At 48.5% G+C, this 142,229-nt stretch overlaps 4 protein-coding genes across 7 annotated transcripts; 3 read left to right on the forward strand and 1 right to left on the reverse strand.

Annotated features, from left to right (window-relative positions):
- The first annotated feature begins 40,835 nt into the window (after positions 1-40,835).
- FOXJ2 (forkhead box J2) lies at positions 40,836-83,461 on the forward strand. Of its 4 annotated transcripts, none has more exons than XM_075002565.1 (12): positions 40,836-42,221; positions 65,463-65,574; positions 66,382-66,734; positions 67,242-67,316; positions 69,877-69,945; positions 70,992-71,132; positions 71,549-71,747; positions 75,079-75,414; positions 75,767-75,868; positions 76,913-77,113; positions 78,003-78,101; positions 78,439-83,461. In XM_075002565.1, the coding sequence occupies exons 3-12, from the start codon at positions 66,402-66,404 to the stop codon at positions 78,525-78,527; spliced, it is 1,644 nt and encodes a 547-aa protein (XP_074858666.1). In that variant the 5' UTR covers positions 40,836-42,221; positions 65,463-65,574; positions 66,382-66,401; the 3' UTR covers positions 78,528-83,461. The 4 variants fall into 4 exon arrangements, 3 of the variants coding, with proteins under 3 accessions (XP_074858666.1, XP_074858657.1, XP_074858649.1); XR_012646554.1 differs by lacking the exon at positions 40,836-42,221 and having other exon boundaries at positions 78,439-81,143; positions 81,506-83,461; XM_075002556.1 differs by lacking the exon at positions 65,463-65,574.
- Positions 83,462-86,802: 3,341 nt separating this feature from the next.
- On the reverse strand, positions 86,803-88,221 carry LOC142007106 (C3a anaphylatoxin chemotactic receptor-like). The gene is made up of 2 exons (XM_074983643.1): positions 87,648-88,221; positions 86,803-87,359 (listed from the first exon to the last, which is right to left on the reverse strand). The coding sequence occupies exons 1-2, from the start codon at positions 88,219-88,221 to the stop codon at positions 86,803-86,805; spliced, it is 1,131 nt and encodes a 376-aa protein (XP_074839744.1).
- Positions 88,222-99,900: 11,679 nt separating this feature from the next.
- On the forward strand, positions 99,901-107,773 carry NECAP1 (NECAP endocytosis associated 1). The gene is made up of 8 exons (XM_074983645.1): positions 99,901-100,085; positions 102,075-102,175; positions 102,509-102,613; positions 103,239-103,320; positions 103,752-103,860; positions 103,961-104,147; positions 104,773-104,878; positions 105,285-107,773. Exons 1-8 carry the CDS (start codon positions 99,988-99,990, stop codon positions 105,331-105,333), a joined length of 837 nt encoding a protein of 278 aa, XP_074839746.1. The 5' UTR covers positions 99,901-99,987; the 3' UTR covers positions 105,334-107,773.
- A 12,167-nt stretch (positions 107,774-119,940) lies between these two features.
- Positions 119,941-140,165, forward strand: LOC142007108 (C-type lectin domain family 4 member E-like). The gene is made up of 7 exons (XM_074983646.1): positions 119,941-120,024; positions 132,337-132,543; positions 135,173-135,289; positions 136,907-137,005; positions 138,907-139,058; positions 139,312-139,445; positions 139,538-140,165. Exons 2-7 carry the CDS (start codon positions 132,474-132,476, stop codon positions 139,686-139,688), a joined length of 723 nt encoding a protein of 240 aa, XP_074839747.1. The 5' UTR covers positions 119,941-120,024; positions 132,337-132,473; the 3' UTR covers positions 139,689-140,165.
- The last annotated feature ends 2,064 nt before the right edge of the window (positions 140,166-142,229 follow it).

The raw sequence follows: 142,229 nt of genomic DNA on the forward strand, positions 1-142,229 counted from the left end.
GAAAAATTATTCAAACAAGGATCCCAATTAAGCTGACTGTAAGTGGCACAGTATGTCTTGTGTTGGCCCTAATGAAAAGTCTCTGCAGCCATTGCGCTGTACTGATGTATCGGGGACATAGAATTCTGTGACATAGACCTTTATTCTTGAGCAACACACTGCCTTATGTTACATCCCTACCCTACTGCCAGTCTGTAGAGCCCACTTTCATACAGGAACGGGGCTTTGACCGACAGTCCATGACAATGTATATCTCAGGTCTCCCCCAGTTCACATGTCTTTGTGGCTGTTCTGAAGTAGCACAGCCATGGAACAATGTGAGCCAAAGGTTTAGTCCAGGGCAGTACAGTGCAACAAGTTGTGCCCACAACCCACTTCCCTTTAGTCAAGTACATGGACAATGAATAAGAAAGTGGATTGTGTGTAAGAGGGTTGGAAACAGGAGTGTGTGTAAGAGGCGCAGCAACACCCTCCTCCATCTGCAGAGGCACAGAACTCCTCCAGGGCTGGGGTGTGGAGAGCAACTCCCCCCGGTCCCAGCCGAGGCAGGAAATAACAGCTCCTGAAAGAGGAAAGACAACTGTCCTGGGGAAGCTGAGCTAGCTTCCCCAGCCTGGGGGCTGCCACAGGGAGTCAGCTCCTTTGACAGCAAGCTTCTCCAGCCATGGGGAAGAGTGACAGAGAGGGAGCCATGTTAGTCTGTATCCTGACAAAACAAACCAGCAGCCCTGTAGTGCCTTAAAGACTAACAAATATCCAAAAGACTGACCACTGTCTCCAGATCAGAAGAAGTGGATCTGCCCCATGAAAGCTCAGCACCTAATCAAGTATTTTGTTAGTCTTTAAAGTGCCACGTGACTGCTGGTTTGTTTTGTCAACCATGGGGAATGGGAGTGGGGGAGGAAAGGCGAGGAGAGTGCCAGCTGCTCCCACCAGAATGGAAGGGGTTGGAAAGCCAGTTCCTCTGACCGCAGGAGCCGCATCTACACTAACCACCAATTTCGACAGTTGAGGCCCTCTTTCGAAAGAGAGCGCCGAGCCTCTTCACACAGTGCGCTCTTGCGAAAATAAAACTGAAGGAACATGCCCCAGCTTTCCAAACCACTCTTCCAAACTCGAAATAGGAAAAGCCCCGCCTTTCGAAAGAGCCGGTCTGCCATGGTGCTGGCCAACTGGGACGCAGAGATGTGCCATCCAGCACCTGCGGGGCTCTATGGTCCACGTGTGCAGCAGCCCTTAAAGCCGCAAGGATCCAGAAACCCCACTGCAGGAAGCTGAGAGCGTGAAGGCAAAAGCCCTTGCATGTGCTGCCCCTGCACACCCCAGTGATACCCCTAGCAGTTCCCTGAGAGGCATGGCCAGCAGCCAGCCATGTGAGGATCCCTAAGGCCCACCTCCGAGCATGCCCAGGGCTCTCAGGGGTCCGGCCGGGGAGGGGAAAGAGAGCTCCCTCCTGGACAGAACCTGAGCTCAGGCACCTCCTGGGCCTCTGGCAGGAGGAGGAGGTCCTTCATGAAATGGGCATGGAGCAGTGGAATGCGGCCGCTTTTGCCTGGCTGGCCTTTGGCCTGAAAACCGGAGCCATCCTGTCTGCACTCCTGACCAAGTCAGGAGCAAGGTCAAGGAGCTGCGGCAGGGCTACCCCCATGCTTGGGACTCGGCCAACCAATCGGGGGCAGTGCCCACTTTGTGCCCATTTTACAAGGCACAGCAGAGCCTCCTGGGGTCACAGGACACCACGTTCTCGCCTGCCATCCTCAACACATCCGCCGAGGAGCCCCAGCCCGGGGACAGTGATGAGCTGGGACTGTTGGCCACAGCGACTGCACCATGGCCAGAGCCGGAGCCAGCGGCAGAGTGGTCCAGCGAGGAGGGTGAGCTGGTGTTCGATCTCCCTTCTCGCACCTCCAGCCCTGCCTCAGCCAGCTGGGCTTCCCCTGACCTTGGCGGTGGATGCTCAGGTAAGTACCCAACAGGGCACACACCCCGGACCACAGGGCAGGGGCTCCACACCTGGCAGAGGGCCCCCAACACCTCCAGCAGACCCTGGCCAGCCAAGGCCCAGCTGGGCTGTGGGCTGTGGGGTGGTGTCACGGCTGCCAATGGCCTTCAGCACCTGTCCCCATGGGTAGTGCTGTGGCCCACCCCCAGGGAAAGGGGGTGGGTGGGGCCAGACCACACAAGGGGGCTGCCCTTAGGGAGACGGGGACCCCCTCTGCCACCATGGTCCCCTGCCTCTCCTCCTGCCATGGCACCACCCACCAAGCCCCCTGGAGATGCCCTGCCAACCAGGCCCCCCAAGAGAGGCCTCTGTCATGGCCCATTCCCCGGCTGAGGCAGAACCTTGACCCTACCTCCCCACCCTCCCTGCCCCATACCAGCCCCGCCAGGGACCCCGAACCGGGGAGTGCGAATCCTGGAGATGGCGTGAGTTGAGGACCTTCACCCCTGCCCCACAGTAAGGACCCCCCATGTGGGCCACATATGTCCCCTTCCCGGTGTATGTAGTTCACCCCCTTCCCCCTGTAAATAGTTCTGTGGTTTTGTTATGCATGTAAGGCAATAAGAACACATTTTGGTTGTGCAGAATATAAGAGTTTATTCTGCCCACATTCCCACATGCTGTGTGTTCCTGGGGAGACAGTGTGGGTGGCGGGGGGCAGTGTGCAGGAGGTGGCAATGGGGCATATGCAGGGCGGAGGGGAGTGTGCGGGGGACCCAGTGGGGGTTGCCAGAGCTGTGCTCAGTGGAAACCCTGGGCAAAGTGCTCTCGCAGGGCCTCCCAGACGTGGACCCCATCCTGGTGGACTTGGCAGCTAAGGGTGGCAGCTGGTTGCCGGTACCCCAGGCCAGACTCAGCCACCCACCTCTGCATGAAGGCCTCCCCCTTGCTTTCGATGATGTTATGTAGCGTGCAGCAGGCACCTAGCACCTGGGGGACATTCAGGAGGCCCACTTCCAGGTGGATCAGGAGACAGCACCACCAGCCCTTCAGACACCCGAAGGTGCGCTCCACCACATTGCAGGTGTGATTCAGCTGGGCATTGAAGCGCTCCTGGCTGGGGGTGGGGTGGCCTATATGGAGCCTCATAAGCCAGGCCTGGAGGGGATAGGGAGCATCTGCCACCATGCACAGGGGCACCATGGTGTCCCCAGTTGGGACCTCCCTCTGGGGGATGTATGGCCCTGCCTCCATGCAGCAGCGCAGCCCAGAGTTCCTGAAGACCCGCGCGTCATGGGTGCAGCCAGCCCAGCCCACATCAATGTCCTGGAACTATCCTCTTCTGTCCACCATGGCCTGCGGCACCAGAGAGTGGTACCCCTGCATGTTTATATATTGGCCCTCATGGTGTTCTGGAGTGCAGATCGCATATGGGTCCCATCGAGAGCACCGAAGCAATTCAGGAACCCAAGCACTGTGAAGCCTGCGATGGCCGCATCCAGCTTCCTGTTCTGGATCACCCTCTGGAGGACCATCGCATTCAACGCATGCACCACCTGCATGGGAGGAGGGACATATGCACCCATGAGGATGTGTGGGGTATGCCAGGCCCTCCTAGGCCCCCCCAGACTCACCTAGGCTCCCCCAGGTCCTGTCACCAATGAGCCCCCTTTCCTGGGCTCCCCTCCCCCTGGTGGGTGTGTGGCCCAAGCTTCCTTACCTCCATCATGACAGCCCCGACTGTGGCCTTGCCCACACCAAAATTGGTGTCCCATGGAGCAGTAGCTGCCTGGAGTGGTCAACTTCCAGTTATCATGACCCACTTCTTGACAGGGAGGGCACGCGGCAGCTGGTCTCCTGGTGCCTCAGGGTAGGGGACAGCCACTGGCATTGCTCTAGAAAGGTCTGCTGCGTCATCTAGAAATTCCAGAGCCACCGGTCATCATCCCATTCCTCCTTGACAAGGTGCTCCAACCACTCGGAGCTGGTGGAGTAGGTCCAGAGTCAGCAGAGCACCCGGGGGTGGGGCCACCAGAGAAGCCGTGGGTCCAGGCTGGCCATGGCCGTGCCTAGGGGGGGGCAGCCCCCAGTAGGAGGAGCAGGGCAGCTACCACTGCTGTGGCCAGCATGGTGACCATCCCGCTGGCAGCATCCAGCAGGGTCTACAGCTGCTACTGCTGCTGCCCCATGGTTGTCCCTGCAGGAACTGCATCCACGGGGCTTGTGGCAGCCCCGCAGGCCTCGTGCTGTGCAGGGCAAGGGGGTTGGGGAGGGGCCCTTTAAAGGCATTTCCTGGCCCTTTCTGTCAAAAGAGAGCAAGGGCCAGTGTAGACGCTCTCTTTCAAAAGAGCGGACAGCCCTTTCGGAGGCACAAATCGACGGCACCAGCCCCCCGTTGTGTGTGGTCGCTATGTTTCAAAAGGGCATCTTTCAACTCCTCGTTTTGAAAACGCGCTCTAGTGCAGACGTAGCTAGGGGGAGGGGGAGAACCAGCCCCTCCAGCTCGGTGGGGGAGGGGAGGGAAAGTAAGTGCCCCTTCAACAGCAGCCAACCCTTTATTTCTGTGCACTCTTCTGGCTGCAAGTGACAATTTGTGTCTGGGTCATCCCACATGACACACCCCTGCAGAAGCTGGCATCAGCCACACCCTGACTCAAAGGCTGATATCTGAGAAATACACTGGCACATGTCATGCCTCCACCCTGCAGTGCTTTTCCAAAATCTCCTGCAAAAAGGACCTGGGTGACAAGTGGGTGCCTGTGTCCTCATGAGAAACACGCATGCACCCATCAGACTGGCCTTAAGGAGCTGGGACCTGTTACTCCGCCCCCCGCAGCTGAACTTCTGTACAGCATGTTTTCTTATGTCATGCTCCCTCCTCCCTCCTGTGTTCTGTAAATTTCTCTTAAATAAGGAACCACGTTCTGGCTGGCTGGACATGGCTGGACATGACAAAATGCTTCTCAGGTCACCCCATGTGACATGGTCATGCTATGGAGGGCTGTTTGGAAGGAGCACAGGTCTGCGACTTCCTGACTCTAAGCTTCTTTCTTCACAAAAAGTTGTGGCGTATGTCAGTAGCCCTCTTCCTTCCTGCGGCACGCAAACCATTTGTGATAAACAAACAGCAAAGGGGAGTTTCAGAATGTGAAGCTGCAGCTCCAGTGTGATGAGGTGTTTTCTGTCAGACGTGTGCAGCTGGGCTGGGAGCCCCCCGCACAGCATAGGTGAAGCTGGTCTCTGTTTGCATCATTCAGGTCTGTATGGCTGTTTTATGGCTGTTTTAAAAAAACACAACAGTATCTGAAGCCTGAGCAGTTATTCTCTGTCTGTTAATGAGGGAGTAGAGCAGACAAACTAGTCTTAGGCCTGGTCTACACTAGGAGATTAGGTCTACACTAGGCGAGTTAGGTTGATATGCTAAGCAATCAATCCACACTACAGGGTCAGTTCCACCGACATTAAGGGCTCCTAAGGTCTCCTGCTTTCCATGAAGAGTAATGCCAAAATCAGCCTTGCCTGGTCAACTTTAGGGTAGGATAGCTGGAACCCCGTGAAATTCAATGTTCTGGGGATGTCCCTCAGCATCCCAGTGTGACCACTCTGGCCACTGCTTTCAGCTCTGCTGCTCTCCAGGGCTGTGTCTACACTTGCAAAAAACTTTGAAATGGCCAGTTGTCTACACCGGGGTCCTTTTCAACAGGACCCTGCCAACATCGAAATACCCTTATTCCTATCCAGGCAAGGTCTCCTAGCGTAGACCAGCTGATAGTGCCGCAGCCAGCGGCATGTTAATGAGGTGCTAAATATTCATTTCAGTGCCTCATTAGTATTCTTCGATTTGGCCATGAGCATGGCCATTTCAAAGTTTTTTGTAAGTATAGACATAGCCCAGGTGTGTAGGAAACATACCAGGAGAGTTTGAAGCTAATTTCCTGTTTGGCCAGTGTGGTGAACAGATAAGGCAGCACACCTCAGCAGCACATCTGATCCAGGGTGGCAGATGAGCTCCAGCCTGGAGCATGCGTGTGATCCAGGTCCTCATCGCTGCGTGCGAGGTTATATCTGTGCTGGGAAAACTATGAAGCAGCAAAAGAAATGCAGATATATGCACCAAGATCTCACAGGCCATAGAGGACCCAACCAGTGTCCCCAAAGAGTCCGTGGATACCACCAAAGAGATTCCTGAGGCAGCCTCTGGCAAGAGCGAGGAAGACATTGTATAGATGTCATTCCTCATTTGTGGATGAGGAAGAAGAGGACGACAACAATGGTGAGCAGGCGAATGGAGCAGCTGGTCTCCCCAACAGCCATGAACTTTTTGTAATGCAGGATCTCATCCCCTCCTCCCAGGACATTTCCCTGCAGGACCCTGATGGTGGGGAGGGCACTGCTGGTGGGTTCTCTTTTTTCAATAATCCTACAAGTGGGTTAAGGCAACTGGGTGTGATCTGGGGCAAGCACTGCTCCTACCCAGCCCGGGGCCCCCAGAACAATTTGTTAATGTGTCTGAGGATGGGGCGCCAATCCTCCCTGTGCATTTCCATGAAGCTCTCACACAGGTATTCTTTAATTCTTCTCACGAGGTTTCTGAGGAGACCTGCTTTATTCCAACCTCCACGAAAGGGCACCTTTCCACACCAAGCCAGCAATATCGTTGCACCACAGAGCAGTGCGGCATACCGACCAACCCTCTGTCCACACGCAGTCAGCAGACATTTCTTATCAATGTTTGTTATCCTCAGGAGGCTGATATCGCTCTTTGCAACCTAGGGGAAACAGGGGAAGAAGCATTAAACTATTATGATAGCACAACCTGTTCTGCCATGCTTGGACCACCCTCCTCCCCTCCATTCCCCAGACTCCTGGGGGAGGAGACACTTTCACAGTCTCAGCCAAGGATGGGGAGCAATGAGGAGAGCCACACAGCCCTGAAAGCACAAGCCACGCTGCCATGCCTTCCACCCCCACATGCCAGGCTGCTTGGAGGGAAGGGAAACTTTCATTGTCCAAGCCGAGGGGAAAGGGGAGCATGAAGCAACCACAGGACCACACAGAGCACCGACTGCACAAGTTGCACTGACGTGCCTGCCAGTGCCCTCACCCTGCTAGGGGAAGGGAAGGGACACTTACACTGTGCCAGCAGAGTGGAGAGAAGAAGCACACGGTGACCATGAGAACCACCCAGCCATGAGAGCACAAGCTGCACTGCCACACCTCCCCAGACCCTTCCCCTTTCTTTTCCAGGGCCCTGCAGGAAGGGAAGGGTTGAATGGCTCAGCAAAGTGGAAAGGGGGAGCCCACAGTGACTGCCACAGCCCCTACCCACACTTGCAGCATGCACAGCAGCAGAAACTGCTTTCGGAATCACAGGCTTGAAGGCATGTACCAGTCTGTGCCCTACCATGACTGGACGTGAACCAAATCAAGCAGGTCCCTTGAGATCTCTGTGTAGTACCTGCTGTATAGAGGACACTTAAAAGCCAACATTTGTCCTCGCACCTAACACATCCCTACTGTCTTCCACAGAGATTCCTTCATTACATTCATTCGTGTGTGGTAAAACATATCTACAGTAAATGTATCTCCCTAATGTCTGGGACTCACTTATGTTTTGCTGCAGTGTGATCCACATTGGGATCACCGAGCACCGCTCCATGCCCCTCCCACCACCACCAACTGTTAGATTGACATAAGTCTGAAGTAGAAAACGAACGCAGGAAGACATGTTCCTAGAGCGCATGCAAGCCACCTGCACGGCCAGGGCAGAGTTAGTTGGAGGGAGGAGAACCATGCTGGAGGACAGGAAGGCAGATTGAGAGGCCAGAAGAGCACTCAGAGAGCATGAAGTCCAGACCCAGAGGGAGACACTGCACCTGATGAAGCAGCAGACAATTCCTGCGGTGCCTGGTACAGGAGCACAGAGCCCCACTGCAGCCTGTAATGACCCATGATCCCTCCTCACCATGTTCCCTAACCTCCCCCCACCAACAAGCTAGAATGCTCAATAGCTCAGCTGTCCCTTGGGAGTTCTTGAGGGTTCATCAGTGGTCCACAAGAAGATTCTCCATCCTGTTGGCCATCCAACCCCAGTAGCTGTCTCCCTCGTATCAATCTGGTGCAAAACATGTCCCTCCCTGAAAGTCCCTTGTAAAAGGGCGAGAGGGAGGCCAGGCAGGGCAGGAGTTAAAAGCTGTGTCTACACGTGCACGCTACTTCAAAGTAGCAGCACTAACTTCGAAATAGCGCCCGTCACGGCTACACGCGTCGGGCGCTATTTCGAAGTTAACTTCGACGTTAGGCGGCGAGACATTGAAGTCCCTAACCCCATGAGGGGATAGGAATAGCGCCCTACTTCGACGTTCAACGTCGAAGTAGGGACCGTGTAGTCGTTGCGCGTCCCGCAACGTCGAAATTGCGGGGTCCTCCATGGCGGCCATCAGCTGAGGGGTTGAGAGATGCTCTCTCCAGCCCCTCAGCTCAATGGTCGCCGTGTGGAGCAGCCCCTTAAAGGTCCCCTCCCCCTCCCTTCCTGTGCAGGAAGCTGAGGGAACGTGCAGGCGGCAGCCCAGACACGCGGCCAGCCTGCACGTTCCTCAGCCACCCAGAACAGGGCCAGCACCTGCGATGGCTGCCCGGCAGCCCCCCCAGCGCCCCCAGGGGACCCCCCCCAATGGGAGCCAGGGCAGCCAGGCTGGCAACCGGCAGCGGGGCCCCTCCTGGACGGAGGCCGAGCTGCGGGACTTGCTGGGGCTCTGGAGCGAGGAGGAGGTGCTCCAGGTAATGGGGAGCAAGAGGCGGAACGCAGATGCGTTCGCTTGGCTGGCCGACGGCCTGGCTGCCCGGGGTTACCCTGCCCGCACTCCTGACCACGTCAGGAGTAAGGTCAAGGAGCTGCGGCAGGGTTACTCCCGGGCCCGGGATGCGGCCAGCCGATCTGGGGCCGCCCCCGTCACTTGCCCCTTTTACAGGGAGCTCAGGGACATCCTGGGCCCCCAGCACACCTCCTCCCCTCCGGCCACCCTTGATACTTCGGCCGATGAGCCCCAGCAGGCCCTGCAGACGGAGTCCACCCCGGAGGCAAGCCCCGCACCCCGGGGGCCCCCCCCGGAGCCCACCCCTGGGACATCGCGGCAGGAGGAGGAGGAGGAGGAGGAGGGGGGCTCCTCCTCCGCAGAATCCGGGCTGCAGAGCCTCCTCCTGTCATCCCGGAGCAGCAGCCGGGCCTCCGCCCCCCAGGGACCTCCGGACCGTGGGAGTGGACCGACAGGTATGTACCCCCCTCTGGTGTACAACCCTGGGCTTGAGGGGCGGGGGTAATAGATATATGTCCAGGGCCCCCCACATGCTCACATGGCCATGGCCCCAAGGACAGCAGGGCCATGTCCCTCACAGCAGTGCATCAGCCTCTGCCCCCCCCCCCACCCCGCACAACAGTGCCATGCCCCATCCCCGGGGCAGGGGGGAGCGGAACCTCGAGGGGCCCCCGGGAGGAGGGGGTGGGACACCCCGCAGCAGCAGCAGCAGCAGCAGCAGCAGCAGCATGTGATGGAGTGGGGGGAGTGCAAAAGGGAGACTCAGGCTAGATATGAGCAACAAGAGCCGAATAGCTCCCAGGGGCAAAGGAAGATCCTGGGGCTACAGCTGGCAGGTGACACCTCTGCCCTGAACAAAGAGGAGGGAGGAGCCGAGCTGGCTTTGAATTGGGGGGGCGAGGGGGGGGGCCACAGGTAGAGGCTAGGGGAAGGGAGAGCTGGAAGGCAGCCAGCCTGAGGAGGGGGAAAGCTGCATCCCAGAGGGGCACCCCTTGGGGTCTTCTCCCCAGGACGGGTTGGAAGGACTGTCTCTTCCGACAGCTGGTGCTGTCACTCCTGGGAGAAACTGGGCATCTGTGGCCTAAGAAACCTCTCCTGCTCTCAGACCCTGCGGGGTGAAGTGAGAGTCGCTCCCACCAGGGGACGGGGTGCAGGGCAGGGGGACCCCTGAAGCCCATCCATCACAGCAGCATCTCCCGGGGACGGGGATGGGGAACCTGCAGCACAGGGCTGGGGGGACAAAGGCCACGGCTCAGGGCCCATACTAACGCCTCTCTCCATTCTTCTTCCCCACCTCCTCTCCTGTGTCCCACACCTGCACCATCAGAAGGACCGGAAGAGAGCGCCGGCGAGGCCTCAGTGGTCCCGGAGAGCCCTCCGGGACCATCGCTCCAGGCCAGCCCCTCAGCCGAGCACTGACCAGCCCCACAGCGGGCTGGACAGCGGACCCCGCGCCACCACCAGCCGACGGCGCCAGACCCCCAGCTGCTGGCCATCCACCGTCGGCAGCTGGAGGTCGCAGAGCAGCACCTGCAGCTGCAGGAGCGGGCGCTGGCCTGGCACCAAGAGGCATGGGGGGCCTACATGGAGACTTTCAGCCGCCTGGTGGACTACCTGGCCCCCCATGCCGCGCCGGCCGCCGCAGTGCCCGACGTGCCTGCTCCACCCGCCGCACCACCAGCTGCTCCGCCCGTCGCCGTCCCGTCCGCCGTCGCCCCGCCATCCACCGCTGAGGGACCCCTGGAGCCAGCTGAGACTCGCTGGGCATATCTTCCGGTCTGCCCCGCCCCCAGCCAGCCCCAGACAGGGCTGCGGCCGCAGCGGGGCTCCCGGCCGCCCACGCCCAGTGCCGGACTTTAGGGGCGAGGGGCCCGGGCCGTGGCCCCCCCTTGTATATAGTTGGGACTTATTATTTTGTGCCCCCCATTTGCCCCGTCCCCCCCATGTAAATAGTTCTCCCCTTTATCCTCCCTGGTTTTCTTTTTATTACTGAGCACACTTTTTTATTACTATTGTTTTATTTGTACATATTACTTTGGTTCCACACATGTTGCATATAGTTTGTTCTTGTTTTATATTTATAGTTAAAAAAAAAGTTCTAAAAGAAAAAGCAGTTTAAGTTCAGCCACAAGTGCGTGCTGTCATTTGTCCAGGAAAAGTGGGAGGGGGGTGCGGTTGGGTGCTCCATGGTGTGGGCGTTGGGGCAGGGAGTGTTGTGGAGGAAGGGGTGGGCAGTGGGGGGCCTGGCAGAGTTCACCCCGCGGCCTCATCATCGAAGTGGGCCCGCAGGGCCTCCCGGACCCGGGTCCCTTCGGGGTCCACCTGCCGACTGGGGGCAGCGGGTGGCTGCACGTCGGCCCTGCTGGCCTCCACAGCCCAGCCCTGGAAAAAGGCCTCCCCCTTGCTCTCCACCAAATTGTGCAGGGCGCAGCAGGCACCCACAGTCAGGGGGATGTTGTTGGGGCCCGCATCCAGGCGGGTCAGGAGACATCTCCAGCGTCCTTTTAGGCGGCCAAATGAGAGCTCCACCACCTGGCACGTGTGGTTCAGGCGCTGGTTGAAGCGCTCCTGGCTAGCGGAGAGATGGCCCGTGTAGGGGTGCATGAGCCATGGCCGGAGGGGGTAGGCCGCATCTGCGATGACGCAGAGGGGCATGGTGGTGTCCCCCACAGGGATCTCCCGCTGGGGGATGTAGGTCCCCGCCTCCAGCCGGCGGCACAGGCCCGAGTTCCGGAAAACCAGGGCGTCGTGGGTGCTGCCAGGCCAGCCCACATCAATGTCCTGGAAATGGCCCCGGCTGTCCACCAAGGCCTGGAGGACCACAGAATGGTAGCCCTTGCGAGTCATGTAGCGTCCTCCACTGTGATGCAGGGCGCGGATGGGGATGTGAGTCCCATCCAGAGCCCCGAAGCAGTTGGGGAAGCCCAGGGTGGCAAAGGCCGCGATGGTGGCATCTGGGTCCCCCAGCCTCACGAGCCTGTGCAGGAGCATGGCGTTGATGGCATGCACAACCTGCAGGGAAAGCACATGGGACAGCACCAATGACGGGTGAGCAGGGTGTGCGTGGCCCTGCCCTGCCCTCCCCTCCCCTCCCCTGCCCTGCCCTCCTCTGCCCTGCCCTTCCCTCCCCTCCTCTGCCCTGCCCTCCCCCGCCCTCCCCTCCCCTCCTCTGCCCTGCCCTGGCCTCCCCTCCCCTCCCCTGCCCTCCTCTGCCCGGGCCCCACTCCCCTGCCCTGCCCTCCCCCTGTGGGTTCTCTTATCTCCATGAGGACAGCCCCGACGGTGGCCTTGCCGACTCCAAACTGCTGCCCCACAGATCGGTAGCTGTCGGGAGTGGCCAGCTTCCAGACAGCGATGCTGACCCATTTCTCCACTGTGAGGGCACGTCGCATGGCGGTGTCCTGGTGCCTGAGTGCGGGGGTGAGCCACTGGCACAGCTCCATAAATGTCTGCCGGCTCATCCTGAAGTTCCTGGGCCAGCGGTCGTCGTCCCACTCCCCAAGCACCAGCCGCTCCCACCAGTCGGTGCTGGTGGGGTAGCTCCACAGCCGCCGGTGTGTGAGGCGGGGGTGGGGGCGGGGTGCTGCAGCATTGGGGGTTGAGCCCTGCTGCCCTGGGGGCAGCTCCTCCTCTGGTGTAGCAAGGAGGTGCTCAGCTGCCTCCCGCATGGCATGGGTGAGGGCAAGCCCTGCTCCTGCCGGGAGGGCTGGGGGAACCTCTGGCTGCTGCTGCTTCTGCTGCTGCTGCTGCTGCTGCTGCTGGGGGTCCATGACTGCGTCGCCCGGGGTCTGTGTGCCTATGGCTCCTCAGACCGCGTGCTGTGCAGGCTGAGTGTGTCTGGGAGGGGCCCTTTAAGGGAGCGGCTTGCTGTTGAGTCCGCCCTGTGACCCTGTCTGCAGCTGTGCCTGGCATCCCTATTTCGATGTGTGCTACTCTGGCGTGTAGACGTTCCCTCGCTGTGCCTATTTCGATGTTGTGCTGCGCAACGTCGAAGTTGAACATCAACGTTGCCAGCCCTGGAGGACGTGTAGACGTTATTCATCAAAATAGCCTATTTCGATGTCGCTACATCGAAATAAGCTATTTCGATGTAGGTTTCACGTGTAGACGTAGCCAAACAGGGCCTGTTGGCCCAATCAGTCCCACCCTGGTTCACCTGCAGCCAGTGTCAGGCCTGGAGGAGTATAAAGGAGGGAAGCCAGGCCAGCTCAGGGCTGACCAGCTAAGAGGTAGGAACTTCAGGACCCTTCCCCAGGTACATGGGGTGGGGGAGAGAGGAGAAAAGCCTCCCTGCTAAATCCCTGTCCTGCTAGAGTAGAAACTAGAGTCTTGGGGCCACACCCCAAACTTATCCACTGGCCTTTTGGGTAGGGGCTGAAGACTCACACCCTGGACCACAGGTCCTGGCAAGGAGATCTAGCCACTAGGCCACCCTGCTATCAGTAGGAACTGCTCACATCCCTTTACAAGCTCCTCCTGTAGTTGCTTACTTCTTTTGTTCCCCTTCTGGTCATTTTCCATTATTCTCAACCCTTCAAATAAGAGGGGGAAGCTTCTTCTCCCAACTAAAGCAAACTCATTGTCCTAACGTGTTTCACTGATCAGCCACAATTGTCTTTATCAGGCAGACATAACACAATCCTGCTAACTTGTGTGGGATCCATAGCTGCATAGACTTTTCATGTCACAGAAACTGCATGCTACAATTTCATAAAATCATCCCCAGTTCAGAATGGGTACAGACAGGATCCCCAAAATTGCTTCAAAATGTAGTTGCTAATAAAGAATCATTCTTGAATGCGGGGGAGTGTTCCCAGTGCTGTTCTACAGGGATCAATAATAGGATCAACTCTATTCAACATTTTCCTCAACAATGTGAAAGCAAATATAAAATCGCTACTGATAATATGATGCAAAGATTGGTAGATTGGCAAATAACAGTGAAGACAAGACATGCAGACAGAGAAAGCTGAAGGAAAATGTAGATGCTTTGCTTAATGGGGAAGGAGAGCAATTAATGGATAACACAGTGAAAGTTGAAGTGCTTAATGCCTTTTTTCAGTCTTTTCTAAAAAGGTTAATTGTGACCAGATGTTTTGCACAACGAGCATTAACAGCAGGAAAGGCTTTCAGGCCAAATAGGGAAAAACATGTTAAGGAATACTCAAGATAGGTGTTTTTAAATAGGCAAGGGCAGATGAAATTAAAGTACTTAAGGAACTAGCAAAAGCAATCTGTGAACCATTAACAATCATTTTTCAGAACTCAGAGGACTGGTGAAGTCTCAGAAGTCTGCAGAAGGGCAAGAATAGTATCTCTCTTCTAAATAACCTCAAAGGGGTAGCAGTGTTTGCCTGTAGCTTTGCTAATAACAAGCAGCTTAAAGACTAACAAATGTATTAGGTCATGAGCTTTTGTGGGTAAGTCTCACTTCTTCAGATGCATGGGACAGAAAAATAGAATCCAGTTGGCAAAGGGGTTTGTTGCTGGGTTAGTGTTTCTGTGGTGTGGTGGTTAGCGGCTGGTGAGTATTTTCTTGAGGCTGGGTGGCTATGTGTAGGAAAGGATAGGCCTGTCACCCAAGGTCTAGGACAGTCAGGGATCGTGTTCCAGGATAGGCTGTAGGTTGTCAATGGTGCATGGGAGGAGTTTAAGCTGGGGATGTATTCTGTTATTTTTCCCTGTTTGGCCTAACATGAAGTAGGTGACTTCTGGGTACTGGTGTGGCTCTGTCAATCTCTTTCTTTGCTTCCCCAGGTGGGTAATTGTTTTAATAATGTTTGATAAAGATTTTGTAGGTGTTTAGCTCTGTTGGTGAGATTGAAGCAGATACAGCTGTATTTTAGGGCTTGGCTGTAGACGATAGATAGTGTGACATGTTTTAGATGGAAGCTGGAGGCATGTATGTAAGAATAGCAGTCAGCAGGTTTCCAGTATAAAGTCGTGTTTATATGACAATCATTAATTTGTACTATAGTGCCCAGGAAATGGATCTCTGGTGCCGAATGGTCCATGCTGAGGTTGATGGTGGGATGGAAATTGTGGAAATCCCCTTGGAGCTCTTCGAGGGCTCCTTACCCTAGGTACATATAAGAACAGCCATAATGAGTCAGGCCAAAGGTCCATCTAGCCCAGTATCCTCTCTTCCAACAGTGGCCAATACCAGATGCCCCAGAGGGAGTGAACAGAACAGGTAATCATCAAGCGATCCCCCTCCTGTCATCCATTTCCAGTGACAAACGGAGGCTAGGGATGCCATTCCTACCCATCCTAGCTGATAGCCATTGATGGACCTACCCTCCATGAACTCATCTAGCTCTTTTTTGAACTCTGTTAAAGTCCGACTACTCACAACATCATCAAGGAGCTCTACAGGCCTACCATGCACTGCGTGAAGAAAAACTTCCTTTTGTTTCTTTCAAAACTGCTACCCATTAATTTCATTTGGTGAGTTCTTGTTCTTATGGTATGTGAACAAATGAATAGCTTTTCCTTAAGCACTCTTTCCATGCCGGTCATGATTGTATAGATCTCTGTCATATCCCTCTTAGTCTCCTTTTTTCCTAACTTGAAAAAAGACCAGGCTTTTTAATCTCTCTTCCTTTGGCATCTGTTCCAAACCCCTCATCATTTTTGTTGCCCTTTTCTGATGCCAATATATTTCTTTTGAGAGGAGGCAAGCCCATCTGTGTGCAGTATTCAAGATGTGTGTGTACCATGGATTCATACAGAGGCAATAAGATCTCTGAAAACAAGCACTCAATGTGCAGCAGCAGTCAAAAAGCAAACAGAATGTTAGGAATCACTTAAAAAAGGGATAGTCTCTTTTTCTCTATCTACAATGACTCCAAGATCTCTCTCCTGAGTGGTTAGAGATAAATTAGTCCCCATCATTTTATATGTATCGTTGGGATCATTTTTTCCAATGTGCATTACTTTACATTTATCAACATTAAGTTTAATTTGCCATTTTATTGTCCAATCACTTAGTTTTGTGACATCTTTTTGAAGCGCTTTACAGTCTGTTTGCTCTTAACTATCTTGAGCAGTTGAGTATCACCTGTAAATTTTGCCACCTTATGGTTTATCCCTTCCTCCAGATCACGTGTAAATAGGTTGAATAGTATCGGTCTCAGTACATACCCTTGGAGGACACCATTGGTTACCACTCGCCATTCTGAAAACTAACCTTTTATTCCTACCTTTTGTTTCCTATCTTTTAACCAGTTATCAGTCTATGACAGGACTTTCCTATTTATTCCCATGACAACTAACAACTTACTTTACTTAAGAGCCCTTGGTAAGGGACATTGGCAAAGGCTTTCTGGAAATCTCAGTACACTATATCCACTGGATTCTCCTTGTCCACATGCTTATTGACTCCCTCAAAGAACTCTAGTAGATTAGTAAAACATGACTTTTCCCTAAGAAATTATGTTCATCTATGTGTCTGACAAGTTTATTCTCTACTATAGCTTCAACTAATTTCCCTGATACTGAAGTTAGACTTACAAGTCTGTAATTGCCAGGATCACCTCTAGAGCCCTTTTTAAACATTGATGTCTTCACATGATGATGATGATGTCATCCATGTAACATAAGCAGAGGGGGACTGATAGGTGACGTGAACTGAGGAAACATATTTTTAGGCGATCCATAAAAATGTTGGTATATTGTGGGGCCACGTGGGTGCCCATAGCAATGACACTGACTTGAAGGTATAAACTGTCTGCAAAATGGGCTTGTAGTCCATCCTCATGTGGAATATTGGTGTAAAGAGCTTCTATATCAATAGTGGCAAAGCTGGTGTTTTCGGGAAGAGTGCTGATGTTCTGTAGTTTCCTCAGAAAGTCAGTGGTGTCTGGGCACTAGCTAGTAGTGCTGGTACCTTAGGGTTTGCGGGGAGAGTCAATATAGCAGCACAATCCTGCTGTAAGGGTTCCGGTACCTGAGATGATGGGATGTCCAGGGTTTCCAAGTTGATGAATCCTGGGTATCTTCTAAAGTGGGCGGGGAAAGGAGGGTATTGGAGACCAGTTACCTTAACTTCAATATCTAGACAGATAAATTATTAAACAATACATTTTGCTCAAACCTAGAGGATAATAAGACGCAATTTGTCAGAAACAAATCACACCAAACCAACATAATTTCCTTCTTTGACAAGCAGGCCAGTCCCTCCTAGGGGGGCATGGAGCCTGGGGCAACGTCCACCCCCTCTGCCTGAGGTGCAGCGGCCAGGTCATCACCCTTTCAGTAGGCCTCACTCCTGCCCATCCTAACACCACTCCTTCACCCAAGTCCCACCCCTGCTCTGCCCATTTCCTTGACCCCCCTCCCTGAGCAATGCAAGCCAGGGATTAAAAGGTTGCTTGGTGGTACAGGAACTGGAGTGACCTGGTAGCCTGCTCTGCTCTTCTGCCTTCTCGCAGACTGCTGCACTCTGGTTCGTGGTGGTGGCAGGAAACAGCACCTGCTGCCGTGGTGCAGCAGAGCACATTGGGCTGACATGAGGAGGCAGGGCAGAGCAGAGCAGAGCAGGCTGTGAGGTTGTTCAAGCTCCCTCTGCTGTGATGAGTGTGGAGTGGGGGGAAACTCTGAAGCTGCCCCATGCCAGGCCCCGGGTAACCCCTCAGGCTGCCCTGGGCCCTGTCCATAGGACATGTGAGGTGGTCACCATAGGACCTGGGGCAGCCACCCTGAACTGTCCCATGGATGGGATGGCTCTGTTGAGAGGACAAGTAGGGAAGCTGTAGACATGATATCTCTGGAATTGTAAGGTTTTCATGCAATTCCAGATGCTGTTCTCATAAGCAAACTAGTTTCAGAGGGGTAACTATGTTAGTCTGTTTCAGCAAAAACAAGGAATCCTGAGGCACCTTAAAGGTTCCACATGACTCCTCACTATACAAGACAACTTGTGGGTGGGGGGAAGAGCACCATAGTCCCAGTGGTGTTGAGACCTGAATGCCCTAGGCCCCACCTCTTCCATCATTGGTCCCACCCCTTCCAGGGATTAGAGCCAGGTCACCCTCCCACCTTTCTCTGGGGCCTGCAGCAGCTTTTGGTGGCTCTGTAGGTGCACAAGTAATTGAAAGACCATACCCCAAGAGTAGTTATCAATGGTTCACTGTCAAACTGAGAGGACATAGCAAGTGGGGTCCCAGAGGTGTCTGCCTGACAATGCTGTGGAGAACGCTTTAATTTTGCAAATGATGTCAAGCTAGGAAAAGATACAAGTAATTTGCAGAACAGGCTTAGAATTAAAATTTATCATGATAATTTGAGAATTGATTTAAAATCAACAAGATTAAATACAGCAAAGACAAATGCAAAGTACTACACCTAAGGAAGGGCACGCAAAATAAATTTTTGGTATTTTTATAAAGTAAAGAAGATCTGAGGGTCTCTTCTTGGACCATACAGCTCTGCCAAATGCCGCTCCATTAGGGTTGCAGATGTCTGGTTGTCAACTGGAAGGCTGGGACAAAAAGGGACCCTGATGGATTTGGCCAGCACTGCCAACCAGGCTGTTATAAATGTGGGTGGCACCACTGTGGGGCCACGGAGGGCTAGTTCCTACTGGGCTTAGTTCTGAACTGCACCACAGAAGTGGCCAGCAGGCCTAGCTCCTAGCTGGAGAGGTCAACGGGCTCCATGTACACATGCTGCCTGCATCCTCAGTACTAGCTTTGCCCTCTCCTTGGCTGGGAACTGTAGCTAATGGGAGGCGCAGGGATGGAGTCCTCAAGTGAGATCAACACATGGAACTTCCTTCCCTCCCTCCTCCCCATCTAGGAGCCAAACCTACAGCTGGGATGCAGCATGGAACCAAGACAGGCAGGGAACTGATCGTAGCCCTGATGTGTCCCAACTCCACTTCCAGGCCTGTATGTAGGGGAGGTGCAAATGCACCCCACATATCTGGTTTCTTTCCCTTTCTCTCTGCTGCACTGTGCAGGGGGGAAACCTGCAGGATATGATGGGGGAAACCAAGGCACCCTGGGAGCTGTAGTTCCTTGGCTGGCCCTGAAACAGAGAAGGGACTACTTTTCCCAGCATGCCCTTGACTGCCAGCAACAGAAAACGAAGGGGGACAAGGGGGAAGCTGTGAGACCCCTGAACTTCACCTGTGCATGGAGAAGACTACTAAAAGTGGGGTGGGGTGTTATGCGTGGAGAATGCAGGTGCACAGAGAAAAGGCAGTTTTGGCCCATATCCCACCCTCAGAAGACTGGCATATTTCAGAATGTTGTTTTTTAATTATATTACAGCAAGATCCCAGAAGTTAATTTCTATAAAACCTTTATGGCTGTACACATTTTTAGTATGTTGCAACAAATCATTTTGCCAATCACTGTTTCCACTCAAATTTTTCATTAACCTCTCTTTTAAGCACCCTTGTTGCACAACTATTTTTAACTTTTTTTTATATATTTTAAAAATTGTGGTCCACATTTACAAAAAAAGTCCCCTCTCCCCCAGAATTTCTGCATACAGGCCTGAATTCCCAATTTCCTGCCCCAGACCTGACTCCCAGATCCCCTTTCTGCACCCCAAAACACTTATCCCTGGTCCTAATCCAGAGCCCTCCCATCTCCCACACCTCAGTCTCCTGCTGTAACCCCCAGCCCCCTCCACCACTGCAAACTGTTGGCCCATCCTTCAACCTGGAAGCCACTAAGGCCTCCCAAATCCCTCATCGCCTCTCACGCTCCATCTCCCTGCTGCACACCCTGGAGTCTGCGTCTCCAGTCAGAGCCCTTACCTCAATCCCATGCCTCAACCTAGTGAAAGTAGGTGTGGGAAAGTGAGCCACCAACAGATGGGGGAGGACCTCAGAGAAGGGGCAGAGCGAGGGGTAGGTCTTCAGAGGAGGGGTGGGACAAGGTATCCAGTTTTGTGTCAGTAGAAAGTTGGCAACAAAACACTCAATCCTGCCCTGCAGTAACACCCCTTATTCCAGCCCTGGGTTCCTCACCAGATCTGCCAGTGCCCCTCAGCCCCGCCGCTATTCCAGCCCTGGGCTCCCCTCACAGCTCTGCCAGTGCCCCTCAGCCCTGCCCTGCAGCCCCTCTGCTATTCCAGCCCTGGGCTCCCCTCACAGCTCTGCCAGTGTCCCTCAGCTCTGTCCTGCAGCCCCTCTGCTATTCCAGCCCTGGGCTCCCCTCACAGCAGTGCCACTGCCCCTCAGCCCTGTCCTGGAGGCCCCTGTTATTCCAGCCCTGGGCTCCCCACAAAGATACACCTCTGTCTGGAGATCCTGCATAGCCACAATTTTAATCCTCCTCTTCTCTTACTAGAAATCAGGGCCACCTGCAAGGTGTGTGGAAGCAGCTCTGGTGTGTGCAGGTGAGCTTGTTCACAGCACCAGAAAACACAGAGTAAAGGCCTATGGGGGGAAAGAAGTTGATGAGCCAGGCCTGCATGCACAAGAGAGAGGGAGGGGGAACATTCCAGACATGTCTGAAGCGGAGTAAATTCCAGTCATAACTCCCTTCTTTCTCATGTGCACAGCTGCATCATGTCAGTCATGTGATTGCCTCTGCACTTTTCCAAGTTGTCGAAGAAATCTTTTATCTTCCACCAGCAGAAGTTGATCCAGGAAAAAAAACTACCTCACCTGCTTTGTCTCTGTACTTTTTAGCCTGACCCATCTCTTCTATCTGGCTCCTCTTCTCCCATCTCCATCCTTTATCTCTTTCTCTCCCTTTTTTCTTTCTTTAAAGTGAATTTGCTTCTACCAAAAGGTGACAGACACTGAATCCTCTCTTCGTTACCAAACTGGTACAGAATGGGCAGAAGCAAAGCAATCTCCCTCTCTGCCCCAATTAAAATGTTTCAATCCTGCCCTGGAGCAGTTAGAGGGGTGTTCGGTGTCTAAAGTTCATTCGGTCCTTGGAGTCCGAGAGACAAGTGATTCAGTAGAACTAATTCCAAGGGGCATAATGATGCAATTCAACCGTTACTTCATGACGGGTGTGTATCTGTCTCCATGGAGACCAGACTGAGACTCTCCAACTCATTTCCCAACTTCCCAATAGGTATCAGATGGGCTTGACTCATGTTCATTAATGACTGTATAGCCCAGTACTTAAGGTGCTAGACTAAGGCCTTGTTTATATGAACACTTTGTGCATGGCAAGCCAGGTTTACTGTACATCTACCTCATGCTGGCCTGTTATATACTAAGGTTTGTCTATGTAGTGGGGTAATTCACTGGGAAAAGAGGGGACTATGGGGAGGTTTTCTAAAGCACACTAAAATGCTGTGCACTGATTGATTGTGCAGGCACTGCTAGTGTGCATGAGAGGTTTTAGCGCATGGCAGCAGAGGTCACATGGACGGTTACTGTGTAGCAGGCTAGAATAAGGCAGACTTACACAAGGTTCCAGCATGGTGTGAGTGAGGAATTGCCTTTGTAGCATTTGATACACACCTCGCACTGTTCTAAAGCATTGAACAGGCAGTGGGGATTGGACCCTAGATTGTAGTTTATTCCCTGTATTTTTGATTGGACTGGAGAGTGTGGAGCACGTCGGCTTGTGTTGATCAGCATTATAAATGTCCTTCCCTACCCTGAGTCTTCAAGATCCTCCAAAGAGGCAGTTTGGTGCCTAGTGATATTTTCAAATGTGCCTGTCCTGAGTTAAGCACCTAGAACAGGCGCTGTTTCAGTAGCAGCAGAGGCTGGAATGACACCAGTGGATCGAAGGGCCCCACGTGAAACTTAACTAGCAGCTGATCACTTCCCAAGGGCTTGATGTGAATGGAGAGAGGGAAGGGCAAGCTGGTTGCTGTGGCAACTGCTGAAGTCATCTGACTGGCTGGAGGTCAAAATGACAATTGAGGATACAGGGGCAGATTAGTCTAAATCAGAAGATAAAATCTAGGGAGGTCAGTGGGATTGTAACCTGTGCTGCAGTTTCCCCTGACATTCCAGTCCTGGGGACCCTCACACAGCTTTGCAGACGCATATCATTCCTGGCCTGTAGCCCCCTGCTACTTCATTGCAGGGGCCCTCACAAAGCTCTGATGATACATTTCACTACTGCCCTGAAACAACCCGTTGCTATTCCCCTGCCTCGGTCCCCATCTGGTTTGCGTCAGTGAGCGTCTTCATCCAGCAGAGTGGCTGAAATACAGAGTATGTCTTGTCAGTGACTGTCCTTGTGTCCACATATCGGAGGAGTAGCCGTGTTAGTCTGGATCTGTAACAGCAATGAAGGGTCCTGTGGCACCTTATAGACTAACAGAAAAGTTTTGAACATGAGCTTTCGTGAGCATCTGATGAAGTGAGTCTTTGCTCACAAAAGCCATAATGTTAGTCTATAAGGTGCCACAGGACCCTTCATTGCTGTGTCCACATAGATATTCATTGCCCTCTGGTGGTTAATAGAGGAACATCTAGAATAAATAAAAAAATATTTTCTCCGGATACAGTATTTTCCTATCCGTTCCTTTAGAAAAGTTCCATTTTCTCCCATTCATTCCAGGAAACTTATTCTGCCTAAAGGGCTGTTGTCCAGACCCGCATCTTTATTTTCACCACAAATAAGGTTGCCACATTATTCTTATTTTGGGTCAAATTTCTTAGGACTATTCAAATAATAAACTTACAGATTCTAAGACCACAAGGGACCACTATGATTGTCAAGCTCTAGTTTCCTCTCCTGGATACTACACTGGACAAATAACTTCCTCAGAATAATTTTCTAGAGCGGATTTCTTAGGAAAATGCAACTCTTGATTTAAAAGTGATCAGTGATGGAGTCTACGCCACAACCCTTGGCAAATTGCTTCAGTGGGCAATCACCTCCACTAAGAAAACATTACACCTTATTTCCCCTCTGCATTCGTCTACCTTCAACTACCAGCCATTGGATTGTGTTACGCTTTTGTCTTGTAGTTTCAAGAGACCATTGTAAAAAACCAAAAATTACAGAAACATCTACAAAGAACCCAATAAATCTTGGGAGGAGTTGACAATCCGCTTGGGTTGAGTATGAAGCATGACAAGGAAAGCCGAAAGGAAGCTGCCCCACAGATGATTTCTCTCACCCAGAACAACCAGCTAGTTTGGTACATGGAATGTTCAGACCATGTATAAAATGGGGAAGACAGTACAGACTGCAGCAAAGATGAAACAGTACAAGCTTACAGCTTTGGGCTTGTGTGAGACAAGATGGACACAATCTAGGTAGCTACGTCTGGCAACTGGTGAAACCCTCATCTATTCAGGACATGAAGAAGAAGGTGCAGCACACACGGAAGGTGTGGGCTTGACGTTATCAAGAGAGGCACCTGGTGTTTTAATGGCATGGACAGCAGTATCATTGCGCATCATCACAGCCAGATTCTACACCCAAGTGCGAAAGGTACTAATTGTGCACTGTTATGCGCCAACCAATGAAGCAGCTGGCGAATGTAAAACAGACTTCTATGAGAAACTACAAAGTGTTGTGAGACAGACAGCAAAGAAGGATATCTTGATTTTGATCGGTGACTTCAATGTGAAACTTGGAAGCATAAATACAGGCAGAGAACAGACCATGGGAAAAGAAGGCCTAGGCAACATGAATGAAAATGGAGAGCACTTCAGTAGCTTTAGTTCTTCCCACAGATTGGTGGTAGGTGCTAGTGTTTTTCCACACAAAAGGATCCATAAGATCATTTGGGTTTCACTGGCCCACCAATAATAAAACCAGATTAATCACATGTGTATCAGCAGTCATTTCAGAAGATCAATGCAGGATGTCCGTGCTAGAAGAGGAGCAGATGTACATTCAGACCACCATTTGGTCATGATAAAACTCAATTTGAGCTCAAGAGGCACACCACAACAGTGACCAAGCTGGGATTGAAATCCAGTATGGAGCAGTTGAAGGATAGAGATAAGAGGTGGTTTCCAAGTGGAGCTGTCCAACAGATATGCACTTCTGGTAAACTTCATCCCAGAAGATGCTACCGTGGAACAAATTTGGGAGCACACCAAAACAGCCTGGAAAGAAACCTGTGATCAAACTTTGGGAAAGAGGACGAGATATCACAAAGAATGGATCACAGCAGAAACTCTGAGAAAAATAAAGGAATGAAAGGACAGAAAAGCAGCAGTCAACAACAGCAAAACCGGTACCCATGGTGGAAGCTCAGAGTCTGTATTCAGAAGCCAACAAAGTTAAAAAGTCTGTAAAATGGGACAAGAAGACCTTTGTGGAAAACCTTGCACAACAAGCCAAACAAGCCACAGGACAGAAAACTTGAAAGAGCTCTATCACATCACACAGAAGCTAGCCAGGTCAGGGTGTATGGTGGATCAACCAGTACAGGACAAGGAGGAATGTGTGCTAATGAACCCAAGTGAGCAGCACACTAAATGGAAGGAACACTTTAAAGAGCTACTGATCTGCCCTGCCCACATGGAACCTCTCAAGTTACACCTGCAAATTATTATTATGTATGGAGATACACATGTCATGGAGCTGGAAGGGACCTTGGGAGGTCATCAAGTCCAGTCCCTGGCCCCCTTGGCAAGACCAAGTACTATCCCCCCTTTTTTTCCCCCCTTTCTCTATTGGCCCTCAATTTCTAAATGTCCCCCTCAAGGACTGAGCTCACAACCATGAGTTTAAGTAGGCCAATGCTCAAACCACCAAGCTATCCATCCCCTGCAGACCTACAAAAGAAGAAATCAGAAAAGCCATTGTCCATCTGAAAAGCCAAAAAGCACATAGTCCAGAGAACATCTCTGCAGAAGCAGTCAAGGCAGGTAGTGAGACATCAGGCAACATGATGTATAATCTGGGACACTGAAGAGATCCCACAAGATTGGAAACATGACTACCTTATCAAGCTTCCAAAGACAGGCAACCTGAATGAATGCAAGAACTGGAGGGGCATCACGTTACTGTCTACTCCAGGAAAAGTGTTCAATAAGATTCTCTTGGAGAGAATGAAGACAGAAATTGACAGACAGCTCAGGGAAGAACAGGCCAGCTTCTGAAGCAAAAAATCTTGTACTGACCAAATACCAACTCTCAGTGATCACAGAACAGTCGCTAGAGTGGAACTCGCCCCGTACGTAACCTTCACAGACCCTGAAAAAAGCTTTAACAGCATTGACAGAGACACTTTGTGAAAACTGCTGCAACAACATGGCGTCCCATCCAAAATTATTAACTAGATTCATTCAGTGTATGAACCCTCGACATACCAAGATATTCACATTGGTGCCTTAACAGAATCCTTCAGCATACTGTTGGGAGTGCATCAAGGGTACCTATTGTCACCTCTCCTGTTCTTGATCACAATTGACTGGATTATGAAGAGGACACCAGATAGCCATCGATGAGGCATTCAGTGGACACTTTTTTCAAACAGCTAGAGGACATAGATTTTGCTGATGTTGTTGCCCTCCTTTCACGCTGACATGGAAGCATGAAAGAAAAGATCACAACACTAGATAAAACTGCCTCAATGACTGGACTGAGCATTAACAAGGGAAAGACCAAGACAATGAGGATCAACCAGTTCAACACCACCTCCATCACACTGGGAGGGGATGACCTGGAAGATGTGTAACAGTTCACCTACTTTGGTTGTATTATGGGCATAGATGGAGGAACAGATAAGGATATTGGTGCCAGGAATGGGAAAACAGCTGCATTCAAGACTCTGTCCCATGTGGTGTTCACAAATAATATCTATGAAGACGAAACTACGGCTCTTCAACACAAATGTGAAGAGTGTGCTCTTGTATGGATGCAAGACCTGGCATACTAAAAAGTCTTCAAATCACAATCTACAGACATTCATAAACAGATGCCCAAAGTACATCCTTCACATCAAATGGCAAGACTTCATCACAAATTGGAAGCTTCAGAGCAGCGCGGGACAAGACCCAATTGACATTGAAATCAAGAGAAGAAAGTGGAGATGGCAAGGCCACACTCTCAGAAAACCATCATCCAGCATAGTCCATCAAGCTCTGACATGGAACCCACAAGGAAAGTGCAAAAGAGGAAGACCTCGGACAACTTGGAGAAGGTCTACTGAGAGTGAAAAACAACAACTGAGGTGCTTCTGAAGTCAGCTAGAAGTTTTATCCCAAGAAAGAGTGAAGTGGAGGAGATTTGTAGATGACCTCTGCTCCACATGGAGTACAAGGGTTTAGTAGTAGCAGTAGATACTTACAGTCACCTTTTAACCACTTTTTTAAACTAAATAAATTGATCTCTTTGTGCCTGTAAGGCATAGGCACAGAGAAGTAGCCATGTTAGTCTGTATCTTCACAAAACAAAAAAGCAGCCATGTAGTACTTTAAAGACTAGCAAAATAATTTTTTAGGTGATGAGCTTTCTTGGGACAGACCCACTTCTTCAGATCTGGAAATAGTGCTGAAAGTGAACTGGCAGGTGAACATATAATGGAGGTGGTGTCTACACTAGCTCCCTACTTTGAAAGGAGGATGGTAACCAGGGTGTCGGGAGATTATTAACGAAGTGCTGCAGTGCATATGCAGCACTTTTTTAAGCTAATTCTCCCCCCGCAGCAACTTCGAAGTGTTAAACTTCAAAGTGCCAGCTCGCATGTAGCCGCGGCCCACCTGCTGGTGCTTCGAAGTGCCTGGGCACTTTTGAGGAGTTTTGAGGAGTAAAGGGACTTTGAAGTTGCCCAGGCACTTTGAAGTAGCGGCGGGTTAACTGTGGCTACATGCAAGCCGGCACTTCAAAGTTGCCGCAAGGGAGAATTAGCTTAATGAACTGCTGCATATGCACCGCAGCACTTCATTAATAATCCCCCAACACCTTACTTACCATCCTCCCTTTGAAGTAGGGAGCTAGTGTAGACATAGCCAGAGATAGAAAACAAAACAAAACAAAAAATTAAATGAAAACTGGCAAATCAGCTGGGGGAGGGGGAGTGAAGGGATGTTCACTGTAAGGCATGTCGTATAATCCTTTCATTATTCTGGTGGCTTTTCTCTACAACAAACCCTCTCCAGTTCTATCAACATCCTTTGTAATTTGTTGACTCTGGAACTGGACACCATGTTATTGCAGCAATCACACCAGAGACACTCTGTTCCTACACAAGAGTCCCCTATCTATACACCCCAGCATTGCATTCTTTCTTTTGGCCACTGAGCCACACTAAGAAATCCTCTTCAGACAACACATTAGCCACCCTAACTCACCCAAGCCTCACAAGCACTGACTTTCAAAAGCGCAAAGGGGTGCTGGAACCCCCATCTCTGCCCCAGTGTCCTCCCACTCTCTATCCCTTCCACCAAGGCTCCACCACATCCTGCCTCCACCTGCCCCCATTCTACCCTTGTCCTGTCTCTTCCTGCCCAGTTCTGATCCCTCCCCTAAGCCCGCCACATCCTTGCTCCTCCACCCAGAGTTCCTAAAAGCTGCAAAGCAGCTGCTCATGATGGGAGGGAAGCATGGAAAGGGAGTGGGAGGCACTGATCCGTGAGGCCAATTAGCAAGCAGGCAGACCTGACAGAAGGGAGGGAGCTGATAGGGAAGCTGCAATAAGCTTGGCACCCACCAATTTTTCCCTGTGGTTGCTCCAGCCCCAGAGCACCCATGGACTCAGCACCTATCCCATGGCTGTTATGCTAGATGTGAGCCAACACTGTGCCCTTGTTGCCAAAAAAGCTAACGGCATATTGGTCTGCATTAGTAGGGTTACTCCCAGCAGATCAAGGGAAGTGATTTTTCTCCTCTATTTGGCATTTATATGGCTATATTTGGAGTATTGCCTCCAGTTTGGGGCCATATGTTACGGATAGCATGTGGTCAAATGTCTAAAGGGCAACAAAAATGACTAGGGGAGCTGGAGCACATGATTTATGAGGAAAGGACAAGGCCACGGAGCTTATTTAAACTTCAGAAGAGCGCGGGGAGATTTGAGAGCAGCCTTGGACTACCTGATTGTAGGGCTGGGGGAGGATTCCAAAGAGTGTGGAGCAACTTCTGTTCTCAGTGGTGACAGATGACAGACCAGGAAGCAATGGTCTCAGGCTGCATTGCAGGAGTTCTAGATTGGATATTATGAAAAACTGTTTCACTGGCAGGGGGTGAAACACTAGAATGGGTTGCCTAGAGGAGTCGATGGAATCTCCATCTTTCGAGGTTTTTAAGGCCAGATCTGACAGAGCCGTGGCTGGGATGATCTAGTTGGGGTTGATCCTGCTTTGAGCAGGCATTGGACTAGATGACTTCATGAGGTCTCTTCCAACATTAATCTTCTATGAGTCCATGGCCTTATCTTCCTTAATTGCTCCTTTTTAATCTCTAATGATTTAGAAGAGCCACTGATTCTTTAACAGTCTTTTTGCTTCTGATAAACGTTAAGATTCCCCTTTAATGGCTTTTATATCTTTAGTTATTTGTTCTTCCCATTCCATTTTGACACTTTCTAGAGAGAAGATGGGTACTGTAGAAATAAAATCACCACGCATTGAAACATCACAGAATTACAAGTTGGTCACAGATACAGATACACACACAATTTCCCTCTTACATATTTCTGGTTGTAATTTACATTCCTGGCTTTTGGCTTAACTAGAGTCAAGGTCTCAAATTTTGAAGGCTCATATAACATTTCAGATTTTGCTATTTAGATATATTGGCTTACTCTTTAGTCCTTCCTGGTTCCCTTTTTGCCCGATGGCATTTAGCATATCTTCTCAGGGTCTTATTACAGTATTTTGTTTTGTTTTTTAAATAGAATACAGGCAACCTCAATGCATTTCACTTCCTTTACTTTTCGTTATGCTTGCCTTTCATTCATGATAAAATGGCATGACTGCAATAGTTTGAGCTATTCTGATCATCCGTTATGCCCAGCCTATATTCTCTGACTGGCTTCCTCAGACTGGAGTACCGTAAATGGATAGTACTGCACTTTAGGGTCTGCGAAGTGCGGCTCTTCTCTGACAAGGAACTGTAAATATTGCACTGTGTGAATATATGTTTATTGTCTCACAGCCTCTCCTGAATCAGATCTGCTGAAGCAAAACCAAGATTCTTCTACTGCCAGTCCTTCCTCAGATCTGAGAATGGACTTTCCTTCTTGTCTATCATTGACAGTAACAAAATTTCTGCAGGCCAAAATTTGCCCTCAGTGACACCTGTGCTATTGCATGACCTTCAATGGCTTTGCACAGGTATGTGATTGAAACATAGCACACAATTATGTTGATGTTGCACAAGAAGAAATAAAAATCAGCTCTTCTCGGAGCTATTTTGTCTCTGCAGGGCAAACAAGCATAAAAATCATAAACGCTTAGTTAGTTGAATCAGCAGATTAGTCAGAAGACAACCCTGGAACCAATCTGCTGAATAAAAAAAGCACCTCTTTGATATAGCAACTGTTGAAAAGAGGAACACACTTTAACTGTGTAGAACTGGGCTATATCTGAGATCTGCTATTTGAGCCTGTGCCTCAGTGAATTTTTTGACCTTACAATCTAAGGCTCACTACCAGTCTGAAATACTTACATAGCTTCCATCCCAATAATATCCAAGCACCTTGCAACAGTTAATGTATTTATAATCACAACACCCCTGTGAAGTAAGGAAGTACTAATCTTTTCATCTGCTTCAGTGGGCTTTGGATCGGTCATTATGGGTCAGATTTTAAGGGGAGCTCAAATACTTGCCTATTTGGAAGCCTAGGTACCTATGGGGCTAGAAAATGCTTGAGTGATGATTTTAAAAATGTAATGGCACCTACTCAAGCAGAGCTGTGTGCTGACTGGCCTGAAGCAGGCTGTGAGTTGAGCACCACTGTCTTAGGCTAGTTTAGCAGTGTAGGCAGGTAGAAACTTAGGTGCCTAGCCTAAGTCAGTGGTGCTCAGCTCACAGCCTGCTTCAGGCCAGTCAGCACACAGCTCTGGCCTATGTGACACCGACAGGTAGTATATATACTGTGTGAATCATCATCATCAAAAACCGTGGGCTCAGCGCCTGTTGGTGTTTGATGCCTCTCTCGCTATTTCCTTCCATCTTTCCCTCTCCAGTGCAGAGTGGCTTAGTTTCTGTAGACTAGCTCCACACCAATCTACTACATCATCTACCCATTCTCTGTGGGGTCTGCCTCTCCTATTCGAACCATCCATTATGCCAAATACCAGGGTCTTGATTTTTCGTTCGTCGTTCATTCTGCAGATATGCCCAAATAGTTGTAGCTTCCGTTTTATAACCATCTGCAGCAGGTTCTCTTTTGGCTGTATCTTTCCATATAATTCCTCACTGGTGACCTTCTGCATCCATCCTATTCTCAGAATCTTTCAATAACAACTCCTTTCGAACGCCAATATTGTTCTTTTCGAATCTTTCATTATCACCCATGTCTCACATCTGTACAACATGCTGCTGATACACGTTTTCAAGATGCTCAGCTCTGTTCTTAAGCTAATTGCTTTGCTTTTCCAGATCATATCCATCGCTCTTGCTTTGCTGATGGCTTTTCTTTTCCAGATCTTCAAACTCACTCTTGCTTTCGCTATTCTAGTCGCTATTTCCTTCTCGCAGTCTAGATCATACATTATGTTGCTCCCCAGATATGTGAACTTCTCTGTATTTTCTAGTTCAATACCATCGACACTGATCTTCCTTCCTATTTCCTTATCTCCAAATACCATTGTTTTTGTTTTATCAATGTTCATAATCAGTCCATTCCACTTTCCTTCTTCATTTAACACCTGCACCATTTTTGCTAGCTTCTCCTCTTCTTCCTCAATAATAACTATATCGTCTGCGAATCTCAAGTAGTTAATTCTTTTCCCTTGCACAGATATCCCTTCTACCTCTTCCTTGATCTTGTCCATTGCTCTCTCCAGATGTGGAAGGAAGATACTTGGAGATATTGGATCTCCTTGTCTCGTACCTCTACTTGTTTTAAACCAACTTCCCAACTCCCCACATGTTCTCATTGCTGCCTCTGCATTACCACTGATATCCTTCAACAACTCTATCAGTCTGTTATCCACTCCATGTGGCTCCAACACCACCCAAATCACTTTCTGATCTATATTGTCAAATGCCTTTTGAAAATCAACGAAGCAAGTGTATAGGTTCTTGCTCTTTCATCGAGCTTTCTCCTTTATCAGTCTTAGTGCCAATATCCGCTGTATGGTACTTCTGTCTTTTCTGAACCCCGCTTGCTCATCTGCTATATGTTCTTGTATCTGAGATCTTAGTCTCTCAGTCAGTATCATCATCAGTATCTTGCCTAGATAACTCATTAGGGCAATCGTTCTGTAGTTCTTGCACTCCAATGTACTTCCTTTCTTGGGTATTGTCACTAGCACAGATCTTGTCCATTCCTTAGGCACCTTCCCTTCTTTCTATGCTATATTATATAGTTGGTGTATTTCCTGAATCATGCTTTCTCCACTGTATTTAATCATCTCTTCTGTGATCTTCTCATTTCCAAGGCTCTTGTTCTTTAGTCATTTCACTGCATTTTCTACTTCCTCCTTCAAAATATCTGTCTCGCTCTCGATGCTCAGTGGAGATATCTCTTTCGGTTCTTCAATCAGTCTTTCTGACACACTCAGATCCAACTATGCTTTGTATAAATCAGTGCAATATCTCACCCATTGCCGCACAATCTTCTCCCTGTTCATGAGCACTTCTTTCTCACCTTTAATCACCATCTGCTTTGGTTGCCATTCCCTATTAATATTCCTAATTGTTTTATACACCTCCCTGGTCTTACTTTCACCATAATCCCTCTCTATATCTTCACTTACCATACAAGCTAAGGCTACACTGCAGCTGTAACTCAAAATAACTTGTGCAAATTGTGTAATTTATTTTGAGTTAACTTAGTGCCATTCACATGGTGCCAATGTTCAAAATAAGTGGCTATTTGGAATTTTCTGCCCCCAAGGGGTACTAGAACAGGAACTCTGTGCTTGAAATTGCAGCACTATTTTGAGTGCAGTGTTTAGCTGTGGAGTTGCTATTTTTGAGATGCATCTGTATCCCAAAATAGCAACTATAGTGGAGCCATCATCATAGACAGCTGATATGCAATGTGCAACAGTAAAGAGCTAAGAGCGAATGACCAGGAGAATATTCTAGCTCAAGCATCATCATGCAACTTTTAACTAAGTTCTGAATGCAAAATGTTTGTGTATGTTGTGTGACTCAAAAGGCTCCAGCCCAACTATCAGACTCTACATTGTGTTTGCAGGACCACCTGTTACAGAATTTGGGGGATTTGTGCATGATAGAAAGTCTTACATTATTAGTTGGTAGAATTTCTCTTCTAAATCTGTGTCAAGTCCTATGTTTCTTCACATTAAAACTATAAATGAGGAAGCTCCATACTGTGTCAAAGACCCTTTCTTTGCATTCCACCCCTCTGTAGTAATTGTGGTAGGCTAGAATCTTCTTGGGAGCCAGGAACAGAACAAGTGGAGAGCCTTGAACTCTGCTACTAAAAACCAGCAGTCCTGTAGCACCTTAAAGACTAACAAATATATTTATTGGGTAGGTAAGACCTCCTACTAGCCTCCCAAAACCCAAATTTAGGAAGGACATAGAGAGCAACACAAAACACAACTTGTCATGCAGGCCATGCCTAATAACAAAGCTAGAGGGCAGTCTAACATTATTCCTCCTGGAAAACAGTCTTCAAAACTCATCCAGACTAAAGCCTGGATCCACAGAGTAATCGGTGGTGAGGTATACCCAGATGTTCCCAGCAAGTAAATTTCACCACAAGCTGTACATGAAGGCAACCTACCCTACCGCCAGCATCCCCAGATCACTACCAATCTGACCTGAGGGACAATTCCTTCCCATTCCCACACATAGCAATCAGTTAAACCGAGGGCATGTGACCAAAACCCAGCTAGCTGCATACCTGCAAAAGCCAGGTGCCTCCTTAGAACACCTGACCATACTGGCCAGTGTCCCATCTCCAACTGTGGCTATATCAGATGCTCCAGAGGGATTTAAAAACACCACAAAAATATAAATACACATTAGGGGAGAAGTGTGAGGAAGAAATCCCTTCCCAACTCTCTGCAAGCAAGCAGCTGAAGCCTTGAAGTATGAGGTTTTTAGGAACATAATACAGAAACCAAGAGGCCTCCCAAACAGCTGAAAACAGTCTCCATGAGCACAAGCAACCCCGCTGTGCAATCTTACTTATAAGTTTGTCCAGCTCTCTTCTGTTTGCCCTGTGGGGAGGCTGTTTCAGAACCTCACACTTCTCATTTCCAGTCTGATTTTTTTTCATGACCAGAGCACACCATTTGTTCTTGTGCCACCATTGTCCTTTAAATTACAGTTATTCACTCTCCCTGAGGTTCCCCTCTTCTGCCCCCATCTAATATCTGATTTCAACTTTATTTTTTACTAAAAACAGTCAAGTTTTATCAGTCTCTTCTTGTAATATGAACTTCATTCCCGATTATCCTAGTAGCTCTTCTCTGTAACTGTTCCAGTTTAAATTCATCTTTCTTGAACACGGGAGACCAAAATGGTACACAATTCCAAATGAGGTCTCACAAGCAACTTGACAAATCACATTAATGATACATTTCTCTTGTTACTGGAAATGACCCACTTGATACATTTGCCTTTTTCACAGCCACACCACTAGTAATGTATAGTCATTTAAAGATATACCCATGCTCCAGATGCTCTCTCCTCTTCTGTTGCTTCCAACTGATGAGACTCCAGCTTGCAGTAGAAATTTTTATTAAACCCAAATGCATGAATTTGCACTAAATTTCAACCAGTTTCTGCCAGTTCTGCTGTAAGGTGAAATTATAGAACAACATTCTGGTATTCTTCTGTGTTAATGTGCTTCCCAACTTTGTAGCATCAGCAAATTTTATTAGCACATGTAAAGTAAGATTGGTTCCAAGACTACTCCTTGAGGAACTCCATTAGTAACCTCCCTCTTTTCAATTTCAGTTTTTTCCGCTTCACTGAGATCCCTATAGCAGGGATGTAGCTAGGGGATGTGGTTGGGACTGGTTGTCCATGGCCCATCCACTTAGAATCCAAGCCCACCCAAACTAGGACCAGAGTCCCCTGGATCCACAGGCTGGTTTTCCTCTTGACCTCAGCTGGGTGCCCATCAACCATGCCACACAACACTTCTGACAGTGCCACTTGTTTTTGCCCTGGTCTCAGGCCACAGCACTAGCTCTGCACAGTAAGGAGTGGGGAGTCTCTCATTGCAGCAAGCCTAGCACTGATGCAACAGCAAGCAAAGCCGGCAGAAGAGCAATGGGGCCAGGCTGGCAGACAGCAAGCCGGGGTTGGGAGCAGCAAATGGAACTCAAACTCTGGCAGGGGTACACCCCAGGTGCCTGTTCAGCAGTAAGCATGGATGGTGGAAGGAGACAGGTCCCCCATCTGTCCTGTCTTCTCTTTCCAGGATACTGGATCGCTCCCGCACTTCTCTCCCACTTTCTGCTCTTCTCTTGGAGGCACTGTATCTCTCCACTCCCTTCCTCCCACCAGCACCGGACCTCTCCTGCTCCATCCCTATGGCACTGGATCCCTCCTGCTCATCTCGGCAGGGCACCAGACCCCTCCTGCACTCCTGATTCTCCCTCCCCACTTTCTATTATTGCCTACTCACTTTTCCTACCCTAGCTATGCAATTACCATACCGACTTCACAATCTTTAACACCTACTTTACCTATTAATTTCACAGATGGTCCCATGTCAAATGTTTTACTGAATTCAGAGGTTACATCAGAGAAAGACAACAGCAGCTGCAAAGACGACTTTGAGAGTTGCCAAACAAAGCACAACATACAGATCAATAGTAACATGAATGTCAAACACTGGGACAAGGTTGGTGAGGACTTTTATTGGACTAACTTCTGTTGGTGAGGACAAGAATTTTGATTTTCTCACTCAAAAGCTCTGTGTAACTTACTTAGGCCTTGTCTTCTCTACCGTTAGGGTGACACATGGCAGCCTACACTGTGCTACCAACATATCTACACAAAACTTTACTGTGTTAATGAAACTGCCCCAGTATATTAACTTAACACCACCACCTCCCAGAGAGGGATAGGCAATGTAGTTATGGTGATCCAGCACCAACCAAGACACTGGGTTAAAGCTGACCCCATTCTCCCAAAGGGAGAATTGACACTGCGTGGGGTCAGCCCGGGCCCCACAGGAACCCCATCTTCCTGCTGCCCACCTACACGCAGGGCCAGCTCAGGCTCCCTCTAACCTCACACATGGCACACTTTACTCCTGCCCCCAGCACACAGCTGTCCCGCCCCAAGTCACTCTCCCTGGCTGTGCAGGACGGGTGCTGATAGACGGTGCTCTGCACCCCGGTGCGCCGCCCCCTTTGTACGACACAACTACGCGTTTGCCTGGCTCACTGCAGGCAAGTCTAACGCATGTCTGTGTGTTGGGAAGGGAGAGGGATATGGATGTGACGGAGCTTCCCAGCCGCAGCTGAGCCGAGACAAGCCCTAGACGAGGGCGGCCCTGATGTCAGGACAACAGGGCCAAGACCACACACGACCTTTGCCGCATAAACCCCCCCTCCCCAACGCTCGCGGTCACCGGAAATGATCACACATCACAGGAAGTACTGCCTTGAGCGCATTTACGTCACTTGATCGACGCATTCTTGAGGACCAATGGGAGATCTTTCTAACATGGCCCTCTGGACCGCCTCCCCTCATCCTTGACCAATTGGAGAGGCTAATCCCCTCCAACGCATACAGATGGATGGGTCATCGACCAATCAGCGAGCAGAGATGGATTACTGTCCCTCCCCCTCTCCAATCAGAAATGAGGGAAGAGGGAACGGAGATGAGGGGGTGGGTCAATCCCCCATAGAACTGCGGTCGGGGGTGGGGTAGAGAAGGGGCGCGGGCGGGCCCCTGGCTGGAGAGCGGTGCTCCAGTTGCCCGGCTGAGCTCCCGCGCTGTGCACGCAAGGGGCGGAGCCAACGCTACCCTCAGCACGGGCAGGGACGGGGTGGGGAGCAGCCGCGCGGAGCCTGATAACGCGCAGCCCTGCGACGCTTCCCGGGTGGCTCCCGCTGCTGCTCGTCGCCTCAACCACACGTTCCCAGCCCGGACTCGACACGGGGCTGGGCGGAGCCGCCGGGGCTCTGCGTGGGGGACTTGTCAGCGCCTTAAGGTGGATCCGCACAGTTGGCTAGAACTTCTGCGCACAGGCTGGCACAGTCCGCCACGACGTCCACGCCAGCCCGGCCATGCCCTGAGCCCGGCTGCTGTCCGCCGTGCGCCTGCACGCCGCGCTGACCCCCCGCCGCAGCAACGTCAGTGCCCCTCAGCCCTGCTGTGCAGCCCCTCTGCTTTTCCAGTTTTGGGCTCCCCTCACAGCTGTGCCCTGCAGCCCCTCTGCTATTCCAGCCCTGGGCTCCCCACACAGCTCTGCCAGTGCCCCTCAGCCCTGCCCTGCAGCCCCTCTGCTGTTCCAGCCCTGGGCTCCCCTCACAGCTCTGCCAGTGTCCCTCAGCCCTGCCCTGCAGCCCTTCTGCTATTCCAGCCCTGGGCTCCCCACACAGCTCTGCCAGTGCCCCTCAGCCCTGCCCTGCAGCCCCTCTGCTATTCCAGCCCTGGGCTCCCCACACAGCTCTGCCAGTGCCCCTCAGCCCTGCCCTGCAGCCCCTCTGCTATTCCAGCCCTGGGCTCCCCACACAGCTCTGCCAGTGCCCCTCAGCCCTGCCCTGCAGCCCCTCTGCTATTCCAGCCCTGGGCTCCCCTCACAGCTCTGCCAGTGCCCCTCAGCCCTGCCCTGCAGCCCCTCTGCTATTCCAGCCCTGGGCTCCCCTCACAGCTCTGCCAGTGCCCCTCAGCCCTGCCCTGCAGCCCCTCTGCTATTCCAGCCCTGGGCTCCCCACACAGCTCTGCCAGTGCCCCTCAGCCCTGCCCTGCAGCCGCTCTGCTATTCCAGCCCTGGGCTCCCCTCACAGCTCTGCCAGTGCCCCTCAGCCCTGCCCTGCAGCCCCTCTGCTATTCCAGCCCTGGGCTCCCCACACAGCTCTGCCAGTGCCCCTCAGCCCTGCCCTGCAGCCCCTCTGCTATTCCAGCCCTGGGCTCCCCTCACAGCTCTGCCAGTGCCCCTCAGCCCTGTCCTGCAGCCCCTCTGCTATTCCAGCCCTGGGCTCCCCTCACAGCTCTGCCACTGCCCCTCAGCCCTGCCCTGCAGCCCCTCTGCTATTCCAGCCCTGGGCTCCCCTCACAGCTCTGCCAGTGCCCCTCAGCCCTGCCCTGCAGCCCCTCTGCTATTCCAGCCCTGGGCTCCCCTCACAGCTCTGCCAGTGCCCCTCAGCCCTGCCCTGCAGCCCCTCTGCTATTCCAGCCCTGGGCTCCCCTCACAGCTCTGCCAGTGCCCCTCAGCCCTGCCCTGCAGCCCCTCTGCTATTCCAGCCCTGGGCTCCCCTCACAGCTCTGCCAGTGCCTCTCAGCCCTGCCCTGCAGCCCCTCTGCTATTCCAGCCCTGGGCTCCCCACACAGCTCTGCCAGTGCCCCTCAGCCCTGCCCTGCAGCCGCTCTGCTATTCCAGCCCTGGGCTCCCCTCACAGCTCTGCCAGTGCCCCTCAGCCCTGCCCTGCAGCCCCTCTGCTATTCCAGCCCTGGGCTCCCCACACAGCTCTGCCAGTGCCCCTCAGCCCTGCCCTGCAGCCCCTCTGCTATTCCAGCTCTGGGCTCCCCTCACAGCTCTGCCAGTGCCCCTCAGCCCTGCCCTGCAGCCCCTCTGCTATTCCAGCCCTGGGCTCCCCACACAGCTCTGCCAGTGCCCCTCAGCCCTGCCCTGCAGCCCCTCTGCTATTCCAGCCCTGGGCTCCCCTCACAGCTCTGCCAGTGCCCCTCAGCCCTGCCCTGCAGCCCTTCTGCTATTCCAGCCCTGGGCTCCCCTCACAGCTCTGCCAGTGCCCCTCAGCCCTGCCCTGCAGCCCCTCTGCTATTCCAGCCCTGGGCTCCCCTCACAGCTCTGCCAGTGCCCCTCAGCCCTGCCCTGCAGCCCTTCTGCTATTCCAGCCCTGGGCTCCCCACACAGCTCTGCCAGTGCCCCTCAGCCCTGCCCTGCAGCCCCTCTGCTATTCCAGCCCTGGGCTCCCCTCACAGCACTGCCAGTGCCCCTCAGCCCTGCCCTGCAGCCCCTCTGCTATCCCAGTCTTGGGCTCCCCTCACAGCTCTGCCAGTGCCCCTCAGCCCTGCCCTGCAGCCCCTCTTCTATTCCAGTACTGGGCTCCCCTCACAGCTCTGCCAGTGCCCCTCAGCCCTGCCCTGCAGCCCCTCTGCTATTCCAGCTCTTACAGGAGCTCTAAATCAAACTCAGGAAGATTGTGGCAGGATCTGTCTTTGCTGTGCTGAAGACATACCAATAGCCCAGTCCTTGGAGACCTTGGGCCCTCAGATTAGGTTCTTCAATACATAGCTGTCTGTTGACCTCAGTAGGACCTTTTGGACACTCAGCATTTTTAGATACAGGCTGAGTACCTAACACTGACTTAAAACTGCTCCTATTTCTGAAAATCTTGGTTAAGATTCACACACAATGAATAGATGGCACTAGCACAGGGGTCAGCAACCAAAGTACCAAGAAGAGCCATTTTTCACACTTTGGTGAAAAACTCAAATAGCTGAAGAGCCACAATGCATGTGGATGAGATGGTCCTTAATAAATAACATCAAACCATACATTTTGTAACCCCTATTTTAAGAATAGTGCACACGATGATTTGTAATGCAATACATGCAGGACTTTCACAAACTTTTTAGGTTTGATTTCCTCACACTTTACTTGTGTGTTTGTGGGGGGAGGGACAGCTTTCAGGAAAGGGGATATCTCAGTGGTTTGAGCATTGACTTGCTAAATGCAGAGTGGTGAGCTCAGTCCTTGAAGAGACTATTAGAGGTCTGGGGCAAATAGATTTTTAAAAAAATCTGTCAGGGATGGTGCTTGGTCTTGCCAAGAGGGCAGGGGACTGGACCCAATGACCTCCTGAGGTCCCTTCTGGCTCTTTGAGATGTGTATCTCTATGTATTATTTTATCATTACTACTGTCTTCCTGACTTTCACTCCCAAACCTTCCTCTCTGGAGGATGCTCGGGGGAATTATCCAGCATTTCAAGATCACATACTGTTTGCTGTTTAGATATCAGTTGTTCATTTTTGGGCTTTTAAATGTTCGCCTCATATGGAACAAATCAGGAGTCTTTTGTTTGTTTGTTTGTTTGTTTGTTTGCAATTTTAGCATTGAGAACCACAAAAAAGTCCTTAAAGAGGCGCATGTGACTCTGGAGCTGCAGGTTGCAGATCCCTGCACTAGCTCATATATTATACAAGTATATGCAATATGTGTTTCCACATGGTAGTATGAGATTTTAACAAAGAATGTAGACAACCCAGAGAATCAAGGTTTTTAAGAACTATAGTTGGGGAGATAAAAATATTAGGATAGCTGCAGGTCACATTTGATTATAAATTACCAGTTTACGCCTGCAGTTAATTGTGAATGAGAAAATAGGCCTTCACTGGCGAGCATGTAAAAATTAACCACCACCCCAGTATCAAAAGTTGTGGAGTTATTATTGCCCCCCAAAAAGTCACCTTCTACACCTCTCTGGAGAACAGAAACCACAACTGTTGCCTACCCATCTGTCAAAGTCTCCTGGTTTCCTGGGTAAGTTGCAGTTTGGTCAGGTGTTTTCTATACAAAAATATATGATAACTTGAAAATGTAGGGGCATCATCAAATTGATATAAAATAAATTACACAAGGACAGTTCTATTCTTTTTCTGTCTCCATCTGTTGTCTCATGTTTTACACTTAGATTGTAAACTCTTCTGGATGCAGAGGCTTGCTTTCTTTGTGTTTATTTGGTACCCTGTACATTGGGGTCTTGGAATGAGGGTGATTATTATGCTGGCTGAGATTTGATGGAAGGATTACCACAAGAGTTGGAGGTAGGAAATTTATAACATGGCTTGAGGAGGAGAGTGTATGAGCTGCCCCTATGATGGCATGGGAAAGATTTTCAGACAGACACTAGGTGGAAGGTTGGGAGCAGATTATCAAATGGATTTTGGGGATTCTCAGCAGGTCTGAGGAATGGGCCTTGGGAGATAACCAAATGTAAAACTAAAAGATTATCTCAGATTGCAGGAGTATGAGAGTGGGCTGAGAATGAAAGAGTCACATAGGTTCGGGGATGGTAAAAGATCATTATTAACTAGAACATTAAATATATGGGCTGGGGGAGGTTATCACACATTTAAATTATCTCACTGAGATAAATTATCTTCTGGGTTGAAGGGGCATTATGGGTTGTGGAACCGGACATACATGGAAGCCGGGAAAGAGTGTCACCTGGATTGGGATATGTATATGATCTTGGGGAATTTGTTACTAGGTGTGGCAGAATTTTATCCGTATATTTTTTTCACAAATTTGATAACATACATCAACATTTATTTTAAACAATTTTTGTAGATTTTAATTTAAAATTTCACATCTATGGGAAGGAGAAGGTGAGACTAATGACAGTAGAAGCAGGGAATCAAAAGGTTAACGCTTTATAACCATAAGTAATTATTAACATCAGATGTCAATAGTCACAACTATCATTAAATCAAACTCTATTTCTCAGGTAGCATATTTCTTATTTTGCCTACCTGTCCAGTTTGATTATTATGGATGGAAACTTTTTTAAAATGGGATGTTTAATCGTGTACAGTGAAATTGACGTGTACTGATAAAAACCGAATCTTTCCAATCCTGGTTTTCCGGGGTTTGTCAGAGGGATACTGATCTCTCTGTGTTAGTGTTACTGGAAAATGATCATGCAGGGAGACTATGACATGGGCTGAGGTTACGGCTGTTCTCCAGGCAGGTTGAGGGGGTACCTCCTCCCCAAACAGGTGGGAGGTTATTTTCCAGGTGAGTGTAGGGGGTTATTCCCGGGGTGGGTCGGGTATCCACGTCTCTAGGAGCCTCCTTAACCCTGGCAGGCGGGGGCGGCAGCGGCCGGGGGGGAGCCGTGGGAGGCGGAGCGGAGGCCGGGGAGGAGCCGGGGCCTGCAGTGGAGCCGCAGCCCGGAGCAGCAGCCGCAGCAGCCGTGGGAGTGGCGGGGCCCAGGGAGACTCAGCGCCGCCCGGCCGGGCCCCCCCGCAAGGAGCCCGGGGAGCCCCCCAGGGACGAGCCCGAGGCCCGGCGGGAGGCGGCGGAGACGGCCGCCCAGCCCCGCTCAGGCCCGAGAGCCGCCGCGGCCTCCAGTGGCAGCCGGGCCCGGGCGAGAGGAGCCGGGGCCTGGGGGAGCCGGGGACAGCCCCCGCCAGCCTAGGGAGACAGCCCCGACCCCCGCCCCCGCCGCGGGAGAGACTCCGACACCTAGCCGTGGGCAGAGGGCCTCATCGGCAGCTCCCTGGTGCCCGGCCCCGGGGGGAGATCCCGAGCCCCAGTATCTGCCAGGCGGCGGGCACAGCCCACTAACCGGGGCGCGGGCCCTGCAGCTCCGTAGCCATCGCGGGGGGAGACACCCTCAGCTCCCCAGTACCTTGTTAGAGGGTGCAGAGAGACCCTCTCTCATCCCTCCCTATCTGAAATAGACAAGGAGAGCGCCCTCCCCCATTTCTCCCAAATCTAGCCAGACAGTCAGTGTAGGCCCTCCAGGAGAGAGAGACGCCATATAGCCATCAGAGACAGGGGGTGCCCGCAAGTATTTAACTCAAAAGAAGCAAACTCCCAAATAGTTACTCAATAATTAATCAGTACCCAGCAAGTAAGCAAGACCTGGGGGAGAGACACCCCTCACTGAGTGCCAGTGCCCACTGTGGATAACAAGGCTAGTGACCAACCTGGCAGAGGGCAATCCTCTCCTGGAGGGAAGTATCCCAGGACTTCCATAAAGAGACTCAACCCAGAAATCCCATGTAAGGGAGGAAGACACACCTGCTAGGCAGCCATAGGGGAAAATATAAGAGACTTCCACAATATCCACAGAATTAGCAAGAGGAAATCCCCAGAGAAAGGGGAGATTTGCCTTCCCCAAAGGAGACTGGAGCCCACAGGGAAGAAGAAAAGGATCTCCAGTTAGGGAGAGAAGAGAGAATTGATCTGCCATAAAACCAGAGACGAGAAGAAAACGATATCTTCCAGGAGCGGCACTCTTTAAATAGCCACTAAGGAAGAGAGACAGGAGGAGATAGCTACCCATCCTAGGATAATACCAATAATTTGGGGTTGGGGAGAGACAACCCCAAGTGGAACATTCTACCTCTCGGGGTCTTAACTTCATCCACAATATCCTCACTCTCAAAATCTCCTGACGAAGATCTTGGAATAGCTGGAGCCCGGCAGCAATGCTCTGAGGATGGATTCCAGGGGAGGAGTGTGAAGGGCAGCACCCCAAAAACCAGCAGTGGATAACTCCCCTCTTCACACAGAAAATCTTCCAGACAGAGTGAGTGGCCACTTACATCACTTCTCTTTTCCTTTCATCTCCCTTCTCTGATTATTCCTCTCTATAATTCTCACATCTCATCTTTTCTGTCTGTATCTCTCTCCATCTTCTCTCTGTCTTAACATTTCTGAATTCTCCCCACCCTTCTTTCTCTGTGTGCCTTACTCCATCTTTATTTCTGGAACTAATTGTCTTCCTTTACACATTATAAGGAACTCTCCTGATTTTTTTCCAATGTATTGCTTTTGAGACAGCATAGCCTCATGGAACTGTATCCTAGTCCCTCTGGCATTCCCCATCTAACATCAGTCATTAGTGTATTGACTTTATTGTAGACTCAGCCTTCATCATCACTGACGTGAAATACATTTTTGTTCCCCATGCGGCAAAGGCAGTGGAGAGGGAGGATGAATCCCAGCAGTGGTGCCCTGGGGTGTGTGTCATGCAGTGCCCGTGAACCTGTGGGTGTGAATCCTATTGCTAGTGACCTAGGGGTTGCAGAAACCCACTGTGCTTGGGAATTGTTTGAATATCCATATCAGTACTCTGGAGCATAGATCCATCTCTCTGTACTCATGGGTCATGGGAATGAGTCCTGGCATTTATGTATTTGGGTGTAGATCCCATTGTACCCATGGCCCAGGAATGAGTGATAGTACTGGTGGAAACCACTTTGAAAAGATTCCATTCCATTGCTGGTGCCCATCCTGCTCTATTTCGGGGCTAGTAATGTGAATCTTGATCTTTGGAGTATAGGCCTTGCTGCCTTGTGAAAATGGGGAAAGTTAAATCCCACAGTAAGGGACTCTTCTGACTCTAGCACAGTGCTCTCTCCCCTTCCCCAGCAAACATAGTTGCCCTGGGTCTTTCACTGGGAAATCAGTTCCAAAACAGACTTCACTTCCAAAGAAACTGTTGCAGATCCCTTTCGCACATGCAGCACCCCAAAGACAATCCCATAGAAATCTCAGTCTGAGGTATCCCTTTCCCCATTGAGGACGCTAACATGAGTTCATTCTCTAGAGACAATCACAAGGAGATCAAAGGCCAAAGGATCCCTTGCTGTGACAGATGATAGCTCAGGCTCCAGTAGGAAAATAGTTACAGGGAAGTTCAACAATGGGAATAGAGAAGGATTCCTTGGTGTAACTGCACAGAAAGCCAGGGGTTCTATAGCACCTTAAAGACTAACAGTATTAGGTAATGTGCTTTCATGGGTAACACCTACTTCTTCAGACTGCAGTAAACTCGAAGAAAGGAGTGCAGGTCACCCCAATATGACTCTTCATCTTTGCCACTGCATTTTGACTTCTCCCTGTTTCTTAGTGTAGCATGATGGGTTTTACAGAGAGGACTGAAACTATAATGTTTATGTTCTAGGAGGGCTACAAGATGCCCTCCAACTTGTTGCTCTCTAGTTTTGCAATCCATCTGTTTCGAGAAAGGGCAAAGGAAGGTAAATGAACCCCAAGAGCAGGAAGAGTCAATGAACCCCTTTGATTATACAAAGGCCAAAATGCTTCAGTTATTGCCTATCTCCTACAATAATAACTTGACATTTTTCTTGTGCTTTTGGTTCACACAGATGCCAAAGCACTTTGCTGAGTATATATGCCAGCCTTGCAAAATTCTACAGATCCACAGCAAGTAATATTTTGGACGATTTATATATTCAGTTTTGCCTGTTGTAATAATAAAGGGTGAGCTTTTAGATTTTGTGGCTGAACTGGTCAATATGATGATTTGGCAGGATGGAATAGTGTCTGGGGCCTGTGCATAATTATTTGTTATTTATTCATTAATTGCTGAACAGTATTGCTCTAGACACACAAATTAAGACCATCTCTGCCCTGAAAAGCTTGCAATGGGAGAGAGAGGTATGCAGGAGCCAGTACATGTTGGTAAATCCAGGAGAGGGAGTAACTTGAGGGGTATATGGTTTGCTGGCTTTTGTTGGTGGTGCTGCTACTTGTTTATATTGATTGTGTCAGGCATGGTTTAAGATATTTAATCCTGCCATGAGTATGGGGCACAGGACTAGGTGACCTCTCAAGGCCCCTTCCAGTCCTATGATTTTTACAGCTCTGCGGTTGTTAATCCAAGGCTGAAATGCAGCTGTCCTGCACCAAGGATGTTACAAAAAGGTGTCCTGGAAGAGAAAGGGAGAATATGATTTATTTTCATCAGTGTGCAAGGTGCTTTACAGACAAAATAAATAGCAGGTTCATGTCATTCAGGGTTTAACCAAAACAAACAGTCAAAGTGTATAGACTAGCACTGCTCCCTCTCTGTTACTATTCAACATGCAGGGTTTAACCAAGATTTTCAAACCTGGGTTCCAGAGTCAAGCTGGTGAGCCCACCTAAGCGAGTAACCTAATTCTTGTAACGATCCCATCAGTCCACAACTGAGATCAGTGGGAGCTGTCAGGTGCTCAGCAGTCTGAAAATGAGGCTACATATTTAATTGCCCGAATATAGACTCAGAAGCCTGCCATCAGGCTGCCAGCTTGAAAATCTCAGCTATACACAGGATAAAGATATCTGATCCTTTGAGGTGCTGGGTGCCTTCATTTCCAAAGAAGTTAATGAGAGTTGAGGGTACAAAGTACCCTTTGAGGACAGGCACAAAATAAAATTGCTCATTAGAGTAGTTAATGTATGGTGGAACAAGGCTACCTAAACGAATGGTATCATTAGTCTCATCACGTCTTGTTGGTTCTTTGGATTTTGTTTTTAAAAACTTTTTTTATAGACAATGTTTGGGATCAGGGTTAAGAGGTCAGGTAATACCATATTGAACTGACATAGCGGACCGGTATCAGAGAGGCAGCCATGTTAGTCTGTATCTTTGAGAACAACAAGAAGTCCTGCGGCACCTTATAGACTAACAGATATTTTGGAGCATAAGCTTCCTTGGGCAAAGACCCACTTCATCAGATGCATGCATCTGACATAGCAGAGGCAATTTTAAGGAGGCTGAGTGTTACCCAATTTTGAATCTGATTGTTGTGAAAATTACTGAATTCAGGGAGATGGGACACTTGTATACTCAACTGCTTTGCTTTAAGAAATGTTATTGATCTTGAATGCTAGAGGCTGTCCCTGAGAAAGTTCTCTTTTTTAATCCCAGACACCATAGCAATGCAGGTCTCTTCCGTGCCCCACCCCCACCATTGGGTCTCGGCTCTGGCCTCGGGTAGCCAACTGCAGTGAGGATTTTAGTCTGCAAGACCTTTGGCCTCTCTGTTGAAAAAGTCAGCAGGGAGACCTATTAATTAGCTGTTTGTGGCGTGGATATCTGTCCATGAAGAACTGGATTAAGACAAGTGACTTGTTTTACACAACTCTCAGAAAGGAGTGACTTGAATTTTGGTTATTAGCAAGCAAGAAGAGGCTCTACATCTTGTTTCCCCAATCCTCCCCAGCAATCATCCAGTCCATCTAATCTAGGGCCAGATGGTAACCATTGCCTTATAGTGAGAGCCCAGTGAGTTTGATAGCTGCAGGACAGTGCTTCACAGTCTCAGCTTTCGTTGTACAATAAATTGTGTTTCTGTGCCTTACAGTTTGCAGATAACCTTGAAAACATGAATGAAGTATTTGAGTTTGGAGAAAGCTACTGATGGTGGCAGTTCATGCTTCCCCGAGCCCAATTTACCTCTATTGGATGTTAACCTGGAAACATAAAGATAACCATTAAATGTCAAATGTCAATAATCACTAACTATTTCGCTCCTGATTACTTTAGCAGAAACATCCAGTTAATGTGCTTGTCCCATTGCCAAACCAGCTCCCACAACTCCAGAAGTGCCAGTTGCCCACCTGTTCCCTAACTTTCTCTCAGAATCTTCAGATAGCAACTCGGAAAACATCTGATATAGTTCTGCTCAGTGAGTGCAGAAGTCTTGTGGCTTATTAAAAGAGTGAACATGAGGAAACAGTTGAAAGTAGATTTCATTTGATGTACAAATGAGTAACACGGTAGTGATTGCACTATTCATTTTCATATTTAACTCATTTTAAAACCTCCATTTCAAAATTTAAATAAAGCTGGTGCAGAATATCCAGACCGGCTCCATCAAGAGACGTTGTAGCAGAGTTCAGGACCAGCTCATTAAGGAATTCTGGGGGCTTAGCAACACATGAAAAGCCTATTATCCATTCCTTCATTCCCACATCACAAGATTGGGATTGGTGCCCTAGAGGTGAAAGGCTCAGTATCCCATTGTCATTGCTAATTATCTGTCTTCCTCTGCTGATTCTCACTCCATGTCAGCACTCTCCCTCAAACTCTCTGTGGCTTCCTATCTGTCACTGCATCAAATTTAAGTTCTGTTTCTGCACCTTTAAGGCTCCATGTACATCTCTGCTCTGATTTCCTCCTACTCCTCACATTTTTCTCTTTACTCTTCTGAGCATCTTTTCCCACTCTTCTCAGGGCTTTCTGTCCTGTATGCCTAAGACACTCTTCTGTCCTCATGTGCCAAGCATCGTCTGTCTCCTCCTTAACATCCATTTCTTCCAGGAATCTTTTGTGGCTGCATTGTAATGGAACCCTCATCAGTGGTCTTGCAAACCTGTATTGTGACCCTGCTGTGGTTTTGCTTTTGTTAACTCACATGCTTGTGGGTGCAGAGGCTTTGTTTTGTTTGGGTTATATCAGATGCTATGTCCATTAATGCAAACATATAATGACTAGTCATTCTGATTCCCCTGCACTATATAGCCCTGCCCCAGCATGAGGTTGGCCTGTACTATTTTAGAGGTGAAAGGCTCTATAATCCCTCTGACTCATCCAATCTCCCACCCTTCCTCTTTAACGACGCCCCCCTCCCCGCCTCCATGCCTGTGCCTGAGCTTAACTGCTGATCTACTGGTAAAAGGCCCCATGCTATATTCTGTAATTTGTCCTGATTCCTTCTAGCTCTCTAGGATCTTAGTTTGAATGGGAAACCTAGGAGCAAAAGACGTGCAAGGTTCCATGTCCTGATTGCCCTAAGCCAGCCAGTTCCCCTGATATGGGTTTGAGCTGAAACCAGTGACCCACAAAGGAAAAAAGAGTAGATTTGTGCTTTGTTTTGTGTTTCTGTGCACATATTGGAGTCTTGATTTTTTTTTTTTTTTTTGATAGAGGATCAAGTAAGGATTTTTTAATTTCCCACAATAAAGGTTTATTTTCCTGTTTATTTTTACATTAGAAATTCAGGTTTTATTTAGACAGGTTCACATGAAAGGTTTTCAGGGCGATTGTAGAACTAGTAAGATTATAACTTAACTATCAAGGCAGTGAAACAAATAATTGAGAAGGGAAGGGGCCTTTGAAGTCCTTCACTGAAGGAGGAGGGATGTTGAATTTTTCATAAAACTAATTTTTCCTCTAAACTTGTATTAACCAAAAAATCCCCAATTCCCCACCTGCACAAAAACAGATTAAATCATCTGCCTAAAATATTTTCCAGGTCTCTTGACATATAACACCCTTCCTCACTGAAATGAGAAGCCTAGTGTGCATAAAGCACTGGACTGGGATTCAGGACAGCTGGATTCTTTTCTAAGCTCTGTCAGTAGTTTGCTCAGGGATGATGGGCAAATCAGTTTGTCTTTCAGTGCCTCAGTTTCCACATCAGCAAAGTGTGAGGAATGAAACTGATCTCTTTAAAAGGACTTTGAAATGTAAGGATGAAAAGTTCTATCTAAGATCTAGGGCTATTTCTAGACTAGAGGGATTTGTCGGCAGAAGTATTCTGTCAACAAATTTCATCCAGACAGCCAAAGCAGATTGAAAAAGCGATCCACTCTATCGGCAAAGAGCTACTGGGCTGCCCGACCACTTTATCAGCAAAATGGCCAACAGGAAGCACAGCAGACAGGGTTGCCTGTTGTCCCGGAACCCCTTTCTTTTGTCAAATGGCCACTGGAACATCCAGACCAGCTTTTTGTTGACAGATATCTGTTGACAGAGGTGTTCTTCCTTGTGGTAAGTGGGATGCAGCTGTTGACAAAAGTGCCGCATTCTGTCGACTTACTGTCGACAGAACACCCTTGGGAATCTGGACATTCTGTGGATTTTGGCAATGAAACCCTCTAGTCTAGACATAGCCTAGGTGTATTAATATTCCAGATCTATCTAAGGTAATGAATATGAGGAAAAAAACATTTGAAATGAAACAAAAAGCCTTTCAGACCTTGCTTACTTATCACGAAGTAGCAAATAGAGGACACAGACCCAGGTTTTTCTTTGCAGATCCTCTATACGCTGAAAGGCACCGTACCTCATACAGCTGACAAAGCAGGTCTTTGCCCACGAAAGCTTATGCTTCAAAACATCTGTTAGCCTATAAGGTGCCACAGGACTTCTTGTTCTTGAAGATACGGACTAACAGTGCTACCTCTCTGATACCTGATCCCTCATCAGTGTAGTTTTAAGTTGTTTAAAGTTTTTTAATGTAAATTAAAACTAAACAAGTTTTAAGTCATTTAAATATATTTTAATTTGACCTAAGCAAAGATGGTCTACGTCTCCTGAACCCTCACTCCTTACATCTACAGTCACCTTTTCTGGGCCAAGTTTTAACTGTCTTGACATTTGTGGATCTGCTCCCTCCTGGTTCCCTCCAGATTGCTCTGGTCATTCACTGAGTGGGTTTTTCACAAGACTGGCCTCTTTTTTTCTCCACCATTCCATAAGGATACAATCTTCTGTTACGCTTTTTTAGTGACCTCATCTATACAGTTGGCTTCACTACCATCTTTATGCCGATGACTTGCATATTGGCCTCTCCACTCCTGATCAGTCTGCCTCCATCCATTTGTACGTCTTAGCCTGTCTGTTTTACATCTTCCTGTGGATGACTCAGTACCAAATTAACATGGCCAAAACGGAACTTTGAACTTCCTTCTGAAACTATCCCCATCGTTCCCCTCCCCATCCATTTTTGATAACATTGCCACACTTTAGTCATCCAGACTCGCAATCTGTACACCCCTTGTGAATCCTCCCTCTTGCTCTGCAATTGGAATTTGTGTCCGTATCCTGCAGTTTCTTCCTCTTTAACCTATGATCAACCATTCTCATTATCCATGCAGCAAAAGTTGCTGTCCAGGTCCTGCTCCTCTCCCTGGTTTGCTACATCTCCTTCCTCAGTGGCCTCCTGGACACCAGTATCAACCACTGCAAAACACAGCTATTAAGATTATCTTCCTGGCCAGTTGCTTGTGCCATGCCACCCCTCCTCTTCAAATCCATCCAATGGCACCCATTGTACAACACATTATGTTCAAGCTTCTTGTCCTCACTTTGATGCACTTCACAATTCCATATTTCCCTTCATATCTGCTATTGTCTCCTGTTACATTGCTCTCTGTGACTACATCAGTGCCAACATAAGAACAGCCATACTGGGTAAGACCAAAGATTCATCTAGCCCAGATCCTGTTACAGTAACTTCTTTCATATCCAGCAGCCCTGGGACTGGTAACTTGCCAGATATTCAAATATTCTGGATAATAGAGAGGTGTATACCTAGCAATGCATAACACTAAAGAAAACCAATATTAGGTATGAAGAAACAAACAAAAATGTATGCAGAGTACTTTATTTACCAACAACAGTAGGACTGTACACTGTACATTTGTTATATTTACTGGTATTTACTTTCACTATACTGTACTTATGGAAAATGTAACTAAAATTTACTTATGGTTAAAATGCCAGTTATTTGTGAGTTCCAGGTAATAGAATATCAGGTATGAAAGAGTTTACTGTATTCGGCAGTGGCATGCCCCAGAGGGAATGAACAGAACAGGTGCTCATCAAGTGATCCATCCATTGTCACCCATTTTCAGCAAAGAGAGGCTATGGATGCTTCAGAGCATGTTTTTCCATCTCTGCCCATCCTGGCTAATAGCAATTGATGGACCTATCATCCATGAGCTTATCTAATTATTTTTTGAACCAGCGATGTAAAATCCCATTTAAAATGTTAACCAGTTAAGCTATAAGTTTAACTGGTTAGCTGGTCTGCCACAGCACACCACAGGTAAGGGGCTGGTCTAGCCTGGCTTGGCTTGGCTGGGCTGGGCTGGGCTGGAGAGCCCCCTGCCCATGCTGTGCTGTTGTAGGCCTAGCCAGGCTAGAGTGTCTCCCTGCCACACTGCATTGTGGTGAGAGCAGCCAGCCAAATGCAGCCTCATGCCAGGCTGGGTGCCAGTTAACAAGCATGCCCATTACATTCCTGTGTTAAACCGTGTTATAGTCTTGACCTTCACAACATCCTCTTGCAGAGAGTTCCGCAGATTGACTGTGCATATTGCGAATAAACACTTACTTTTCTTTGTTTTAAACTTCCTGCCTATTTATTTCATTTGGTGGCCCCTAGCTCTTGTGTTCTGAGACTGAATAGGTAACACTTTCTTATTTACTTTCTCTCCACCAATCATGGTATTATAGACCTCTATCACATCCCCCCTTAATTGTCTCTTTTCCAAGCTGAAAAGTCTCAGTTTTATTAATCTTTCTTCATATGGATGATGTTCTGTTCCCTGAATCATTTTTGTTGCCCTTTTCTGAACCTTTTCCAAATCCAGCATATCTTTTTTGAGGTAGGGCAACCAGAACTCACACAGCATTCAAGATGTGGATGTACCATGGATTTATATAGAAGCAATATTTTCTGTTTTAATATATATCCATTTCCTAATGATTCCCAGTATTGTTAGTTTTTTTGACTGCCGCTATACATTGAGTATATGTTTTCAGAGCTCTATCCACACTGACTCCAAGATCTCTTTCTTGAGTGGTAACAGCTAATTCAGACCCCATATTTTATATGTGTAGTTTGAATTATGTCTTCCAATGTGCATTACTTTGCACTTGTTAACGTTGAATTTCATCTGCTAATTAGTTGCACAGTCACCTAGTCTTGCAAGATCCTTTTGTTGCTTTGTGCAGTTTTCTTTCGACTTACTCTATAGAGTAGTTTTTTGCCATCTTGGAATTTTTTATCCTCACTGTTTGCTTCCTTTCTGGATCCTTTAATGCAACGTTTCCCAAAGTGTGGTACACGTACCACCCATGGTACACGAAAGGATTTCAGGGGATACGTGGCAGAAAATAAATTGCTAAAAATCAGGAGATAAGCACTGGGACGGCACTAGGAGAGGGGGTACACTGATAAGGCCAAAGTCCAGGGTATGCAAATATTTAAGTTTGGGAAACACTGATTTAATGAATATGTTGAACAGTACTAGTCCCAGTAAAATTCCCCAGGGAACACCCCTGTTTACTGCTTTCCATTCTGGAAACTGACCATTTATCCCTGCCCTCTGTTTCCTATCATTTAACCTGTTATTGACCAATGAGTAAACTTTATCTCTTATCCCATAGTAGCTTTCTTTGTTAAGAGCCTTTGGTAAAGAACATCATCAAAGACTTCTTGAAAATCTAAATATACTGTATCCACTGGATCTCCTTTATTCACATGCTTGTTGACCCCTCCCCACAAAGAATAGTAAATTGGTGAGATGTGATTTCCCTTACAAAACCAATATTGGCTCTTACCCAACAAATCATGTTAATCTATGCATGTGATAATTCTCTTTTGCTATAGTTTCAACCAATTTGCCTCATACTATAAAGTCAGGCTTACCAGCTGGGATTGTATCTGGAAGGCTTTTAAAAATTGTCCTCACATTAGCTTATCCATCAGTCATCTGGTACAGAAGCTGATTTAAATGATCAGTTATTTGCCACATGACCAGTGTGACCTTCTGCTTGTTCTCTTCTTCCACAAACATCCCATGTACTTACTTCCATGCCAGGCATGTGGAATGCTTTTCCTCTTGACAGTCCATAATGCCATTACCTTTTCCTCTTCAAATCTCTCTCCAACTCATTTCTACATTGATACCAACAGGAAACTGCCAACCCATAATGGCCAGGTACGGGCCAGTGGGTAACATATACTTATGTATTTGTATGTTTTAAAATTATTCATAAAGTTCAGATTATCAGCATATTACTCCCATCCTCCCGCCTGTTTCCCCTTGAGCAAGACGAGAATTTGAAAAAAAAAAAAAAAAAAAAAAAAGTGGAGAAGTGAACACACCTGCAAAACAACCAGAAAGATGAGGAGGTGGGTTAGAATAGTAGAGAAGCCCTTTCACTGTGGCCAGGAGGCTCTGTGGGGTGGGGAAGAGAGAGGAGGGGACTGGAAGTGGGATTTAAAGTCTTATGAGAGAGCTACAATTCAGAGGATGGTGTGAAAAATGTAGTCTCTTTGGAAGGGGCATGCAAATTACAGCTATTTGAAAATGCAAATGAAGCCCTGATATGAATATTCAGTGCCTCATTTACATAATGGCGGCTACCTGGCCCGTCAAAAGTGCTGATTTTGAAATAAAAGTAGCCGTGTAGCCAGGGTTCCTTTTGAAAGTGTGCTCTGATTTTGTAAGCACCCTTCTTTCCAAAAAAGAAATGGGAAAGGTAGTGTAGCCACAGCCTTAGGGATCCAAAACTGCATGATATAGAATTCCCAGTGGAGATTGTGGTACTTTCTTCCTTCCCAACTGTAGAGAGTGGTTAGAAGGTATAGGCTTTCCACTAGGACATTGCTACTTGGCCTTGCTATTGTCCAGTCTTCTTGTTCGGAAGTTTGACTAATGGAAATTAGACGTAATGTCTCCCAAAATCCAGTATGTTAAACATGCTTCTTTTAATTAATTAGAGTGACTTTAACTACAACAGAATAATAACAAAAACATAAAACCTGAGATTTTGTATTTACAGGCTGTATCCAGCACTTTGGTTCAGTGTCCATCTTCAGCTCCAGCTGTATCTTCTTCCAAACTCTTTGGGCAATTACATGCAGTGAACACATTCCACAGTGTCTCACTAATATTAGTAGAAGTGTTTGTCACGTCTTGCTTCTGTCCACCTGGAATAATCATCAGCTACATAGAAGTCCGTTTGCTTAGTACCTGCAAGATGAACACTGAATCTTTTCCAAGTTCCAGGCTGCATTTGCACTATCGTTTATGTCCAAATGTTTTATGTCTCTCAGGAGTGTGAATAAGCCACCCCCTGAGTGACATAAGTTACACCAACCTGAGCGGTGGTGTGGACAGTAGTATGTCAATGGGAGAGCATCTCCTGAGGACATTGCTACTGCCACTTATTCTGGTGGATCAAACTGACAAGAGAATTCTTGTCAGTTTAGAGCGGCTGCATCAGTGCCGCTGCACACTGTAAACTCTCTAATGCAGTCATAGCTTTTGTAATGGGACAGGGTGTGGCATGAGTCGAAGAAGACTTGAGAGTTCATTTTGACTAATCTCTGTTCAATTATTCGTTCAAAGCCTGCCTGTAAAAATCAGCTTCTAGTCAGATTTTCACTTTAACTATGCTCGAGTGAAGGGCATATAACTGAGACAGACCCTACTGTGTAAGTCTTATATTACTCATATTTTACTTGTATTTTATTGAAATAGAACAAAATTTATCCTATATGACCAGCCCTACAGATAGAGTATATTATGTTATTTTAACCCAATACATCTTTTAATTTAAGTGGCTATCCTTTTTACAGTAATGGGCATATCTTCTGAATGACTGATTCTGAACATGCATCTACTTCTGATTCTGTCTATCATTTCAGAGTCAATCTGGATAGCATATCAATGTTAGGCTGTGTCTACACAGGCACAAATCTTCAAAATTGCTATGCTAGTGGCCATTTTGAAGATTACTAATGAGGCACTGAATTGAATATTCATTGCCTCATTAGCATTAGGACACTTCCAGACGCAGCACTTCAAAAGTGCCACTGTCACACACCTGCAGCTCGGCACAGCTACACGGGGGTCCTTTTTGAAAGGACCCCTCATGTTTCGAAATCCCCTTATCCTGTTCAGCTGAGAGGACAAAGGGGATTTCAAAATGTGCAGGGTCCTTTCGATAAGGACCCCCATGTAGCCGCGCCGAGCCGTGGGCGTTCTAGAGTAGAGCTTTCGAAGCACCGCAGCCAGAAGCCTCCTAATGCTAATGAGGCGCTGAATATTCAGTTCAGCGCCTCATTAGTAATCTTTGAAATGGCCATTAGCATAGCTATTTCAAGGATTTGTGCCCATGTAGACACAGCCTTAGTGTAAGCTATAGTGAGGGTTTCCACCGCATATCATACTGATATGCAGCTAAGATTAAAGCCTGTGCCTGCATCCTGGATGCTTCCAGACCTGGAATACCTTCTTCTGGAATTACTTTCCCAATCAGAAGCTTATAATTGGCTGCCTAACCAAATGTCATTCCAAATAAATACTCATAAAATTGAATTACTCCAAAAATAATAACCAATGCATCTTTTTCAGTATAAAAATAATTGTTCTGTTAATGTTCTTGAAGCAAATGCAGTGGATTTCTCTTGCTCTTATTTGCACATGTGCGAAATTACAGCCCCTCCCTCTACTGATGAAGCATCACGTAATCACAGTGAGAAAAGCTCTGGATTAAAATGTACCAGCACAGTAGAATTCCAATGTACATCTTTCAAAGCCTTATTCTATCTTTGGTTCAAATGACTTTACATTTTTTCTTCAACATTAGGCTTTTTGTATATATATTTGGGATAAATCTTTTATAGTAGTTTTCACAAAGTTAAAAATTTGCTCAGCTGTTACGTATTTTTAGGTAGAGCTGTGTTCTCAGTAGCACTTGTTTCTTATGTAGGCTGTGTTGTCTTCCCCACACCTAAAGCAACTTGGTTATTTCTCTTAATTTTAAAACCAGATTTGTTGCAAAGTTTTGAGAATTCCTGTAACATTTCTCAAGTGTTCCTCAACATTTCTATTATAAGTCGAAATAGTTGACTAGAAAATAGAAACCTTGGCGAATTTGGTCTATTCGTTTTTGGGTTTTTTTGTTTTGTTTTTTTTTAAATATGGCAAGTCAATGTCTACTCTGTGTGATACCTTTTGTGCATATACGGTAAACCCTCAATTTAATGGACTAATGGGAAGGGGGCTCCGTTAATGTCGAAAATCCGTTATACCCAAATGGTTATACCGTATGATGATGCACTGACCTTCCCAGCCCATCATTCACTCCAGTCCTCTGCCCCTCTTCCCCATTCTTCCCATCACACCTCCGTCTCCCTCTGCCAATTACCAGAAGAGGAGCTGAATGCCGACCTGGCATCTTCCGCCTCCTGCAGCTCTCTGCTGCAGCTCCTCCAGTCCCTAGCTCCGAGCCGCCTGCTTCAAGGTAAAGCGTGGCCGCACCCAGCCTGCCAGCGAGCAGCAGCCTCCAACACCATGGTTGCTGCTCAGCAGCACTGTAGTGGCACCCGGGCACCGACATACTTCACACACAAGAGGCAGGGGAAGGAGAGCTCCTGCACCTCTTGGCAGCCCCTTCCCCCAGGCTCCTCTGGCCCAAATGGCACCAGCCATTCCGGCAGCTCGTCCAGCCCCAGCGTCAGCTCTGGTGAGTCTCAGGCATTTATTGTTGGGGAGGGTGGCAGACAGTGTCCGTTATTTCCGAAGTCTGTTATATCAGGGTCCGTTAAATCGAGGGTTTACTGTACTGCCTTTACATATCTTCATAGTCTCTGAATCTGGCTCTTATGTGACCTGTTGATATGGTTAAGGCAGGTCAAGCTTTGTAAACTTTACCCTTCTTGACAGTTCAGCACATAAATCCTGTGGTTTTGGAATAGGATTCTGATCCACTTCCAAACTGGGTTTTATGGTGACTTTATAGTCCCCACAAATCCTCACACTTCACCAGTTTCAGGAACACAGGCAGGCAGTGTGGCTCATTCACTAAATGCAGCAGAAGCAATTATTCCCTGAACCTGCAGTTCTTGTAATTGCCTTTCTGCAGGTTCTCACAAAATACAAGGCAGCAGATAAACCTTAAGAAATGTTGGGTTGGCCCTTTAAAACTCATTCTATGATATCTTTCACTAAGCCTGTGACTTTACCAAAGATAGATATTCTTTTTCTTTCTCGACCAGACCTAATTTGTGGTGCACTTTATGTTCTTGAGCCAGTTTGTGCCAATTAGAGAAGGTCCATATCCTTCTGTAACAACAGTAGTGATAGCAAAGAAGTGACACCCTAAAACATTTATTGTCCCTTGAATGTAACTTTTAAGTGCTGTTAGTTTCTCCGTAGTATAAAATTAGAAAATTTCCTATTCAGAAATAATAACTATTGCATCAATTTTACCCATTTACTTTAACACAGAATAAAACATTTGAGTCTTTTCGGTCTTGCACTGTAAACAGTTCTGAGTAGCCATCTTATTATGGACAGGCTCAAAATTGGTAACAGGCTCCTCTATGTGTGCTAGTTAGTGTACTTTATACTTGTATATGACAGTAACTTCCTTTTGTTGAATTCCTTTCTCTTCTGTAGTTTAAGACTGGCACAAGCTCTATGTCCCGTGTAACCACATATCCCAAACTTCAGCTTGTTAAAATGATATTATTCTGCTTTCTGGATTGGTCCCAAACATTGGAAACACTACTTCCTGGGTACAGTGACTCCTGTCAACTCCTTGCCCTGTAGGCTGGGCTTTCCTTTTCCCATGTGCCATGTAGGCAGAAATGTACTCTTACAATGCAGTGGTTTCTTTTGGCTGACTCAGATACCAGTATTGCATTCACCACTCCTTGGTTAAGTTTCATTTTACACAGCAGTGTCTCTCTTCCTTCTGGTTTTCTAGTTCCAGAAGCAAAGCAGTGTCTTAAGTCTCATGATAGTTACGAGTGTGAAAGGTAGTTGATGGTTATTTGAGACTCCCTATGGAATCAGATAGATATGCTTTCTGTATATTTTAAAGTGACATTTCCCTAAGTGAGGAAGTTTAGGATAGATAACATTTTAAGAAGTTCACTCTATTCTGCCTTATTCAGATTTCCTGATTCTTTAGGGAGAACAAAAGTCTTTCAAAACTGCAAATATCTCTTGCAGCCAATCTTAAGAAAACTGATTTTTCTCCATGTTATTCCCTTCAGTGTTATTGATACAAAATATTGTACAAACTTTGCATATAAACTTCAAAATCCTCATTTCTTTTGTCAGAATAGAAGCCATTCAGATTTCTTCACATGATTAGTTTTATCTTTTCTGTTTCACTGCTGTCACAATCATTTTGCTCTTTCAAAGACATGATGACTCTGGCATTGCCAGCATTGATATTTCTCCCAGAAGCCCCAACTGTACCATTTTAACGGCCTGAACTAAAACTTTTTGAACCAATCTAAATCCAGGTGCCTATAGCTACAAGTAGGAGTGGCCTGATTTTCAGAGGTGCTGTGCAGTCTTAGTTCCCACTGACTTCAGTATGATATGCAGTACTCAGCACCTGTAAAATGTGGTCACTTCCATTGAGGTGCCCAAAATAGGGACTTAGCTGTGTAGCTTTAAGACTGAGCATTTTGGCTAATGATTTTCAAAGGATCAAAATGAAAACTAAAGTATCTGATTAGTGCTATTTTTGGTCCTTTAAAAGCTACACCCAGCCTCGTTTTATTCATTGTTTCACTCCAGCTGCACCTGATTCTAAAGTTATGAGAAGTCTTCAGAAATATTGCAGACCATAAAGGGTCAATATCCACAGATTTGATCAATTCCTAAAGCTATAAACACAACCTCTAATCAATTTTTCAGCCCTGCCATGTGAAGTTATCAGTAGTGCAGGGAGGCATCTGATTGAGTGAGCGAAAAACTTCGCAAATTAGCAGAACCAGGAAAATAATATCTTTTTCTCCCAGCTAGTCAGTAGCATGTATAGTACAGAAGGCTAGCTTCCATTTTCAGCCTCAGGTTGAATGTGCTGGTCAGTCGCTGCATCCTGGATGTTTGTTATTGCTCACTCACTTAAAGTACCACTTGTCCTGAGTGAATTTGCAGTTGTTCAGTGCCCACTGATTATGCGGTTTTGAAAGCAATTTTCTTTCTGTCTGAACCATGTGAACTACGGTTTTTTTAAGTAGAGATTTGGATGAGTACTCTAAGAGTTAAAGGCTGTAGGACCCATCTGTCTGACTCTTCCTGACCAGTGGTTATGTTGGAACAAGTTCCAAAGAGGTGACAGACCCTGTATCAATTTTGTCTGAAAATATGATTGCACAGTAAAATTCCTGTAATCTGGCCTCTGATGGTCCAGAAATGCTGATGGTCTGGTGTCTGGCAAAAATAATCCCATTTACAGAAATAATCCAGCAAAATTTGATGGTCCAGCATACAGTAAACCCTCAAAATGCATGACTTTGAGTCGGGCTTTACACGCATTAAAGCGAGTTAAACTCAACTCAAAATCCCGCTCCTCCTGCCCTGGTTCAACCCCCAGCCCCATGTGGCCTCGGGTCAACCCCTCCCTCCAGCCCCACTCACCCACCTGAGCACGGCTCCAACTCACCATCCCTGTGTGTGGCTCTGGCTCAACCTGCACCCGCCCCCGGTGCAGCTCCAGCTCAGCCCCCCTCCCTCCCCGCCCGGCGCAGCTCTGGCTCACCACCCCCACACACAGCTCCAGTTCAAACCCCCTGTGCATGGCCCTGGTTCAACTTCCTCACCCTGGTTCAACCCACAGCCTCAGTTCAAACCCCCTGCACTCAGCCCTGGTTCCAACCCCCTGCAGCCCAGCTCACCACCTGAGCATGGCTCTGGCTTACCACCCCCATGTGTGGCTCTAACTCAACCCTCTCCCACTCATTCAACTTGCCCCCGCATGGCTGCGGCTCACCACCCCCAAGCACAGCTCCTGTTCAACTCCCCCACCTCGGTTCAGCCCTACCCAGCTTCAAACCCCCTGGCCCTGGTTCAATCCCCCCACAGCCTGGCTCACTACCCGAGCATGGCTCTGGCTTTCCAGCCATGTGCATGGCTACAGCTCAACCCCGTCCCCCCCAGTTCAACCATCCTCCCCACATGGCTCTGGCTCATCTCCGCCCTCTGGCCCCTCCTTAGCCCTAACCCACCACCAGGCTTAACCTCCCTGCCCCCTCCCACAACCCCAGCCCACCACCAGGCTTAACCCTCCCCAACTGCCCCCCTCCCTCCCCAATGCCAGGATTTACCTTGCAAAAGGAGCTCCAGGCACTCCTGCTGCTTCCCAGCTGCAGAACGTGTGTTCCACCAGGGAAAAAAGCTGCCCCTCAAGTTACATAAAGTGCCAGTTACTCGAGGGTGCCTGAGAACGCTACCCTTGCATACCCTGAAATTCATGTAAGTCGGGGGCTTGGGTGGCAGGATGGGGCTGAGGAAGCGGGGCAGTGGGGTTAAGCTTGGGTGGGTTAGGGCTGCAGGAGGGCCAGGGGGTGCAGTTGAGCCAGGGGGTGTGGGAGTTGGAGCCTGGACATTCAGGGGTGGCAAAGCTGGAGACCCACGGGGTGGTGAAGCTGAGAAGCTTGGCGGTGAAGAAGCTGCAGGTGCGCAGGGTGGTGATGCCCAATAGTCCGGAAAATTTGGTAATCCAGCACCTGTTCGGTCCTGGACGTGCTGGATTAAAGGAATTTCCTTGTGCATCTTTACATTGGTGCCTCTAGGTGATGTGAATTGTGTTAACGTAGGTATTGACTGACTTGAAATGGACAACAGTTCTCAAAATTCATCGCAATGTGACTACCTTCTGACAACAAAAATAACTACATCACCCTACGAGGCCGAACCAAAGCCTGAGCCCACCAGGTTGGGGGAGGGTCAAAGCACAAAGGCTTTAGCCCCATCTGGGGGACCTGTAATCTGAGCCCCACTGCCCAGGTGAAGCTCTCGGGCTTTGGCCCTGGAGCTCAGACTTGAGCTTTGTGCCAGGTCCCAACAAATCTAATGCCAGCCCTGATGTCCTCATTAAAACTGGGTCATGAGTCACAGTCAGAGAACCACCTGAATGGATGAATGTACAAGTTATGTTGTTTCATTTACAGTTTTTCTTCATTGCTAGAGGGTTGATTCCAGCTGGCTAAATAATGTAGTAGGGCCCATGAAAACACAGTGATTTGGGTTCATCCTGTTCATTCTGTGGTAGCAGCTTTTCTGTAGTCAAGAGAGAAGCAGAAAATAAGAGGGGTGATAGACGAAAAATTTGCTAGACAGTACAGACCCAGCTGGGAAGCGGAAGTTAAAAGAAGTTGTTCTGGTTTAGTCTGTGATGTCAGATGTTAAATGTTCTGCAGTCTTGAGCTGGTTCATTGTTTGGCTAGGAGACATCTAAGCAAAACTGGATGTATTGCCCGAAGTAGAGTTAGTTAATAGAGGGCACATTTCCCTACAAGTCTCCAGTGACTTAAGAATATAGAGCTTTTGTGTTTCACCCTAGAGCAGGAGTCGGCAACCAAAACAACAAGAAGAGCCATTTTTTCCTGTTTGATTAAAAAAACCCTCAATAATTCAGGAGTTGTAATACGTATGAATACAAGATGGTCCTTAATAAATGTCCAACCATACTTTTTGTAACCCCTATTTTAAGAACAGCACACACACAATGATTTGTAATGTGATGCATGTTTACTGCAGGGCATTCACAAACTTTGTACATATTCTGTTTCCTCACACTTCATGTGTGTGTTTGTACAACTGTCTTCCTGACTTTCACTCCCAAACCTTCTCTCTCTCTGGAGGACGCTAGGGGGAGTTAGCCAACGTTTAGAGATCACATATTGTTTATTATTTAGATATGAGTTGTTCATTTTGGGGCTTTTAGATGTTCACTGTTAATTGAACATAATCAGTTTATTTTTTTTTCTTTGTAATTACAGCATCAGGAGCCACAAAGAAGTCCTTCAAGAGCTGCATGCGGCTCCAGAGCTGCAGGATGCAGACCCTGCCCTAGAGGCATCTGAATCGAAGCCAGGGGTGAGGAACCTTTTTTTGGGTCAGGGGCTACTGACCCACAGAAAAATCAGTTGGGGACCATACAAGTGAAAAGCAAGAAAAAAGAAAAGAAAGAAAACCACTCCCCTCATTCTCCTCACACACCAACCCCAAAGCACAGTGTGTCAGGGCTAGTAGATAATTTGGGCCCCATAGGCTCTGGGATTCATTGTGGTAGGAGAATGAGGGGAGCGGGGTTTTTATTTGTATTTTTGTTTTATTTTTTGCTTCTCACTTGTGTGGTCCCCTACTGATTTTCATGTGGGTCAGTGGTCTCTGGCCCAGAAAAGGTTCTCCACAGCTGACTTAGGGATTCAGTGTGGGAGGGAGCTGCCAGGAAGTGGTCTTAGGGTTTGGAGGCTGGGCAGGAGAGGACGTGCAGTAGCAAGCTTGGCATCTGGTAGGGTGGTCAGGTGCAGCAATGGACTGGGGTGGGTGGGGGGCCTCGGTACGACGGGGATGCAAGAGTGGGCATACGGAGAGCCTGCAGGGGAGGGAGTGCAGGAGCAGGTTGGGGATGGGTGCAGCTCTTAACTGGCACAGCTACATGGGGGGCACACATGGTGCCCTGTCCCCGGCCGCCCACAGGCACCACTCCCCAGTGCTGTGATTGGCTGCAGTTCCAGCCAGTCAGCATCAGGGGTAAAGCCTGCCCAGGCAGTGCTGCCACTCCCTCAGCTGTGGGAACTGTGGGCAGCAGTGCATGGAGCCACCTCTCCATTCTGTCAGGCAGAGCCCGTGGGCCAGCTTGCCTGACTCCGTCCCACGAGGCTAGGTGCTCCCCACTCCTGCAGCAGGCCAGATGCTGGGGAGGGGAGCCCCAAACCTCAGGGGCAAGATCCAGGCAAGCCACAGGCCAGATTTGGACTGTGGATTATAAATTCCCCATGCCTGGTCTAAGCAGGAGGTGATCCTTATGTAGGTATAAATTCCAAACTTGTATCAATTACAAGATCTGTTAGTACTCCTCAGGTAAGTTTGAGGGTAATAATATTAAAGTCATGTTTATATTTTAAAAGCTCTCAGGTTAAGAAATGCAAAAGTTAAACCATTTGTCCTCTGTATGTAGTATACATATAACTCAAATCTATCCTGCATACGCGCCCCGGCCAGTGAAGGCAAGGTGTGTTGTGCTTGTATTTCTGAGCCTTATAGTCACCTTATACTTAACTATCTGCATAATAATACCAGGCTACTCAATCTGTACAACATAAACAAATTAACAAGTCCTGTGAAAACTTTAATTTTTGCATTTCCTGAATTTTGGAGGCTTCCTGTTTGAATCTAAGAGTAGTGTTAGGTTGAAAAAGAGAGAGAATAATTTAAACTCTGTTTTCATTTTACATTGTAATTCCAGAGTTGCATAATTAAAATCTCACACAAAAATATTCATTTCTATAATGAAATAGTAGCATGACATCACAGCACCGTATTTTTTTTTTGTTATTCTATAGTCCTGTGCATACTAACATGACTGATGTTTTGTAATGCACACTTACAAAATGGAATATTTAGTTATTTATTTTGTGTTTCTTTTCTCCTGAGGATGGCTGGGGAGACTAGTTCTTTTTGAGGCTAGGCAATGTAAAAAGTTAAATGCTATTGAGGTTCAGCTGGTTTTCAGTTATATAGACCATGAGACTATTTTTTGTTTGCTTGGTTTTTTCAAACTCAGGAAAATTATAATTATTTCACCCTTGTATAATTTCAAAAAAGGGTGGATGGATTCTGCTTGAGCTTTAAAAATAAAATCTTTGGAATAAGAGCAACTTCAGGCTTGAGCCTAGAAAGAGATGTTTTCAGAAAGTTATGTGCTGCTGAAAATGGGCTGGCAATGGAAGGCCTGATACAACAGCTACCTGTCAAATATGCTCTGTTACTCTAGCTCATCATTATTGTATCTGAAGGCATGGCTGGAAAAAGGGGAAGGGAAGGAAAGTATGTTGTCCTGGGGCCTGGCCTTTCCTCACTATCTCTGCTCCAAAAGCAGATAGTTTCTACCAGCTATAGATGTGACAGTGCCATAGGGTCACTTTTGTGTGTGTATGTTGGTTGTGAGATGAGAAAGGTGTTGTCTGAGTGCTGGGTGTATAAGACAGGGTTGACTTTGTGTTTGAGCCCTGGATATTGTCTGATTGTATGAGCGTGTGTGACTACTTTAGCCCTTGAAGCCCTTTGTAGCAAGAGTGCCTGTGTATGAAGATGCAAGTCCTGTGTGTATGTATGTGAAAGCCCTGTTGGGAGTGAAGGACCCTCCTGTGCTTTTATGTTTTGAGAACACTGTGATGTGTGAGCATAGAGCGTTGTGTGAAAGAAGCTGGGAATTGTGTCTGTGTATGAAGGCACTGTGTGCATGCATGTCTGGATCTGTGCGTGTACACTGCGTTGTTCTGGATTATCTATATTTAGAAAGGATATCTACTGGTTACACTCCTTCAGATGGGTGTCTCCCTGCCTCAACCGATCAGTGTGGGTGATGCACTTGGTAGGAGGCGCCACCTGAAGGTTTTTTCCTGAGTAGGGTGTGTTCATCTTACTCTGTTATCTCTCTCTGTATATGTGCTTATTACCTGAATGTGTTATTTGTGTTAGTCTATTACCTTTATGTGCTCTGAGATGCATCTGTCTACAGTGAATTTTTAGAAGGGATTTTCATGCCGGTGAAAGGTGCAGAACTGGTAGCCCCTAAAGTAGGGGAGGGGAACCTTCTTCAGGTTGGGGGCCACTGACCCATAGACAGATCAGTGGCGGGGGGGCACACAAGTAAAAGCAAAAAAAAGAAAAGAATAAAACCCTCGCTTATGTAGTTCCTGACTGAAAAACAGAAATAAAACAAAACAGAAAAGGGCTACGTCTACATGTGCCCCAAACTTCGAAATGGCCACGCAAATGGCCATTTTGAAGTTTACTAATGAAGTGCTGAAATGCATATTCAGCGCTTCATTAGCATGCGGGAGGCCGCGGCGCTTCGAAATTGACGCGCCTTGCCGCCGTGCGTCTCGTCCAGAGGGGGCTCCTTTTCGAAAGGACGCCTCCTACTTCGAAGTCCCCTTATTCCTATGAGCGGATGGGAATAAGGGAACTTCGAAGTAGGCGGGGTCCTTTCGAAAAGGAGCCCCCTCTGGACGTGCCGCGCGGCGGCAATCTGCGGCAATTTCGAAGTGCTGCGGCCGCCCGCATGCTAATGAAGCGCTGAATATGCATTTCAGCGCTTCATTAGTAAACCTCGAAATGGCCATTTGCATGGCCATTTCGAAGTTTGGGGCACGTGTAGACACGGCTAAGGAGACACTTTCTTCATTCCCCTCGCGCACCAGCCCCAGAGTCAGGGGTGGGGGCGTGGTGGCAATAACGAAGGGTTCAGTGTGGGAGGGGGCTGCCAGGAAGTAGACATGGGGTGTGGGGTCTGGGTGGGAGGAGGGGGTGCAGGAGTGGGCTGGAGATGGGCAAGCTGGGCAGGAGTGGGGTGCAGGAGTGTGCTGGGGATGTAGTTTGGGTGGGAGGAAGGGTATGGAAGGATTTGAGGTATTGGGTCTGGAAGGGAGGGGTCAGGGTGTGGCTGAGGGGCCTGAGAGGGAGGGAGGGAGGGTGCAGGAGCAATCTAGGGGTGCAGGGTCTGGACAAGAGGGGTGCAGCTTACCTGGGCAGCACACCAAGATGCACATGGCTCTGCGCCCTCCCCCCATTGCTCCCAGGCACCACCCTCTGTTGCTCTGATTGGCCAGAATTCCTTCCAAGGAGGAGGGCAGGGGGAAGCCTCCAGGCAGCCCCGTGGCTGCCACTCCCCTCCTCTCTTTCCGGTTGGGGGAACAGCAGTGAGTGTCAGTGGTGCCACACAGAGCTGCTTCCTGCCCCCTTCATTCCCTGGCAGAGCCCATGGGCCGGATGCAGCCCCAGTTTGCCTGATTCTTCCCACGAGGCTTGGGACTTCCCACCCCACCACGGGCCAGATGCTGGGGAGGGGAGCCCCGAGCCTCGGGGTCCGGATCCTGGCAAGCTGCGGTCCGAATCCAGACCACAGGCCGGGAGTTCCCTCCACTGTCCTAAAGACATAATCCCCCCCTGTATCTCCAAAACGGGCATAGTGCAGGCTGCAGCCATGCAAACTGTCTGTCTCACCCAGACTCAGGGGGACCATCACTGGCAGGGATGAGAGGGGAATTCAGTCCTTGGTTCAGCCAGTTGTGGTGGTGGTGTTTATGGTGGATGGTTTTATGCTGTCTTGACCTCTGAGAGTCTGGATGGTGATGTACCTGTCAGTTTCACACAGCTTACCCAACACATTGATTTATTATAAAGATGTAAATACCTGAACTGAAGGCTTGGGTATAGTTACTCGCAATGAGAAGGTGTCCTTTATTTTTAGGAGAGGAGCTATCTATGCGCTTGTGACGAAGGCAAGCATCAGAGTCAAGAACCCCAGTTCTCTTCTCTCCTACAAACCTGCTGTGTCACCCTGGGCAAGTCACTTCTCTACTGTGTGTATCTCAGTTTTCTCAGTTTGAGGAGAATAATATTTACCTACATTTCCTGAGGTTCAATTCACTAAAATGCTTTGAGATCTTTAGGAAAAGAGCTGAAGAAGAGCAAAATCTAATGAGAGTAATTCTGTTTTCACTCTAGTCTCAGTTCTTCTTTGATGTGACTGATCTAATTATGTGTATATAGCACTATAGACGTGGGGGATTTTTTATGATCCCTTCACCAAGGAGTTTCTATTCTGGGTTGGATACAATGTGATACGATGCAGGGAAAGATTACCTCCGGCTGGGGGGAAAGCAGTTCCTCCCACCTCTCTGAATGCCAGTCCTGACCTGTACAGGTGATTTTATGTAGGTGTGACTTGGCTACAATCTTGACCATAGTAGGTAGGCAGGAGCTGGGAAATGTTGAGTGGGATGGTCCCCCAGATACCATACCAGTCTTGGCTTTCTGAGGCATTGCTGTCATGGTGTGGTTGCGATGCGGAAGTGTAATTTCCTCACATTCCAGGGTAGACCTCTCTGCTCTCCTACTTATCATCTGATAGGGATACACAGGGTGGGACTCTGTCCCTGAGTTTACTGTTCCAGGACAGACTGTGTGACCTTATCAGCAAGCAGGATAGTCTTCCCAGGGATGCAGTCCCCCGTCTGTAGTGACACAGTCGTAGCTGGTTGTGGTCCGTGAGCAAGACACTCTTCACAAAGGTACACTGATGTGAGGAAGTTCATCTTTCCCTTCCATTAGCAAGAGATAATTTGTTTGTGACTCAGCAGTCCTGTTTTTATCTTTTTCCTCAACAGATACTCCTGCTTCTGGCATTATGGCCTCTGATCTGGAAAGCAGCCTCACTTCCATAGACTGGCTCCCCCAGCTTACCCTGAGAGCTACTATTGAGAAACTAGGGGGTTCCTCGCAGGCGGGGCCCCCAGGGGCTGCCAGGAAGTGCCCCCCAGGCTCTCCCACTGACCCCAATGCCACCCTGAGTAAGGATGAAGCTGCAGTGCACCAGGACGGGAAGCCACGCTACAGCTATGCCACTCTGATTACCTATGCCATCAATTCATCACCTGCCAAGAAGATGACACTCAGTGAGATCTACCGTTGGATCTGCGACAACTTTCCTTACTATAAGAATGCTGGCATTGGGTGGAAGGTGAGGAATGCGGTGGCTGGAGCACATTCTCCAGCTCCTTAAAAGAGCTTGATTTCTTCCCTCAATTCATAGCATTGCCCCTGTGCGAAGAAAAGAGCCAGGTGTAAAGGCAAAGCTTTAGTTGCCACCTGCAGGAAGTGTAGGGCCAAATGACTCCTAATTTCCCCAGAACTGATTGATTTCACCCATGTACAGGACCCCCTTCCTATTAAGAAGATCCCAGAAAAGTACTGTCTGCCAATCCTTTCCTGGCCCAAACATCATCCTCAGTGTAACTGCTGTGGGCATACCCAGAAGCCCTGGGTCTCCAGAACTGTCCCTTCCTCTTCTTTCCTTAGACTCCGTCCTGGCTCATCTGGCCTGTACACAGATAGGTTTGGCGTTGAGTGATCTCTGTCACTCTACTTTTTTCACTCCATCCTGGGCATACATAGCAATCTGCAGTTTCCTCTGGCGCCTGTATTCTTCCTATGTAGTACTTATTTACTTTGATCTGTCTCTCTCCAGAACTCCATTCGCCACAACCTGTCCCTGAATAAATGTTTTCGGAAGGTGCCTCGGCCGAGGGATGATCCTGGGAAGGTAAGAAATTAACATATTCCTGGATGAGTGACTTAAATTGCGAGGAGTAAGCCTGTGTTGCCCTTTCTGCCTTTGAGGCTAAAACTCTGAAATATGTAGCGTATAAGTTAAAGCAATGAGGCTTACTGCTGTGTTGGATGACTCCAGAAACATTCACTTAAAGGACATACAAAGTAACGAAAATGGGGTTTTGCCCACTTTTTTCCTGCCTTGTGGTCTTTACTTAGGTTAAAAGATGCTTTCAGAGGATTTTTTTCTGCCTTTTTTCAATATTAGAAATGCAGATCCTGTCTAACCTGTTCTGTCCGAACGATGTAATGGGTGCCTGGAGAACTGGTAGGATTATTGTATCCTGGGTGCTAAGGAAATGAAATCCAAGCAGCTGAGAGCAGAACTGATATTTGTTCAAAGCCAATTTATAACTGAGGGTTTTAAAAGCAGCTGTCACCAGCTTAACCCAAATGCCCAAAAACAGTTGTGAGAAAAGATCACTCAACTAAATATTCAACATCTCTTCATAAATGATCTAGGATATCTGTCATTGGCCTCTCTCAGAAGACAGGGCACTGGGATAGATGGACATTTGGTCTCACCCAGTAGGGCCGTCCTTATATTCTTATATTTGCACTTTCAGTAGGGGCTGGAGAGGAAATGCTCAAGCTGCATCTCTGAATTCCCAAGTGAAGCTACCAAGAAAAACAAATTGCAGATATTAATGTAAATGTATTAACGGGACCCCATGAGTCTGTTTTCTGTGTCAGGATACTGCAGAGAAGGGCCCAAGCACTGATTTTTTTTCTGTGCAGATCACTTTTAAGTGGCTGGGTCCTCAACTGGCATCACATGTATCTAAGTAGTGCAGAATAACTATAGTTATTATCACAACTCAGAAGGCTCTGTTAGTTATAATGCCCTGGTTCAGTAAACTCTAACTGGCTGCCTGTTAATGTGCATGTTGGACTTCACTTATGAGGCCATTTGTGTGCTAAAGCTGTAATGCTCAATCTACGACACAATCAGTTCCTAACACTTTTAAGCTGTGTCTACACATGCACGCTACTTCGAAGTAGCGGCACTAACTTCGAAATAGCGCCCGTCGCGGCTACACGCGTCAGGCGCTATTTCGAAGTTAACTTCGACGTTAGGCAGCGAGACGTCGAAGTCGCTAACCTCATGAGGGGATCGGAATAGCGCCCTACTTCGACGTTCAACGTCGAAGTAGGGACCGTGTAGACGATCCGCGTCCCGCAACGTCGAAATTGTGGGGTCTTCCATGGCAGCCATCAGCTGAGGGGTTGAGAGACGCTGCCTCTCCAGCCTGTGCGGGGCTCTATGGTCACCGTGTGCAGCAGCCCTTAGCCCAGGGCTTCTGGCTGCTGCTGAGGCAGCTGGGGATCCATGCTGCAGGCACAGGGTCTGCAACTCATTGTCGGCTCTGTGTATCTTGTGGTGTTTAGTGCAAGTGTGTCTGGGAGGGGCCCTTTAAGGGAGCGGCTGGCTGTTGAGTCTGCCCTGTGACCCTGTCTGCAGCTGTGCCTGGCACTCTTATTTCGATGTGTGCTACTGTGGCATGTAGACGTTCCCTCGCTGCGCCTATTTCGATGTGGTGCTGCGCAACGTCGATGTTGAACATCGACATTGCCAGCCCTGGAGGACGTGTAGACGTTATTCATCGAAATAGCCTATTTCAATGTCGCCACATCGAAATAGGCTACTTCGATGTAGGCTTCACGTGTAGACGTAGCCCTAGAGTGTAAGGCCAGGAAGGACCACCAGCGCAGTTAGTCTGACCACCTGTGTAGTGTGGGCCTTTAATGCCTGCATGCCAAATCCAACAATGGAAATGAGACCAAACGACGAGGTGCCACAGGCAGAGAATAGGAGGGACTGAAGTGCGTGTGTGTCCAATGCCCCAGGAGTGTCACTGAAATGCTGAAGAGAGAGACACCTAATGCTGTCCAGTGACCTGTACCCACATGTAGCAGTGGGAGGGGAAAGGCCCCCAAGGTCACTCCCAGTCTCCCTGGGGGAAGATTCCTTCCCAACCCCACATGTGTGATCAGTGAGACCATGAGCAAAAACCAGTCAGCCAAGCACCAAACCACAGTCTGGAAATGAGTCTTCAAGAATGACTTGGACAACGCGCTTTTCGGTCATCTTGCCCACCAGGGTCATTATTGGACTCTTACTGCTAAAAATGAATTTCATGAAAAGCGGGGGACCTTGAAGGGGTGTGCAGGTATAGAGGGTGTGCTAGGCCAGAATGTCTCCCGCCATGCTGGATCAGACCATTTGTTTATCCTTTCTGAGGGTCCATCTTTCAGAATGACTGGCATTTGCAGCTTCAGGGGAAGGCATGGAACTCACAGTAGCGATATACCTCAGTGTGCCATCCTGTGTGACAGGAGGAAAACATCTTCCTGGTGCCTAGCTGGCATTAGCTCATGTGCTGTGGCGCACATGTTGATGGCCCTGACAATTAATATGTGAGTTGATGTTGTACACCATGGGTATCACCCTGCAGCAGGGAGTTCCTCTCACCACTGGGTTTTGTTTCCAGGGTTCTTACTGGACAATAGATACCTGTCCAGATATCTCCCGCAAGAGGAGGCACCCTCCAGATGATGATGTGAGTGTGATTCTTTTCCAGGACTAGATGGGGCTGAGGGGGGTTGAACTCTTTTCTTACTGCAGAAGCCTTCCAGGGCCAGCTTCAGGACCCATCATGGGAACAGGGTGTGTCTGTAGGGAGGTGAAGACCAGAACAGGGTGAACACAGAGTCTGAATTCTCCTCTTGTGCCCACTGTGTGACTTGCAGTGGCATCCAGTCCTTTGAATTTTCTTCCACTGCTGCCAGTACAGGTTGCACCTCTGTTGCCCAGCGCCCTCAGGATCTGACTTATCCTGGACAAGGGAATTTGCTGGGTGAAGGATGGTCTGCTGCCCGCTCCTCTCAGCGCCCCCATCTCCAGCCCTGGGGTCCCCTTTTCCTCCAGACTTTGGCCCCTCCTGAGCCAACACGAACCTAGCCACCTCCGAATGCCAGCTGCAGAGCCTGTTTCCAGCCCCATGCTGGCTCTGACCCCAGCTGCAGCCCTGACCACATGGGTATCAGCTCCACTCCAACTGGGCTGCTGGCATGGCCCCAGAGCTGCAGGCATGGCCTGGTCCCTGCAGAGGCCAGCTCCAGTCCTTGCCAGGGTGCCAGACGCTGCCCTGGCCCTGCAGGCCCCAACCCCAGCGCAGAGGCCAGCTCTGTATCGGCCAGGCAGCTGCCATAGTTCCCACCTCACAGGTGCGTGGTGCAGCCTCAGCCAGGCTATCAGCATGGTCCAACCCTACAGATGCCAGGTGCATCCCCAGCTGGGCTGCTGGCACAGTCCCAGCCCCACGGGTGCCTGTGCAGCCCCAGGGATGCAAGCCCCACTGGATTCCCCTGCCCACAGCAACCAGGCTCCCCTTGCTAATCTCCCAACCTGGGTCTGTCATCCAGTAACATCCGTGGTCCTTCCAGATTATGGTTATTGCCGAATGAGAGAATTCCAGTGTTGGAAGGTTTAACTTGTCCCTCACTTTCCAAGGGCCCAGGCTTGTACAGTGGTGGAGCACTTCTCAGCTGCAGCTTCCCTTCTCTGTCTGTTTCTGATTTTCTTCCCACTTTTCCCCCCTCTCAGTTATCACAGGACTCCCCAGAACAAGAGGCAAGTAAGAGCCCACGAGGGGCTGTCCCAGTCAGCACAGAAGCCTCTCTGCCCCCTGAGGCCACCCCTCAGCTATCCCTTCAGAGCACCACACCCATTGTCAGCTACAGTCAAGTGAGTAGTGGAGGAGGGGATGGAGATGGGCAAAGTGAGAGACTGGGTAAGAGAGAAAGGGTGGCACAGACAGAAGAGTGAATCTGGTGGGGAGGGCAACAGGGAAGAGCGGCTGAAGAGGGGAGATCAGGAGGGAAGCAGGGAGTAGGTGGAAAAGGGCAAAGGAGTGGATGTGGAAGGGATAAAGCCATTGGGGTGGGAAGTGGTAGAGCCAGTCAGTGCTGGGGAGGGATGGGACAATGGAGTCTCCCATTCTGGTAGGAGAGTTGGGAGGATGTTGTGTGGGAGACAGACAGGTGAGATGGGATTGGATATGTTCTTTCTGGGCATGACCCCCAGCTTTCCCTTCAAACTCCTGACATAGCAAAGCCAACAATCTATAGAAATGTTTTTTCATACTATTGTCTGGTCTTTAGCAGGGCACAGGGCCTGTGGATGTGGCAGCCACTGTGGCAGGGGGACAGGGTCGGGAAGGGACAGACGTGCCACCTCCCCTCTACAGCACTAACCACGACTTCAAGTTCTCCTACTCTGAGATCAACTTCCAGGACCTGAGCTGGTCTTTCCGAAACCTCTACAAGTCCATGCTGGAGAAATCATCCTCTTCTCAGCACGGTGAGTACCAGCCCCACCGCATGGTGCAGGGTATGTGTGCGGCAGTGATACCCCCTAGCGATGCCCTTCCCTGCCTCTCTCAGTCCCTTCCTCTTTCCAGCAGCAAGTGAAAAGAGGGTTCCCCTGCATTCAAATGCTCCAGCTCTTCTCCATACACACACAGGGTGCAGTCCAGAAATCTGCCATTCTCACCATGTCAGCCCGTCTCTCGTGGTAGAACTAAGTGGTCTTCTAAAAACATCTGATGTTTAACCAGAAGGCACAAGAATGATTTTTAAACGGCTAGAGGGACTGACTTGTAAAGCCGTGCTCGAAAAGAGACTGTGTGGCGTCCTGAGGTCATGCGTTACCACCTAAAGGTGCAAGTGTTGTCAGGCTGTAAATCATAGGAGAGTGACAGTTGTTTGGCATAAACTGGAACCAGTGGGATGAAATTAGGCTGTGGAAGGATCTGTCCAAAGGAAGTGTTGGAAGTTCCAGTCCTTTGGGTTGCTTAAAAGTAGGGCTGGACAAAGCCTGTGAAGGAAGAGGGTGGAGTGGACAAGATATAACCTACTAATCCCTAGAGCCCTGTGTGGATACAATATGTATATCCACATCCATATCTGCAAAAAGGAGCCACAGATACCTGCGTCCACATCCATGGATGCAGATACTCATAGAGAAAATGTGGATAGCCACACATTTGTGGGGTTCCAGCTACAAAATTTGTATCTGCATCTGTATCTGCCAAAAGAGCCACAGATATACACATCTGCGTCCGCATATAGAGCAGGTATCTGGAGATTTGCAGGCCTGGTTTCTTTAGATTATGTGATTCAGGGAGCAGCCACCAGAGGGCAGTGTCACACTTGTGACAAGCAGAAGATACAGTTCACCATGAACTATCTCAGCTTGTTGTCCTGGTATTTAAAGAGAAACATTCTTGAAAAGATGTCTGGTGTGGGGAGTGCTATATCATTAAACTGGGACCTACAATATTTCAGTAACCACTCAACTGTCAGTCTTTCCACATTGCAGTCAACCATGCAGTTCTACAAGTATCAGACAAACTCATGAACCAGTGGGTGATAGCTCCTCTGGGGTAACAAGAGTCATGATTTATTATTTGAATTACCACAGCACCCTCATCATAGAGGGGGTCCCTGGTGCAAGTGCTGTACGCAAAATCCAACCCACAAGTGTGTTGGGAGCCCATCAGTTCTCAGCACCCAAGTAGGATCCAGTTTTGTCATTACTTGGATACCAAAGGAAAACTCATGGTGCCGCACAAAGCTGTGCAGCTGACTCAGCTTTCTGCTCCTAGTCAGTACTGAGCTCAGTGCTAGGGAGTGCTGTGCTCTGAGAGGGGCTGCTGTGGCTAACCTATAAAACAAGACCTGATTGTGATGAATGATGAAGCAGCCTCATTGCAGGGGGTGGTAGCTGGGCAGGTTGGCCTTTCATTTAAAGTGTTGAAATCCAACTCATGTCAATATGAATTGAAAAACAACTGTAGTCCATGGGAACCGTTTGGCCGGTTTCTGTTCTGCTCCCACCATCACCAAAACCAGCTAATCCTTCCCTGGCAATGTTAGCTGAGAACCAATGGAGCCAGCCAGGGAAACCAAACTCCCTTTTCACTCAAGTTAGGATATTTGAACTCAGTGGAACTTGCTGGGTGCTCAGCACTTCTGAAAAATTAGGCTCGTTATTTAGGTGATGAGCTATGGACATCGCCTAACTTTTGGCATCCAGTTCTGCAAATCAGGATTTGGAGTGTTATGCCAGTTTGTCTGCAGGGCGAAATTACTGCTGGATAAATATTTGTGCTGTCCTACATTCCTTTCAGAGCCTCAGTAGAAGACAGTTTGTGTCTTTTCTTCCTATAACACACTGCTGTGTTGTGCGTGCCTTTCCCCCAGTTGCTGCCTTCCCACCAGAGGCAGCTGCATTTCAATGGTGTGAGAGTAACCCTTTTGCATGACTCTGGAGAGCACTTTGGGATGAAAGGTGCTAGAATAATAATGGGAACCCCAGACCAAAAAGCAAAAAGGAGGTTGGTTATTCATAACAAGCTAAAACGTGACCTGTGTAGGCAAAACCAAGTGTGCATGTGCCCTTTGCTGTCACTTTTACAATGTTGTACAGAATCCTGAGAAATAGAGGGGAAGGTGTTTTGCTTGTGGGCCAACCAAAGCAAGGTCTCATGTTCAGCTTGATGGCAGGCGCTTGTGTATTAGGGTGCTTGTTAGTAACACGGTAACTTTTGCCTCTTCATTTGATCAGTTGCAAGATTTGCTGGAATGTTTTAGGCATCAATGAGCAGAACCCTGTGTAGATTGTTGTGAAGACAGGAAAAGCAAAAGGAGAAAATGGCAGGCACGTAGAGTCTCTGGTATCTGATGAGCAGAGCCAGCAGTTTCAGTAACCTCTTTAACTGTATATAGATCAAAGAACAAGCTGATGTCAGCTATTAACACTTTCATGCATAGCAACATCCCCATGTCTGCTCTGCCCTTCTTCCCAATTCAGTTTTAAAATGTTGACATCTTGAATGTTTTGTGTCCCAGGCAAAACAAAAAAGAAATGAGAAGGGTGGCGGGGAGAGAATGAGGGTTCAGACAGAATTCTTGGCCTGGAGCGGGGCGGCGGAGGGAAGGGAAATTAGAGATCTAGTGTGGGGGAGAGCAAAGAGCCAAGGGAGAAATACAGAGCCCTTAGCATTGGGACTTTGGATGGGGAACAGTGAAAGTGAGAGGAGACCTGGGGGAACGCTGCAGCCTCCTGGCTTAAGGAATGGCGTGGAAGGGTCGCAGAGTCTGGAAATAGAGGGGATGGGGGGATGGCACACAGGGAGTTTCTGGAGAAAGGGAAGGAGCCTTTGATGTGTGATGCATTCAGCCTGCAGAAACAGTAAAATGTGCAACCCTCTAGTTACTTACAGTTTCTAGCCCAAGAGCTTTTAAGTTACAAATGTGAAAGAACCCAGCCCCCAAAACAAACAAAAACCCCAAACCACACACCCACGAAAGGAAACTTGGGGGAAAAAGGGAACCAAACCTCACGTGTCAACATACACATTGTCTCAGTGTCTTTTCTAACTTCAGCTTTGTGCAACACAGTTTCCTCTAGCTGTCAGAAGAATGAATTCATTCTGGTCAGAACTGCTTTAAACAGAAACATGCCTGTTCCATGGCCTGTGGAACGGCCTGTGCTGTGCACTATCTGTTTGGCCTGCAGAGGGCACTCTGGCGACAGAGTAAGCGGGATGGGTCAGACACAGGCAGGTGTTTGAGCTGGCTGGCCGCCTTACCCACATCTCTTCACTCTCCTTACTTGCATTCTGCAGGTTTCTCCTCTCTCCTTGGCGACATGCAGCCCTCCAATCACAACTACTACATGTACCAGCAGCAGCAGGGCCCCTCAGCGGTGGGAGCTGCTCCACCACTCCACACCCCCAGCCCAGAGGGCTGTCCACCCCAGGGGGGCAAGCAGCAGGGTGGCGATGGCTACGGCCCCCCGCCTGTTATGTCAATGCACCCACCCCCGATGCAGCATGGAGGGTACCACCAGCACCAGCAGCACCACCCGCACACCCACCCACAGCACCAGCACCAGCACCAGCACCAGCACCAACAGCAGCAGCAGCAGCAATCACAGGCTTCTATCAACAACACTGGCTTTGGTGAGTTGCAAGCGATGGAGGGAGCATCTGGGGCAGAGGGGGCTGGGATATTGTTAAAGCTCCCTGTGATGCCAACGGTGAGCTCCCTTGCAGCAGTGCCCCATGCACTACAGTAGCCGAGATACAGTGGGTAGGGAGAAGACAACTCTCAGGACTGAGTGAATGTGGAAACTTTGTCATCACCTCCAGCAGAGGGGATCCATCCGCACCAGGCACAGGGTGCGGAAGTGAAGGTGGAATGCAGCAGTAGGGTCATTTGGCAAGTAATGGACAGGAGCAGGTTTTGCACTACATGAGTGGGGGAAGAGGGGCGATGTTCCCTTGTAACTGTCTTATTTGCCTTGCGTTCCAGCATTCACCCCTGAGTGGTGCCCCAACATTGACTCCCTGAAGGAAAGTTTCAAGATGGTAAACCGGCTGAACTGGTCTAGTATTGAACACTCCCAATTCTCAGGTGAGAAGCAAATCCCACCTCTGGCTTAGCCCAGTGGAAGATCCTGGTTTGGTTCCCTGCTGTGCCATTGACTTCCTGCATGATCTTGGTCAAGTCACTCAGCCTTTCTGGGCCTCAGTTCCCAGCTGTACCATGGAGATAATAGGACTCCCCTGCCTTAAGAACTGTGGCAAGGCAAAGTCCATTCAAGATCTTTAGGTCATCAGATATAGCACTGAATTTGGTAAAAACTCAGTAATTCAAGAGCCACGATGCATGTGAATAGGAGATGGTCCTTAATAAATAACATCAACCCCTCCTTTTTGTAACCCCTATTTTGGGAGCAGCTCATACAATGATTTGTAATGTGATGCATGTTTACTGCAGGACGTTCACAAACTTTTTACATAATCTATTTCCTCACACTTTATGTGTGTGTTTGTACCACTGTCTTCCTGACTTTCACTCCCGAGCCCCCTTTAATGATGCCAATTTTACTTCACGTTTAATTTCAGTTTTCTTTCTTAAAATGCGTGTTACCCTTCACAGCGGCAATGCCGCAGCTTCCTTTTCCTTTTCAAAATCAAGACTTTATTAACAACATGATCAAACACAGATACAGTATCATATCCCACAATGCACTGCACATATTAAAGGGGGAGTTGTCCAGCATTTCAAGGTCACGTATCATTTGCTGTTTAGATACGAGTTATTCATTATTGGCCTTTTAGATGTTCACCATTTATCGAAAATAATCAGGAGTGTAGTTTTTCTTTTTTTACTTTGCAGTTATAGCATTGAGAGCCACAAAGAAGTCTTTAAAGAGCTGCGTGCAGTTCTGGAGCTGCAGGGTTAGGGTTAGGGTCTAGTGTAAAGAAAAGGACTCCCTGTGGGGAAACTGCTGGGATTAGGTGTGATAAAGGACATAATGAGCCCCTGAGTGGGAAAAGGATGGTTGCCGGGGGTGGGGGTGGGGGGCATGGGCAGGGTTAGGGATTAGGCAAGGGGAAGGAGCAGTATGCATGCAGTAACTGGATCTCCGTCCCCCACCCATTGTCCTTGCAGAGCTGATGGAGAGCCTGCGCCAGGCTGAGCGAAAGAACTGGACCCTGGATCAGCACCACATTGCCAACCTCTGTGACTCCCTCAATCATTTTCTCACCCAAACTGGTCAGCTCCCTCACCTGGGGGGTCCTCAGCAGCCCCCCCGAATTTCTGATTCTTGTGCTCTGAATAGTGGCAAGCAGGAGCAGTCCATGAACCAAGGTACCCAGCAGGGTGGCCAGGCGGGGGATCTAAGATGGCATGCAAAAGGGGGAGGATTGTGCAGTTATGTACCTGTGCTGGCCAGCTTGGCACCATGACGTTGCATAGCCCAGTGCAATGCTGCTCAAAAGCACCCAGTCTTTCTCAGCGTCTCTTACGCAAACTGTCCCCCACTTGCTGTTCAGTTTCTAGTAAAAGAGGTGCTGGGGTTCAAGCAATTGCTTTATTTTTGTAACTAACTTGGCAAGCCTAAAAGTGCTCAGCCCTGGCAAGCCTGGGCACAAGTTAAGCGCTGGTCCTCCCAGCTCTAGAGAATTCAGTGTAGGACAGGTGGAAGTATATGTGGTCATAGCACAAGTTCATAGTGGTGGGAAGGTCTTACCTGGTATGGGTGGTTGAAGGGCCAGTAACCCAGGAAGAAAGCAATTGGGACACACACAAGCAAAAGGAGGGTCTCAGAGATGTTCTGTCAATGGCCTGTAGAGAGATGCCAATTAGACTGTTCCAGATGGCAGGAGTTGTAGAGAAGAAAACAGTCTCTATTGCAGTGAAGATGCAGTGGTAGGAAGGAGTAGGATGACACTCTATGAAGAGCAGACAGGGGAGGCATGGAGAGAGCATATCTTGCTGCAGCCTGATTTTGACCACATTTGGACACGTCTAGGAAGGGAGCAGTGGGCCAAAATGGCCCTTTAGCACAGTAGAATAGCGGCATAGTTTTGGCCCTAGCTAAGCTGTAATGCATAGGTAGGGCCTGTCCATTGAACACTTCCTGATTGTCCCTGGGGTGTGAATCAGTCTGTTCTCTGGCTGAGCCGTGACACCCAGCCAGGGCCAGACGAGCTGGATAGGTGGGTCACTGATGGGTCTTTTCCTTTTCCTTTGTCAGTGAACTCTTATGGTCAACCGCAACCTCCCCATCTTTTCTCTGGGCCATCTCCTATGTACCAGATTTCCACCCAGGACTCTCCAGGATACAATCGTGCAGGTAAGGGGTGAAATGACATGTAATACGATTTCCACCCCATCCCACAGTCCAGTAGCCACTTGGTGGCAGGGTCTTTCCCATCTGCTGTCAGAGAAGTGGAGTACAGCTGAGGATGCTGAGCTTGCAGGAGGTCCCCCAGCAGGACACTGATGATAGGTAGCGCCATTGCCCACTTCTTTTCACCTCTCACCTCATTACCTATTCACACCACTTTCCCACAGCTGGATGCTGACTGCATGGCTGAGGGGGAGCTCAGGTCCCCTTTTATTGTTTCCAGGAGCCCTCTAGAACAGAGCTTGACTTCTTCTCTGACCATCTCTTTTCCTTCTCCACTCAGCTCATCATCTGGTCCCTCGGCCTCCAGTCCCTCCTCCAGGCGCCAATGAGGAAATCCCCGATGAGTTCGACTGGGACTTGATCACCTAGCGCGTTACAGACTCTAGAGCCCGTCCCTTGCGAGGGAGCTGGGAGGGAAGGCAGGCAGGTGGTGAAAGGTCGCAGGTCCAGCTGCTCCGGCCTCCCTGCCTTGCCTGTATATAGATATATATTCTCTCTCTGCGCCAGAGAAGCCACTGCGAGATGCTGCCGAAGATAATCCTTCCTTGCGTCCTGTTTTACCTTCCTTTTTTTTCTTTTGTTCATCATTATTATTATTATTATCAGTAATCGAGCACGGCCCTCCCCCACTGGCCTCGGAGACATCAGATTGGCTCCCCCACATTGCGTGGTGCTCTGTTTGGGGCGGAAGGTGAAGAGATGGCTCCCTGGCATCATGAAAAGACCTCGGAAGGCCGAAACCTCCAGAACATCTTTCTCTGCCTCCCTCATTTTGCATTTAATAATCCCTCTTTGCCCGTGAATTTGTTGTATTGACTACTGGAGTGAGCAAGCCTAGTAGACCCTGGGAGCCTGTAATTATGTTGTTTTGTAACTGTTGTAAAGGTCAGGGGGTTCAAAGGGACTGTGGAGGGGTGACTTTAGCTCTATGAACATTCTCACACCAGCAGCAAGAGGAAGGAAAACCCTGAATATAAAGAAAGCAGAACCTCTGCAAGGGTGAGCTACAGCTGGGATTTGGGCTGAGCTGGGAGAGGGAGACCCTGAGTCCAGACAAAAGAGAACTTCAGGAATGGTTCTATTTCGGATTCAGAGCACATTGCCATTTATAAGACCTCAGGAGGTCAGAAGGAATCCTGACTGTTTTCTGTGCTGACTTTTCCAGTCTTAGGAACGTGAAGCCCACCTATCGAGTAGGGGAAGCCCAGCAGGTGCATTTTTCTCCAGCATTGAGGGGCTCGGGCACAACAAATAAAATGGAATTCCCTGGGGCCCTTAATGTCACCATTTTTCCTCCATCATTTTCTCAAAAAATATTCATTGAGGCTTTTATTTGCGTATCCAAAGAAGACACATGCCAATTTAAAAGCACTCCCCTATCCCCTCAGCTCTTGTTCAGTTAGTTATTTTTTGCCCTCCCCACCCTTAATTTCTTTGGATACTGTGGAGTCAGGATGCAAACAGGCTGCCCAGGTATAAATACCCAGTTGGTGGTCCCCATTTGGAGGACAAGCCAAGGATGGAAAGAAGCAGCCACTTCTCAGAGTTGAGGACTTCTGGTGTAGAGAGTGGAGCCCCACCTTACTGCAGTTGAAAATGTGTGGGGCTTCACAGTTACATTTCAGGGGCACAGATGGCAGAACAGGAGATGTGGGGCAGCTTTTAAACTGCACCTCTGAAGGAATGAATGGGGAGGATGCGTCAGAACTCCACCCTCACACCCCACAGGTCAGCTGAAGAGAGAGGGTGAGGAGTTAGCACATCCCAAAATCCAGACTGTATGTTAGCACTTGCAAAGCTGGAAGGGGGCAAGGTGTTGCAGCAGGAGTGAATGTTGAGCTGCACTTCCCCCAGCTGTGTCCCCTGTTTCTAGTATGGCTGTGTTCCGTCAAACCTCTTGTTTCCTCTTTATGTTTTGTAACCCCTTAGCCCCTGTTTATTGGTGAGGAGAACCAAATTGAAAGTAAACCATCATGGGGACTCAATATGCCAAGGGGAGGGGAGATAATTTAGCATCGCTTTTTAATTTGCTGTTGAGATAGACCAGTTGGATCTGTGTTGGGAAGATGGACAGTCTCGTTGGATTTGAGGGGGGGTGGGGGGGTTACAATTTTTTGTTGTTTTTTTTTTTTTAAAGTAGGGGAGTCATCATTGAGCATTCCCAAGAGCAGTGGGGAATCCCAGAGCAAACTTCAGCATGGTGTTAGCCAGTGAGTCTCTCTGCTGCCCCAGGATGGGAATGATATGACCAGGAAGCCATATCAGGAAACGGGTGGGTTTCTGTGGCACACAGAAGCAGAGGTGGCCTCCTTCAGATGCCACTCAGTGCTTTGCAGGGGATGCTTCCAAGAGCCAGGCCCACAGAAGTTGTGCAGAAGGCCGCATGGCCTTTCAGAGAACCCTGAAAACAAACCAAGATGGCTCCTTTGCGTAGTCAAGTGCCCATCACTTGCATATTCATTTGCCTTGTTTGCATATTCATTTGCGCCTCATTTGCATATGTAAATATGTGCCGGTCAGTGTGCAAATTAGCCTTGCCCCCACCTCTGAAATAACGTGCATCATTTGTGGGCAGGACGGCATCAGATTGGACACATGGAGTCAAACGGCTTTGTGCTGGAACTGAACTGCAAGCTAGTGACAGCCTATCAGGAGTGAAGGGATGCAGTCAGCAAGAGATCAGCCTGCAAGTGGGTGGAGTCACTTGCGCATCCTTGCACTGTGTGGCCCATGATGCTTTGTGTCAAGGGGAGAGGAGAGGGGGGTGTGGCCTCACGAGTTTATTTTTGTGCATGCTTTCTTAATAAAAACAAAAAGTGAATGTTTATGGTTTAACCTTTTTGGTGCTGGTATTGAATTCTTTTTCAGTGATGGCTGGTAAGGTGACACACAAGATTAGTCATCTTTATTTTAAGGGTTTGGCTTCTTCCTACATTGCCTGGAGAGAGAGATGAGGCACTATTGTAGCTGCCTGCAGCAAATCAGGTATGAAATCAAGATCCTCGGCTGAGAAGACAGCCCTAGCAGCCAGTATCATTGCATGAGAGTTGCATCGTTTAGCCTTTATGCTTCATGTAGTCCACTTACTCTTTCAGCACGTTCACTTTGTCCACTGAATGATGCACAGCAGGCAGCAGGAATCTACCCCAAGTGTAATGGGAAGTGTTTGTATATTTAATTATCTGCCTGTTCCTGAATTGCATAACTTTGCCTTTATTATCATTGGTTTTCATCTGCCGTTTTGTTGCCTAGTTCACCCAGTTTTATGTGGTCCTTCTGTAACCCTTTGCAGTCAGCTTTGTGTTGCCTTCACATTTTGCCATCTTATTGTTCACTCCTTTTTCTAGATCATTTATGACTGTACCTCATGTTGAACAGCACTGGTCACACAACCCACCGCCCCCAGCACTTCTCTTCTCTGTGAAAAGTGACCATATATTCCTACCTACTGCTTCCTGTCCTTGAATTGATGAGCGGACCTTCCATCTTATCTCATGACTACCTATTTCGTTAAGAGTCTTTGGTGTGGAGTTTATTGGAGGCTTTCTGAAAGTCCAAGTGCATTATAGCCACTGGCTCACCCTTGTCCATGTGCTTGTTGACACCCTCCACGAATTCTAATAGAATGGTGGGGCATGATTTCCCTTTCTAAAACCCATATTGACTGTTCCCCAGCATATCTGTGTGTTTGACAATTCTGTTCTTTACTATAGTTTGAACCAGTTAGCATGGTACTGAGGTTAGACTTACAGGCCCGCAATTTCCAGGATCATGTCTTACACCTCTTTTGCAAAATAGCATTACATTAACTTTCCTCCTGTCATCTGGTACAGAGGCTGATTTAAGTAAAAGATTACATACCACTGTTAATAGTTTAATTGTGGTGCCCAAACCTGAACACTACCCCACCTGCAGCCTTCCTAGGGCTGAGTAGAATGGAATAGTTACTTCCTGTACCTAACATACCATGCTCATGTTAATACATGTTCGGATGTTAGTCTTCTCATTGTTGGTTCGTATTTAATACGTGATCCACTGTAGCCCCACATCCTTTACAGCAGTGCTAATACCTACCCAGTTTTTCCAATTTTTTAATTGTGTATTTGATTTTTCCTTCTCAAATGAAGTACTTTGCATTTGAGTACTCAATTTCATCTTGTTGAATTCAAACCAATTCTCCAATTTGTTGGGTCATTTTGGATTCTAATTCTGTGCTCCAAAGTTTGCAAATCCCCAGCAACACCAGCTGGATATCATCTGTAAAATAAGCAAGCTCTCCACTCTATTATCTAAGTCATTAATGAAACTATTCAATAGCACCAGATCCAGGACTGACCCCTTTGGAGACCCACAGATGTCCCCCCATTTTGACAGCAAATCATTCATAACTCCTTGAGTATAGATTTTCAACCGTGTGTGCCTCTACCTAATTAGTACTTTTATCTGCACCACATTTCTCTAGTTTGCTTATGAAAATGTCATGAGGGATTGGGTCAATAACTTACTAAAATCAAGATATAAAATAGCTACAGCTATCCACCCCCCAACCCCGACCCTCCCTGCACACATTCAGTAGGTGCGTAACAGTCTGAAAGGAGATTAAGTTGGTTTGGCATGATTTGTTCTTGACAAATCCGTGTTGGCTATTATTTACCACCTTGTTATCCACTGAGTGCTCACAAATTTATTAATAATCAGTTCCTGTATCTCTCCAGATACTGAAGTTTGATTGGTCTGTAATCTCCTGAGTCCTTTTTTATTCACCTTTTTAAATATAAGCACCATGTTTGACCTTTCCAGCCCTTGAGGACCTCATTTGTCCTCTCTTAGTTGTCAGAAGTAATTGCTAACAGTTCACAGATTGCCTCAATTATTTCCTTAAGTATCCTAACTTTAATTTTATGAGCCCCTTCTGACTTGAATACAACTTACCAAATATTCTTTAATGTCTTTCCCTATTCTGGCTTGTGTTCATTGTCCCTTGTTAATATTGTTTTAAGCATTGGCTTATGATTAACCTCAGTGAAGGCTGGAGTAAAATAGTCATTGAATATTCTGCCTTCTTGGTGTCATCAATTATTAGCTCTCCTTCATCACTAAGTAGTACTTACACCTTCCTTCCTCATTCTCTTGCTCCTAAATATGTTTCTTATTGCCTTTTATGTCCCTTGCTGGGTGTAATTAATTTTGTGCCTTAGCTTTTCTAATTTTGTTCCTACAAGCTTGTGCTGTTCTTTTGTATTTATTCTTAGCAATTTATCAATGTTTCCACTTACTGTAGGATTCTTTTTTGGTTTTCAGATAATTAAAGAGCTCATGCTGGAGCTACATGGGCCTCTTACTATTCTTTTTATATTTACTTCCATCAGGATAGTTTGCAGTTGTATCTTTAATATTGTCTCTTTTAGAAAAAATTGCCAATTCCTCTGAACTCCTTTTTTCTTTACATTTTCTTCCCAAGAGACCTTCCCTACCAGTTTTGTGACTTTGTGAAAGTCTGCATTTTTGGAAGTTCATTGCTTCACTCCCTCCTGTCCTTAGAATCATGAAATCTCTCATATCACGATCATATTCACCTAGTTTGCCTTCTACCTTCAAATTTGCAACAATTTCCTTCTTGTTAGTCAGACTCCAGGCTAAAATAGCTGCCCTGCTTGTTATCTGTTCCACTTTCTGAAAGAAAAAGATCTCCCAGTATATTCCAAGAACTTACGAGAATTTTGTGGTTTTCAGTATCACTTTACCAACAAATATCTGGGTAGCTTAAACGTTGCATTGCTACCAGGTCTCATGTTTTGGATATTTCTGTTACTGGTTCTAGATATGCCTAAGCCACCTCTCTTCCTGCTTTCTGGTGTGTAGTAGACCCCTACCAAGATGTTACCATTTCATACTCCATTTAAGAAACTTGGTAACATCCAAGTGTGTAGACGGGACTCCATTGCTTCAAAACTTTTCCATGCACATATTTTACTTTGCTTGTCTAGCTGAATGCCAGATTTGGAGTACTCTGACCGTTGGTGAAGTTTGTATCTAATCACAACTGGGGCTTTGGCCCATCTCTAACTTTGTGCACTGAGGAGAGCAGCAAGCTGTGCGAGTGCAAGAGCATTTCTAGCACTGTGTATTTGTGTGGCCACTTCCCTCCATGTCTCGCAATGCTTTCTAGTATCTAATAGAAGAACACAGTTGGAATTCAGGCATAGCGCTTTCCAAGCCATCTCACTTCTGTAATTTTGCAGAAGGGCTAACTCAGCTCAAGGGTAACCTCCTGGGTGGCAGTCTGATTGTTTGGGTATCCAGCAGCTTTAGGTGCAGGAGGGACTACTCCATGGTTGAGACCTGCATCAGTTGCCTCATCGATGTACCACAGGTCATATCAAGGGGACCTTCTAAAGCCATAAAGAAAAGTACTACAGGGGGCCTCATAAGTCCAGGTTACATCCCTAAATAATGCAACTTATAGTGAAACAACTTACAAAATGGAATTAATATCCATAAGGAATAATGCAGTTAGTTTGAGGTAGATTCCCAACACATACAGTTCACACACATGTGGTACATATTATGTACCTATAACCCACAAAAAACAATAAATAGAAATAGATAAGACAAATATGTTACTATTTTTACTTTGCCAATGGATTTGGTGTGCTTGATGATAGAAGTAGGGATATTGAAAGGGAGTTAGGCAGAGAAGGGAGATGGGATAGGGGAGTACAATACAGGTTAGTTATCTCTTATCCAGCACCCTCCACAGCTGACCTGACCTGGGTAAGAGAATTTTTCGAATGAGGGAAAGTCATCTTTCCCCGGCCCCCTCCTCCCCTACCTGGCTTCTGACTGATGGCAGGTCCTGGCAACCCAGTCCCAGCTTCTGGCTGCTCCCTGAGTCCTAGCACCCACCATCCACTCTGGCTCCCCACCACCCACAGATCCGGGCAGCCTGCAGCTGTTCACAGCCACCACACTGGCCCTTGCTCCCCAGCTACCTGCCAGCTCCCTGCAGGCTGCCCCAGAACTTCCCACAGCTCCCCCCAGTCTCCCACCAGCTCTCCACCAGTCCCCACTGACTCCCCTGGCTACCTGCCAGCTCCCCACAGCAGCCTGCTGGCCCCCTGTGGCTCCTCCCCACAGCTCCCTACTGTCTCCCTGCTGGTCCCTGCCAGCTCCCTGATAGGTCCCCACAGCTCCCCTGGCTACCTGCCAATTTTGTCCAACTCCTCCCAGTTCCCTGCCAGTCCCCTGTAACTTCAGGGCTCACTTCCAGGGCCCCTGCACTTCAGCACCTGCTCCCTGACCACCACAAAGCTCAGTTACATTCCTGGCTTTTGTTCCTCGCCCCCCCCAAAGGACATTAAGTGCAGATCAGTGTGACTTACAATGAATCTGGTTTCATGAATTAGTTAACAGTGCAAATGTGAAACGACTTATAGCAAAGCAACTTATAACGAGGACCCTCTGTATTTCCTATGAACTCATGTAAATAGAATCAGGCTTGCTCTTCAGAAAATCACTGCTTACACCCCAGTTACTAATTCTATGCAGCGATATGTAGAAACTCTCCTTGAGATGCTATGAAAAATAAGAGAAACAGTCTTTTGAGGAAAGGAATTGTAGGGAGGAGGGCCATGGTTAATTGAAAGTGAAAACCCCTAGGAATACTGGCATGAAAGCTAGCTTCTAGTGCTGATAAGCAAATAAGGTGTGGTTGCTACAATGCACAGTTGCAAGAAAAAGTAGAATTCCATCTACGCAACTCCTTCTGAGCACTGCTGTGAAAAAAGTTCAGGGTCCCAGGTGAAGCAGAGTTAAGGCTGGAGAAAGGTATGACAACAAAGTCCCAGGAGAAATGCCAAATTATTTCACCCTGGCTATGTCTACACTAGCCCCCTTCTTCGAAAGGGGCACGGTAATCAGCCAGAGCGGAGAATGCCAATGAAGTGCTGCAATGAATGTTGCTCCCTTGGCAATAATAATAATAATTTCCTGAGGAGAGGGCAGTGGACATGCCAAGAAAAAAATCTTGGGAGTAAGGGCACTTCGAAGTCGCACAGGTACTTCGAAAAGTGCCCATGGCTACACAGCATGCCGGCGCTTCAAAGTTTGCAACTTGGAAGTTGCAATGGGGAGAATTAGCCTAATGAGGTGCTGCATATTCATTTCAGCACTTCCCTAGTATTCTCTGATCAGGCTGATTACAATGCCCCCTTCAAAGGAAGGGCTAGTGCAGACACACCCCCTGTAATTTAGCTGGTAGAGATATGATGCATGCTTTATAAATTCAGTACATAGATATTCTGTAACCATATTCTTGTTCAGTACTGCCAAGGACTACCTACATAATCCCAGCACACATCTTCTCTCAACTGCCCATCTCTCTCTCTAAAATAGGGGGCTCTCTTCCTCCCTTGTATATCGCATCAGATTTCTTTCTTGGCACGTCCACTCCCCTCTGTTCAGGAGGTTATTAAAAGGGAGGATGGCCTGCTAGGAACTGTCCCAGTCTGTATAAGCATCCTGTGCAGATTGTCAAACTCATTGTTATGGCTCTGTTGTCCTAAAGCAAAAAGTCAAAGCCATGGGCATGGGGGAGGGGCAAATTTCTCCACCTGCTCTGGCGATGCTGTACGGCTGTCCCATTTTAGAGAGTATTGCTGCTGATGTCCCTTTCTGCTGAAGTCTTGGTCCTCTCCCGTGAATAGAAAGTGGAGCGTGTAACTTCCTCACTGAAGGCGCCTTCCAAGAGGCCCAGCACCGATTGGCGTGCCTTCTGCCTGAAGTTCCGCCCCACAAAAACATACAGAAAAGGGTTGATGCAGCTATTTGCGTAGGCCAGTGCTATAGAGATGTGGTCCCACAGTTTTACAGACTCTCCAAATCCAGTGTGTGGCCTGGCTAGGAGATACAGTGCCCCAACTACATGGAATGGAGCCCAACAGACAAAGAATGCAGCCACCACAACCAGGATCACTCGCAGGGTTTTACCATGGGGCTTGGTAAATCGGGTTCCATGCATCTTATTGGCAATAAGGATATAGCAACCTGCCATTATGCTAAAGGGAAGGAAGAAGCCAAAGACAATCCTGGTAACAGTTATTGTCAGTGAGATGGTGTAGTCAATGTTATTATCCAAGTCAATATTGTAAAGGCTGCCAGGAGTATTAGTGCTGGAGAAATCATCAGGAGTTTCAGATAATTCTGAAAGGAAAACGCTGGATATTCTAGATATGCTAACATTAGGCAAGCTGCCAGGAGGCTCAGTTAACTCAGAATCAGGATAGGCAGTGGATGAATTCATGTCAGTTGCAGCGCTGAGACTTGCTGATGCCCTATAATGGAAAAGAGTGGATGTTGTGTTAATTATAGTAGAGTCCCTGGTGTGAACGGCTGTCTGGAAGTCTGGATGTTCACCTGGAGACTGATGAGTGAAAATGATGCCTCCATAGGTTTCAGCTGTCCCAAGATTATCTAGCAACATGTCATCGCTCATTGCTAAATCATTGTCATAATCCATATCATCTCCAAATTCATAAATACACATAGTTTTGTTGAAGTCATCTTTGAAGGTGTTACGGTAGAGGAGGGCAGGACAGGACATAATGAAGGCGAGGAGCCAGATGCAAACACACATCACTGATGCAAGCTTCACAGTACGATGGTTCTGACACCAAACTGGCTTCATCACCATCAGGCACCGGTCAATGCTGATGACAGTGAGCAGGAAGACACTGGCGAACATGTTGAAGATGATGGCCGATGGGATAATTTTGCAGAGGAAGAGGCCATATGGCCAGTACTCATGGAGGATCAGGTGAGTGATGGAGAATGGCAGAGACATGCAGCACAGGAAGTCGGCAATGGCAAGGTGCAGGAACCACACAGTATTCACGGTCCGCTTCATTTTCAGGCCAGCCACCCAGATCACCAAGCCATTGCCCAGGAGACCCAGGATAAAGGTGAGAATGAAGATAATGAGGGAACCAATGATTTCTGGTGCATATCGTAGTGCAGCATTATCATCTGGCTTGTCTGTGCTGTTACTGCTCAGGAGTGGAGACATAATCTTTAGATACTGGTGGCAAAAAAAAAAAAAGAAGAAGATAATGTGCTATGCTGTTCACAAGCTCTATTCCCAGCTATATGCGCCCAACACCAAGATTACCTTTTCTATTCATATGAAAACATCCTTGTGTAGGTTGTCTCAGCAGTAAAGATTGAACATGGCAGCTATAATAGGAAAGCACAAGTCCGTCCTACTCCCTGAGCAGGAAGACCTGGCTGTACTAGGGCAAAGTCTGTAACAAAACTGCACACTTCTATGTGATCTAATCCCCAGGGGTAGACATAGTGCCATAGTGTAAATGTGGGTGCACTCAGGTTCTCCCGTGTCCAAAATTGCCATGAGTACCAGCACTATCCCAAATAGATATTACCCTTTATTAACGCTCCCAAATTCCACTTGTCCCCCCTCCCCAGCTCCTTTTAACTCTACAATTTTTAATCTGTCTAGCTATCCATAAATTTTCCCCTTTACTACAAAAACTCAGTCTCGGTTCCTCTTTCACTTAAAATAGAAATGGTTTCCTCTCTCTTTACTGATGGGAAAGGTTTATGCCTTGAAAGCAATTTTTGTATTACCATGAGCCTCTATTTTGTAACTGTTTCCACGATGTTACAACTAGAATGGTTGAGCCAGCGATTCCCTACAAATGGGAACTTTTCCAGCAAAGTCTTGCATAAATCTTCCTTCACCCATCCCTTCAGCCCCAGCTGGTCCAAAGGAGAGAGACAGTATGAAGAGAAAGAGCAAGATGAACGGAAAAAAAGAGAAATAAACAGGGATACTGAGAGAAGGCAAGAAACTGGCATATGGTACTTGGTACTTCTTATCCACAGATCTTCACATAAGTCAGAAGGTATCATTCGATAGCACTCAGTCCTGCCATGAGTGCAGGGAACTGGACTAGATGACAGTTGAAGGCTTCTTCCAGTGCTACAGTTCTATAATTATCTCCAGATGAAGAAAGATGCATGAAAAGGATTAAAGTACAGTTTTGCTCAAAAAAAAAAAAGTTGCAATGTTAAAACACCTTCTCTCGCAACCCCTGAGTGTGTTCACGCCAGCTTTACTCACTAGAATGACTAAAATAGTTATAACTATTTTTTATTCATGTTCCCATAGCAAAGACAAGCTAGCTGCTGAGAGGGAGCTTTATTCTATTGTGTGCACCTGACGAAGCAGGTCTTTGCCGACGAAAGCTTATTCTCCAAAATATCTATTAGTCTGTAAGGCGCCACAGGACTTCTTGTTGTTTTTACAGATACAGATTAACACAGCTATCCCTCTGATATTATTTCCTGTGTATCAACAAAATTGTTCACAGTTAGACCGACGCAAAACTGATAAGGGAATTAGGTTGCAGAAGTATCACCAAGGGAGTGGCAAAAAGACCATGAAGTTGTACATAGGTCACCAATGGTCTAATTCAACATGCATCACCTTTACTATTGCTGGTGAAGCGTGAGAAGGAGAGAACCCAGAATGATTCTGTGTTATCATCATTATACATTTCTATTACAGCAGCAACTAAGCTTCAATCTGGCACTGACCGCACATAATAAAAATCAAACAGACCCTGCCCCAAGATCTTGCAGTCTGTAATGTAAGATGAGGGGAGAGATGAGGGAACACAAATGAGGGGAGGCCAAGATGACCAATGAAACAATAAGAATTAACATAATAAGCAGCAGTCTTACCACATCAACTGCCTAGCCATTGTCAAGAGATTTTCAGGTATTGCACCAAGGGTGAGTTTTAAGAAGGGACACTATGCAATGTGTTGGGGAAGCTGCTCCCAAGATACAGGGCAGCATAGCTGAAAGCATGAAGGTGCTTGAGGAAAATGGCCAACAAAGACTTGGTGAGGTAGGACTAAGGTGCAGAGGGCCTTCAAATAAAGATTAGTAGTTTCTATTTGATACAGTGGAGAAGGGAGAGCCAGTGGACAGAAACAAAGGGAAGGTGGGTAATGTGGTCAGTGAGACTACTCAGGAACAGTAGCACTTTGAACTGATTTTAGGTGTGCATTCCAAGATCCCAAAGCAAGGCCAGGTCTACGCTACAAACCTACACTTGGTGTAACTGCATCAAAGGTGTGAAAAATCCACTCCTGAGCCACATCATTACATTGACTAGTCCCCATTGTAGACTACACTTCTCCCACCAGCAGGTCTTCTACTTCTTGGGGAGATGGATGAACTATGCCAGTGGGAGATCCTCTCCCGTTGGCATAGGAACAATTTCAATAAGCACTCGTGCAGCTGTGCTTCTGCAGCATGGTACATGAAGACAAGCCCCAAGTTTGCTGGGCTGGGAGTCAGAAAAAAAAGAAGATATTGTTTTTGTTGTCACCAGAGTGCATTCAATATATAAATCCTTGAGAGACAGCTACTGTTGGCCTCCCAGTGCTGCTTTTCAGACCAGAAACACCCTTTAAATGATATCCCCAGGGTCTCTCATGGTGCTGGAAGAGAACCAGGTCCTCATCAAGTAGTAATAAATCTTAGTTGTATGGACAGAAGGCAATGTTACTATTCAAATTACATACCCTTTGGAGGGCTGAGGCTAAGAGCCTGCTCCTTCATCTCCAAATTACAGGCCACTATTATTCCAGCTAAAGATCACCCATGTCCTCTTTATTGCACTAGCACAGGGGTTTGCAACCAAACATAGCAAGAAGAGCCATTTTTTTCAATTCAGTAAAAACAAATCAATAATTCAAGAGTCGCAATGCATGTGAATAGCAGGCAGTCCTTAACAAATAACGTCAAACAGTACTTTTTGTAACCCCTATTTTAAGAACAGCGTGCATGCTATGATTTATAATGTGATACATAGTGACTGCAGGATGTTCACAAACTTTTTACATATTCTATTTCCTCACACTACTGCCTTCCTGACTTTCACTCCCAAACCTTCTCTCTCTCTGGAGGACAGTAGGGGGAGTTATCCAATGTTTCAAGATCACACATTGTTTGCTAGTTAGATATGAGTTCTTCATAGTTGCAATTTTAGATGGTCACTGTTTATCAAAATAATCAGGAGGTTTTTTTCTTTACAATTATAGCATCAGGAGCCATAAAAAAGTTCTTAAAAGCTTCATGCAGCTTCAGAGCCGCAGTTTGCAAACCCCTGCACTAGCAGAAACCTTTTCCTTCCTGAGGGGGTGCTCCGGTAGAGTAACTTCTTTCACCAGTACACACACAGAGCCAAGACAGAACATTGCCCTGGCCACTGAATCAAGCTGCCTCTCAGAATATACACAGTGGATGCTTTACACATACTGAAATTAATCCTGGTCCATGACAGGGAGCTGGATGAATCCATCTAGAGGGTCCTGTCCCACTCTTCCACCCAATGTTTTCTAGGTCCTTGAACGAAAGAGGAATGGAAGAAATAAGAAATGACCGCAAAGAGCGGGAGAGAAAGGGACGCTTTAGTGACAGATGGAGGGAAAATGCAATAAGGAGAAATTGCAGATCAAAAAGGCAGACTGCTGTCTTCCATACTTACCCCAGTACAGCAGACTTCTCAATGGACCACCCTTGGTCTGAAGCACTGGCTCTGGAGTGATCAGAAAACAACTTACAAGGTCAGTTTAGGAAATGACTTTTTTTAAGACCACTATCTTGAGACACACAAGCGGAAGGACAAAAATGAGTCATGCCTGAAATCTGAGATAATATGAGCTGCAGAAGATCTGGTCTGATGCTGCTGAGATAGTGCAACAGCAGCATGTGAGCAAGTATGGTGCCCATGAGAATTCCACGATTCCTTCCAGCGAGAAGGAATAGAAGAGTAAGCAGACCTAGGAGTTACGGGGGAGCATAGGTGTGTCTACTACAAAATTAAGTTTTCATAAGAAAATTGGACGCACCATGAGATCAGCGCACTAGATCTTGCCTTTTACCATGTTAACATAGACCACTGGTCCATCTAGCCTGCTGGACCTCATCACTTTCCTGCTCTATTTTATGTGGTATCACACTTCCTACTGTAGCAGATCAGATCATTGATCCATCTTGTCATCTTTCCTGTCTCCGGCATATTGTATCTATCTAACTTTACATCCCAATTTTATCTAATTTTGAAAGCTGTGTCCAACAGAAGCCCGTGCCTGAGGCCTCAAAAAGAAGACAAAACACCCTACGATGCCCATCACTACAAGGTATTTTCTTCCCAGCCACCAGCTGATGACAGATTTTAGCCTGAAGTACAAGGACTGATAGCCTTAGTCATTTGTACCATAGGTAGCATCATTGAAGATACTGCAGCATTCTGATTCATGTAGGTATCAGATGTCATTACTTCTGTTTTTTTACCTTAATAACATCAGAAGTGAGAACTTACACAAATTAATCAGCCAAGCACAGTGGAGCCTTACACTTAGCTCTACAATAGTTCTCTTTGTCTGTGTGCAATCTTACACGCACGAGTGGCATTTCTGTTGGTCTATTTGCTATAAATCCAGAGAATAGGAGGTTTAATGACAATGGCCTGCGCACGAAAAACACCTTTACTACATTCCAGTGACTTTCACTCTAACCGGACCAGATCCTTGATTTGTGGCCAAAGGGCACTGAAGTATGTCATAGTGCCTGTCTTGAGGAAAATGAGGGGGTCTTCCCATATTACTACGCTGAACTCTTTATTTCCAGCCTTATGGATAAAAATGTACAATTTCCTAATATATCTCCTTATCACAACGAATAAATTACATAAAAATGGACACAAAAATAGAATTAGCTTTACAAAGCCCTGTACCTACTCCCTAGCAAGCTCAAAAAGCAGGGGTGAACCATGCCTGAGGAGGGGCAGAATAATGACATCAAGCTTCAGCTGAATGTCCTCAGTACAAACCAAGCGACAAACCGGGGGGTGAGGGAGGTGGGGGGTTACACATACACACACACTCATGTCACCTCTGCTCAGAAGGAAGTGAATTTGCATCTTTTTAACGATGTTTTCTATTCTGAGTCTATCAGAGGAATAAGGTGTGAACATTTTATTTCCTCATGTGTGAAGGGGCCAGTAGTAAAGAGGCAGAGATGCTGCAGGGCAGGGCTGAGGGGCACTGGCAGAGCTGTGAGGGGAGCCCAGGGCTGGAATAGCAGAGGGGCTGCAGGGCAGGGCTGAGGGACACTGGCAGAGCTGTGAGGGGAGCCCAAGACTGGGATAGCAGAGGGGCTGCAGGGAAGGACAGAAGGGCTTTGACTGAGCCCTGAATAACGGGGAGGGGCAAGGGGAAGAGCAGAACTGTAGTACAAGATGCAGCTGTTTTTTCACTTTTTATGGAGGTGTTGGGGTGATTTTTGTAGCAGAGATTAGTGGGGTAGGAATGCTTTGGATTTGTTATTTATTTTGGGGGGGGCATCATCTTCATCTCAGTGACAGGTGACGGGGGGAGCAAATCATTTCCTCAGGTATTTTGGGATTGATCAGTGTTGCTAAACCTTGTAATTTTTATCATGAGTCTTGCAGTAGTAGGTGTTTTTCTTCAAAGACTCAGCTAGAGTCATAGGATTACTGTAGAATTCCAGCTTAATTTCAAACAATAGTTTCTAGTCCTTGTGCTTACAGAGAAAAGCTTGAAAACAGGAAGCCAGTGCAGAAACCAGCAAACAATCCCCAAAGGATCATTTTTTTAAACAGAAAATCTCATTATTTTTCAAACACCCTGTGCGGGCACTGCTGGTGCTGCACTCTTGGTTTTAGTATTGCCAGGGTTTAGCACTGCTCCATTTAGCCTTATCCAGAGCACTGGAGCAAGGAGAGGCTGGTGTCCTCTGGGAGACAGTTTCCCACACCATGTAGTACCCAGAGGCACTGAGACCTCAGCTGGGGTGAGTGAAGTCTCTGCTCTACAGCCTCAGCTGAGGCCCAGCTGCCCTTTAACGCGTGGTAGAGTGCAGGGCTTTAGACCGTATGCTCGCAGGTTCTATCCCTGGGGCTAGCAACCCAGGTCTGTCAGCATTACAACCACTTTAGGGCACAGGCAGCTCAGCCTCCCTTCCTGAGCCCCATGCCCTGAAACAGCCACTGCCCTGCACCCCAATCTCTACCACCACACTCTTCCTCAAAATCTAGGCCCCTTAGTCCCTAGGCCAGCCCAAACACTGCCATGACACTCATACCCCACTGTGAAACCCCAAGGCCAGGCTGGTTCTGCCAGAATGCAAGATGGCCTTCTGAGGTTGCTCCAAGTATCAGAGAGGTAGCGGAATTAGTCTGTATCTTGAAAAACAACAAGAAGTCCTGTGGCACCTTGTAGACTAACAGATACTTTGGAGCATAAGCTTTTGTAGGCAAAGACCCACTTCATCAGATGCATGAGTGGGGGGTTCCAGAAGAAGGTCTAAATATATGGGTTCATGAAAAGGAGCGAGTCCCACTCAAGACGACAGCCAGAGCTGACAAAGTCAGTTCAGTCACAGAGGACAGGGCCCATTATCAGCAGCTAATGTAGAGTTGTAAACATCAAGGCTACGCATACACTAGGGCTGTGTCTACACGTGCCCCAAACTTCGAAATGGCCATGCAAATGGCCATTTCGAAGTTTACTAATGAAGCGCTGAAATGCATATTCAGCGCTTCATTAGCATGCGGGCGGCAGCCGCGCTTCGAAATTGACGCTCCTTGCCGCCGCGCGGCGCGTCCAGACGGGGCTCCTTTTTGAAAGGACGCCGCCTACTTCGAAGTCCCCTTATTCCCATGAGCTCATTGGAATAAGGGGACTTCGAAGTAGGCGGCATCCTTTCGAAAAGGACCCCCGTCTGGACGCGCCACGCGGCGGCAAGGAGCGTCAATTTTGAAGCGCGGCTGCCGCCCGCATGCTAATGAAGCGCTGAATATGCATTTCAGCGCTTCATTAGTAAACTTCGAAATGGCCATTTGCATGGCCATTTCGAAGTTTGGGGCACGTGTAGACACAGCCTAGGATGCTAAGTCGAAGTAGGCTATTTCGAAGTAACGACATCGAAATAGGCTACTTTGATGCATCTCATCCACACATCCTCCGGGGCTGGTGCCGTCAATGTTCAGTGTTGAAGTAGCACTGGGGAAGGTCGAAAGGGGCCCCCCCCGGAAGGAAAAGCAGAGTGTCCACACACACAAGCACCCCCTTTCGAAATAAGGGGCCAAGAAAGCCCATGGACAGGGTCACAGGGCAGACTGGCCCTTCCAGGGCAACAGCATGCTGCTCCCTTAAAGGACCCCTCCCAGACACACTTGGCCTGCACTGCACGAGCCCTGCGTTGGTGACACAAGCTTCACAGATCTCAAGCCCACAGACATGGACATTCAGCAGCAGCCGGAAGCCATCTAAGCTGCCTCCTGCAGGGCAAGTGCCCTGCTAGACGCTGTACGGGCAGCTGCCCAGCAGCTCCTGGCAGCAGAGCCCTCCCCAGGGGCACAAGGGGACACCCCAGACCATCAGGCCCTCCTGCTCCCCCCCCCCGCCAGGTGCCCCGCCGACTCTGGAGCTACCCCTCTGGCACCGAGTGGTGGGAGCACCTGGTCATGGGGGAATGGAATGATGACCAGTGGCTCATGACCACAAGAGCCAGCAGACCTTCATGGAGGGCTCATCCCCTCCTTGAGGCCCCAGGACACCCGGATTCGGCATGCCCTTGCCATCGAGAAGAGGGTTGCAATAGCTGTCTGGAAGCTGGCCATTCCAGACAGCTACCACTCCATGGGCCAGCAGTTTGGCATTGGCAAGGCCACCAGCGGCGCTGTTGTGATGGAGGTGAGAAGGCCTAGGCCTGAACCCACTGGTGGGGTGGGGGGGCCTGCGGAAGGGAGCCTGGGGAGGGGGGGCCTAGGGGAGGGGCGCACTCCACATACCCTCACAGGCACCCATGTCCCCTCCCTGCAGTTGGTGCATGCACTCAATACCCTGCTGCTGCAGAGGACCATCCGAGTTGGGGACCTGGAGGTGGCTGTTGCAGGATTCGCTGCCATGGGATTCCCTAACTGCTTCGGGGCCTTCGATGGGACCCACATCCCCATCCGTGCCCCAGATCACAGTGGCGGTAGCTATATCAACAGGAAGGACTATCACTTTGTGGTCCTGCAAGCCATGGTGGACAGCCGTGGCAACTTCCAGGATGCATATGTGGGCTGGCCCAGCTGTACCCATGCCGCTCACGTGTTCTGCAATTCAGGACTATGCCGCCGGCTGGAGGTGGGGACCTACATCCCCCAGAGGGAGATCCCTCTTGGGGACACCACCGTACCCCTCTGCCTTGTGGCAGATGTGGCCTACCCCCTCCAGCCCTGGCTTATGTGCCCCTACACAGGCCACCTCAAAGCCAGCCAGGAGAGCTACAACATCCCACTCAACCACGCCCACCAAGTGGTCGAGCGGACCGTCGGACGCCTGAAGGGCCAGTGGCGTTGTCTCCTGGCCCGCCTGGATGTGGGCCTCCCAAACATCCCCCAGGTTGTGGGTGCCTGCTGCAGGCTCCACAATCTGGTGGAAAGCAAGGGGGGGCCTTCACGCAGGGCTGGGCACTGGAGGCTGTAACAGGCTACCTCCAGCCAGCTGCTGCCCCTAGCAACCAGGCCCACTGGGGATGGGGTCCGGGTCTGGGAGGCCCTGCAGGAGTACTTTGACCAGGGGGGCCTAGTGGGCGCCACCCAGGCCATCCCTGGAGGGTCCCCTGGACACTGCCCCTAGCACTCACACATCATCTCCCACCGAAAGGACACAGAGTTTTTGAAAAATAAAACTGCTTCATTGTTTAAATAACCCAAAACCTCGCTTCTGTGCATATAAAACTAACAACAAACAGCATCATGGAAAATAACTATATACAGGGGGACAACTATAAGAGCTATGTACAGAGGGGGACAACTATATACACATGGAAGATGTGGGCAGGCCAGCCATCAGCCCATCATTTCAGGGTGGGGGTGGACAGACGCAACCCCCACCGTGTCCGGGTGGCCAGTCCCCACCTCAGCTGGGGGCTGGGAGGATGGGGACGTAAGGCTGGGGCAGGTCTCAGCCCAGTTGTCGGTCTCACTGGGCCCCTGGCCTGCAGAGCTGGCAGGTGGGGTGGCAGGTGGGACGTCAGGCGGGGCAGCAGGTGGGGCAGCATGGAGGACAAGGGGGGAGGTGGGGGCAGCTGGGCCACCAACTCGTCGAAGGTGGAGGCCACCCGCTTAAAGGTGGCCATAAAGTCCCGCCAGGCCTCCTGGCACCAGGCGGCCTCCTGCTTCTTGAAGTGGAGCCTCCACTCCATGATATCCGCCTGGCACCAGAAGGCAGCGGCCACCTCAGGGTTGTGGGTGGTGCGCCTCTGGCCCTGGCAGGAGTCGGCCCATTCTGGCGCCAGCGGTGATGGTCTGGGGGTCTCGGGGGGCTGTCTAGGACCACGGATGGTGCGGCTGCGGAAACAGGAGGGAAAAGGGGAGGGAGGCCATGAGTACCGAGCCCTGACCCGTGGCTCACCCCCCAAAGGGCATCTGGTCCCCATCCCCCATCGGTGCGTGCAGTGGCCCTATGGGCGGCTCCTTCCAGTTGTCCGCCCCCTCCCACCTCCCACCGAGGGCGGGGCACGGGTGCGTGAGGGTGCTGATGGTGCCACTGGTGGCCGTGGCACCATCCCTGGCCCATGCTCTGCCCCGGCCCAGGCAGCCTGAGGTCTGCCGGGGATGTGGGGGGGCCCAGTCACATGGTTCTCCCACCCCATGCCCTGGGGGTGCGTGCCCTGTGGGACACGTACCCGACAGTCCACCACCATGGTCAGGGGAGGCCTGTCTGGCAGATGCCCAACTGGAGCTGTGGGAAGGGATGTCCAGCACGAGCTCCCCCTCCTCACTGGACCACTCTGTGGCCAGGGGTGGAGGGTCCTGGCTCTGGCCCTGGGGGTGCAGGGCTGGGCTCCAGACCCAACCCTGGCTCCGAGGCCTGCTGGGGCTCCTTTGCCGTGTTGTACAGGGTGGCTGGGGGGGTAGGAGGTGCCCAGAGGCCCAGGATAACGCTGAGCTCCTGCTAATAGGGGCAAGCAGCAGGGCCAGCCCCAGACCAGCTGGCCGAGTCCCGGGCCCGGGTGTAACCCTACCACAACTCCTTGACCTTACTTCTGACATGGTCAGGAGTGCGGGCACGGTGACCCCGGGCAGCCAGGCCCTCGGCCAGCCAGGTGAACGGCTCTGCGTTCCACCACTTGCCCCCCAGTATACAAGGAGGTCATGGAGCTCAGTCGGTCCAGGAGGGGTCCCGCTTTCCTGCCCTGCTGGCTGGAGGCCTGGGAGCCCTGGGATGGTCCGGCGGGGGGAGCTCTAGGGGCGCTCGGGGGGCTGGCTTGATGCCATGGTCTTCCTCTGGGTTGTGCAGGGGCGCCTCATGGCACGGCTGCTGCCTGCACAGTGTCAGCTTCCTGCTACGGGGTTTTCAGGTCTGTGAAGCTTTAAGAACCGCTGAGCGCAAAGATCACAGAGCCCTGCAAGGGCTGGACAGCACGTCTCCGCCTAACAGCTGATTGCCACCATGGCGGATCCCGCTATTTCAAAGTAGCAGGACACGGAACATCTACGTGCATCCTACGTCGATGTTAGACTTCGATGCAGGGTGCTAGTCCTATCTTCTGATAGGAATAGCGATTTCGACGTGTCGCTGTCTAACTTCGACCTCAACTTCAAAGTAGCATGTGCCAGGTGTAGACACAGCGTGCCCTATTTTGAAGTTGGGCTTGCTACTTTCATGTTGCATTCTAGTGCAGACACACCTCAAGAGAGAGGAAACCAAGTCAATTCAGTCAGGGAGGATGTGGCCCCTTATCAGTAACTAATGTGGAGGTGTGAACGTCAAGAGAGGAAAAACTGCTTTTGTACTTGGCCAACCACTCCCAGTCTCTGTTCAATCCTTGGTTGATGGTGTCCAATTTGCGAATGAATTGCTCCTCTCCAATTTCACTTTGGAGTTTGTTTGTGAAGTTTTTTTGTTGTAGGATGGCTACTTTTAAATCTTTCACTGAGCGTCCAGGGAGACTGAAGTGCTCTCCTACAGGTTTCTGTACGTTACCATTCCTGAACTCTGATTTGTGTCCATTTATTCTTCTGCGTGGAGACTGTCCAGTCTGGCCCAAATAAATTGCAGTGGGACATACCTTGCACACGATGGCTGATATGATATTAGTAGATATGCAGCTAAAGGAGCCCCTGACGATGTGGTTGAGGTGAGGTCCTGTGATGATAGGGCTGGTGTAGGCATGTGAGCAGAGCTGGCAGCGAGGTTTGTTGCAGGGACGGGTTCCAGGTTTAGCGTTACCGCGGTGTGCGCTACCGCAGCTGGTGAGAGCTCGTTTCATGTTGGCGGGCTGCCTGTGCAGGAGGGCCGGCCTGCCTTCCAGCCTCGCTCCAGGCTGCCCGTTTCCAACATGGCTTCCTTCAGGGGCTCAGGCCTAGGACGAGGGACAGCGAAGGTGCCATGATTAAAGATGGCACCCTCCGTAGCTTCCTCAGCCCGCTTCCACTGTGGCCATCCAAACCGTGCACGATGCTGCCAGCATTCAAAATGGCGCCCGTCACTGCTTGACTAGACTGGCTTCCAATATGGCTGCCCCCCTCCCCATCGTACAGGCTGCCAGGATCCAAAATGGCTCACGGCGACTTCACTGGGCTTGATTCCAACAGTGCAGCCACACCTCACACAGCCTCCTTTGCCCTTAACCAACATGGCGGTGGGACGCGCCCCTGGTTATTAGAGCCCCCCCACACACACCCCGCTCCGCCCCGCGCTGGGGGCTCAGATCCGAGATGGCGGCGGCCGAGGCGGAGTACGAGTCCGTCCTGTGCGTGAAGCCCGATGTCAGCGTCTACCGGATCCCGCCGCGGGCCTCCAACCGGGGATACAGGTAGCGAGCCTGCCCCCCGCCCCGCCCGCGGCCCCAGGCTGCTGCCCCCCGCCCCGCAGCCCCCGTGCTCCCCTCCAGCCAGCGGCTCTGTGGCCGGGCTTGGCTGTGGGCAGCGCGGCGCGGGCCGGACCTTGCGGAGGGCGCTGGGCTGGGAGCGCCCGGCGCCCTCCGGCACCTGTGCTAGACGCGTGGCAGGCGGGCGGCCGCTGCCTCGCCGCGCTAGTGCCCCGGCTGACGGCGGGGGCGCCTCAGGCTGTTAAGCGAGTGAGCGCCGCAGAGCCCGCTACCGCCGGGCCCCGGGGCGTGCTCCGGTGCCCCCTGCCACTGCCTGGCTCAGCGCCCCAGGGGCGGGGCGCTGCGGTGTTGGGCGGCCTGGCCCCGCCAGGGGAGCAAAATGGCCCCGTGCTCCGCGGTTGTGTGTGTGCCAGGAGTCATCCACCACCTGCTGCTCCCGGGCGGGCAGTACGGCTCGCCCCGCCTTAACCCTGCAGCTCCTGGCCAGGCGAGGCGGGGAGAGCCGCCCTGCCACGGCGGTGTTCCGAGGCAGCCGGCCTTGCCGTGCGTTCGCGGCCAGGGGGTTGGAAGGCCGGTACCCCTGTGTACTGTGGAGTCTGACTTTGACTTACTGAGCACCTGCAACTTTGTCAGCTGCACCTGGAGTAGTGGATGCTCCTCTCCTCTCCTCTCCTCTCCGAATCAGACCCCAAATCGGTGTCACACGCTTCACTTTTTGCCTGGAGAATATTTTTTCCCACGTTGCAGAAGTTTGGGGGTTAGCTAGTTGAGCTTGCGCTGATTATTTTTATAATCAAAATAAATCATTTATTTCAATTCCAGGGCTGACTTTGGTCCTCAGTTGTACCTACAATACTCTGACAGCAAGAGTGAATGGATTTTGACTAAAACTTGAGCTTAGCCTGCACAAACTCTTTCATGGTGACATATGAGCCAGAAGGATTCATCTTGACCCTCAAATCCCAGGATGAGTTTTCAGGGCCAGTAGTTAGCACACCTTTCTCTCCACCTATAGGTATAGCATACATCACCTGGAATTGCAGGACATGATTGTCAAACTGCACAATGCAATTCATGTAAAGTAACTGATGTGACTGGTATCAGAGGAGTAGCTGAGAGAGTCTGTAAGGTGCCACAGGACTCTTGTTATTTTTGAAGATACACACTGTCAGATATTTTTGAGAATAAGCTTTCCTGAGCAAAGACCTGCCTCGTCAGATGAAGTAGGTGTTTGCCCATGAAAGCTTATGCTCCAAAATATCTGTTAACCTATAAAGTACCGCAGGTGTCATCTTGTTTTTGAAGTGATTGGCTTACATTGTGAAGTGTAAGTGCCCATAGTCCTAGTCTTTTTTATTATAAGTGTTGCTGCAGATGCTATTCTCAGTCATGTAAACGTCTAATCTAGTTTTTGAAATCCCTTAAGTGGTTCATTTTAACGCCCCGAAGCAGAGAGTTCCATGGATTAACTTTAATGGTATGTGAATGTGTGTAATTCATTTAAAACACCCTGTGTTTAATTTCAGAAGGTCTCATTGTTTGTTTTCCTAGAACAGAACAGGGGTAAATAATGATGACTGTCTGGTTTCCTTCTCTAAGCCATTAATCATTTTTTACAGGCTTTCACTGTTTAAACTTAGCAGCCCTGTACTCTGAACATCTCCTTAAACTAAGGTTTTTCTTCTTCCTCTGTCTGTACTTCTAAAACTTTTTGAATGCCTCTTTCTGGGTTTTTGTATTTCTGCCTACAGAAGGGAGTGAATACAGGAAGATGGGTCATCAGAGCTGCCTGTGTTGAACTGGTAACATATGAGAGAAGTTTGAGGATTTAGTTTCAGAAGTGATGTAAGATAAGGAAGCAATGGGTGCAGCTGTTCAGAACTGAAATGCATCAGCAGTGTTTGTGTGGGAATTGCAGGACAGGAAGACTCTGGTGTCCCTGAATATAACCTTGCTTTTCTTTTCTCTTTCCAGGGCATCTGACTGGAAACTGGACCAGCCGGACTGGACTGGGCGTCTCCGTGTTACTTCAAAAGGCAAAATTGCGTACATAAAACTAGAGGATAAAATTTCAGGTAAGGCAGGGTGAGGGTGGGAAGTTTTTATGGATGCTACTTTGATTAGCCCTAGGGGGATACCAGTATTCCCTGTAAGCTTAGTGCTTATATGGCTGCCCAGCAGAGATTCAAGTACCGACCAGCTGATTAGTAGAGTGCCCACAGCTACCCAGAGTGGGGAGCATATGGTTGTATTAGTGGTATATGTCTGCCCATGCCTTGATGAACATAGCAAAATTTATTTTACCCATGGACAAAACACTGGAGGGAACCCTGAGGTGGTTAATAGCTCAGCATGGCGGTTTCCTTTGTGGGAAAGACTGCATGGTGTTCCTTTCCCTTATTCTCCAGGGGAACTCTTTGCTCAGGCTCCTGTAGACCAGTTCCCTGGCATTGCAGTGGAGACTGTGACAGATTCCAGCCGGTACTTTGTCATCCGAATTCAGGATGGGAATGGTGAGTAGAAAGGGAAGACAGCCTGTGGTGCACCAGGGAGTGTGCCATAGACGGGCAAATACAAACTAGGTGGTTCAGGGCATGGGCCCAGACTTCCATTTCATTTCCCTGTGGCTGTGGGTGCTTGACCCCTGTTCTGCCCTAAGGCCTCACCCATTCTGTCTCTTGCCCTCTCTCCCAAGCACACCCACCCTCACACTACCTCCTGCCCCTCAGCGTCTCCTGACTGTTGCCGAACAGCTGATCTTGTTGGGTGGGAGGTCTGTCAACAGGTAGGTGGTGCTGAGGGGGATGGGAATGAGCTGAACCACAAGGCTGCTGGTGGGTGCATAGGTGCTCTAAACTCGGAGCACCTTGGGAGTCGGTGCCTATGGTTCAGGACAAAGGAGGTCTGGCCTTAGCTTGATGATTGAGTTACAAGGATGCTGGCTGTTCTAAGTTCTGATGTGTGTTTGGAGTGGTTAGATGGTTGGACAACTTGTCTCTGGAAGGGACTGGAGGAGGTGGGTTGCCGTAGGCTGAGTGAGGGAATCTGACATCTGGGCCAGGAGGATGTTGATACGTGAGGCCAATAAGGAATCGGCAAGGTTTCCCCTCTCTCACTCTGATGTCTGTTTCCCACCAGGACGAAGCGCTTTCATTGGCATTGGCTTCTCAGATCGGGGTGACGCCTTTGACTTCAATGTCTCCCTGCAGGATCACTTCAAGTGAGTCCTACCTCCCCTTGGGCATTGGTTCTCTGCCCATTGGTAGCATGTGGTGTTTGCTCACCCATGTCATTGTGGGGGAAGGATTCCTTTGGGCCCTGGTGCAGCCCAGCTGTGCCCTTGAGGACCCTGTCACCCAGGGTTGGGCTCAAAGTTAACCTGGGTCACGGAATTAGTCTGGCCTCTGACATGGCAGTCTCCCAATTGCTGTTGCTGCACGGCAGGGTGGTTGGGACGTACGGTAGTATTAAAGGATCTGTCCTTCAGGGGATGTGGTAGCCTAAGCTTTGCTGCCCATCTCTAGTGCTGATGGTGCGAGGCAGAACTACGGGTAAAACCCGACTAGATGTCCCCAGAAGCAAATCTCCTGTGGTCCCTTCGAGGTCCCAGATTGTCAAAGGGGCTCAACTTTGTTCCTTTTGTGAATCCAGGTGGGTGAAACAGGAGACAGAAATTTCCAAAGAATTCCAGGAAACTGACACACGCCCCAAGCTGGACCTAGGGTTCAAGGAAGGACAGACCATCAAACTAAGCATTGGGGTAAGGATCTCCCCAGCCTAGCCAACTCTGGGCCAGACTCGCTGCCATCTCCGCGCCCCACTTGAGAACCCTCTTCAAGTCCATTTCTCTGTCTTTACAGAACATGCCAACAAAGAAAGGTGGGGCATCCAAACCCCGTACAGTTGGACTGGGGGGGCTGAACCTGCTCCCACCACCTCCAGGAGGCAAAATCGCTGCCCCTTCAATTCCTCCCCCATCTTCAACAGCCATTGCCAACCATGTGACCCCACCACCAGTGCTGAAATCCAGCAACATGGGCGATGCTGGTGAGTGCTGAGTGCAAACTGGGGGGGATCACCAGCACATGGCAATTTATTCTACTTCAAATGGGATTATCTCAGAGAAGCTCCTGGCCTGTGTTACGTAGGGAGAGGGGTGGCTAGACAATCCATGCACCATTCTGCCCTTGAAATCAGAGTCTCCCAAGCCTTGTCAGTTGCCCATTTGCTCACTTGAAAGTCCAGTCCTGATCAGTGCTAATCTAAGTTCCTATCTGTCTGGGGGGGCTTGTGTGCAATGAATCTGGTGGGTCTCCCTTCTGTGTCTTGAAGCTAATATTCATAGTGTAAATCTCCATAATGAGTTTCCGAGTTCTGATGGTGGATAAGGCTTGAAAGGGTCACAGAGCTGGCTTGTCCATGAGGTGCTTGCAGTAAAACACAGCTGAAGGCATGGCGGAGACCCAGCAAGAATACCTGAGAAGAGTTATAATATAATCCTGGAACCTTCACATCTTTTCTGAATACAGCTGTATCTACAAATGGTCAATGGATTTCATTAACAATGACCTTGCAAGAAGGAAGTATCCTGTTAGGTGATGGCATTTAAACATTCCAGGTCTGTGGGTCTGTTTTCTTAAGTCTGTGTGTTTGCACTTCTTCCTGTCCTCAGACATCCTACTAGACTTGGACTCTCCCTCATCCATCTCTAAGGCATCAGCACCGACTACTGTTCCAGCCACCACAGACCTCTGGGGAGACTTCAGCACTGCATCCAGGTAACTAGCAGGGAAGTGGATAGAAGACAGAATGCATGAGAACGAAGGGAGCCCTGAGGGGCACTGGCAGAGCTTTGAGGAGAGCCCAGGGCTGGAATAGCAGAGGGGCTGCAGGGCAGGACTGGGGGTACTGGCAGAGCTGTGTGGGGAGCCCAGGGCTGGAATAGCAGAGGGGCTGCAGGGCAGGGCTGAGGGGCACTGGCAGAGCTGTGAGGGGAGCCCAGGGCTGGAATAGCAGAGGGCTGCAGGGCAGGGCTGAGGGGCACTGGCAGAGCTGTGTGGGGAGCCCAGGGCTGGAATAACAGAGGCCTGCAGGGCAGGGCTGAGGGGCACTGGCAGAGCTGTGTAGGTGGGACAGCAGCTGGGACAGGAACTGTTCCCTCTGACAATCTTTTTGTCTTTTCAGTGCTGTTCCCAATCAGGCTCCTCAGCAGTCCAACTGGGTCCAGTTCTGAATGGCCAAGGCAACGGAGTGGGAACAGACAGATGACCAAGAGGCTTTAGGGGCATCAAGGGAATGGGAAGGATCCCAACCTGTGAAGATTTCAATCAGAAATCCTGGAAAATCTTTCCTTCTAAAGTTTCTACTTCAGTTGAGACTGATTTTTTGATCTTTCAGTGAAACTCCCAGATACTGAGGGAACATCTCAAAATGTTGCTGTGTGATAGACAGGGGGAGGAAGGGAGTTGCAGCTCCTCTACATCTGGCTATTGAGTGATGCATCCCATCTTTTTTCTGAAAAATCAGGACTCTGTAATGGGGATTGTGTGTGTGAAGGTGTCTGAGGCTTTTGTGCTCTTAAGGTCTCCCACTGTTAAAAACCTTCCATAAGTATTCTACAGTAAGGACCGAAATCACTACAGCCTGGTTTGTGGGGCTAAATGCTATTAGTGTGTCATGCAGCTGTGTGGGAGCTCTAGTTGCATTGATGGATTAGCTGCAGCCCTAACACAGAAACAGCTAGGAGATGGGAGGAGTCTGCCTTCTATTGCCTGTGGAACAGAATCTTGCTCACTAAGAGTTAATCATGGGATGTCTGTAGCTGAGCCATAACCCCCTCCACTGCTCTCTCCTGGGTCTGATATGTAGATCTTGACCAGTGTTTGCTGTGGCCTTTGAGGAGGAGACTGGTCCATGTATAGACAGCCTGCCTTGAGGCCACAGACCTCATGGTCATGATGTTTCCTTATTTGGTTTGTTCTGTCAAAAGCTGGTCTTGGTGATGCTTCCCTCCCAAAGAAATTCTTGTTCTCTCCACCCCAATCTCTATATGCCCTTCTGCTGTTTTAACTGGATGTATATAAAAATGTCTTTTTTTTTTTTTAAATTGAACAGCCATGGTAGTGTGGTGGTGGCTGGTTAGTGACTGGATTTTTCTCACCTTTCATCAGCACTTCATCTTCCTGCCTATCTCCCTAGTCCTGGTTAGACTCCTGTGTCTGGCAGTGCTGGCTGAGTGCGCTGAAATCACTTGCATTCTGCCAGTTTTGCTGCACCAAGAGAACTCAAGCTGCACTGGGGGATGCTGTGAAAGAGGCAGAACCAATTGGATACCCCACACCCAGCCTGCTTGAGGAGGGATTGATTGCACATGGGAATCTGGCTGGACCTGAAGAGGCTCTGGTCTTGCACGACACATGGGCTAGGACAGCTAGGCCCCTTTGGAACTGGATGTTTGCTTCTTGCCCCCCCGGTGATTTTTGCTGTGTGGGATTTAGTTGCCATGATAAGTGAATATGCTCTGAACTCTCCTGTCACCTGAGCTCTTCTTTAGGACACACAAAGTTGCTGAGGAAGAGAGATACCGTATCTCCCCCCTTGTTCTGTGTGGGAGGCTCTTTAAGCCCCTTGTTTTCATTCTCCCCGCTCCCCAGCATTATGTAACTGAGTAGCCATACATGTCCACTTGCTGTGCTGGACGATTCCCCCCCCGCCCCCCCGGAAGGCCAGCTCTCCCACCTGCTTCCTGTGTACAGGCTTCAGTGGAGTCCCTAGCAATGCAGCCAGTCTCCCAGTTCTGCAGTAGCTGGGCTCCACTTCCTAGAACACTAGGCTTGGACTTTGCAGGCAAATGTCTTTCTGTTTGTGACAATCAACTACTGGCAACACATCTGTCTGTACTCTGGAAGCACTAAAAATCAGCATTCTAGTTTCTGCCCTCTATCCTTAAAATCCCAGGGCTAGAGCTCTTAAAGGGGAGCAGCTAGTTGGACTCTTCTTACTTTTGATTTGTTTGCAAGTCTCTGTATCTCCTCTGCTGTTGTGATTGTAGACTACCTCTGCAGGCTCATGAGTACTGTGGGCATTGAAAGGCTAATTTGCACTTGGACCATCTCTCCAGGAAGCAAAGATTACCTTGAAGAGACACATGGGAGTGTCATGTCTCTTAAAGCTGCTGCAGTTCCACTCGTGGAAGTGGGGACCAGACTGCTCGCTAGGCTGGATGTATTTTAAATAGCCACCTATTTCTATCCCTTCCCCCAAAGTTATATATTCCCCTCTTGCTATTTGTTCCTGGATCTCACTGTTTTAGCTTGCTGTCTTGAAGGCTTCCCTTTCTCTATGAATTTGTTACATAGATGGGTATGAATTATTAACCTCTTCCTCTACCGCTGTTCTCTAAACCAGACCACATGCCCTGCTGATTGGCTCAAATCTTTCGTATCAGTGGCAGGTCCAGTCATTTCAAATATATATCAGTTTCCAAAACTAAGGAAGTTCACAGTATCAATTAACCAGGAGCCCCCCCTCTCTCTGTGTAATGTCTCTTAGCTAGTGTTCTGGAGCTAATATATTATGTATTTGAAAAGCTGAAGAAGCAAAAATTAAAGATATATGTATATAAAGCATAAAATGTACTGTGCAATAATGGTAATTAAAAACAAGAAACAGTGGAAAAATGAATGGTGTCTTTAAATGAATTTTGTGCTGGGACAGCAGCTCTGTCCACAGAAAACCTGTTTGTACCTCAGAACTGCCATACTTGGTTCATCAAGTCCAGCCTTCTGTCTCTAACAATGGCCAGTGCCAGAGCTTTAGGGGAGTGTATGGAATGGGGCAGTTGGATGTTCTTTTCCCCCTCCCACCACACATGGGGAATTGTGTGCAAGAAATTTCCTCTTGTTTGCATTAAGCCCGTGGCAGCAGGATACAGTAGTGAAAATGCTTTAGGGTGAAAGGCACTAGTAGTAATATTTCTCGTAGTGAAGCCCATGCTCGCTCTGCAATGTAGCGGTACCACAAAGTGAGGTGATTAAACAGCTGGCGCTGAGCAGCTGAACTTCAGGATGCTCTCAAAGGGAAGTACAGATACTGATAGTGCAGAAGACATGCTCAGGGATAACTGGCTGAGAAGGCCAGTTCCATGTGTTGAAGATGAACAGCTCTGCTGATGCTTGGGTAGCTGTTAGAGGAATTTAGAGACTTTTTGCATTCTTAATCTTCAACCCACGGCGGTACAGGTAGGAGTGGGTGGAGATGAGTTTCTACAGTGGCTGATGGGAAAGGTGGTGTTTGGCTTTCTGTGAACGGGGAGAGGGGTCCATACCACAAAGAGCACTCCCCACTCATGAGGCTCATTTTCCCAATGTTAGTCATGGCAGAGAGGACAAGAATTGGCCCTGAAAGCGAAGTATCCCTGCAGGTGTGGGGGTGTGACTATCTGTGATTGAGTGTGCAGCGAGGTGACAGGTCAGGTAGGCCTTTCTGTACATGTTTCGTGGAGGGAGAGTCTCCAGCTGTCTGTCTCACCTCTGCCATTGCCCCTGGGGCAAGTTCCAGGAAATCTACAATTGTGGAGTGGGGGGATTCTGGCAAGGGCTCCCGCCAACCTTCTGCATGCTGGCAGGGGCCACTCTTCTCTGCTTCTGTCCTTTGAAATCTTCAGCGTCGCTAGCATCAGCACAGCAACAACTTTTGGTGGGCATGTGTACAGCATACCTTCCCCCCCGCCCCCACCCGGCTGCTGTGTTCCCTCTGTCTGGGGATCCAGGGGATGGGGTATGACAGGCTGAGAGCAGAAACCTCCCATAGGTTTCCTGCCTGTGAGTCACTGGGATGGTCACTTAAATAGAAGATATAAATTGTCCACTCCTGTGCTGGAAAGCTGGATGACTATCTCAAAAATGGACCTGGTAAATCTGCTAAAGCAATGGTTGACAGTGTGGCTGCTGCAGTGGAGGATCACAAACTGGAGAGATTGGAGGAGGATGCTGTGGCTACATTGTTCACTTTTACTCTTTTGAGCCAGTTTTATATTGCATAAGAATGTGTCTGTAGCAAAGTTTGCTTGTCTGTAATTGTTTTGTATGCAATCTATAAAAAATTATTTTCAGCAGTTGGCAACCCTCGGGCAGGTAAATAGATGGGTGTGTACAGCAGCTTTTTTCACCCCAGATCAATCTGCCTGGATGTAACCATGCAGGGAGGCACTAAAAAGTGGGAGAGGAAGATGGCTGGACAGAGTGAGAATGTACAAGGGGTGGGGGGTAGGAAAGAGGAAGGGAAAGGCCTCTGCTTTGGTAGCTTGCTCTTGCTTTTGCATGTACAGCAGTATTGATGTGCCCAGTAGTTAGGGACCCAGTTTGAATTGCTTAGTTTTGGTAACAGCCTATAAATCAACCTCTTTTCTCTTCCCCTCTCCTCCCCCCATCAGGCAGGGGGACGGCTCATTTTCTCTGTATGTGAAGAGGGTGAAGAGATTTTGCTCTCGCATCAGTTTGTTGGTGCAGTGACCCCTTGTCAACACCTGCCATTTGCCATCTCCCACACCTTGCACACTGAAGCAAGGAGCTGGTTAAGACCTCCTCCTAGCTGTGACCTTATACACAACAGCTCTCTCCAGAAGAATGACTAAGGCTAGGTCTCTGAGCATGAGTCTGTGACGATCTCCTGATCATCTGCCAAGTAATTTTTTATTTTGTGCTGCAGAATGCACCAGTTGCTTCTGGGCCTGTGAGAGTTGAAGCTGGGTGGGAGGTGAGTCACTGTGTTGATTGAGTGAGATGGGAATACTACGAGCACAAGTGCGGGGGCCGAGGTGGTGGGGGTGAGTGTGTTAACCTGTGCTAAACTCGGGCCTGTAATTTGTAACCTGTTCAACTCCACGGGTGGTAGTGGTAATGGAGATGGGTGTTTTGACCATGGGTGGTCTAACCCCGTTTTGGGCTGGCTAGAAAAAACTGCCTGAGCTCTGGTTCCATCATAGCTGCTGTGGTTGATGCCATCTGTAGTGCAGCATCAACTAGGCATTACAGGCACGCATATTCTCATGCAGACAGAGGCTTGGGCCTGCCCTGAGTAGGGTTTCTGAAGGATGAGAGGAAGAAGACAATGCATAGTTGTCAGTATTCAGGCTGAGCTCCCTTCCAGCCTGGAACCAGTCACCTCAGTTCAAATCTGTCTTCCAGACCACCTTCCAGGTGTTGAGATGGGTGTTGGGGAGAGGCTAAGTGATGATGTCACTGTTTCTCTTTTATACTTTCTCCTAATTACTAGAAAGATCCTTGCCCTAATGCAGGGGTCATGCAGTCCCTGTTTCGTGCATGCCCTCTTGAGCCCATGGGAGAGCGGATTCTTTCTGAGGGGCCACAAATGCCTCTCTGGCCAGTGCTAGCTGCTCTTTTGTCCCAACTGAAAGGCCAGGTGTGGGCATTGCCCAACCTCACAACATAGTTCAGGAACTCACACTTAACAATACTTTTTACCTTCATATGTGGTGACAGAACATCCAGTCCAGTAGGGTGGAACAGTCCAAGGTTATAAAAATGAGACAAAGCCGCCTTTGTAGGAAACATCACATAATCCTATCAGGGTGGTGAATGTGAGGGTGGCAGAGTGCTACTCTGAGGTACTGAGTGCCACCTCTCCCCACTGCTGTCTCCCAAGAAGCTAATGATGACACTAAGGGTACGATAAACCCTTTTCTGCAACCTCCACATAACTTGAATGCTCGTGCAAGGAGAGGGGAGATGGAAATCAGTCTGCTGCCTGGTTCCTGGCGTCCCAGGGCTTGCAGGAGCCAGGAAACTGACCAGCCCACTAGGGCTGATCAGTTTCCTGGCTCTCAGAGTGGCAGGTAGGGGGGAACCAGGGGGCAGCCTGGCTCGGGGCTCCCAGCTCCGTTCCATTTGCAGAGAGGGGAAACTGACCAGAGCAGCAGCTTTGGTCTGTTTCCTGGCTCCAGACAGCGGAATGGAGCTGGGAACCAGGGCAGCCTGGTTCCCAGCTCCCTGCCACTCTGGGAACTGGGAAACCACTCCTGTCAGGGATGGCAACCTGACTTGCAGCTGCCGCCCTGACAGGATCAGTTTCCTGCTCCTGTCGGAGGTGGCAGTTCCATTAACCCGAGACATGCGCAACTTGTCTTACTGTAATTGCCAAAATGTTTAACTAAGAAGACTGAATGAAAGAAATTATTTAGGGCTTGATTTTCATAGGCATTTAGGTGCTTGAAGAGGCAAATAGGTATCTAGCAGGGTCTACAAAAGTGCCTAGGCATCTAATCCGGGTAATTCCCATTGATTTTTTTTAAGTGATACTTGCACTCTTTTATATGCATGTATACCCAAGTTATACCGCTTTAGCTACAGTTATAGAGTTGAAAGCACTGCAGGCACCACCAGCTGGAGCAACAGAAATGGGCTTAGATCTGTAGGGCTAATTCCCATGTTGAAAAGGGCACAAATGATACTGAAACAGCCATGGCTACTACTAGGGGAGTTGAATCACTGTAACTGGACTAGTAATGCAGTACAACTCTTAACTGCAGGTACTTAAGTATCCTTGAAAGCAAATGTAATTTAGGCTAAACTATTGAGGTTACAAAATTGTACCCTTAACTGAACTAGTTGTTATAATTAATAATATAATTATAATATGTTAGTGTAAAATCTGGATGCTAACCAGGCTTCAGCAGAGATGCAACTAGCTTGTTGGGTGATGGGGTGTATGTGTGAAAATTTTGACTTTGGGCCCAAGTCTTATGCTGCCGCCTTGAGCATTACTGCTTAACTAATTATTTTATCTCATCTTCTCAATGTATTAAAGAGTGATTAAATAAGTTTGTGTAGTTTTAATTGTGCCTACTATTTCATTTAAAGAACAAAAACAGTGACACTATGCAAGTCAAAAATCAGCACTTTCCAAGTTATTAAAATCAGATGTTCCATAATCTAAATTTGAGATCAATCCCCTCCATTGCTTAATATCACATAAAATAAGCTGCTAATTATTCAACATGGAGATTTGTTGAGACATACTTCATACCGTAAACAGCAGCTTTAGAATACTTGGTTATCATCTTGTGTCTTGCTTTCATGCCAGCCCACGCGTCCAAGCCTTCTGTGAAAGGGGTGGATCATGCAAGTTTACACTTAACTGACATGACTGCCAGGTTCGTTAAACATTGTAGACTGCAGGTAATTTTGTACCAGATTCAGCTTTCTGAATGATCTTTCAGCAGATGCCACTGAAACTGGTATGGTTAAAAACACTCTTAGAGGAACAGCCACATTTGGAAAAACTGCCTTAAGGTTGCATTTCAGTATGAAGTTCAGTTTCTCTAAGGCAGATCTATCTTTCAGAAGACACTGCTGGGTAGATTTCTCAAATCATGCGGTTTGAAATATCCACTGATGAGACAACCAGCCATGTCACAGACTTCTCCAAATTCTCCTTTGATATAAAAATAGATAGTGTAAGAAAACGGTGTTTCATTAGTATGTGTCTCAGGTTCTAAAATCTTTCCTCAAGCTTGCGATCAAAACAAAAAAGTCACATAGCACTTTAAAGACTAACAAAATAATTTAGTAGGTGATGAGCTGTCATGGGACAGACCCACTTCTTCAGACCATAGCCATACCAGAACAGATTGCTGTTTACTATGTCATCCATGACATCATAGAACAGACTGCTTAAAGTTAAGTTGAGTGTCAGAGGTTTGCATGTGGGCACTGTTGTCAGTGTCTAGTGCAGAGTGAAATGGTTCGCTTTTTTCAAGAAAAGCAGTGGAGGTGCTGAATTCCATTGGAAGGGTCTGAGCAGAAAAGACAGCTTCTAACACCCATCTTGTCAGTAATTTGATAAGAAGGCTTTCAAGTTGTCAATCAATAGAACAGCAGTGTCTAGTGTGAGGTCCTCTGCCTGCACTGCAATGCTAATTCATCTGATTTCTGTCAAAAGATCATGAGTGAAATTAAAAAATATCTATCCGTCGTATTTCATTTGATAGTGCATTAGCCTCAGAGCAAATTTTGCTGTTTTTGGCTGTAAGCTCGAACTTTCCTAAAGCCATACCCATGTCACCAAGCTGATATTGCAGAGCTTTAATGGAAGCTAATTTATCTTCCTGCCTTATCTCACTCAATGGCTTTAATGTAATGTTAAATTCTTTTTAAAATCTCCCAACGCTTGATTATGTAGGAAAAGACTGTACACAGCCTTTATACTGCACAAAGAAATTCATGCATGCTGTTTGAGGAAGCGTCACAGAGAAGCAACTTCAAACTATGGCTGTCACATGATTTAAAAAAAAAGGCTTCAAGATTTTTATCAAGCATTACTGCCCACATGCCATGGTGAACTCCTCCCCTGTTAGAGCCATTCTCCTAGCTTTGGCTATGACAGTTTCCCACATCAATCCCTATCTGACCTAGAGTGTTTATTAGCATTATCGCTTGCCCTTTCCACCTTGTATATTAACACTTGTGAATCCAAGAACTGACATTTTTACATGTCATTTCTTTTAGGTATGGCATGGCTATTTTTAATGACCAGAATAACTTTCACTGAAGGTTTCACTTGTGAATCTGTTGACTGGGGCCCCTCTGTGGCTATGGGCCTACAGGCATGGCATGTTCTGCATGCCCCCTAGTTATCTGGGAATGGAACCTGGGTGTTTCTGAGAACCTCAGAACCCCGAAGGTTAGAAGGAGCTGTAAGGCTCACCTAGTCCAACCTTCTGCAAGGGGTTGGTAGGCATGCCCCCAAGAGTAGGGTGATCATCCATCCTGTTTTTACTGGCACAGTTCCTTGTTTAAGCTGCCCCAACCATGTCCCTGCCTTTTTCAAAAATAGGCAAAACTGTCCCGTTTTGCTGTGCTCCTGTTCCTTGGCACCCTGTGTCTTTGGGTGGCAGCCTCTCCTGCCAGGGAGCTCCTCCACTGAGTGGCTGCCCTGTTCCCCAGAGCACAGCATCTTGTGGCAGCAGCTCCCGCTGCAGGGAAGCACTTCTGTGGGGCAACTGCCCCATTCCCTGGCACCCTACTCTTGGGCCCCTGCTGCCAGCAAACTCCACAGTGGGTCAGTTGCCTAGTTCCCTGATGCTCTACACTTAAGGGAGGCAGCTCGTACTGCCAGGGAGACCCTCCACAGGTCAGCTGCCTCTTGGGCCCCAGTCTGCCATACCTCAGGGAAGCAGCTCCTGCTTCATTCCCTCCCCACCACACCAGGGGGTTCTGGAGCCCCCACCCTTCACTCCCCGTCATCCCTGGTGCCTCCCCATTGGAGGCTGCAGAGCTCCCATCCCTGGTGCCTCACACTGAAGCAGCAGCCCCATCACCAAAGAGCCCTCACATGGGACAGCAGCCCCATCCCTGGAGGCTGGTGTCTTGTATTTGCCATAGGACAATGTGGTCATCCTACTCAATAATAATAATAATATACAGAGCTACACATCTCATAGAGCTGGAGGGACCCTCAGAAGGTCATTGAGTCTAGTTCCCTGCCCTCTTGTAAGGCCAAGCACCAGCATCCCCTTCCCCCCCCCTTCATATTTGCCCCAGATCCCTAACTGGCCCCCTCAAGGGTTGAGCTCACAGCCCTGGGTTTAGGGGGGCTAATGCTCAAACCACTGAGCTACCCTTCCACTGCAAGACTGAATGACAAGTACTGAAGGTAAAAGGGGAAATAAAGCCAACTGGAGAATTTAACAAGCAACTTCTATAACAGAGAAGCTGTTTCTACCAATGCCTCTGCTTGTTGCCCCCTTCTGTTAGGCGCTAAACAGTGGCGTGCCAGGGCACAGCCTAGAAAGCCCGCTGTTACTTTAACAAATACTTGAATATGTAAATGGTTGGCCTGCTCTAATACCATCTGGCCTGCGTACTGCAGGGAGTGGTGCGAGTGACTCACAAGGGGGCACTTTACCCTCTGAGTCAGCACTGCCCCCAGTGCCCGAGCTCAGCGCCAGAGCGGGCTGGGCTGCAGGGTGGGGTGGGGAGGGGATGACTCAGGAGAAGGTGCTTTTCCAGCTGTGTCAGCACTGACCCCAGGGCCGAGCGCTGCGCTGCAGGACGTGCTGCTCTGCTCGCTGGGCCCCACGTCTAAGTACGACGGGGGTGGGGGGGAGGGCTGAAGTGAGGGGTGTGCCTTTCCCTCTGAGTCACTAACCTTGACGCCCCAGCACGCAGTGGGGGCGCTGTGGTTTGAGGATGAGACATTCTGGATGAAATCTAGAACTGGGGAGTTGACCACAGGTTAAAAGTCTTGCAGCGCGTTTAATCAAAGGTGCTGGGTTAATCTGGAAATCCCACTTCAGGTCCCTGCATTTTGTTTGCCTCAGTGCCAGTTTGAGCTGGAGAGAGCTGCCTTCTTCCCTTCCTGTCTCGAGCTGTTGTCTAGCACCACTGTCAGCTGCAGCTGTCCTGCTACGCAGGAAGGCAGCTACATTTGCTGAATAAAATCAGTAACCGTAGGCTGCAGTACATGCGCTGCCTATAGCATGAGGGAAACACAGGAGAATTCAGAGGGGAAAGAGTAAACATGCATACAGCTTTCTCATCCTTATCTTGTGCCCCAGCTGTGTAGCTAAGCAGGATTCATTTATAATCCTTGTGCTTAATCATGGCAATAGTGGTGCAGTGCTGAACCATTTATAACCAAAGTCAAGGAAATGCACATAAAGCCTCTGAGATTTTATAGTTCTTGCAGTGCCATCTGGTGGGTAAATACAACAGGTGCAGAGTAACAGAAAGGGAGCCGTGTTAGTCTGTATTCTATCAAAAAAACAGTAGCCATGTAACCCTTTAAAGACTAACTAACTAATGTATTAGATCAAAAAGCAGTCAAGTAGCACTTTAAAGACTAGCAAAATAGTTTATTAGGTGAGCTTTCGTGGGACAGACTCACTTCTTCAGATCTATAGCCAGACCAGACCAGACTCAATACATAAAACACAGAGGTCCAAAAATTGTTATCAAGGCTGACAAATTAGAAAAATTGTTATCAAGGTTGGCAAATCAGATAGAGGAGCAGAAAGAGGGGGTTGTGGGGTACGGAAGTAAGTGTATGGTCAAACATCAAAGTATGTAAAAGAGCCCTTGTGATGGGTCAGGTAATGGCTGTCTCTGTTCAAACCACGTGTGAATGTGTCGAATTTGAATATGAATGTTAGTTCTGAGCATTCCCTCTGTAGACAGTTGTTAAAGTGTCTTTTCAGTAGAACGCTAACTTTCAGGTCTTTAACAGAATGGCCCACCCGACTAAAGTGCTGGCTGGCAGGTTTGTGAATCTGGAGGTTTTTTTACAACAGGTGCAGTTTTCCTACAAATATTTATCACCCGGTGTTGCCATGATGGTTGGCCATGGCTCTTTGGCAAGATTGGAGCGTTTCTGGCCCTCCCTATTTTTCTCAGCCATTAGATAGAGAGGAGCAAGTTATGGCATTTGGACAGGCAGCAAATAGCGATGGCTGAGTAATGCACCCCAAGGTAAGGATATTGAGTTTGGATGTAACTTAAGGTTGATGGAATGTTGCCTGCCTTGGTGGAAAACAGACCCCAGCACACAGATGAGATAAATGGACAGGGCAGTGGTTTACAAATGTCCCTTTCTTTACTAGTTTGAAGGTTCCCTGGGCTCTTTGGCCCTCTTCTCATTCCTCCTATCCCACCTTTCCTCAAATACAGCTGCCTGCCTGCTGCACTCTGTATCTTTTCTGTCTTGTGAATTGTAAGGACTCTGTCCCACAGAGGGTCACAGATTTGAACTCCACCGCATAAAGAACAAGTCTGAACCTTCCAAACTCTTAATTCCACATTGTATACCTGGCAGGCTGGTTTCTCTGTGACTTTTCGACCCCTAAGCTGTGTGACACTGCAAAGGCTTTGCAGATCCTGCTCCATAGGTATAGCGGTACTGGTCAGAGCCCCTAGTAGCAATGTAGTCCATACCACCCAAAGGAGTTATTTTTCCATAAACTATCTCTCTAAAAGAGATTAGTTCTTCAGGGAAATTTCCCAGGCTACTGAGTGGGGCCTCGAGCTGGTTCTATGTGAGATGTCGACAAAATTCGTGGAGCACCTATGCATAAATGTGTTTTGTCGACAGAAACTGTCAACAAAAAAGCTGTGGAGACACTCCAGGGGGCCCTTTTGTCGACAGAGAGGATCAAAAGATCGATTCGCTTTTATGTGGAGACGTGATCTGTCAAGAGAAGTTTTTTCGGAACTGTTCTTCCAACGGTAACTTCTGTAGACAGAGGCCTCTAGTGTAGAGGTAGCCCTATAGTAATCTCCCACTCTCCCCAGCAACACGTTAGCTCTATTGCTTACCTCTTGTCCCCCAATGTGGTTCTTGTGAGCAGGTGTGACAGGCAGTGTCTTTGGCCTTTGTTCGCGCATACAGTATTAGTAAGGGTATAACAGCTGCAAAAAATCAAACACCAAATTCTGTCTCAGGCTAACAAACAGGCCTATATACCAACTGTTACTTTTAAACCTTCTGTCAAGGATGTGCTTTTTATCTAATTTTTTCAGTGTACACTGGGAACGCAACACCCAGGGGTGTAGCCTGGACCCTGTTGGTCAGGGCAGCGGAGTAAGAGTATAGTACTGGTGGGTATGGTAAGAAGTGTGAGTACTGGTTCTAATTCCAAGATGGCTGCAGCGAGACATCTGCCCCCTGAGAAGTCTGGGCTGTGATTCATGAAAAATAAGCTAGAATAAAAGGCCCTTGCCCACCCTTTGCTCTGACCCCTCTTTCCCTCTCTCCATTCAATGCCTCCCTCCCTTCCTCCCCTCTGTTTTATTCCTTTGATACACACTCCCATTTCCCTCCAAGTCTCCCTTCCTCCCTCTCTTCCCCCAGGCATGCTCACTTCTGCACCCTGAGGTGTCTGTCTCTTCTGACATCTCCTCTTATGCTGCTGGTAGTCATGTCTGGCAGCCCACTCTGCTGCCAAGCTATGGGTTTGTCCACTCTTGGTATGGCTGCTGCCCTAAAGGCACCAGCCTCCTGCCTCCTTCTGTGATATCACTAGGCAGGGCTGCATTAACTCTTCTGAGACTGGGGGCTGGGGGAGGAGAGGGAAAGGGAGCAAAGGAGGTAACTGTCCCAGGACACAGCTATTTAAAGGGCTCAGGACTTCTGGTCACTTCCACTACTGTGGCAGTAGTGGCAGCCAGACCCCCCAGGCCCTTTAAATTTCCACTGAAGCCCTGCATGGCAAGTTCTGGGTGGCACTGAAGAGCTGGTTGTGGGGAGATTAGCCCCAGCCCTGTCCCTTCCACCTGAGGCTCCACCCCTTCTAGGCACACGGAGCTGACCCATTCTACCTCACCTTGCCCAGGGGCCAGGCAGTTCTTTTGGCTCCCCTGACTCTACCTCAAATAACTGTGCATCAAGAGCTCAAACAGATCACTTCCCAGGGCTCTCCTTTCCTGCACCATGCATGCCAGATGCTGGAACTGGCTGAACCGCTCCGCAGTGGAAAAGAGGTCCTGATTTCCCACATCCACGAGATGACCCCGTCATATGCTCCACATTGTTATGCAACTCAGCCTCTTTGACTATGACTTTGTCCTCAGGGTTGACTGCTGCCTCCAGTCCCATGGAAGTGTCCATGCGGCTTTTGTCAACTGACGCGGGGTCACCACAGAGGATGGCATTCAGCTAATTATAGAACTGGCAGATCTTTGGCATGGCACCAGAGTGATGGCTTGCCAACCTTGCCTTCTAGCAGGCCCGCCTCAGTTCCTTTCTCTCCACAACACTGACGTGCACCTCAGTCCCAGCCCTCATCCAAAGTGCCATGAGAAATCTGACCATAGGTATCAAAGAGCCTATGACGAGAGGGAAGTGCACAACCTCCTCTTCCTACATTGCCAGAACATTAGGTGTGCTCCAAACCAGAGAGCGTTTGGTGCATGGCACTGCCTTGGCCAACTGGAAAGCTGCAATGTGAGCTGTCCACACCAAACAAACAGGAAGTGGACTTTCTTAAATTCCTGGGCCTTTAAAGCAGGAGGAGAAGATTGCTGTGTACTCTGCAAAGGACAGCTCTGTCCCATGTAACTGACCAGCATCAACCCAAAACGATCACTTACCAGAGCTCTCTTCTCCTGCATCACGTGCTCGACAGACAGACTGCTAGGATGCCTGTGTACCTGTGCGCAGGGTAGTTGGCTTCAAACTGCTGGTCATGGGACACCTTCTGGAGGCCATTGACAGTAACAGAGCCAAGCACAGTGTCTACCCTGACAATTGAGTGATACAACTTCACTGCAGAGAGCTCTACACCTCTTGCTAAGTCGGTTTTATGTTGCTGGCAAAGCAGGAGTTTTGTCGGCAGAAGGAGTGTTTTAGTGTGTATGCCTCCATTGTTTTACTGATGAAAGCTGACTTTTGTCGGCAAAGCTCTATAGTATAGACAAGGCCTAAGCTGTATGTCTACTTAGAAAAGTGTCTGTAAAAAGGGTATTCTGGGATCCCTACTGTGCTTGTACATGTGTGTGTGTGTGTGTGTGTGTGTGTGTGTGTTCCTTGTCACTTAATGCTTCCAAGTAAAATGAGATTTTACTTATTTCCAGCCCTGCAGATGCCCCCTGAGGTTTTCTTCCTCATTCACCATCACCAATAATAAGACTCCTACAAGTAAATTAAGCCTGGCTACGTCTACACGGAATTCCTCTCATGAGAGAGGAATACAAATGAGGGAACCCAGCATTGCAAATGAAGTGCTGATGTATACATTTTGCGTTTCTTTGCACAATCTCACATGATTGTGTTGTTGAGAAAGATTTTGGCAAAAAAACCAAACAGCTGTGCAGACAGGGTTCTGTTGGTGAAAGCCCCCCTTCTTCGACAGAACCCTTATCCTGGGAAAGTGACTGGACCTTTGGGGATCAGAAGAACCTGTACGGATGTGGTGAGATTGCTTTTCATAACCTCTCATCTGTGTAAGGATGGGTACTGGTTGAGGCATTGGGGAAGCTGACCCATGTAAGGGGATTGCTTGTATGACTTCTTGCTAGCTAACATGGCAACAGAAGCTCTTTGGTATGTTGTGCCTTATAGGGGAGGGCCCTCAGTCTTGGGCTATAAGTAGCCCTGTCTTTAAGCAATTTGCCCTGATTTGACCCTCCCAGTGGTGCCCAGAAACCCCTCTAATATGACAACAAGAATGTCAAATTCTCCATTGGCAGGGTCCCTGTTTTGAAGATAGGTAGGGTTTGTGGGGAAGGGGTGAGTGTGCATGTGAGTTCCAGCAGTGTGTCCCAGCAGTGCTAACATCTGCAGCCTTGCTGCCCGGCACGGTGAGCCCTAGCTTTGGGTTCCCAGCAGAACTCTCAGCTGGAACTTGACTGCCACCTGAGGTCCCACTCCCCAGTTTGCATGGAACTCCCTCCCATGGGAAGCTGGGAGCTCTGCAAGGTGCTGAGAGCCCAACTGGTAGCTGAGCTCTCAGCTGAGAGCTCAGCCCTGATCTGACAGCCTGGGGTCTTGTCCCCCCACACTGCCACTCTTATGTCTTTGGAAATGTTGCTGGTGAGGACACACACCACCAAGCAGAGGACAGTTGGACAGTTAAAACTTCAGTAATTCCTGTGATCGCTGGAAGTCAACCTAACAAAGGTTGTGTAGATAGACATTGCCTTAGTGAAATCACCATGTTATCTGGGAATTCCCCAAGAGAGCAGGTTTGTGGGCATGCTAAGTTTACTATTATTTTTTGGAGGTGAACCCTGCATGTAGTCTCTGAGTAACTCTTCTCTTCCCACATCCTGCCACATTCATATCCACTTGGGATGGGTGAGGGCCTGACTGCTCACAGTATACTTCCAGCCTTTCCATGGCCAGAAGCAAAAACGGCACCTAATATCTAATCAGAAAAACAGTCTCTTTCTGGGAGGATAGAAACTCTGCCCTTTAGGGCAGTTTGGATGCAGGAAGGTTAGTCTGAGTGGAATTTCTGATATTGTGCAATGTGCAGCAGTGTTTTCCTGCTGGCTTTGAATGCCCGTTCCTTAGCCAACTTGGGGGCACAGTGTCCTATTCATACTTTCCTGACTAGAGACTAGGGAACGAAGCAGCACATACCTCATCCCAAGGAACATGTGAGCTGAAGCAGCTTCATTTCTCCTCAGCTCTTCTACCCCTGCTTTTGTCACACTTGGCTAAAAAGAGGAACTGAAACTAGCACATAATGCTTCATAAAAATCAGGGAACTTGGTATGCTGTGGGCCTCACATGACTGAGGGTAGGGAGGGGGCAGGGATGGCTCTCCAGAAAGGGCGTTCAGATACATGCTCCCAGTTCTGTTTGCAGTGTCCTACTTCTCTGTAACATGTGTGCTTTGATTCCTCATCTCTACCCATGAGTGTGCTCTCTTCAATACCCAAATCATCCTCTTCCTCCAGTATTGCACCTTCCCTGTCCCTCTTCCACTCTCCCTCTCATAAGCCCTACCTACCACAAGCTCCCCCGAACCTAACAACCAACACGATGGCCCCACTTACCCGAAACAAGCCCAGTTCCTTTTCCCCTGAGCCACTCTCTGATACTCCCTCCTGAGCAAGCCTTCATGATCCTTTTTCCTCTCTCCATTAAATTCCTGTCTAAATTATTTTCTTCTTCTTCTTCTTAAAACTCCTTCTCTGGGACTCAGTAAATCTCGATTCCCCCTTTCCCACACAGCATCTTACTATATATGTTAGAGATTTTGTGCATCTGTCTGTGAGTCCATTTGTTCAAGAACTCCCCCAAAAGGGAAAGAGCTAGGACCGCCGAATTTGATGTACAGCTTCCTCTCCTCATAACTTAAAACAAGGTCAGAGTCTGGTTGGGCCAGAACAATGGGATGTGTGTGGAATGTCATTGTTTCTCATCAAATGAAAAGGGCCAGGGATCTGGTAGGATCTGTCCCTACACAAGAGCATCACTGTTCTTGGCATTAAGTGTTTTGTGGTAATAGCTCCTACAGGTGCCTGTCAGGACAGCGGTCTGATTGTGCTGGGCATTGAACCAACATTGAATAACACAGGGGGCTCTAACAGGGGGAAGGGCAGAGAGAAAGAAATGGAAGAAAAGTAACAGGTTTGAGGAAAGGGATATAAAAACTCACCAAACCAAAGAGATGGGACCTAACCCCAGGACCACTGAAGTAGTGCTAGTTTTTCTGTTGATTTCAACATGGGCTGGATGCTCAGCCTATTTTATCAGTGAAGACACCCCCAGTGTCTGACCCAGTGCTGAACACAGATTGCCCTTGGCCACACGTGACGTTAAGCTATACTCACCACTGAGTCACTCTGTGAAGCCTAGGTGCTCAGTGAGCTCAACCCCCAGGCCAGCATGAGAGTTATATGACTAGATGTGGGCTATCTGCACATCAGAGTGACAAAAAATAATAAAACATCCCCTTCAGGTCGCAATAAATAAACTTTGATTCCAATGTAAGTGCTAGTCTATATTTTAACAGAGGTATAAACCAAAATTCTTACCTATTTTTGTGGCAGTCACTCTTGGAAGAGGTACCATCAGCAGCCTCTAGCAAGCTTTGTTGGCATGGTTTGTTGGTGGTCAGGGCAAGGGGCATGCACTGGTGAAGATCTGCATCTGTCAGATGACTGGGGTGGGGGTTTTTGTAATAATCGTGGTAGAAAACCCAGTTTCAGAAAGGTAGTTTGAGCTGACCATTGTTAAACGCTAGCTGGCCAGACTGACTATTCTGAAACCTATCAGCATACTGAATCCAGAAATAACAATGCCCCCACTTCTCTGAATTTTGCCTACAAGGCATTTTCAGGAGCATTTTAGAGTCAGTCCACTAGGCTGCAAAGTGCACAGCCACAAACCATGACACTCACTGTTGAGGACTGCAAAATGACTCAGCTTCCTGGAGGTCTTTGTGCTTTCAGCATCACTGTAAGAATGCCATGGCTTGGCTTGACTGAGTTGCATATGTGGTGTAGGTTTCTAATGGTTTTAAGCACAATTCTTCCTTGAAAATTTCACCATTATAAAACCTAACAGACAGCAATAGCTTGGCCGTGTCATTTAAATTGCTTGATTCATTCTCTGCAAGAGGCATCCATTTGGCATTTTTAAAATTTGGAATGCAGAGCTGACAAGCAGTCCTCATAAATTCCTCCAGTCTTCACATTGCTGTGGAATCAGAGGAGGGGAACTTGCTTCATAGGGTTCACAAAGTCATCTTTGTTTTTATCTCCTGCATAAAGCTCCTCCAGCGTTTCCAGCACACACTCCTTAACCCATTTGGCACACAATATAGATGGAGCCGCTCTTGTCCGGCATTTTCGGGACTTGACCAGTGCCAAACAAGAGAATTTGCCAGACAATGGGAGGTCAACATTGTCTAGTAGATTACCAACTCTTCCACTGCTTATTAGTCTCTTAGAAGACATTTTGGGGTAAATTAGAGCTGAGTAGCAGCACAGAAACACTGACAACCAGGACTGGTGGCTGGATACAAACTTTATGGAACCATGGGAAACTTGGCCACACCCATGATAAGTGGTTGTCTGGCTAGCTAAAAAGCATGCCAGATGATGGATGTTGCCAGATGAGAGAGTTCCGGATTATAGAGGTTCATTCTGTACCAACATTATTCAAAAAGAAACAGTTGTTGCTTTTCTCTGTAATATCAATGATGTTATGAGAATGACATCTGAAGTACAATAAAAAGACTTTTCATGTTCAGTTTTGTCATGTTTTACAACTGTAACGATCCTAGCATGATAGGTCTTGTTAAAGTGACACTGCTTTGATTCTGTTGATAAACTTACAGGCAGATACAGGAGTTTGGCGTAATGAACACAGGGGTTTTGCATTTAAATGAGGTGCCATGATAAAAAGAAAATCTGTTGTCCTGTGTGGGCTAAAAGTTCAGTTTTCACTTTTGAATTTGTGACATTTGCTTCCTCCTGCATTCTTTTTTGGCTCCATTTCCCTCATCAATGAAAAACTGGTGGTGTCCTAACTCAGTTGTAACCGGCACTCTTTTGAGACACTGAGATGCAGTAAGTAGTGCTTAATTTGTGCTGGGCTTGCCGGGGCTGAGCCACCACCTCTGGACTCGGTGGCTCTGAGCTCTGCCACTGCTGTGAGCCCAGCCAGCAGCCACCACTCTCCAGCTGCCAAGCTCTGAAGGAAGCCTGACGCCAGCAGCAGCACGGAAGTAAGGATGGCAAGGCCAAATCATGAGATCCTTAATTTTTGCCCTGATGCTGGCAGAGCCATCACCTTCAGAGCTGGTGCCTGGCCAGAAATACTGGACTCTGGCAACTCAGTCAGTGCTTAATTAGCGCTGGGGCACAGATTTCAGGTATTTACTAGGGAAGTCCCATGCAACTTATAGCAGTGCAGCACTGTATTATGAATTTAATTATTAACAATTTAAAGCTGAGCTGGCAGGCCATACAGGGGCCTTGGTGAGCCACCTTTGGCCCCCAGGCTGCCTAAGAGCACTGTTGTAAAGGGCTTTACTGATCACAAGTGGACAGCCTTTGGGTAGGGCTGGGAATTAGCTTTCACGCCGCATGGCACCCCTGCTCATCAGTTGCTCAAGCGGTGGTGTGGGTCTCTCTTTGCAGCTCAGGCCTCCTGGTAGATCACTGTGTAAATCTCTTTTCCCCACTTTCCCTCCACCCTACTTTCTGGAGTAACAAAGTCCCACTGGATGAGTTGTCTCTTTGCTGTCTCAGGCCCTCTTCTGTATCATCCCCAGGCCTGGTGCCACTTTGCCAGTGTCTGGTATGGAAAACCAGGCCTGACCACTACTCTGGGCTCCAGCTCAGAGATATTATGACTAGCAACTTAGATCTGCTCAGTCTCAGATCTTGTTACAGTTTCCCTGGGCTCCTTCCTACCTCAGCACTCTATCTCTTTTCCTATCTCTGGGTTTACCATCCTCTGATCCTTGTGGTTATTTCACCGTTAGGCCTCTTGTGAGGATGCAGTATAGGACCCCCAAGGATTACTCTCTCCCAGAATTCCTCTTTTGTCCCTTTGTCCAATTTCCTTTTCTTCTAGGGAGTGATTGCAGATCTCTTCCCTCCAGCCTCTTTCTTCCTTTCTTATTTATCTTTTCTCTTTATTTTTAATGGCAAAGCAGACTTAATTGAATAGTTGATAGCTGCCACCAACTATAAATCTTAAAGATTTTGGTTTTTTATAGTGTCTCACTTTGCTCTGTGTCCTTCAGGTAACATAACACCATTCTAAAGCTACCCCATTTCCCCAGTGTATTTACTGAGTTCATGGGTACACTACTACAAATTCAACCTTATAGTGCCTGAAACTACAAAATTGAAGGTACTTGTTCTTACTGAGGCATTAGGTCAACAGAGTGTGTCCCCAGTAGCATGACTGCCTATGACATTAAGAGGAGCCCACTGAGGATAGCCATCCCACAGTTCCTGCCGCCCCTCCCCCTTTGGCATCCTCGGTTATGCACCTGATGCCTGATAAGACCAAAACACTGGAGTTTGTAACTTGTCATCAGAAACTTGAAATGCCAGACTGCTACCATTCAGTGGGAAATCAGTCTGGAGTGGGTAAATCTACAGTGTGGGGGCTGTTGTGATCCAAGTTGGAAAACAGCAAATCTGGGAAACGTGCAGGAGATGGTGGACAGCTTTTCTGCAATAGAATTCCCTAACTGTGGTGTGCAAACAGATGGAACATACAGCACTATCTTGGCACCAGACCACCTTGCCACAGAGTACATAAACTGCAAGGGGTAATTCCTCTTGGTGGTGCAGGTTCTGGTGGATCACAAGGGTCATTTCACTGACATCAGCCTGGGGTGGTCAGGCAAGGTGCCTCACATTCACACCTCTAGGAAAGCAGGTCTCTTCAGAAAGGTACAAGATAGAACTTTCTCCCCAGACCAAAAAATTATTATTGGGGATGTGGAGATACCAAGAGTTGTCCTTGGAAACCCATCCTACTCCTTGATACCATGGCTCAGGAAGCCATACACGGTCTTCCTTGTCTGCAGTAAAAAACAATTCAGCTATAGGCTGAGAAAGTGTAAAATGGAAGTTGAATGTGCTTGTGGATGTTTAAAGGCCAGGTTCTGGAGTCTGCTGACTTTGTGGGGCCTCAATGAAAGCAATATTCCTGTGGTGGTGGCTGCATGTTTTGTGCTCAATAATATTTGTGAAAATAGAGGAAAAGATTTATTGCAGCATGGGGAATTGAGGCAGGGTGCCTAGGTGCTAATTATGAGCAGTCAACCATACACACAATAAGGAGAGCACATTGAGGGACACCGTGAATCAGAGAGGCTTTGAAAATCAGTTTCATGAACAAGCAGACAATAATGTACACATGTTACTCTTAACAAGGTGGCCCCTGCAGACATGTACTGTCTCATATTTTGTCCCACTTCCCAGATGCGTGTGGCACAAACCATAAAGACCCTGTTGTTCTAAAATCATTCATTTTTATTTAGGATACTGAGGCAATAGAGACAGTCAAGAAATTCATGGTGTGTGCTGTGATGAGTGATGGGGGTGGGGTGGAGGGCACAAGTGGTGGGGTGGAGGGTGCAGCTGCACACCGTGGCAGGGTGTGTGTATGCTCAGTAACCCAGCCAGAGCAGCCTCGGTCCCCAGTGGATGGCCCATGTGGAACAGGGCTGCTCTGGCTAGAGTGAAGCAGCTCTGGTCTGCAGTGACCCTGCACTGCATGCTGGCTGCTCCACTCCTTCCATTCTGGGCTCTCCCCCTGCAGTATGCTGCCTGGGCATGTTCTGGAGCTGCTTTGGGACAACATGTGTGCTGGCTGCTCCCTTTGCCCCACATGCTGGTCATGTGCTGGGGTTGTTCAGCATGCTGAGCACTGCTGCAAGGGAAGGTTCACATTTCTGCAGGATGATCCCTTCACACAGTCTCCCCTGTTTCTTGCCATGTGGGACATTACTTTAATAAGAATCAGAGGACGTGAAAGGGAGTGGATGCTGACTGAATCTGAGCAGAAAGCAGAGCTGTATGCTGCACTGCTTTGTGCTGCAATGATGCCAGATTACTTGCAGCTTGCGTGGCCTGGTAAAGTGTCCTACCATGGGGGACAGAATAAGGCAGGCCTCCCCAGAAACCTTGTGAGAAGGGTTGAAAAGTACCTCTCCAAGGGCTCTCAGGAGATGAGCAGGGAGGATTCCCATTCCATCTCCAGACACATGAATAAACTTTTCTGGGGAGCACCTGCTATGTAGGCAGAGTGCCTCCAATGTACCCCTCAGGCCTGATCAAACACACCAGCATGACTCAATTTACCTCACTATGGCATGTTTACAAACATGAATTCACCAGAAGTGCCCTCCTTGCCAGCAAGGTCTGTCAGCAGTGTGGCCTGGGAGGAGATTGGCCCCAAGTAATGAAAAGGCCCCAGCTGGTAGTAAGATCTGCTTCTGTGCTTTGCCTGCTGAGCATTTTCCTCTTCTTCCTCCTCCTCATATACTACAATGTTCTCTTTATTTTTACCCCTAGCTGCAAGGAAGGGTCAGCTACAAGGTATGCACAGGCAGCTTTGGGACAGTGGTCGGGATCCCCACTAGAATTCCATGCAGCTGCTCATAGTAACAACATTTGAAGCTCTGACCTGGAGTGATCATTTGCCCTCCTTTGTCTTCTGGTATGCTTACCTCTGTTCTTTTATCTTCATACAGCACTGCTGGGTCTCCCTGCAGTACCCCTTTTCCAACACGCCCTGTGCGATTTTTGCATAAATATCAGCATTTCTAGGGCTGTTTTTGAGTTCTGCCTGAACTGATTCTTCTTCCTACACCATAATTAGATCCAAGATCTCTGGGACACTCAATGCTGGAGTTCATTTTTGGCCGTGGGTATGCGTGATGAGATGTGCTGGTAGCTCTGCTTGCCACACTGCACAAGCAGGAAGGGAAACTCAAACTTTCCCAGGGCTTTTCCTGTGTACCTTGAAATCAGTGGAGCTTAAAGAGCCAGTCACGTCAGGGCACTACGGAACACTTCTTTGAGGCCGCTATCAACTTTAATAGCACTCTATCTCCACTCACCCTGAATTGACCATACAAGGTTGAATTTAGCGCTACTCCTCTCCTTTTGATGGAGTACAAATATCAGCTTTAAAACCCTTTAAAATCAACTGAAGAGGCTTGGTGGTGTGGACTAATTGTTTATACAGTCAATGTAATGTGGCTAATATCAACTCTACCCTGTAGCATAGACCAGGCATAAAGCCTGTATACACTGCATTTATGTGGGTATAACTTATGTCACCCAGGGGTGTGAATAAGCCTCCCCACTGACTGATGTAACTTACACTGACCTAAGCACCAGGGTGAACAGATCTCCTGCAGACACAGCTACTGCCTCTCACAGGGTGCGTGTACACTTGCATTCCTCTTTTGAAAGAGCTACGCAAATGAGGTAAATCGAAAATGCAAATGAGGTATAAATTTGCACATTTGACACCTCATTTGCATATTCTAATTTTGAAAGAGCGTCTTTTGGAAGAAGAAAGCCAGTGTGGATGCTGCTGTTTCAAAAGTAAACCCCATCTTCAAAGAATCCTTCGTCCAATTAAATAAAGGGAAGAAGGATTTTTTCAAAGATGGGTTTACTTTCAAAAGAGCAGCGTCTACACTGGCTTTCTTCTTTTGAAAGAAGCTCTTTTGAACTTAGAATATGTAAATAAGGTGACAAATATGCAAATGTGTACCTCATTTGCATTTTCGACTTACCTCATTTGCATGCCTCTTTCGAAAGAGGAATGCAAGTGTAGACACAGCCACAAAGGTGTTTTCTTTATGCTGATGAGCAAACTCTCTTCCACGAGCATCTTCACCAGACATAGTACAAAGGCACAGCAGTATTGGTGCCACTGTAGTATTTCTACTGTAAACATAAAAATCAGTCATGGGTAACCTATCAAAACAAAAAGGCAGTCCAGTAGCACTTTAAAGGCTAACAAAATAGTTTATTAGATGATGAGCTTTTGTGGGACAGACCCACTTCTTCAGACCATCGCCATACCACAACAGACTCGGTATTTAAGGCACAGAGAAGCAAAAATAGAAATCAAGGTTGACAAATCAGAAAAATATTATCAAGGTGAGCAAATCAGAGAGCAGGGGGGCAGAAGGGGCAAGAGTTAAGAATTATATAAAGCAAAGTATGCAAAAGAGCCTCTATAATGACCTAAAAAATTCCCATCCCAGTTCAAACCACGTGTTAATGTGTCGAATTTGAATATAAAAGAGAGTTCAGCAGCCTCTCTTTCCAAACTGCTGTGAAAATTCCTCTTCAGAAACGGCTAATGTAGTGCCTTGCATGTTGAACAGTAACAGAGAGATAGCTGTGCTAGTGATTATATTTTTCTGATTTGTCAAGCTTGATTACTATTTTTGGTTCTCTGTGCCTTAAATATTGAGTCTGTTGTAGTATGCCTATGATCTGAAGAAGTGGGTCTGTCCCATGAAAGCTCATCACCTAATAAACTATTTTGTTAGTCTTTAAAGCGCTACTGGACCGCTTTTTTGTTTTGATAGAATATAGACTAGCATGACTATCTCTCTGTTACTATTCAACATGCAAGGCACTACATTTAGCCATTTCTGAAGAGGAATTTTCACAGCAGTTTGGAAAGAGAGGCTGCTGAACTGATGCCTTCCTTGCAACTTCCCACACACCTCAGTACCCCTTTCATTTGCTTCTTTAGGTAGCTTCCACAATGATAGGTGGGCTTACACACAGCTGTGAGAGGCTATGCTGCCCAGCACTCTTATCTCCCACCCCACCCCGCCCCACCACACCTTTTGTGCATGTTACTTGGCATTCAATAAAACACAAACTCTCCAAACAAGAATTGTGTGCTGCACATAGTGATTAATGTTTGTGGTTACATACAGATTCAGTTCAATCATTTGCTTGATACAAATACCACTTAGGAATCATCACAATTTTTAGGAAAAACAAGAAAACTGTATGCCAGATTGATATACAGAAATACATATTACTGGTGTTTGTTTTCAAAATGTTGCCTCAAAGTGGCCCTGATTCCAGCAACCCTCCATTGTGCCTCTCTAATAGCCATAGTATACAGCTTTTCAAAATCAGCCACCAGGTGATCTGCCTCAGTAATCCACCCTGGGGAAAATTTCCCCCGTTAGCATCACAAATTTCATGGAACATGCAGCAGGATGGTAGGACCTTGGGAACATTTTCCTCATTTAGGTTTAACTCGCCATAAAAGCAGCACCAGCACACATTTAATCTGCCAAAGGCACATTCCGTACCTCTGGAGCCTGTTCTTGAAGTGCTCCTCGCTGCTGTCCAGATTTTCAGTGTAAGGCTTCATGAGCCATGGGAGAAGAGAGTACACTGGGCTTCTCAGGATCACTCTGGGTATTTCAACATCCCCTCCGGGAATCTTCTGGTCTGGAAAGAAAGTCCCTGCTTGTAGTTTTCTGTGTAGGCTAGTGTTCCTGAAGATGCACAGACATGCACCTTTCCAGACCACCTTGCTCTGAGGTCCGTGAAATGCCCATGGTGATCCACAAGAGCCTGCGGCATAGGGAGAAGTAGACTTTCTACTGACATTCTCTGTCATGAGATGGTCTTGGGCCAAAATTGGGATGTTTGCTCCTTCTGTCACCCCTCCACAGTGAGGGGAAGGTTGGTGGTGGGTTATAGACTCTTGTTATAAGGTATAACGCCTGTATCTCCTCCCTGTCCATGATTTACAGTGTCTAGCAAAGTTATCAATTTAAGCTCCTAGGCTTTTGAAAGGTGCGGTTTGAGGATGAGGACTGGCAGGTAGATACAGAGTGACTGCTTTGTGAAAAGAGTTCACCCACAGGTGACAGGATGTTTTTGTCCTTTGTCATTTTCTTTGTGAGTTCAGTTGAGAGCCCACTGATTGTCTGGGTGTCACCTGTATAGTTGTTATTAGGGCATTTAGAGTTCTGAAGAAGGCATGCCACTTGTTGTAAGAGATACATGTAGGACCCCTCAATCTTGAATGCTGTGTTGTGGGAGGTGTTCTTTGTGCTGCTGTTTCTAGGTCTGTGGGGAGACTGCTTCTGATGATAAGCCGGTGGGCGGGAATGTTTGTAGGCCAGAAGAGAGGGTTCAGAAAAAATTATTTCACAATGGTGTCCTTGTTGCATATGGATTGGGGTTGTTCAATGACACCCATCTGGGATCCAGGCTGGGGCAGGAGGTGGCAGTTGGTGGATGTGACCAGTTAGGAGGTTATTTCTATACTGAAGAAGGTTCTCTTTGAGTATTTGATCAGTTCCATAATTCAATCTTCAAGGCTGCCAGCTCTCTCATGAGTTTGTCATGAGGCTCAGGATAATTACTGTTTTTCTTGAAGGCTGGAGTAAAGTGGATGTGTGACGATTTCAGCCTTCATTCTTAAAGGAAAAGTAAGTTTCTAGCTCTTGTGGCTGTGAAAAGAATTTCAAAATGTGACCCCAGTGCACCTGAGAGGCTCAAAAAGCACATGGCAAACAAACAGAATGTCAAATCTATTATTTTTACATTAACTCATGCTGTTAAAGTCAATGTCTTCATTTTTGGCAGCCTAACTCATGATTTTTGGAAATTTGGGGTGGGTGATACTGTTTACTTCTCTGGTGGTGTGTCCTTACACAGTGAAGGAAGGAATGGATCTTCGCTTAATGTTGCAATGCAAACACTGCTCAGCATCTTACAGATATAGAAAGCTGAAGTCTTGGTTATTTGTTGCTCTTTTTAATCTGTGATGTAAAGTGGGCTTAAAATATAGTGGGGGTAGAGAGGGTAGGGACAGTTCAGTGGTTTGACAATTGGCCTGCTAAACTGAGGGTTGTGAGCTTGATCATTGAGAGGGTCCATTTTGGGATCTAGGGCAAATTGATTTAAAAAAAAAAGGGGGGATGGTGCTTGGTCCTGCCAAGAGGGCAGGGGGCTGGACTCAATGACCTCCCAAGGTCCCTTCCAGTTCTATGAGATGAGTGAAGGCAGGAACTCTTACTGGCTGGGAGATGACTGAGTGTGTATGGTCAGAGACGCAGTGGAGGGCGTGACTTCCCCTTCAGCCTTTGTGTTCCCGTTTCTCATTTACATAAACCAGGCTGATTTTCTGACAGAAGGGACCCACGAACTGCCTGAGACATATCTCCAGCTTCAGCACCTCCTAGTTCATCTTAAGGGCTTTCCTCTCCCTGTGTCTTCTCTTTTCACAGGTGGGAGAAGGAGTGTCAGGCAATCCAGATGAGAAGGACTCTGTGACTGGACTGTGGCTCTAGGGAATTAAAAGATCAGTTCTAAGTGCAATACAAATATAAATATATAAAGAAGAGGGATTGGCAACAACCTCCAAATGGCATCAGAAGTTACTTACACTGAAGTAAAGTTCAAGAATGTCCCATCACCACCTGCAGAGATCAAAGGTAATCTATAGACTATTTAGGCGAATGGGCAATGAAGGTTTTCACTTTTGTGGCACTGGTTCCCATCTAGCCCTAGGCTAGGGGCACAGCCTGGCTCAGAAGAATCAGAAAATTGCTCATCAGAGCCTTCTGCCATCTGACCCAGAGATAATGGTGGTGTGGATGAGATTATTGCCAATACCTTGGAAGTGATGAAGGGAAATTTCTAGGGTGCATGGAATAAAAAAACCAGCTGTGAGTCTAATAGAGATACAGGGAGGGAAATATCTAGAGGAGATCCACTGAGGGCATTAGAGGTTAGGGCATGTCAGAACCCGACTTGAATAGGTTCTCGGGAACTGCATGGAAAAAATAACAGCACCAGCACTAAAGAGAGTATGGTGTGATTTCCCTGTCACTGATGGTGGAGCTGCACTGCCTCCTTGGCTACTGCTGAGCAGCTCACTTTGATGGGACCACAGTGATAGACAGGTAGCTAGGTAAATCCCTGTCTGAGGTGACTTATCCAAGAAGGTCATAAAAATGAATCAGAACAATCACTATTTTACCTTTGGAATGGGGAAGAAGGGAGTGAGTCAGGGGATTTACAAACCTCCCAGAGGAAGAGGCCTCCTGGTCTCCCCTGCGTAGATCATGCACAGACACAACCACACAAACCCCATTAAAGGGCATGGTGGAAAAAGTAGCGGGAGCTGAGGAGAAAATAGGAGGAGGGAAGGAGGAGGAGTGGGAGTGGGAGGGAGGTGTGAAAAAATCCCAATTTTCTATTTTAAAACAAGATTCCGTGGGCAATTTCCAACCAGCCTCAATAATGATGGGTGTACTCACCGTGCATGTTTGGAGTAATATGTACACTTGCCCAGCAGGGTGTGCTATCAGAGCGTGGCTATAGACTCTCCATTACCCTGCCTCCTGCTCTTACTGGGTGACTTAAGAATTACAAACTGAACTAGGAAACAAAATTGGGTCTCTCTAGACCCAACCCTCATCTATTACAGCCTCTCCAGAGACTGTCACAAGTTATTAGTGCTCCCATCACTTTACTCTTCTCCTGCTATGAGTGTGCTGCCTCTAGTCCACGCCTTTATTCTCCATGATCCTGTCTTCTTCCAGTGCTCCCCACTGGGACCTGCAGCAGCCAGTCCCTCAGTGAGTGCTCTTTTCTCTACATGTGCCATTGCTCCCCCTAATACCTGTGGTGTCGTCACTCCCCAACCCCCCACTTCAGGGAAGACAGAGGACTCAGCTGAGCTGTGTTGTACCTAGAAAGGATTCTATAGTGAGGCAGCTGGACACAGATAGCTTTGGCTGTGGTTCTCCCTGATTCTCAAGCTCCCAGGGTTGCTAACAAGTGGCTGCCTAATGTCCCTAAATCCTGTTCTTGAGTGAATAAGGGTGGAAGGAGCTACTGACTATGCTAGACTGCATCTTCTGTATCGCCAGCTCCTCAGGTATCTCCCCACACTCCTGCCCACTCACTTTATTTCACAAACCTGTGTGTGGAAGAAGGACATAGAGGCTACACCTACCTTGCACTCTGCTTTTGGAAGCAGAATGCAAATGAGCAAGATCAAAAAAACAAATAAAGTGTGGATTTACATATCTCGCACCTCATTTGCATATTCTCATGTGCTCTTGCTTCCAGAAAAGGCTTTTCCAGAAGCAAAAACAGCTGTGTAGATGGGGTTCCTTGGAAAACAAACCCAGAAACAAAGTTGGAAGAAGGGTGCTTTTGAAAACAGGGTTTGTTTTTGAAGGAACCCCATCTACATGGCAGTTTTCGCTTCTAGAAAAGCCTCTTCCAGAAGTGAGATCACATGAGATATCACACGAAAATGTGCACATGAGGCACGAGATATGTAAATCTGCACCTCATTTGATTTTTGATCTTGCTCATTTGCAGTCTGCTTCCAAAAGTGGAATGAAATGTTGACCTAGCCAAAGGCTATGTCTGCACTGCAGCCCTTTTTCGAAATAAGCTATTTTGGAAGATCTATTCCAGTATAGCCGTTTTGAAATAAAGCTGCTTCACACAAAAATTTATTTTGAAACAACACTTAGCTATTTCGAAATACAACCACTACACAGCAGGAGCCTATTTCACCTGCTGGTGCATTACCTATCCCACCCCAACCTACAGATCCAAATGCATGTGGAGGAAATAGGAGTTAGAACAATAAAACATTCTTGGAGGAGTGCAAAGTGCTCTGGGGGTGCCCTAAAAAAAGCTTTATGTAGCTCATGTGAGATTATAATAATATCTAGTTTTTATATAGTGCTTTGCAGCTGGATCTCAGAGTGTTACGAGCCTGCTGTGGTGATACATGAAGACCTCCCTGAGACACTGCCTCTCAAACACTTAACTTCTGTCCTGAATACCTGTGATTGGAATATTTGTTCCCATGTACGGGCTGGAGGTGGGGAGTTTGGCTAGGAATTTGACCTTCATTAGAGAAGTCATCTCCCAGAGTTCTAGCTGGTCCTGCCTGTAAAAATGTTTAAACTCACGACTGAGGGTCAATATTTGATCTCTGCAGTAAGTTTTCCATGCAGCTGCTCACACCTAGCAGACAGGGCAACTGTCAGCAAAACTGACTGTTTTGGGCTTTGGGATTGTCTTTGCCTTTAGCACCCCCAGGGAAGGACACACCTCAGAGAGCACCTCAGAAATCCACCTGGCGATTCCTCTGGTTGGTCTCAGCACTGTTGCTGTTGCTGTGTCTCTCTCTCCTCAGTGCCCTCGTTGGTAAGTATGTACATGCTGGTTGTCCAAGGTGGGGGGTGGGGGAGTTGTTTGAGGAGAATGTCCGGGGGAGGAGAACGGAGAATAAAATGGACAGAGGGAAAGATGGAAAGAGGGAAATACGCTTCTGGACACAATCAGGAGACAATTCCCAGCAGAGGGGTCTGTTAGACTGGGGAAAGGACAGTACAGGGTGGAAGCCCGAATATTTGGGGCCTGGAGAAAACCCGGAGGAATATATTGTTGGGAACAATCACTTCATGATTGGCAAAGGGGGATGGGTGAGTGGATGGACCTGGTTAGAAATGGACAGCAACGAAAATGGTCTCTCTGGCAGAATATATCTGGGATCTGAGAGAAGATCTGGCAGTGGCTGGAGGTGGGTGGCAGGGTTCCCTCTGACTTATGCCCATGTGTGAAATGAAGTTTGCTGTGTGCACTGATCTCGAGATGATGCATCACATAATAAAAGTCTTTCTGCTCACGGGCAGTGTGTGGAGGGGGTGGGGCTGAGGGGTTGAGGAGTGGGCTCAGGGCTGGGACAGAGGATTGGGCCCTGGCTGGAGCTGTGGGATCTGAGCTGGGGCCAGGAACGAGGGGTTTAGGGTTCAGGCTGTCCTGCGGAGGGCGGACTATCCCCAGACCTCTCTCACTGCAGCAGCTTGAAGCCAGGTGACAGCCACCTCTCCACATCTGCCACAACTCCACAGGGCACAGCCAGAGGAGGGGAGCCTGTCCCACAGCTGGGGCAGGTCCAGGCTAGACTGGTTGGGGGCAGAAAGTGGTGACTGTCCAATAGCAGTGGCTCTGGGTTGGGTGCCATGACTAGGGGAGAAGTGCTGTCTTCCCTCTCCACCACAGAGCAGCTGCAGCGGGAAGGGGGGTCTGTCCCCTCACCTGGACACAGCACAGAGCTGCCTCAGCCAGGGGAGAGGCACCCTTCCCCTTTCCCCACGGAGCTGCTGCAACTGTGGGGAAGACAGTCCTCGCCTGGCCTCAGCATGGAGCTCCGTGCCGCAGCCAGTGGGCAGAAGCAGTGCTCCGTGTGACCACCCTGAGCCATCTACGGGGATTGTTAGGCAGCTGCATGGCCAGGTGGCTGCACGGGTTAGAGGGAACTCAAGTAAATTTCAAGAGGATCAGGGAAGTTAAGGAGCAGTGGAAGGGTGTGAGAGGCTCTGAAGGCCCAGGGGAAAATACCTAGAGCCGTATTAGGACACCAGTTCTAATCCACCTTTGTGTTAGAGAGACAAGTGATCTGAGAGATGAGGGAAGGGGGTTTTGAGCCTTTCCCCACAAGGGCACCAGTTGTAGCTGTATGTGGCTCCGGAGCCGCAGGTTGCAGACCCCTATGCTATGCTGACCCAGTCTAGTTGACTTAGGTTGGTCAATCAGTATAATTTGTCTCCACACCCAACACAGAGCTGAGCTGAGCTGCCCTGTTATCCCAGGTGAGGTGGCTGTTGGCACTTGGGACAATAGAGGAGACTTACAAAAGGGCTGCCACAGTGGGACAGTCCATGTCCAGGAGCTGAAGAAATCAGGGTGCACCCAGGTGGGGGAGAAGAAGGACAAAGACGGTGGAGATAGTTGGATCAATTCTCCTTTCTCCTTTCCCAGTCGTCCTACTCAAGGGAACTGCAAGCTGTGAAGAGCGCAAGACCCTACCCCAGAGTTTTGCAGAGTGGCATTGTGTCATGGGGAGAGCTGAGGAGAAAGGTCAGTAACACTGAAAGAGAGAAGGGGAGGGAAGAACAGCCCTGCCAATGGCAGTTTCAGGCCTCAGGGCAGAACAGTCAATGGGCCCTCTATGATGTGGTTTGCCTGGCATTCGGGTAGAGCTGCACTGCACCTCTGGTGCCCGGTGAGCTGCCATTCTCTGTGTGGCTGGCACGGTCCCTCTTACTCTTTCCATCCATGTGAGCAATAAATATCGTTATGTGCAGAGACAGGGGTGCTGCTGTGCACCATCATCAAAAAGAAAAAAAACTGATATGTCTTTTTAAAAAGTTATCATACAGCTAACTACTCCAGTCAGGACAGGCTGGCCGTATCAGTACTCACTACTCACAAGAATCAAATATAAGAAAATTAAAAAATCTGAAGTGTGCTGACCAGTGAAAACACTACAATAGCACACTTGGAAAGAATGAAAATGCTCAGACGATAGGTGCATTGCAGAAAGCCCCAAGAACAGTAATACAAGTATGTGCTAGGAGGTACAAGTGAAAGAGACTGTGTGTGTGTGCGCGCGTGTCTGACACAGAGACAGGGCTCTGTGTGTGACGTGGATAGAACTCTGTGTGTGTGTAAGAGAGAGAGGCACCAAGCTGAGTAGACTGCAGCAGCTCCGAGCCCTCCTCAGCCACGCTGTGTCCCCTCTCCCCCCACACTGTGGACACTGGGTACAGGGACCGGGGGAAACCCTGACATCAGCACCCTCTACCCCCTGCTCTGCACACCTCGCAGGAGGCGCCTGGGAGCAGCTGCAGCCAGAGAGAGGAAAAGTGGGAAGAGGAACATCTGAATACGCACTGCCAACTGTGAGCTCTGTTGATCAGCTAGGCTCCCTGAACCTCTCCAGCCTGGACAGGGGATGAAGGGGTTAACAGAGTGGTCATGGGAATGATGGCTAAAGGGGAGCAAATGAAGCATATTTCAGGGCAGGGATGAGGAAATGTGCCCTGCCTCCTATTTGACTATTGATGAGTCTCCGCAAGGAAAGGGGTTCAACCACATTAACTGACTCATTCTGCCTTTTTCCAGAGGAGGGTTTACAGATGCACAGTTAGAACAGGTCACCTACCGTAGATGGTGTGCACTGCCTGGTCTGTACAGGGGGTCTTCACTGTAAGTCCAGGTTACATCCCTAAATAGTGCGACTTATAGCAAAGTAACTTATAAAGGGGAATTAATACCTATAAGGAGTAATGCAATTAGTCTGAGATAGGTTCCCAACACATACAGTTCACACACGTGTGGTACATATAATGTACCTATAACCCACAGAAAACAGTAATTAGAAATTAAGTAGGAATAAATAGAATAAATAAATAGATAAATAATAGATAATAATATAAATAATAATAATAATATGATAAATAAATAAATAAATGGGAAAAGATAAGCCAGTTCCCTGCCAGTCCTCACCAGTTCTCTACAGCTTGCTGGTTCCCCACCAGCTATCTACCAGTCCCTGCCAGCTCCCCACCTTTCCCCACAGCTCCCTGCCATCTCTCTGCAGCTCCCTGCTGGCTTCCTGCCTATCCCCACAGCTCCCTGCCAGCTCTCTGCAGTTCCTTACCACTCTTCCAGCTACATGCCAGCTGCCCCGGACTCCTCCCAGCTCCCCACAGCTCCTCACTGGTTCCCTGCAGTATCCCACTGGTCCCCGCAGCTTTCCCAGCTACCTGCCAACTCCCCACTGACTACTCCTGGCTCCCCACAGCTCTCCGCTGGTCCCCCATGACTTCAGAGGTCACTGCCAGAGCCTCTGCACTAGTACACTGTAGGGCAGGGTACTGTGTTGTCCCCAGGAGATGACAAAGATGCAGGTGAGGTAGGATTGTCCATCTCTCAGTATTATGATTTCCTCTCCTTGACTTTCTTTCCCCTCACAGGGCAAGTCTGGAGGTGCTGCCCCAGTGGCTGGGAGCACTTTCAGGCCAGCTGCTACTACTTCTCTGAAGACATCATGACCTGGGATGACAGTCAGAGGAACTGCACAGGGATGGGCTCAGACCTGGTGGTGATCACCACAGAAGGGGAGCAGGTAACTCACCGGGGATTAGGTGCTCCTGGGAGCTGAGTATCCACATTTTATGGAGACGCCCCCCCGCCTTCACTTTGCTAGTTGGGGGTCTATTGAAGGTGAACTTGGAATTCAGACTCCCTTTTCATCCAGTCCTGGGATTTCCCAGCCATCACCTTCTCTCACAGACACACATTCACTACAGGGACTCCTGCCATTACTGTCAGCTCAGCGACTCAATCTGGGCAAGGTTTAATTCACGATTTTTATTCAGGATTTTGCTTTCAACTGGACAAAAAGAACCGTTACCTACAGATCAGGAAAGAATTACTATATCGGTCTGATAGATCCAGCACAGGAAGGCCAGTGGCGCTGGGTGGATCAGACTCCATATAATGAAACTGAAGCGTGAGTATCTCCTATGATGGAGGCCAGTTACTGTCTTCTCCTTAAAACTCATAACAATATGTATCTCACACATGAACATCTGCTTCTTACAGTTACTGGAGAGAAAATGAGCCCAGTAATGACAAGGCAGAGAACTGCACTGTCATGCATGTGAAGAACATAGCAAATATGAGGAACTGGAATGACGTCCCATGTTTCACCAACGCCTATAGAATTTGTGAAACTGCTGCAACAAGTTTCTGAGGGAAAAAAATGCATCCAGGACAAGAAGCCAGAAGGAGAGAGGGCCCAGGCCTGGCTAGGAGCAGCTGACAGAAATCCAACTGGAGGGTTTGGTTCAGATGTGGGATCTGTGCTGTAATTATGAAGTGGAAGGTTGCTGTGTTTGAGGATTCAAACTCACCCCTATGCACAAAAGAATTTTGAAAAACAAAAATTGCTAAAATATTCTGAAGTGGAAAAGAGGTAATTTTCTGTAGAACTCCGCTTATGATGTCACAAAGGTGGACTATAACATTACCCATCTTTTCCGTACAACAGTGGTTCCCAAACTTTTTGGCATCATGCCCCGCCACCTTTTGACTTTTGAGAAACCTTCACACCCTCACCTCTTCTTTACCATCATCCAACCCCGCTTTTAAAAAAAAAATCAATTTGTAATTTAAAATAAACACAAAATATTGACATAAATTATTTAAAAGTAAAAATAAGCACAACTAGTTTTTCTTGGCCCAGAAATTTAATAAAAACGTAATTTAACATCAGAAATAGCAGAAACGAATTTAATGTGAAAGATGATGCTGCATTCATAAGTTGGGAAATCCTAGGAGACCCACTGTGGACCATCCAGGCTAATGGCAGAGGCCCCACCTTTTGGGTTCCTGGCACAGCCCAAGCTGGCCAGCTGCCTGAGCCCCGTGTTGCTGGGGCTGCCCACCCAAGCCCCGCACTGCTGGAGACACACGCCTGAGCCCCACGCTGCTGGGGATGCCGGCCTGAGCCGCGGGCCAGCTGTCTGAGCCCCTGTGCTGCTGGGGCCAGCCGCCCACCTGCCCACCAGCCGCTTGAGCTGCCCACCTGAGCCCGCCACGTTCCTGGGGTCAGCCACCCACCCAAGCCCCCCATGCTCCCAGGGCCAGCCACCCAGCTGCCCAAGCTGCTGCCTGAACCCCCACACTACCAGGACCAGCTGCTCACCCACCAGCTGTAGGCCACCCACCCGAGCTGCAGGCCAGCCGCCCTAGCCACCTGACCACCAGCGGCTGCCTGAGCCACCTACTGGAGCCCCATGCTGCTGGGGCCAGCCACCCAAGCCCCTACTCTCCTGGATCCAGCCACCCAAGCTCCCCGCCCAAGCCCCAGTGCTGCCAGGGCCAGCTGCCTGAGCTGCCCTCCTGAGCGGTGGGCCAGCCACCCCAGCTGCCTGTGAGCCGCTCACCCAAGCCCCTTCTCTCCCCAAAAGACAGGCACCGCCTGCCCCCCATCTAACGCCATCCTCCCCCCCAACCCACATTCACTCGCCTTTGCAGGAGGCAGCTAGCTCCACATGGGCCTTCGCCAGCTGCCTGCTTTTCATAGTGGCTGCGCCAAGTCACTTACATGAAATGGCAGGGGCTGAGAGCTGGAAGCAAGGGCCGGCTCTTTCTTGGGGTTGGGAGAATGATGTGGGGGGCTGGGTTGCCTTGTGCCCCCCTGGAATTTCTTCACATCCCCAGTTTGGGAAACCATGGGGTAGAAGAACCTGGATGGGTAAGTGCAGGGCCAAGTGGATTTGGCCTTGAAAGAATTGAACAGAGAGTTACTAGTCAAAATTTCCCCACTCAATGCTCCTAAGTTTAGTAAACTTCCCTTGTAAAGTCTTTGTGTCTAGGGTATTAACATGCCAATCCCTGAAGAGGTCAGAGCTATAAATAGGGAGTCTCTCATCCTGTCCCTGCAGTCCTTGCACCTGTGGTTTCTAATGGGCATTTCAGATCTCAGGATAACCACACATAAACCAAACCCAAACTGCAGAGTTTCTGCTGTTTTATTCCCAATGGGAACAATGTGTCTGTACATCCATCTGAGACAGACCAAAGGCACAGATTTTATAATTTTTATATGAAAATACTTAATGTAAGAATGTCACTGTGCAACAATTCCAGCTGCATCCTAACTGTCCTGCATCCCAGTTCCAACATAGCTCTGCTCGGAGGGTAAATCAGGCCTCAGCAATTCCCACCATGCACGCCACTCTCGGCATGCCAGCCGATTTAGCGTGGCACGCCAGGTGAGCTCTGGCCCCTCCCCCTTCTCCCATGCTTCATGAGAGTGGGCGGGAGCACTGGGCCATGGCTGAAGCCCCACTGCAGAGCTCCAGTTGCAGTCCGGGGCTGGGACTTGGACTGGAGCCCTGCCACGGAGCGGTGTCTCCACACCTGCCATGGTGTGGGGCTGGAGCTGGGGCTCCCTCCGTGGCACAGGCTGAAGCCGGAGCCAGGGCTCCTGCCAAAGTGCAGGGCTGGAACATGGGGTTGGTGCACAGGGTCCTGCCACACTGTGGTGTCTCTACACCACCATGGTGTGGGGCGAGGGGCTAGACCATGTGAAGCCATGGTTGGAGTGCAGGGCTCCCACTGGGGCATGGGGCCAGGCCTGGAGTGTGGGACCCCACTGGGACACAGAGCCCCCAGTGTGGAGTCCTCACCATGGGGCTGGGGCTGGAGCCCACAGGGCCAGAGCATGGGCCCAGAGAGCGGGTCCCCCATTGTGGAGTCCATGTCCCACCACTGGAGCCCCACCTTG

Source organism: Carettochelys insculpta, chromosome 1, assembly GCF_033958435.1.
Source record: "Carettochelys insculpta isolate YL-2023 chromosome 1, ASM3395843v1, whole genome shotgun sequence".
Taxonomy (NCBI): domain Eukaryota; kingdom Metazoa; phylum Chordata; order Testudines; family Carettochelyidae; genus Carettochelys; species Carettochelys insculpta.

Bases quoted from the DNA above. Each gene is read 5' to 3' on its own strand.
- FOXJ2 (XM_075002565.1), top strand. From the start codon at position 66,402: ATGGCCTCTGATCTGGAAAGCAGCCTCACTTCCATAGACTGGCTCCCC. The intron at 67,317-69,876 runs GTAAGAAATTAA...TTTTGTTTCCAG, and splicing joins CGAGGGATGATCCTGGGAAG to GGTTCTTACTGGACAATAGA. The intron at 75,869-76,912 runs GTGAGAAGCAAA...TTGTCCTTGCAG, and splicing joins TGAACACTCCCAATTCTCAG to AGCTGATGGAGAGCCTGCGC.
- LOC142007106 (XM_074983643.1), bottom strand. From the start codon at position 88,221: ATGTCTCCACTCCTGAGCAGTAACAGCACAGACAAGCCAGATGATAAT. The intron at 87,360-87,647 runs GCGATGACATGT...TTTTCCTTTCAG, and splicing joins TGACAATGATTTAGCAATGA to AATTATCTGAAACTCCTGAT.
- NECAP1 (XM_074983645.1), top strand. From the start codon at position 99,988: ATGGCGGCGGCCGAGGCGGAGTACGAGTCCGTCCTGTGCGTGAAGCCC. The intron at 102,614-103,238 runs GTGAGTAGAAAG...GTTTCCCACCAG, and splicing joins CCGAATTCAGGATGGGAATG to GACGAAGCGCTTTCATTGGC. The intron at 103,861-103,960 runs GTAAGGATCTCC...CTGTCTTTACAG, and splicing joins CCATCAAACTAAGCATTGGG to AACATGCCAACAAAGAAAGG.
- LOC142007108 (XM_074983646.1), top strand. From the start codon at position 132,474: ATGGCATCAGAAGTTACTTACACTGAAGTAAAGTTCAAGAATGTCCCA. The intron at 137,006-138,906 runs GTCAGTAACACT...TTCCCCTCACAG, and splicing joins GGGGAGAGCTGAGGAGAAAG to GGCAAGTCTGGAGGTGCTGC. The intron at 139,059-139,311 runs GTAACTCACCGG...ATTTTTATTCAG, and splicing joins TCACCACAGAAGGGGAGCAG to GATTTTGCTTTCAACTGGAC.